General features: G+C 40.6%; 2 protein-coding genes and 2 long non-coding RNA genes across 6 annotated transcripts; 2 read left to right on the top strand and 2 right to left on the bottom strand.

The window, feature by feature from the left end:
- Window positions 1-13,132: 13,132 nt before the first annotated feature.
- On the bottom strand, window positions 13,133-18,073 carry LOC120240594. Its single transcript, XR_005530658.1, has 3 exons — window positions 17,964-18,073; window positions 14,589-14,703; window positions 13,133-14,022 (listed from the first exon to the last, which is right to left on the bottom strand). It is a non-coding gene; the product is annotated as an uncharacterized LOC120240594 (long non-coding RNA).
- Window positions 18,074-68,429: 50,356 nt separating this feature from the next.
- IL12B (interleukin 12B) lies at window positions 68,430-83,808 on the top strand. The gene is made up of 8 exons (XM_039245358.1): window positions 68,430-68,508; window positions 72,986-73,073; window positions 76,503-76,778; window positions 77,282-77,399; window positions 78,867-79,084; window positions 80,706-80,863; window positions 82,234-82,365; window positions 82,852-83,808. The coding sequence occupies exons 2-7, from the start codon at window positions 72,986-72,988 to the stop codon at window positions 82,363-82,365; spliced, it is 990 nt and encodes a 329-aa protein (XP_039101289.1). The 5' UTR covers window positions 68,430-68,508; the 3' UTR covers window positions 82,852-83,808.
- Window positions 83,809-110,699: 26,891 nt separating this feature from the next.
- Window positions 110,700-131,674, bottom strand: UBLCP1 (ubiquitin like domain containing CTD phosphatase 1). Of its 2 annotated transcripts, none has more exons than XM_039245361.1 (11): window positions 131,547-131,674; window positions 127,979-128,176; window positions 127,117-127,208; window positions 126,624-126,709; window positions 126,426-126,541; window positions 125,111-125,209; window positions 122,680-122,717; window positions 122,061-122,159; window positions 118,400-118,516; window positions 114,134-114,261; window positions 110,700-111,796 (listed from the first exon to the last, which is right to left on the bottom strand). In XM_039245361.1, exons 2-11 carry the CDS (start codon window positions 128,130-128,132, stop codon window positions 111,769-111,771), a joined length of 957 nt encoding a protein of 318 aa, XP_039101292.1. In that variant the 5' UTR covers window positions 128,133-128,176; window positions 131,547-131,674; the 3' UTR covers window positions 110,700-111,768. The 2 variants fall into 2 exon arrangements, with proteins under 2 accessions (XP_039101292.1, XP_039101293.1); XM_039245362.1 differs by lacking the exon at window positions 131,547-131,674 and adding an exon at window positions 131,290-131,536.
- Window positions 131,657-143,487, top strand: LOC120240599. 2 transcript variants are annotated; one of them, XR_005530660.1, is made up of 4 exons: window positions 131,657-131,714; window positions 138,060-138,220; window positions 142,477-142,674; window positions 142,775-143,487. It is a non-coding gene; the product is annotated as an uncharacterized LOC120240599 (long non-coding RNA). The 2 variants fall into 2 exon arrangements; XR_005530659.1 differs by lacking the exon at window positions 131,657-131,714 and adding an exon at window positions 131,793-131,915.
- The last annotated feature ends 692 nt before the right edge of the window (window positions 143,488-144,179 follow it).

The following is a 144,179-nucleotide window of genomic DNA, read 5'->3' as shown; positions in this document are numbered from 1 at the left end:
GAGACAGAAGGGGATCAAAGATGATGCCAAGTTTTTTGGCTTTAGCAAAGGGAAAGCTGAGTTGCGGTCATGGAGATGGAGGGATCATCATGGGAAGAACAGGCGTCAGGTAGAGTATGGATGGACTGGGACATGAACAAGGCCCTCTTGAAATCATGACCACATTTTACATGTGTTTTCCGTGACTATTCCACATGGTCCCACCACAACCTTTCAAGAGAGGTATTACTATCACCACTTAGATAAGGAAACGGAGGCTCAGAGAGATAAAGTAACCTCACCAAGGCCACATAGAGAGTGAGAAGGAGCAGGCTTAGGACCTGAACCTGGCAGTAGTTGCAAAGTCCATGTGCTAAGCAATTTCTCCTTAAAGACCATGGGAACCACACCCACCAGATCCATGGACACCACCAGGTGACATTACAAATGAATGGGTGTTAAGCCATGCAGTAGTCAGGACTGCGGTATGAGTTTAGAGGACAGGGGGTCAGGAAAGGCCAAGGCAAGACTTTGAGTCATACTTCAACAAGAAACAATAGCAACATGAATGGTTTCTTACTGACTTCATTTCACTGAAGAGGAGGCTGAGCCTTAGAGAGAAAGAATGAGCTCTGCAACAATACGGCTAGAGAGAGGTGATGCTCTGAGCTGAAGGGCCCTCTGCCTGATCCCAGCACCTGGGTTCATGACCTCCAGACCCACCACCTGACCTGAAGGGACAATGGACTAACACAAACATATGGAATATCAGCATACATTCCTCAGCACTGGAATAGGTGGTTTGGAGCCTCTCTGTGACTTTCTGCTCTCCAAGAATCTGTAGAAGCCGAGGTCCCTAAGGACAAGAAGCGATGGCTCATCAGAAGGCATGGGTGGGGGCTATTCCCTGCCCCAGACACTCACTCATCTGCTGGCTCATGGCCACATCACAGATACAGAAGGTGATCCAGCCCATGAGTAGCCCAGCCATCTGGTGAAGAAGATGCAGGACAGGATATGGCTGTATGTACTGGCAGAGTGAACCTAGATAGATGCACAGAAAATGTATGGCAGCTGCTTTGTGGTAGTACACACGGATGATAGGTTCCCCAGAACCCAGGAGAGCTGGGACGTCTGCTGTCTAGGGCTGCTCTGAGGAGGGACCTGGTGAAGGGTCACTCTCTGGGTGAGGGGAGATCCAGTCCCCTTTTCTCTATGCTCTGGGAGAGTGATTAAGAGCCCAAGTGGCATATCAAACAGACCTGGTTACAAATCCAGCCCTGTAATTCCAGGGGCATGACTTAACCTGTCTGGGCTTTAATTTTCCCCATCTATCAAATGGAGTTGATGGCGAGATGGATGTCAGAGTCATTAGAATTAAAAGACTACTCCGTACAAAGTGCTGAGAATGATGCCAGGCACTGAATTTGCATCTAGTCAGTGATAGCTGCCATTGTGGTTGGAAATACTCTGACCCTCTCCTCTCCATTCTTTAGCATGAAGCAGCCTCTCCATTCCTTGGCATGAAGCAGCCTCTCCATTCCTTGGCATGAAGCAGCATCCATTTTCTGTTTAAGCCTCAGAACAGCTGAGAGACTTCCCGGAGAGACAAAGCAAAGTAAAAAGTGACATCTGACCTTGTGTTTACAGGGAACAGATGAGCGGACGCAAGGGTCAGCTGGATTTGGTCATTCATTCAATTATCCAACAACTCTGTATTGAGGGACCATTGTGTGTTGGCCCTATCCTGTCTCCTGCGACCCACAGTGAACAATACAGAGACAGCCCCTGCCTTCAAGGACTTCACATTCTAGAGTGATGTTATCAAACAGAAATATCATGTGAACGCCTACCTGACTTTAGTTTTCTGGTGGCCACTTTTTTTTTAAAGGTGCAATAAACTTTAATGATATATTTTATATCCAAAACATAGTCACTTCAACATACAGTCTATTAAAAATTATTAATGATGTATTTTGCATTCCTTTTGTATCAGGTCTTCTAAACCTGCTGTGTGTTTTACACATATGGCATACGTGAGCTCAGACCAGCCACATTTCAGAGCAATCCTCGAGTTAAGTGTGGGAGGGTGTCAACTAGATTGCATTAGAAAGACAGTGAGGGCTGTAGGGTTGGGGGAACCAAAGTGTGCTCAGCTCTGCACCTCTGTCTAGCACAGAGGAGGCACCATGTCAGCCTCGGGTGAATGAATGCAGGGTGAATGAAAAGATCATGTGCTTGGTGATGCCAGGATTTCAATGCCATTGAATGTGACATTAAGTGAGTTGCTTAAGCGCTCTGTGTCTCAAGTCCTTCTTTGGAAAATGGGAATATACAGGTTGTTCCTCATTGGGTTTTGTGAGAATTCAGTGGGTGGACAGATGAAAAGCACTCAGAGCAGTGCTCACCACGTAGAATGTTCTCAGTAACTATAGGCTCTGGCCAGCCTCCACACCATGGGCCTCATCCTGTTTCATTCTTCAGGTTTGAGCCACAGTTATCCGCGCATCATGCCTCTGCTCAGCTCGCCCTTTCACCTCAGGCTGCCGCAACAAAGCACCATGAACAGGTGGCTAAAAGCAACAGAAATGTATGCTCCTGCATTGTTCTGGAGGCTGCAAGTCCAAGATCAAGGAGTCTTCAGGACTGTGATTGCTCTCTCCTTTTTAAAAAATGTTTATTTATTTTTGAGAGACAGAGAGACAATGTGTGAGTGGGGAAAGGGGCAGAGAGAGAGGGAGACACAGAATCTGAAACAGGCTCCAGGCTCTGAACGAGCTGTCAGCACAGAACCTGATGCGGGGGTCTAACTCACAAACCATGAGATCATGACCTGAACTGAAGTCGGATGCTCACTGCCTGAGCCACCCAGGTGCCCCAGGACTGTGCTCTCTCTGAAACCTGGAGGGGAGAATCTGTTCTATGCCTTTGTGTCTCCTTCTGCTGTTGTCAGCATTCCTGGTGCTCTTTGGCTCCTGGATGCATCCCTGCCTCGTCACACGGCATCTCCCTGTGTCACACAGCATCTCCCTGTCTGTCTGGGTCTGCACCTGCCATTCTTCTCTCATGTGTGTGGCTGTCTCTACGCCTCTTCTTTTCTTCTAAGGATGACAGTCATACTGGGTAAAGGGCCACCCTATTCCATTTTGAATTCATCGTCATTTACATCTTTGATGACATCTGCAAAGATCTTATTTCCCAATAGGGTCACATTCACAGGTAAGAGGGATTAGGACTTAAACACATCTTCGGGGGCACACAATCCAACCCATCGCACAGGGTTATTATGATGATTAGACAACTCAGGGTGTGTAAACACCCTGCTAGCTCCCCCATGCTCCCCCTCTAGGCTACCTCAAATCTCCTCTGTCCGCACCCGGGCCACACCGTTTGCCCCTACGGCTGCCACCAGTGACCTCTTGCACCTCTCAACACTCCCAGACTAGGACTCAGATAAACTGCCAGCCATGGGGCATATGACTTGAACTAGAAATGCACGAAACTTAACTCTCCCCGGGGTGAGCTTGAGCCATTGGGGGATCAGAAATGGGGAAAGAACCAGAAAATACATTTCGTCTCCATTCCCCGGCCCCCCACAGAACACTGCATGTACCGAGTTCCATCAGGCCTCTCTGAGGCTGTCCAGTGAGATGCAGCAATCATCCAGGCTTGCTACAGAGCTGTGGCCAGTGCAGTAATGTACTCGATCATATTACTCCCCACCCTACACTGCTCACTACCCTTTCCTTCATGCCTGCTTCCCTAGGATTACCCTCTTCCCTAGTATCGGCACATAATCCCTCAGACTTGCTCCTCTATAGAACTTGGACTAAGATATTCAAGAGATGGCAGGTCCATTGACCTGTCCAGACTCAGCCCAACTGATGTTATCTTCTCCAAAAAGCTCTGATATGTCCCCATTCTTACACTGGTTCCTTCATGCTCTGATAGCACCCTAACAACTTAAAATATTAGCACTTAAAATATCATATTACAGTTACTTTCATCCTTGCCTGTATCCAGCACCCAGCACTCAGATATTTGATAACTGAAGTTTTGTGATTCAAGTAGTTAGCATCGGCTGACATGATGCTATGTGGGTGGAGGGAGTCTATAAAATCTCTCCCACTAGCTTCCCCCCTTGCCCCTGAGAAAATGGCTCTTCTCTATTCTTACTGATGCTGGAAATACCTTTTCCAAGGGTCAATCATCACAGCAAGATAAGCTATAAAACACAAATATCTCTGTTAGAGGAAACAAGTCCTTAAATTCTCACTAAAATGTAAATGATTGATAGGGTAGTTGTTTTCTGGCAGAGGCAGGAAAGTCATCAGGGGACACAGGGGCGTTTTATTCCACATAGAGCCAATACCATGCATACAGCAAAAGAGCTTTGGGGCAAGCTAAGGGGTGAAGGGTACCCCTCCCTCAAGTTAGCTCTGCCATTGATCTGCTATGGAGCCCAAAACTCCTGTTCCACCATGGATCAAGACTACTATGCAGTAAAGGAAATTTTCCCAGAAGCCAGAAGACCCATTTCTTTCACTGGCATTTCTGCTTGCTAGCTGTGTGATCTCGGGCAAAGCCCTTACCTTATCAGTTCCTTTAAATATAACATTTAAATGATGATGATGATATGAAGAAGAAGAAGGAGGAGAAGGAGGAGGAGGAGATGGTGATGATGGTGATGGTGATGATGATGGTGATGATGGTGATGATACATTCTCTGGCTTCTTTACATGGCCATTGGAAAAATCAAATAAGAAACGCATGTGAACCCACTTTCCAATATGGGAAGCAATTTACATATGTGAAGAATTTATTATTTTTACATTTGTAATAAATACTTTCTTGACAAAAGGACCTTCTTTCACAGAAACCTGGACCTCTCAGGGGAAAGTCGACAGGCAAGCTCTCTCTGCGTGACTCCCAGCCACCCATACTCGTAGGTGTCATTCTGCCTTTAGGGCTCGGGTGCCAGGAGTCTATCTGCCTCTCAGGCTAAAGGGAGCTACTGTCATCCCAGGTGAGCCCTCACCCCCAATCTGGTCCCTGCCAAGCCACAAGAGGAGGATGTGGCCTCTAGGCCCTTCTCCTAGAGTCACCAGGCTCCTCGTGAATGACTGCAATTCCACTTGAGTTGGAAGCTACTCAGAACTCAGTTCTTATCTCAGGTTTAACTCAAGGGGGTGCTTGCCAGATACATTTTTTTTTCTCTGTGGTGGAAAGTTTCAATTAAGACATGAGAAATGAAAAGGACCACAGTGTGAAATCAAAGTAAAACCAATGCAGTGTTTCCTCCTGGGGTTGTTTCTGTTCTCTCTAGGAAACACCCCAAAATGTAGACCTTTCCTTTCTAACCCTGGATTTGTTCTCACCTATCCTCATTTCTGCCAAGTTACCTTAGTGGAGGTAGTTACAAAGGTCAGCCAGGGTTTGAGGAGAGAGAACGTTAGCCCTGTCAGCCTCAATGGAGATGTGTCGTGTTACAAAAATGTTCCATCAGAGAGCAGCACCCAGGATGGGATATACTTTAGTGTGGCAATCTCTGGAAAATACGATCTGCCACACTAGATTTGTAATGAAGGGGGGAAAGCTCTCATTAAAAACTATTAAGTCAGGCTGAAAAAAATAAAATGTGAAGGAGTGAATTATTATAAGCATTAATATTACAAGAAAACAGTATGCTTCCCAAAGCATCCCCTTAGAATATATTTTGATGGTAATGATAATAATGATGTAAAGTGCTTCTCAACCTAAGGAGTGTCCCTGATCTCCTTTAATCCAACAATGCTGGGAAGCAGGGGTATCCACTTCCCAGTTAAGGAGAGTGAGACTCACAGCACCGAGTACCTTGCCATGCCTCACACACTGTTTAGTGACAGTCGTGAGGCTTGAACCCAGGGCTTCTGACTCAGATCGTCCTTTCCACATCTGACCAGCAGCCAGCTTGAGTGATATATAGCACTCATTTCAGAGAGTTCAGAAGTTCATAAGAAGCTTCTATCTAGTAATTGAGTTCCAGGCACGGCTTTGCTGCGGGTTAAGTCTGAGCGAACCACTGTCTTCTCTGAGTCACCGTCTGATCATCTGCAAATGCAGAGGATTGTACTAGTGGGGGTTAAACTTTTTCCTTTAAAAAGAAATCTTAAGCAACCACACTTCCCCAGTGAAATCTTATTAGGATCCCCACTTTATGAAATGTCTATTCAAAGACAGCTGGTCTACCCACCAGAGTTCAACAGCAGCCATCCACCCCTGGGTATACACTCAACAGAAATGCGCTCATGTGCCCATCACAAGGCTTGTGCAAGAAAGTTCATAACAGTTATGTTCATTATACCAAAACCCAGAAACAACCCAATGTGCGTCAATAGTACAAAAGATCAATAAATTATAATATTGTCATGCAATGGAATACTACATGGCAATGAAAAAGACCACTGCTATAGTCCAAAACCTGGATGAATGTCTTAATATAATTTTGAGTAAAAGAAGCCAGACAGAAAAATAACATAAACTTTATAATTCTATTTATGTGAAGATCAGAGAGTGGTTATCTTTGGTGAGGACATTGACTAGGAGCAGCAGAGAACTTGCCCCGGGGAGTAGAGAAGGTTCTTTGCTTTGATCTGGGTAGTGGCTACCTGGATATATACATATATAAAAACTCAAGCTTTATCATGATATTTGTGTGCTCTACGGTATGTAAGTTGTACCCCCCCCCCCAAAAAGGGAGGGGGGAAGCAAAGTGAAATCACATTGGGTCTTAAAGACCCATGTGCTGAACCTCCACCTAGGAGGCTGGGACCCCCTAAGACCTCCACCTCGGACCCCATCTACCCACTCCTGGAGGACTCTAATGGTCCATGAGTCACACTTTAAAAGAGCATGAGACTAGACCATCTCTAAGGAAACAGAAGATCTGACAGTGTGATTCACCTTTAGAATTCAGTCTCCAAGATCCCACAGGTGACAGCTGTCTCAAACACCCAGCTCCACATCCATAGTCATCCTGTCTTGCCCTCTTCCCAAAGCCCAAAGCCCACATGCTGCCCCCAGGACCAAAGCCTCCTATTTACCCTCTCTAAGCATCACCCTCTGTTCCAACTTCTCAAGAAGGTCCACATGCAAGTTTACCTCCTGCTGGTGAGAACAAGCTCTCAAGTTCAGCTCCCTTGGTTCAAATCCTGGCTCCTCTACCTGTGGCTGGATGTGCTTCTTTCTGTACACTGAGGCCAACTGTACAGACCTCATTGATTGTTAAGAGAATTAATTTAGAACATGGAGAGACCTTACCACAGTGTCTAATCCTTCCTAGGCACTCAATAAATGTTAGCTATCATTCTGATCATTGTTTGTTCTCCTTCATCGCTTGCTCATGGCTAAAGAATATATGCTTTAAAAACTTAACAATAATCTACTAAAATGCTGACAATGTGCTTCATTGGACTTCTCATAGTCCAGCCTCCTTTTGAGTGAACTGAAGGAGACTGAGTTTCCAAAGTCACACAACTGATTAATGACAGAGTCAAGGCTCAAACTCAAGCCCTCCTGACCCCTAAACCCACAGGTTGACTTCCTAGCTACTATGCTCAGTAAACCATGTAACAGAGTTGACAAAGAAGGTCCTGATCCTAAAAGAGTGAACATATATTGGGGCCACTAGTGTGATAGAGTCTGGAATCAAATAGGCCTGAGCTTCGATCTTAAGCTACACGGTTTACCAGCTGTATGAATTTCCACTGTTTAATTTCTCCAACCCTCAACTAGCATATCTGTAAATTGAGACACCACTATGGAATGCACTAAATGAGCTCCATAATTGTAGCCAGAAGGAAAGCAAAGTTAACCCTGGGGATTTCCAGTATCATGGGATGCTTATAGGGAGTGATTTGGGGAAGGGACCATAAACTCCATCCATGCCTCACCTAGATCTTCCTCCAGTTCAGAACAGAACCTCTTATCCAGGGACAACCCCTCTGAAGACTGGGGACTTTTTAAAAGATCAAATGATGCTGAAGTGCAAAATGTTAACTTTGTCTGTGGTTCTGGTCTCTCTTCCTCTGTTGTCAATTTTAAAACAGTTGTTAAAAACAAACCTCCCCTGTCAGCCTCTCTTCCTCTTCTTGTTCTCAGGACAGAGCCTATGACAGAATCCAAGGCAGTTTTTGTTTCCAAATAGCCCATCTTTCTGAGTCCCTCCTCCCTCTCAACCCTCAATATTATTTTCTTTCCCTACTTCGTTCTGCTCTACAGACACAGCTATGCCTTAAGCGAGGGGAGTGAGGGTGACATCCTAGACTCCATGATTTTAGGACTCCCCAGTGGCCGCGAGGAGCAGGTGGCTGGAACAATGACTCAGACTCAGAAGGGAAGGATTTGGCAGTAAATGCGGGTAAAAAAGGCCTGATATTCTTACACACCCAACCTGAACAGAACCCTTTCCGACCCTCAGAGGTAAGTGGGGACAGTCACACTCTCTTGTTCACTTGCATACAAATTACTGAGGCTGCAAGGTTTTCTGGGGACATCCTCCTCTCTCCCCTGGATCATCACCTTTGATGGCCAATGTATTGAAACTGCACCCTCCAGGCCTGAAAAAAAGTTGTCATGTGAGGTGGGCAGATATAGGCAGCTGGGGAAAGGCATACTGGCTATGAAATTTGAATCTTTAAAAGGCCAATACCTCATAACTGTGATGGAATCTAGTTTATTAAGGAACATAGTTTCAAACACAAAAGTGCCACCGTGTGCTCTTTAGCAATGCTTAACATCATTTTAGTCCAATACCATTTATTTCTAGTTTTTAGGGGTTATTCCTTCACATTTTGAACTTATTTTCAAGCAGTGACTCTCTTCTTCCCACCGCCCCCTGCCCCCAACCCCAAACACATACACAAACACTGGACCTGTGTCTCTAAGGAGCTTGGCAGGGAGGGGAGTAGGGTCTGTTGTCATCACCCCATCTCTTCCACACATGTCCTCTGGTATTGAAGCAGGACAGAAGGATGGAAGGCAGAGATGTCTCCTTACTTAGCTACTCCTGGTGAAGGACTGATCCTCTTTATTACACTGATTGCTGTTTCCCTGGATGACATGGGCCGGCCTTTGGCTCTATCTGTGAGGCTGCCTCTCATGGGGCACATGCATTGGTTTCATTGTGGAGTGTTGTGGGGCCACCCCTTACATGTGTAAGCCACCCCCTACATAGGTGCTCATATGTAGCACCAGCTTGGGCTCTAGCTCCTTCCCTCCTTTCTCTCCCCAACCAGAGACAGTCCACCCGACACTCCCCTTTTACTAGGATCGTCTCATCCATTCAAAACCCACTTAGGGATAATGGCAGAGCAAGCCTAGTCCTGCTTCCCAGGGTGTTCCCTCCATCCATGGGGAACAGACGCATCCTGTCACACCTGACACAGACCCAATCTCCTGCCTCCTTCTCCAGGCCTCAATGGCATCAGGTACTCTGCTGGTTCATGGCTCAGAAATTGTGAAAGGAATTTGCTGGTATTATTAGGAATTTAATTAGAATTAGGAATTTTAAAAATCCCTCCCAGATCTGCACACCTTGATTTAAGTCTATGAAGCACACACTCCTCAGGAGAAGGGCCTGGTAAAAGCAAAAAGTAGACGTCAAATCCCATGCCAGGCTCCCTGCAGGGAGGAGGCCAGTGTGTGGTCCCTTCATGGGAGAAGTGAATCCCGAGATCCTCATAGGCAGAAACCCGGAGCTAGCACCAACCACAACACCAGCTTCAGAGAGGGCAGAAATATAGGGGAGGACACTAGACATCCCAGCAAATAGGATAAAGTTTAAAGAAAACAGGACAAAGAGCTTAAGTCACTTTGATTTAAACCTCAAAGTATAGAGTGACTCAGCTCCAAAAAGTGGCATCTTGCATAGGGGTTAGCTTGTCAGGTTAGTACTCCACGTAGAAATGTCGAAAGTTGAAATACCTTTGAAACCCCTTAGCATGATACCACATGGGAGATGCACATTTCTCGGTAAGTTCCATCAGCCAGTGTTTCCCAAAATGCTCAATGGATCTTTGACTCCTGGTGTGACCATCAGCTGAAGCAGGTGGTTCTAATAAGGTGCCATGCTGAACCCCAACACATCTCTTTAAGCCTAGACCCACAGCCTGTGTGGTGAGGCAGTCACACGATGAGAGGCCCCAGGGGCTGAGGTCTAAGGAAGGAACAGCAGAATCCCCTGCTGTTCTCACCTCATGCTCACTCTAGTACATTCACTAGAATTCTTTCATTTCCTCCTCTCTTTTCTCTCAAAAGTGTATAGTTGAACATGTATAACAATTGCACATGGGATGTGATGCCCATTAAAATATAAAATAATTAAGGAAAAATATAAGCAGGGAATACAGCACGATCTTAGCAGTGGCAGTCCTTAGGTGCTCTATTATTCAAACTTTATGTAATAAGCATGTACAACACTTACAATGGTAAGTACTCCATTAGGTAGTTGAGGCAACGGCAGTGCTTACAACAGGACACAAGCACATTGTATTCCTAAATATATATTATCTCATTATTACTATCAGGAAAAAATAAAACTTACCCCCATTGCTGTATGACAGGAAAGAAGTGCAGAGGAAATGGGCCCCCAGCAGGGAGTTCCCTCTCCACCCCTAAACCTGCAGGAAGTTTCATGGCTTTTGTTACCCTGCCCACAGATGACCTGAATGTCTTTGCTGCGGGAGGGTCACCGAAGATTATACTGACCACATGTCAACCCTAAAAAGGATCTAGAAATCTGGGAGAAAAAAGCAGGAAAGTGAGAATGGGTGGCTAAGAGATGAAAAGAATTTCCAGAAGGAATTCAATTAATGCTGTTGTCCCAGGCAAGGAGGGGTTCTGGTCCAGCATCCCTTCTAGGGCAGAAGAAGAGAGGAGGGCAAGGCTTAGGAGCTCGGGCTGTGCATTCCCACTGACCTAGGATGTCACTCCAAGCTCTGCCACTGGGACAAGTTACTTATACCCTTGACCTCAGTTTTCCCCATGTAGAAAATGAGGGACAATAATAACACCACATCAGGATGCCATGGGGGTTAAAAGAGGTACCACAACTGCAGAGCCTGGTATGGAATGGGACTTCTTAGCCAGCACTGTTATCTGCACCCTAAAATTCCTGCATAATTATGCGTGATTATGAGTGCTTGAATGATCTGGAGCACTGAAATTTATAGACATATTTTATTGTTTAAAAGCATATGTTTGCAATACAAATTGAAATGTGTCACCCTTTATCATCTATTAAATTGGCAAGTGTGGGGTGCCTGGGTGGCTCACTCAGTGAAGCATCTGTCTCTTGATTTCAGCTCAGGTCATGATCTCACAGTGTATGGAATTGAGTCCCACATCTGGTTCCGTGCTGACAGTGGAGAGTCTACTTGAGATTCTCTCTTGTTTTCTCTCTCTCTGCCCCTCCCCACTCATGTGCTTGCTCTCTCGCTCGCTCTCTCTCTCAAAATAAAATGAATAAACTTTAAAACATATATAATCTATGGTGTTAGTGAGAATGTGGGGAAATGGACACGCCTTCTCTGTTGATGGGAATATAAGTGGCACAATGTGTGGGAAGAGCTATTTGACAATTTGTATCAGCTCCCTTAAACATGTCCAGCCTCAGGCAGAGATGTCATATGGTGTCACAGAGTTGAGCAGAGATGGGACAGAATGCCTAGGGGAGGTGAAAGGCAGAAACCAGGATGGATCCATGGAATTAGCAGATCTTTAAGGAGCCCCAGAAATTTCAGGGAGGAAATATAAAATGTGTGGTCAAGCAAATTGTCATAGGCAATTGTTATTTGGGTATTAGAGAGAATGCTGACCCTTCAACTGGAGACACAGAACACATGACCTCCAGCTGCCAACAGCATTTCCCTACCTGGACCCCTGAAATGCATCTTCCACTCAGCACACCCAGGATGGCCCTATCCACTGACAACGCTTCCCATGCAAACCGTTCGTCCCCTGGCGTTCCAATCTTATCAACAGCAAAAACCACTGCCATTTACTAGTTGCTCAAGTACCAACCCCAATGAGTTATCCTTGATTTCTGCTTTTCACTTCACCAGTACCACCAGCAGCACCATCCAAACCCCCCGTCCAATCACTCAATGGGTCCTGTTTCTTCTGCTTCCAAAATACATCCTGAATCTAGTCACTGCTCTCAGCTGCCACTGCTACTGTCTGATAGAGGCCACCATTATTTCCCACCTGGACTAGGCCTGTCAGTTATCTTACTTCTACTTTTAATCCCTCCCAGTCATTCTCCAAATAACAGCTTGGATGCTCTTTTAAAAATAGAAACCAGAATGTTAAGTGCTGCTGAAGAGAATTGATAAATGTGACTGTATATCTGAAATTACTCTCACTTGAGCACAGAGTAACTAGACTAAAAGAGGTAAAATAGGAAAGGTACATCAAGAATAATGGGTGACAGGCTTAGAAGGACTAACATGCATCTCATTAAAGTACTGGAGAAATAGAACAGAAAAAGTGGAAGAGAGGAAAATTTCTTTTTTTTTTATATTTTTAATACAGTTTATTGTCAAGTTGGTTTCCATATAACACCCAGTGCTCATCCCAACAAGTACCCTGCCCCATGCTCATCACTCCCTTTCCCCTCTCCTCCACCCCCAGAAATCCTCAGTTTATTCTCAGTACTTAAGAGTAAGAGAGGAAATTTTCAGAGTTAATAGGTTTGCATTTTCCAAAATTGGTGAAAGAAAGTAATCTTCAGGCTGAGGATCCCCCACCAAACCCCAAATAAAATAAATACGATTAAGTCCACGCCTAAGCACGTTTATATATAAGCTAAGGAGCACTAAAACAACGACATGACTTATAAAAGCAGCAGAGAAAACAGGTCACCTACTAAAGACTGACAATCAGAGCTGGGATGGCACCGGCAGCCAGGGGAAGTCAGGTGACAGCCAAGAATGATACTCAGAAATTACCTCTTAAAAACAAGGGCAGGCATCACTTCACACGTTTCTCTTAATGGATTTCAGAGGATTCATTAAAGAAAAAAGAAGACAGACCAAGTTGAGTCACATAATCAACCAGATTAAAATTCACCCATTTCTTTCCGTGGTCTATCTCTATTTCCTTGTCTCCTACCCCTCCCTCCTCCACCCCCCACCACGCTCCCACCCTGTGGACACACAGGCCTTTCTGTTCCTCGACCAGGGTCTCTGGGTCTTTCCTCCTACTCTGCCCGCTGCCTGAAGTGCTCTGTGCTTGCTCTCTTCTCAACCTTCAGGTCTCTCCTCAGAGAGGTCTTCAAAAAAGGAGCCCCTCCAGCCATTTTCGTGATACCCTGTTCAAGTTTGCTAGAAGCACTTCTCTCCATCTGAAATTCTTGTTTGTTTTTTTGTTTATTTGTGTATTGTTTATGTTTCCCTCCTCACACCACTAGAATGTGAGCCCCATGAAGGCAGAAGTCTGCCTGCTTACCTCTTTATTGTTTATCCCCAAAACCCAAGGCATGGGAAGTGCTCAATAATTAGCAGGGGAAAAGCAATGAATGAATATCTGGGTCACACAGGTTGTGGCTCCTCCTACTCCAATATCCTCTGGTCATTTATTACTTCGAGTTCGTGGTGGGAGGAGAAGGGGCCAGAACACTGGTTCTGAGGATGAATGCTTCTTGTTTAACCACAACAGAGCTCAGGCTTCAGTCCAGGCTAGCAGGACAAGTTAACAGCAGGATGAGAAGCTAAAACTTGGCATTCGTCTAGGTGATTGCTCCAGATGTGTCTTGTCACCATCTCAACAGTGCTATTTCACAATGGATGAGAATTAACTTCATCCCAAAGGAACTCCTCTTGGGACATCTGGTCACGTGGCATGTAGGAAGTGGGTTAATGAATAAGCATTCAAATGAGGAAATGGTGAAACATCACTGGCCTGCACTGCACTGCAGAGCTGAGATCCCTTAGCTTAGTGTTCAAGGCACTCCACTCTCCAGCCTTGTCCCAGATCTGAGATCTCTCCTGACCTCAATTTCCCCATCTGTAAAATGAGAAGAAAATGATCAGAAAGGTCCCTTCCAGGTCTAATGGTTTAGCATGCTTCTCTTGGACATGAATTCCTTCCCCCCCCCCCCCCCCGCCAAATTGATCTGATTACTGTCCTCCCTGTCCCCCACATACATATAAACCTAAAAATTTTGCCTGTGATTACACTGGTCTCCTACCAATAATGCTATAATTTCTTCTCTGCTCTTTGAAATAACAGGTAGCCTTCAATGATCAACGGAATTTCTATTCCCATTCTTGTTTCTTGTTTGTTCCAGCTGAAAATATTTCCTTTAATAAGCCCTTGGGAATGTACTGTCTCATCTAGGGATTGATAAACCTATCCTGTATGCCGGATTTAGGCCATGGGCCAACTCTGGCTGTTTCTATAAAGATTTATTGGGACACAGCCATGCCAATTCATTTACATATTGTTTATGGCTGCTTTTACTACAAGACTACAATACCATGGTTGAATAGTGGTTAACAAAAACAGTGTGCCCACAAAGCCTAAATATTTACTGTCTGGCCCTTTACAAAATGAGTTTGCCAAGTCCTGACCAATCCATGCTTCTCAGACTTGATCTCTGTGTACAAAGATGCCTGCTGAAATCCAGACAGAAAATATCCAAAGCCACCCGTCAACATAGTGTATCTTCTTGCAGGATCAATTTTACTAGAAGAATGGGGAGGGAAAAAGTGGTTCATGGAATATAAATGCGTACATTAAAGCAAACACACTTATCTTACAAAATGGAACCTAGTATTTGCATGAAATTGTAACTGAAAATCCTGAATGTGACCAAAATTCCAGGCTTAGAAAGGACCTCGTCACATTGTTGCCGCTCCTCCACTGCTAAAATATTTTAGTATAAAATTCTGGGGAAAACCCATCTATGCTATTAGATTTGAAGTGAAACCACATGAGTTTTTATATCCTTACCACTTCTGACATAGTGCTTTACTAAGGAATGGGGTTATTTATCAAGGTAAATCCTGAAAGGTCCTCTCTTGTCAGGATGGTTAATGGGGTCCTGCATGATGGCAGGACCAGGGGACTTGACCTGGGGAGGTCTCATTCACTATAGGAGATTTATGAGTGCCTTCACTGTTTCTATGGCAACAAAAAGACTAATAACACTTTGTTACATTAACGATATTTGCAACAATGCTATTGACAGATCAAGCCACAAATTAGTTCCTTCCTGAGCTCAAGGCAGAATCAACCAGACCAGTGAAGAAGTTACGACCTACTTGTTTTGTTTTGTTTGCCTTTCTCTTTTTCTTTTCTCTTATTTATTTGCTTATCTATTTAGGAGGAAGAAATGGGAAGGAGGTACTCCAAAGTTTATTCCAACCCTGGCTAATAACCACCATTGCTATTTGTGCCCCCCCTTCCATTTCCCTGACCCCAAATTATCTCTATTGCATAAAACAGTGATCACTCGTTTTTGTGTTTGATGTGGTTGTTTATCTTTGCTTTGTTTTTAAAAGGCAAAAATCCTTAGGAAAGGATAACACATAATATTACCAACTCTTAGTAAGAATTGAGGGGTGGTTTTGGCATTGGGGGTGGAGGAAGAAATGGGGCCCCAGACTCCCAGCCAGGGTTGCAAGATCTGAGCCAACCCCAATTCTAGCATTGACCTGTGGGGCTGGCCTGGGTGATCTGCTTGTCATTTCTGCACTTTCGTGTGTCTTTCCAGTAATATGAAAGTAAGGAGCTGGGTGAACTCCAGAACCATTTCCAGTTGTAGGACTCCACAGTTCAAGGCAGTATAATTAATGGAAAGATCAAGGTCATGGCCACATGGATAGGCTTCAAAAAACATAAACCAGACTGGAAAAGGTTAGTTGCAGAATGACATGTACTTGCACTCTAGCTTTTTTTTATTATTATTAAATTTTGGGGATAGGTAACACAGTCCATCCATATTGTTCAAAAAAATTATTTTAAAATACATTGAAAAGTCTTCATTTCTTCCTTCATCCCACTCCTTTCTTCCCACATACAAAACTGTTACTAGTTTTTTTTTTAATGTTTTTTTTTAAATTTATTTCTGAGAAAGAGAGAGAGAGAGAGACAGAGCAGTTGAGGGTCAGAGAGAGAGCAAGATACAGAATCTGAAGCAGGCTCCAGGCTCTGAGCTGGCTGTCAGCACAGAGCCTGATGCAGGGCTCGAACCCACGAACCGTGAGATCATGACCTGAGCCGAAGTCGGACACTTAACCGACTGAGCCACCCAGACGCCCCAACTGTTACTAGTTTTCATATGTAAACTTCCTGGACAGATAAGCTTAATTTTCCCCTTTGCTGCACAAAGGTACCATCGTATACATATTCTTCTGCACTTTTGCTTTTTTGTTATTCAATACGTATGGGAGAAATTTCCACATTGGCACAGAGAATATCTTCATTCTTTTTCTTTTTTTTAAAAAGTTTTTTTATTTATTTCTGAGAGACAGAGAGAGACAGCATGAGCAGGGGAGGGTCAGAGAGAAAGGGAGATACAGAATCTGAAGCAGGCTCCAGGCTCTAAGCTCGCTGTCAGCACAGAGCCCGACGCGGGGGTTGAACCCATGAACCGTGAGATCATGACCAGAGCTGAAGTTGGACGCCCAACCAACTGAGCCACCCAGGAGCCCCTCTTCATTCTTTTTTCTGATTGGGATGTACCACAGTTGATTCAGTGAGTCCCTTATTGATGGATGTGTGGATTATTCCTGGTCTTTTTATTACAAGCAACACTTTAAAGAGTAAGCTTGAACACATGTGCTTTTGAATATGTACAAATATACCTATAGACAGATGTCCAGAAATGAAATTTCTTTTGTAATTTTGTGTGTTTGCATTTTAAAAAATTTATTTATTTTGAGAGAGAGAGAGAGAGAGAGAGAGAACAAGTTGGGGAGGAACAAAGAGAGAGGGAGAGAGAGAATCCCAAGCAGCCTTCACACTGCCAGCACAGAGCCCAATACAGGGTTTAACCCATGATCCATGAGATCGAGCCAAAAATCAAGAGTCCATGCTTAACCAACTGAGTCACCCAGGCACCCCGTGCATTTGCATTTTTGATGGAGATTGTCAAATTGCCCTCTAGAGAGAAGACATCACTTCACCCACTCACAATCAAAGTTGGAAGACCTCTTCCCCGTGGCCTCTCCTACACACTAAGTTACCAAATCCTCAGTACTGGCCAATCTGATGAGGTTAAAAAATGGTATCTCAGGGTGATCTTAATCTGTACTGCTCTTTTAATGAATGAGACAGTGAATTTGTTGTTGTTGTTGTTGTTAACAGGCATTTGTATTCTTTTCCTCTGTAAATGACTACTTTTAGCCCTTTTTCATATATGCAAACATTTAAAACACACCAGGCTATAGATCGCTTATGGCCATGAACACATAATGAAGGGTGGGAGGGATACTCCCACTCAATAACCTCAATTAAGAGATTGGTTGCCTCCGGAGAGGAAGGGAGGAGAATGGGACAGGGGAGGGACACAAAGGGATTCCCACTGTGTATGTGACATTTTATTTCTTTTTAAAAAGACAAAGCAAACAGGACAGAAAGAAAATTGAAGTGGAAGGAAGGAAGGGAGGGAGGAAGAGAAGAAGGGAGGGAAAGAGAAAACAAGCTTTAAAATCAATTAAACCTGAAGTCGAAGTTCAGCCTTGCCACTCACTCTGTGGCCTTTGGCAACTCTCCTAACCTCTCTTGTTCTCAATTTCAACATCTATAGAATGTAGATAACGCCTACCTTGCAGAGTTAGCGTAATGACTGAAGACAATCCCTGGAAAACTGTGATTAGCACATAACTGTGGCTCAACAGTCACATTAGAATTGTAATATTAATCTGGTTCTTATTATTCAAATGTATACACAATGCCTCAAGCCAAAAGAAAGGTCTGGTGACTTTTCTTGGCTCAACTACCCCTTTTTCCTGTTGGGTTTCCCAAGCAGTCTTCTTGATGATCCCACGCCAATGTCTGTCATCCCCAGAGCTGTCTGACTGGGAAGCCCAAGTGTGAGAGAGGCAAGGGTGTGGTCACGGGCAGGGAGGGGGAGTTTCCTCTGTGTTGCAAGCCTTGTTCCCAAGAGCTGTGACCTCTATTAGCACACAATGAGACTCTGGCTTCCCACTGTGGCGGCATCTAGAAAGTCCAAGCCCAACACCCCCCTTTTCCAAGGGCAAACCATGGCCCAGAGTCTCCCTGCCATCCCTCTTATAAGGGTGGCATACGGGAGAATTACCACTTTGGTTGACCTGAAACCTGTAATCCCCGTGGCCTCAGAAGTGGCCATTGTCTCCCTCTCTCCTTCGTTTCCGTGACATCTAGGAGCAGCAGACTGCCCCACCTCACCCCGCAGTGCTACTTCAACCTCTTATTGCCTCATTTCCCCAGACAAGATTTCTTTGCTGTAAACGTGTTTTATCAGAACGGGGAAGAGTCGAGCAGTGAACTTTGTACAGCCTTTCTTATACCTTTGGGTTATTTCCTGAGTTGAAATTGTTCCCATTCTTTTTCATTATTTTGATCCTAAAACATCAGAAAACTAGAGAGGAGAGAAGAGAGGGCAGGAAAGAGAGAGAAGGTAGGACAGAAAATGGCAAAGAGGGAAAAAAAAAGATTCAAAACAGATGGCGTCTGAGCCGTGTAACATACACTCTCTGTAGAGAAAGCTCTGGAAATGACCTAAAGGTCTGCCCTGGACACCACCAGGTCCCTGATTAGTGGCTGGACACACTATAGGAGCCAATGCCACGTGTGGGGTGAGCCTCAAGGAATGCCTGCTCTGATAACATCTGGAAGCTTCACTGAGCCAACAAAGACAGCATCCTTCAATTATTGGCAGCAATGAGCCAATAATAGCCCATCAATCAACTGATGAAAATTTTGGGAAAAGCTATTATGACTCTTCATGGCCAGGGAAGGTTGCTTTATCCTCGGCAGAAATGATTTGAAGGGAGGCTGTAAGACACACAAAGTTTAACTTTCTTGGCATTTGTGAGTATCTCTCTCTTGTTCTAGAGACCTAGATACCGCAAAGTCAGGAACCTCTCTCTGTAGCAGGCCTACCAACATATTTACTGTCAGTGCCTCACCTCTCTTCCCTCAATCTAAATCTCCCTTTTATTGGCCTCATTTCCCAGAGCTCTTTGCTGGGAGACAACTATCTGCACTGAGAAACCAATTCATTCTAAAATGATAACAGATGGGGGCGCCTGGGTGGCTTAGTCGGTTAAGCGTCCGACTTTCACTTAGGTCATGATCTCATGGTTTGTGGGTTCGAGCCCCGCGTCGGGCTCTGTGCTGACTGCCAGCTCAGAGCCTGAAGCCTGTTTCGGTCTGTGACTCCCTCTCTCTCTGACCCTCCCCTGCTCACGCTGTCTCTCTCTCTCTCTCCTAGAAATAAATAAAAAAATAAAATAAAATAAAATAAAATGATAACAGATGTATTGGTAGGCAAAATAATAACCCTCCAAAGATATTCATGCCCTAATCCCCAGGATCTGTCCATCTTTAAAGGGGACTCTGCAAGTGGGATTCAGGTTAAGGGCCCTGAGATGGAGAGAATATCCTGGAGGATCCAGGAAAGCCCAGTCTAAGTACTTGGGTGGAGAATCTTTCTCTGCCGGGTCAGAGTGGGGAGAAGAGTGGAGGACTTTGAAGACAGAGGATGTGGGCACAAGTTAAGGAATGTGGGTGGCCTCTCGAAGCTGGAAATGGCCCTCCATGACAGCCAGAAAGGAAACAGGACCTCAGTTCTACAGGCACAAGGAATTGGATTTTGCAAACAGCCCGAATATCTAAGAAAGCAGATCCATTCCTAGAACCTCCGATAATCACTGCAGCCCCACTGACACCTTGATTTTAGCCCAGTGAGACCCATGTCAGAAGTCTGACCCATAGAACTGTACGGTAATTGATGTGTACTGTTTAAACCACTCGTGTTTTGTGGAAACTTGTCATTTTCTAGCAATGGAAAACTGATACAGATGTTAAGATGAGACTTGGTCAGGAGGGCTTTCAGTCAGTTTATTTTCTTAAAATTTAACGTTTTTATTCATTTTTGAGAGACAGAGAGAGACAGAACACTAGTAGGGGGTGGGGGGCACGAGAGAGAGGGAGACTCAGAATCCAAAGCAGGCTCCAGGCTCTGAGCTGTCAGCACAGAGCCCTATGTGGGGCTCAAACTCAGGAGCCGTGAGGTCATGACCTGAGCGGAAGTCAGACACTTAACCAACTGAGCCACCCACCCAGGCACCACTTAGTCAGTTTATTTTCTGAAGCAATGATTATGCTACAAGATGAGAGAGAAAAGTCTTATTTATGTTTTGGAACAGGTAGATTGTTTTATAACCATGGCCAAACATATCATCCACTTTGTTCATTCACCTGTTCCATAAATACTTATGGGATGCCAACTATGGCCAACACAGCTTCTGACACATATGTCTCCTTATGGATCATGTCTACAAGTGGATTCAGTCAACAAGTCTGTCAACAAGTATTCACTGAGCATCCACAAGTATTAGGTACAAGGGCGACTCAACTGAAATTCACTGATGGGGTCTTTCAGCTGCCTGGAGAGGGCTGGGAAGCCTTCTAAATTCTGCAAAGGGAGAATGGAACAAGACAGCATTTGAGCCTGTCTCCACAACAGCTAGGAGGAATTACTGTCTCCCTTTTACCGATGCAAAAACCGAGGCTCAGAGGGACTAACTGGCCAAGTCACAATGCTCCTGAGTGATGGAGCTGGAATTTTTGTTAAAGTTTTAATCGTAAAATACACATTACATAAAAGTTACCATTTTAAAGCATACATACTGTTCAGTAGTATTAAGTACATTCACATTATTGTGCAACTCATCTCCAGAATTCTTTTCATCTTGCAAAAGTGAAACTCCATACCCATTAAACAATTCCCCATGCCTCCCTCTCCCTAGCCCTTACAACCACCACTCTACTTTCTGTTTCTGTGAATTTCACTATTCTAGATTCTTCATGTAAGGGGAACCATACAGTATTTTTTTTTGTGACTAGCTTATTGCACTTGCCATATTATCCTCAAGGCTCACCCATACTGTAGCCTGCGTCAGAATTTCCTTCATTTTTGAGGCTGGATAATACTCCATTGTGTGTATATACCACACTTTGTCCATCCACTCATCTTGAGAAACACTTGGTTTGCTTCCATTTTTTTGACTGTTGTAAATAATAGTGCTATAAGCATGACTGTACAAATATCTTTGGGACCCTACTTTCACCTTCGGATATGAACAAGTGGATCTGGAATTTGAACACACATCTGTCTGATCCTGACATTCATTCTATTTCCAGGATGCTCCACACACAGCCTGGGTGAGGCTCTGGCTTTCCATGCTGCAGCTAACCGAATACAGGAAATGTGTTTGCTCACATTTCACTCTATGCAGGTCAGATGGAGCTGTTTCATTTTATGACTTCCCAGGGATTAAAATGTAATCTGATGTGCTTCACTAAGGACAAAACCCAAACTCCTTGACCCTATAAGATCTGGCACCTACCTACCGTACTAACTCCACTTCCAGCCATTTGGTATATACTTCAGTTATGCTGGCTGTTTCTATTCTTCAAACACACCAAGCTTGAAGCTTGTTTCCACTCAGGGGCTTTGCATTTGCTATGCCTTCTCCCTGGGACTTGCATAACGGGCTCTTCCTCACCACTCAGGTCTCAGCTCAAATGTGACTTTCTTGGGCACCCGGGTGGCTCAGTCAGTTGAGTGTCTGACTTCGGCTCAGGTCACGATCTTACAGTTCATGAGTTTAAGCCCTATGTCAGGCTCTGTCCTGACAGCTCAAAGCTAGAGCCTGTTTTGGATTCTGTGTCTCCCTCTCTCTCTCTCTCTCTGCCCCTCCTCTGCTTATGCTCTGTCTCTCTCTCAAAACATAAATAAACGTAAAAAAATTTGCTTAATATGACTTCCTCAAAGAAGCCTTCCCAGACCACCCTTTGTAAATTAGTACCTGCTATCACCATCTGTTGTATTGTTCTATTTTTCTCCATAACCAGTTAAAATTTCATTGTTGTTTTCCAGTTTAGAATGACTTTAAGGTGTGATTGATTTTTTTAAGCAAGTTGCAAAGGAGGAGTTTGGTAAACTATCAAAAGTATATTATCTGTATGAATGTTTGGAACTATACTTATAAGCAGTCGTGCTTGGAAAACAAGGCTGGAGATAGAAGAGAGAGATTTTCTTCTTGCTTCATACCTCCTATATTGTCAAAAAGTTTTACAATTAGCTTCAATTGCTTTTGCAATGAAAAAAAAATACTATTTTGCTGAACTGTTTAGGAGAAAAGTATACTGTGTTTACAATTCACTTTGAAATATAAAAAAGATAAGATGGATTGATAGATGGATAGAGGATTAGATGGTTGGATGGATATGTGATAAAGCAAATGAACACCTAGATGTTCACTGTACAGGTTATGCAATCTTCTGTATGTTTGAAAATGTTCTTAATAGGGGCACTTGGGTGGCTCAGTTGGTTGAGCGCCGACTTCAGCTCAGGTTATGTACTCACAGTTCATGGGTTTGAGCCCTGCATTGGGCTCTGTGCTGACAGCTTGGAGCCTGGAGCCTGTCTTCAGATTCTGTGTCTCCCTCTTTCTCTGACCCTCCCCTGCTCACACTGTCTCTCTCTCTCTCAAAAATAAATAAAACATAAAAAATTTAAAAAAAAGAAAATGTTCTTAATAAAACTGGGAAGTGGAAATCTTATTCAATGCACATTTCTCGAATCTCTGTTATGTGTCAGGCATGCATTGTAAGTTTAATTTTATTTTAATGCTGCTAAAGTGGCACCTAAATGGCATTTGGCTTAAAGGCCATCATCATGTCCCCTCCCCTTCATTCATTCACCAGTTATATAAGCCAGTCCACAGCTCTCCTAGCATCCTAGAAAAATAAGGTTAGCCTCCCACATTTGGATTTAGGTTTCCCTGTGTTAAAGAGGTCCGTGCCCCATATGGAGAAAGAATCTGTATTTGTTCAAGTGCAGCAGGAAAGAGGCAGCACACTCAAAACGGTTGGCTGGAGAGAAGTCAATAAGGGACTATATAGATAGGTGTGGGCAGAGTTAAGAAAGCAGCTGGGAACGGCAACACGCCCAGGGAAGCCCTTATCATTCCTCATCCCTAGACCTGAAGGAGCCAGGCAAGGATGAGGTTCACAGAACTCAGGCCAAGGGAAGAAACGGGTGTAGGAAGCAGCCACTTCCAAGGTTGCAGGGAGGGAGGCAGCAAAGGATTAATGCCCCTATGTCTCTCCTTTCCTACACTCCCATCTGCTGATACCTCCCATTGCCAACCCTCACTGGAAACCAGGGAGCAGAGGCATCCAAGTGACAATGTTCTTGGAGGTCAGCATGTTGGGTCATGAAGTGAAGCAGAGCATGGATCTGTGGGTGGGGCAGAGGCAGGGGCAGGCAATCAAAAATTTTCTGAAGACTAAATATTATAACTTGAAGAGACAAATCAAACTGATTTTATAATTTATCAGGCAGTATAGATCACTTAGAGAATGAAAGAAGTTATTAACAATTATACCAGATCTATAGGCAAAGCCAGACTGTATGGCCACTCTCCCTTAATCATCTATTCCATTCCCCTCAACTTGCAGATGAGGACTGAAGAGATCCAGAGAGGTAAAGTGACTTGATGGAGGTGGCACAGCAACTTGGGGGCAGAGGTAGAAGAAGTCTCACTGCTGATATCAAGTCCAGGGCTTCTGATGCTTCATCTGTTGGCTGTTCTCAGGTGCAACAAAACACACCCCCAGTCTGCTGCAATAACTCACACAACTCTGGGAAAAAGACAACTCATTTTTCTGTCCCAAGAAGCGTGTGGTTTGGAACTGCTCTTTTTCTCTTCTTTTTCTTCCCCCTTTTTGTGGTCAGATACTGGGCTAGCAGGAGGGGAAGCCCTCAGGTATCGTGGGGTTTCACTGCTGTTTCATTACATAAGTGAAAGCCCTGCAAAGGGAGAATGAACTACAGAGCAGGGCCATCTGACAAGCTCCTTGGCCAGTCCAGGACTGTCAGAGTCACCCGCTAGGCTCAGTTCTGGGAAGTATTCCTTCAGCACACTCCTTGTCCCACAACTATTTCTTGAATGTGTGCTAGGTACCTGGCACTGTGCTATGCACATTGTACATAGAATGGATGAGAGGGGCACCTGGGTGGTTCAGTCAGTTAAGCATCTGACAGTTGATTTCTGCTCAGGTCATGATCTCATGATTCCTGAGTTCGAGCCCCACATCGGGCTCTGTGCTGACAGCAGGGAACCTACTTGGGATTCTCTCTCTCCCTTTCTCTCTGCCCCTCTCTCGTGCTCTCTCTTTCTCTCAAAATAAATAAATAAAGTTAAAAAACATAATGGATGAGAAAGGCAGGGTCACTCTTCTCACAGAGATCCCATTGTGGGTGTCAGATAATAAACATACTTACAAATAAACTAATCACAGATGTGGTTAGTGCTAGAAAGGAAATAGAACGTTCTGCTGAACATAAAATAATAGTTAACATCTATTAAAGTCACCCTTTGTCCACACCACTTGGTGACATAGATATTATAGGTTTCTCCCACTATCTGAAAGTCAAACATTCCTATGAAATGGCATGAACTGAAGAGCATCCCTGACTTTCTGCAAGTTCGCATTACACCACTTTGTTTTCACAAAAGACCTTTGTTAGTACAGTAATGGCTCTTTTTATAAAAGTGAAAATCCTCTTGAGATTTCTTTTAGTTGATAAAAACAGGTACTACTATAGGTCTTTTGTAAAAGTGAAGTGAACTTAAACTTTCGAAATTGGGGAAAACCTATATTAATATTTGCATCTTATAGATGTGGGAACTGAGGCACAGACAGGTTAGGTGACTGTCCAAGGTCAAACAGTTGGTATATGTCAGAGTTGAACTTGAACCCGAGTCCTGCTTTGAAGCCTGGGTTTAACCACTTGCCTTCTTGGACAGTAGAGGCTCAGAAGGGAGTGCAGACTCTCAATGGGTCTTGCATTTCTAAAGAAGTGGGATATAAGCTGAAGTGAGGCAGAACAAGCCATAGAAAAGCTGGCAGAATATTCTAAGCAGAAAAGGAGCACATGTCAATAGACAAAGGTAGGAATGAGACTGGTGTATTCTATAATCTGTCAGAAGGCCCAGAAGATTGCGGTTTATTCTAGGTGCACCTAACGTGGTCCGTGTCTTCGCAGACATACATTTTCTCCTGTGATCCTCAAACATCCCAGTAAAGCCAGTCCTGTAAGTGTTATTATCCGTGTTGTACAGAATGCTATGCATTGGTTCTGGAAACCTAGGGACAAAGGTGAGACAGGCCCCCATTTCTGTGGTCTCCTGTTAAGGGCTCTTTCTACTCCACCTCACAGCAAAGGAACCAGTCACCCATTTGCTATCCCAATGGTCCCTAAACTAGGGTGCATCCCTGTATCCCCAGCAACTCCTCCTTCTCTCCCCACATCAGAATTTACCTCTCTGGCCCACAACTTAATTTCTAGGGGAATCTGATAAATCTGTTCTCATCAGCTAATGGGTAATAAAGCTCTGTTGGAAACCCAGAGTCAACTTGTTTTTGAATGCCTGTGAGAACCTATAGCAGCCTTCCTCTCTTCCAGTCAGAAGATCAGCCTCCAGCTATTAGCATTTCCTTCTCTGCCACAGTGGAAGTCATTAGATGATTAATGGCCCCTTCCCAGTGGAGTCTGGCCAGGGCTTGGGCCTTGAGTCTTGGGGTTAACAGGTAGCAGTTTACAGATGCCAATAAACCACACGCAGTTCAAATTAGCTAATTCCTCATCTGTGAATGTGATCTCATCCACATTCAGAAATCACCTCCAGGAGATGGAGCAGGAGGGGCCAGTTCCTCCCCACCCCCCCACCGCCCCCCCAGGACTCTCAGTTCCCCATGACAGCATTCAAGCCTTCCAAGTCACAAACACAGCCTTCCTCTCCACCTCAACTTGTTCCACTTCCCAACTTGACCCTGGGGCCCAGGCACACCAGACCCTTCACACCTCCTCGCTGCCCACGCTGTTTGTGCCATGCTGCCCACCTTCTTCACTGCGCTTTCTCCTTTGCACCTGCTACAATACAACCCAGACCCATCCACTGCGGAGGCTTTCCCTGACTGAGTCTGTGTTACATGCCCCTTCTCTGTGCTTTCGTAATCATAATGAATAACATTCTTTGAACATCCCTGATACACCACACACTCTATTAAGCATATTCCATGGATCGTCTCAATCTGACAGCAAGTCAAAGAGAGAGCTTCTAGTATCCTATTTTACCATTGAAGTACACATGCCCATGACTGAGCAGAAAGTGCTGAAGGCAGGATACAAATCCAGCAGTCTGACTTCAGGGTCTGGATCCTCACTCTCGGTTGTGCTCACTGTCACAACTAACATTTACAGGTGCCAACAGCATACGTCCTAGAGCTCTGACCCATTCACATACATCTTCTCAGTGAATATTCATAACAGTCCTATAAAACTGAGTCACTGCAAGGGAGGCGTTATTAAGTCCATTTTCAAGGCGAGAAGAATCAAGGCACAGAGTGGTTTAATTATTTAGTTAATCCACACATTCAGCAGAATGCACTGCTAATACAGTGGCATGTTGCTAAAATTGGCCAGATTAGCTGAGGCCGTTCATAATCTACCCAACACCCTTTCTCCTCTTCTTTCATCATAACAAAGACTGATTGATGGATGTAGCACTGTGCCCAGTTTAAGAAAAGAAAAAACTAAACACACAACACCTCCCAGACACCTTTGCGGATAGTATGGGAGACAAAGCAGAAGTCAATACCTTAAGGCTGAGCTTCCAGGAAAGCAATTCAAAGAGTATATACTCAGTCATCAGGCACCCACTTCTATTTTCCCCTTTCTCCTTTACACCTGAGATATGAAGTCTGGATCTCCCATAGCCACTTTCTGACCAAGCAACCCTACAGAAGAAAAGGTGGAGCAGAAGAAAAACAAGACCCTGGGGTTCTGGTGACAGCACAGAGCTACCAGATACCCAGCTCCAAACTTAAGGGACTGTAAGAAAAACAAAACTCATTCTTGTGTAAGCACCTGTTGCTTAGATTCTCCATTACTTGAAGCCAAATGCAATTCCCAGCTCATTTACTTTGCAATGTGTCTGACAGATCATTCCACGGAGCTGGGAGGTCCTCGGACCTGTGTCAGAAACACCCACCTGGCTCACTGCATCGATCTCAAGCAACCCTGACTCTCTTGCCATTTTACTCACCCCCTATGCAGGCAAAGGAGGTAAAGTCTGGAACAGACATTACCCCTTCAAGGGCACAGAATTAAGAGAAGAGTGAAAGAAAGCACGAAGGGGGAGCAGCTGGCTTCAGCATGTGAGGCACAGGCACAGGTAGGAATCAGCCAGTAGGAATCAGCCGGGCTTCCAGTCTGCCTGGGGCCGGGAAGGCAGGGTTGGCAGAGTGCCAGAAGCTCCCCTGCTCCTTGGATTTACACAGTTCTGTTGCCATATCCATGCCTGGGAAACCCAGGGCCAGGAGCCAAATTAAACCTGGAAAGTGAAGTCAGCAGAACACCTGAGCCAGAGCTGGCTGTTGACTTATGCAAAACAGCCAGACTCCCAAGTATTGCAAGTTGAAGAATTACATCTCCACCCTCCCCTCACCGCACCCGAAATCCTGCCACAAGACTGGTGATGCCAGCGAGATGTGAGCTTTGCCACGCCCATTCCCCCAGGACAATGACTGTACTGGCTATTGGTACCCCCATAGCAACCCCAGGAAGCCTCGATTTCTTCATCGGTACAGTGGAAATAATACTGCCTATTTCCATAGGGGAGCTGGTGAAATAGTCAAATACAACAATAAATAAGAAACCCTTTAAAAAATTTTTTTTTATTCTTTATTTGTTTTTGAGGGAGGGAGACTGATTGTGAGCAGAGGAGGGGCAGAGAGAGAGGGAGACACAGGATCTGAAGCAGGTCCAGGCTCAGAGCTGTCAGCACAGAACCTGACATGGGGCTCAAACTCACCAACCATGAGATCATGACCTGAACCAAGGTCAGACGCTCAACTGACTGAGCCACCCAGGCGCCCCAAGAAACCCTTTTATAAACAGTAAAATATTATACTAACCCAAGACAATGCGTGCATTCATTTTTTCTGGGGCCTTAGCTTCCATAATTAAGAAAAATTCTTTTCGGGTCCCACATTTTATATTCATTACAATCTTTTCTACATTCAAATCTAAGACATTGATAAAAGGCTTTTCTGAAATGAAAAAGGTAAAAATAAGGTAGGGGTTTTACAGGAGTAGAGAGAGAAAGTAAAGAGTATGGAAGACAAAATATATAAGAACAAGACCACACTGTTGCAATTTGTAGTCCAGGGGGTGGAAAAAGGCATAGAAGATGAGGTTGGTTGGTTGGTTGGATTGGTTGGTTGGTTGGTTGGTTTGTGATTTCTCTGAGGATAGAATAGTCAAGCTTACAGGTGGTTTTCCTCAGTTTAGATATTTATAAGAAATTAACGGGGGCACCTGGGTGGCCCAGTCAGTTAAGCATCCAACTCTTGATCTTAGATCAGGTCATGATCTCACCGTTCATGCGTTTAAGCCCCTCACCTGGCTCTGGGTTAGTGATGCAGAACCTGCTTAAGATTCAGTCTCTCCTTCTCTCTGCCCCCCATGTGCTTATTCTCTCTCTCTCTCTCTCTCAAAATAAATAAACTAAAAAATAGTTTTAAAAAAAGGAAATTGACAATAGTTAGTTCCTTTAGGGAGAAGTAAGTTTAAGGGGCAGAGACTTTTGCTCTTTATACCTTTCTAGGTATTTTTTTCTTTTTACCACAAATGTACTTCTTTAACTTAAAAAAAATTATGTTTCTTAGGAGTTTAAAATGTGAGAACCAAAAATATTTAAACGGCTTTAAGATTGTCATTGTTCTCCTCCCTATACCCAATGTTCTACAACCTCCCCCCCACTGTGGGGCCACCGCATAACACAGAACCCAGTGGTTTTAGTCCAGTCATCAGGCTCTGACCATCTTATTCATGCTGCAGTTGGTGTCTCTGTCATGTGCCCATTCCTGTCTAACCTCATGCTGGTGCTGCCCCTAGAGTGTAGTTGCAGGCATACCGGGCATGGAAATGTGAATTCCCACTATTTGTCAATCCCCCAGGTCAAGATCAAAAGGGATATACTTTAACTCAACCATAGCATTAAGTCATGGGAGGAGCTGCCCATTAGCTAATGTACCCATTAGCAGAGGTTAGCTTATCTGATTAGCTCATTGCCACCACCCACTCCAGCCAACAGAAAGCAGAACCTGAAGAGACTAGATGAAGGGTGTGCTAGTTTTGATGGGAGGCAAAAAATTTAAATATTGGAGCTCAAAAGGACCTAAGAGATGATCTAGTTGGGAGGCTGTAAATTGAAAAGCTCTGGCTTTATTTATCCTGCTTGTTGTGGTAGTGGTGTGTTTTTCTTGCAGCTGAATGTCTTCATATGCACTTTTCACTGAATTACCCACCTCTGCCTGTTATTCTTTTCCTAACTGCCTTCCATGGTCATGTTATCTTCTTGGCCCATGAAGTGGGCCCAGCCAAGGCCAGGGGCCTGCCTTTTGGTACCTATCCTGGTGCTCTTTGGTTAATGCTAAGCATCTAAAAAGATTACAACACTAGATGCCCACAAGAGATGCAGGGCAACTCAAAGAGAAAGGGATACAAAAAGGAGTAGAATTGTACAAAAAAAATTGTACAAAAAATTGTACAGAACAATCTCTCTGAATCTCAGAAACCTTTGAGTATCTTCTATAAAATGGAGCTAATACTGCCTATTGTAGAGTTTGGGGGACATCTGATCTGAGAAGGCATGTGACTTGCCTGGGATACAGAAGATCTTCAATGAATGTTTCTTTCCTTTCCTTCTCAGAGATTCAACATGCTTCTCAACATTCATGTCTTATGACTCCACATCCCTTACCTGAAGAAGTAGGTAAGAAGTCAACTATGATTAGGGTGCTTCAGAGAGGTAAACTGAGGCAGAGAATTAGGAAGTTCTCTGTCCCCAAACCTTGCACTTGGGGCAGGTGCTTCTACTACAGCTGTCACCCACTTATCCAGTCAACATCAGCAGTGGGAGCTATGTCACCAACTCTACAAAAGCACTGGGTGCTGCATGGTGTTGATACTGCTGGTACAGGCAACAGATTCCGCACAAGTAGGCCAAACAATGGCAGAGACCAGTCACCTCAAGCAAGCCAAGAGCTTTCTCACTAGTTTCTTTTCCTTCCTTTGTTCTTTTGGAGAACAATACATCTCACAGCTAGATTCTTGGCTTCTGGGTTGTCCCCTGGGTTAGTTCACAGTTGGCCCATGGACTCCAACTCTGCCAACCATCTCAGCAACCTATCTAAAACATCAGTCAAGGGAGGCAAACTGACTGTTGGAAGTCACAGAAAGCCCCATCCGGGGCTGGTCACCATAGAGCCTCATGAGCTATGTGCCCAAAAAGACTGCCCAGCTCCAATTGGCTAGTCTACCTGCAAGACTCCCATGTCTGGGGCCAGGCTTCTGTGCTGATCAGCTATGCTAAACATTAACCCAGTTTTAAATGACTAAGTAATCAAATTGCAATAGAAACCAAGGGTCTGGTCCTGACTGAAATCTTGGCATTTCTGTCACTGGTAAACTGTGACCTTACATCTGAGCCCCTCTTTTCTTTCACTCTCTCCTCATGATATTATCTTTCTTTGGATTTTCCATGGAGTTTCCTTTCTTAGCAGCTGGTTCCTTGGGTTTTTATCATTTTACACTAATTTCCTCTTTACCACTAGCCTAAGTCTCAACGCTTCCCTCTGCCTCCTCCACATTACTTTCTTCCTCCTTTCCTCTTCCCGATCTCCTTTCTGTAAGCATTCCTTGAAATGTTTCTGCTCTTGATGAGAAGTAGAGAAGGGAGAAGGAAGAAACAGCAGAGATTACTGGTTAAAAGCAGAAGCTTTGGTGTCAGCTCTGAGTTTGAAGCCAAGATTTTCCACTTAGTAACTAAGTGACTTTGGACACATGATCTAGCCACTCTGAAACTCAGTTTCCTCATCTTGACAACAGATGAACCAATACTCATTTCATGGGATCAAGCGTAATGCTGCATATGTGAATTATTTTGTGTGCAAAGTTACTAGCATATGATATACCATAAATAAGGTTTAACTTGGCAAGGGGTAAGGTATTAACACAATCTTTGTTCTCTATCAAGTTTAGATCAATAGGGTTTCAGCTGGGTTTCTTGAAGGACTAAGTCTCGAAGACTTGCCAGGGATGGGAGCTTACTTATCCTCCCCCTTTTCAAAACAGATTCCATTTTTCCCATTTGTATATCAGGACTCTGAATAATATTCTGAAATAAGGATTTCACGGCTATGAAGAAATTTTTCTGGAACTGGTTTTAAGTGATTTTTCACCTATTCTTTTGCCAGAATTCTCCTATTTTGGTTACTCCAAACGAGTAGGTCCCTAACACATAGAACCTACTAGAATGTTGTTCTACTCCCTGTTGCTTCCTTGCAACTTGAAGCCTCTCTCCCTCCATTAAAAAGCATACTTGATATTTTGTATTCTGAAATGAAGATGTAGAGGAGTTTGACCTGCTTGGAAGACCGTACTAGAAGTTTGTTCTCAGGCTTCTGACTGTTAGATAGTGAAAGATAGTATATTAGGTTCTTGGTTTCCTTTGAAGAAAGCTTTCTTTACCATCTGAGAAATGTGGTTACACCCAGAATTTCACACAAGACCCTGTGGTTGCAAATTGAATCTGAAAAAGTGTTGCCTATACTAAACAATGTTGTTTCACTACCTTAAAAAATGTTTATCTTAAAAAATAAAAAGGCTGGCCTTATTGAAAACAGACCAGAAACAAAGGTCATCTTTATAACCTGTAATTCCTTCAGTGATCCCATGGAGGGAAAGGCCTCTGGAACTGGCTGCTCACAAATACTCTTACAGACTTCAGTGAAGTTCTAGGCTAGTGGCACATAAATTCAAATGCCTCATTCTCCCTTTGTATCCATTTTACACCCCACATTTGTATTCCTTATGTTTTTTTGAGGGAGATAGGAAGTTACAAGGAAGGTGCTTAGGCGGAGATATCCTACATCGTTTCTTGTCTAATGGAAAGCCCACATGAAAGTGCGTGGGGTTCAGGTGAGTCCCAGCAGGGTTAATGTTCATGAAAGACAATGTGTACAGCCAGTGCTGTTTGAGGACCCAGGAAACTGAAAGGGACATTTGACTAAAAGCTCAGGGGCAGCACAACTCAGACAGTGTATCAGTGCAGACCTGGTGCCTAACATATTGTTGACACACAACAGATACTCAAGAAAGAGCTACTGACTGAATGAGCAAATAAAGAGTTGGGGAAAGAACCATTCTCCCTGCCTCCCCTACTTAATCCACAGCAGTCCACAGTGGGGCTGATGGCCTTTCTGCTTTCCCTCCTGTTTCCCTCCAGTCCATGCTCCGTGCTGCAGCAAACGTGATCCATCGGAAACATAAATCAGGTCTTGTCACGCCCCCTATTCAAACCTTCCACCTAGGCAGGCCTTAAAATATAACCCAAATCCTTGCCCTGGTCTTCCAAGTCTATGTCATCCCTGTCTAACTCCAGTGACCACATTCCTTCTCTTATTCCCTTATTCTCTGTACTCCCCCCACTCTGATCTTTCACTTGGTTCCTGGATAAGCCAAACTTACCCCTGCTTCAGTGCCTTGGTGCTTGCTGTTCCCTTACCTTGAAACAATCTTCCTCCAGATTTTTCAGTGAAAAGATACTTTTTTTTTGTATTCAAACCTCAGGTCAAATGACACCTTTTCAGAGTGGGCTTTCTTGTACACCCAATCTAAAGTACCCATCAATTCATTCTCTATCACAACCCCATTTTATTTTTCTTCACTGTAGTAAGCATTTGGGAATGTTTTGCTCGTGTATTTGTTTTCATGATCGTTGTCAGGCTTGTGCACAATAATGAAAGCCCCTTCTCTACTGTGTTCACAGTTGATAATTCTCCAATGCCTGGAATACAACTTGGCAATAGAGGATCCTCAATAAGGATTTTTTGAATTAACAAATAAATGCAGCATTAGCATTCTGAGGGCTCTGGGCAACAAGAAGTGAATTCTCCCAGGGCACCAATGCATCAGAAGCAGCACACAGATGCCTCAAATAAAAGGGCCAGGAAGCAAGAAATATGAATGATAATAGCAACAGAATGACACCAAGAAAATTCTCAAATATTTGGATAATAAACAGTACATTTGTAAATAACCCCCAGGTCAAAGAAGAAATAACAAGGGGAATTAGAAAATATTTTAAACTACATTAAATGATAAGAAACTTAGAAATATGTAGGATTCAATTAAAGAAACCTTTAAATACTTAAAGGGAAAATGATAGTATGAAATACTAATATTAGAAAAGAAAGGTCTAAAATCAGTTATTTAAGTTTCCATTTTATGGAATTAGAAAATTAAGAGCAAATTAAACCCAAAGTAAATAAAAGGCAGGAAATAATAAAGATACGGGAGAAAAAAAGAAAAAAAAAACATTGAAAGAGAAAACAAATATAGTAAGCAAAATCAACAAAAGAAAAACTCGTACTTTGGAAAGATCAATGAAATTGGTAAGCCTCTAGCCATACTAACCAAGAAAAATGATGGAGACCCAAACTACCAATGTTATGAATGAAAGAGGGATTATCACTGCAGGTCTATTAGCCATTAAAAAGAATAATGTAATATTAAGAACAACTTTCTGACAATATATTTGACAACTTAGATGAAATAGACAAATTCCTTGCTAACACTCACTCAAGAAAAAGAAAACCTGGATGGTCTTAAATCTATTAAAAGGGGGCACCTGGGTGGTTCAGTCGGTTAAGAATCTGATGTCAGCTCAGGTCATGATCCCATGGCTGGTGGTTCGAGCCCCCTGTTGGGCTCTGTGCTGACAGCTCAGAGTCTGGAGCCTGCTTCAGATTCTGTGTCTCCCTCCCTCTCTGCCCCTCTCCTGCTCGTGAATCTATCTCTCTCTCAAAAATAAATAAACATTAAAATTTTTTAATCTATTAAAAAAGTATATTCATAGTTAAAATCCTTCCCACAAAGAAACTATAGGTCCAAATGAGTTTCCTGAGGAATTATACCAAACAGTTAAAGAAAATACATAAGGGGTTCAGAACAGGACCCCCAGAACATGCTACTTTGGTATGTGGATTATTTTGAGCTGAAGGCATTCAAGACCCTGCAGACTCTAGAGACACTTTTGCCCCTCCCTTAACTACATAGAATAATCTTAAGTAAAGGGCACCTGGCTGGCTCAGTCAGTGAAGCATGAGTCTCTTGATCTTTGCATCATGAGTTCGAGCCCCACATTGGGTGTAGGGATTACTTAAAAATAAAATATTTTTAAAAGAAGAAGAAGGAGTGTGTGCGTGGCTCAGTCAGTTAAGTGTCTGACTCTTGGTTTAATCTCAGGTCATGATCTCATGGTTTGTGAGTTTGAGCCCCACATCAAGCTCCATGCTGTCAGTGCAGAACCTGCTTGGAATACTCTCTCCCTCTCTCTCTCTCCCGCCCTCCCCCAACTTGTACCCTTTCTCTCTCTCTCTCTCTCTCTCTCTCTCAAAATAAATAAATAAACTTAAAATAATAATAAAATAAATATTAAAAAAAGAAGAATCTTAATTGGAGGGTCTTTTCAGAATAAGTGTTATTACCAGAGATACATTTTAATCTGAGTAACCCATCTATATGGCAGGACAAACATCTAATTACCAAACCTCTGTTCTTCTCTTTATTACCCTATGAATTGTATTCCTTTCTTTTGAAATCACAGGCCCCTAACCCCTTTTCCTTGGTTGAGGATAACATATATATCTCATTTTGCTTGACTGTCTGAAATTTCCATGTCTATGTGGATTCCCCATATGTACACTATTAAATTTGATTTTGTCCTATTAATGTGTCTCATGTCAATTTGAGTCATAGTCCAGCTAGAAGGATCTTGAAGAGGACAGGAATTCTTGCTTCCCAACAGTACAATATCAATTCTATATGAACTCTTTCAGAACATAAAAGAGGAAGAAATACTTCCCAACTAATTTTATGAAATCAGCATTACCCTAACATTAAGACCAAATTAAAAAAATAGTTGCAAGATAAAAATACTCCACTCAAAATCTCTCATGAAACTAAACTCAAAAATCCTTAACAAAATATTAACAAAATGAGTCAAAAAAAAAATAGATATTACATTTTGACCAAATAGGGTTTACCTTAGGAATACAATGTTGGCTCAACATTGGAAAACAGATCAGTATAATTCATTGTGTCAACAGGCTGAAAAACAAAAGCCATATGAAAGTCAAAATAGATGCAGAAAGAAGATCTGACCAAAGTCAACATCCATTCATGATAAAAATTCACAGCTGATTACAGGATACAGTTGATAAAGGAACTTTCCCAATGTGGATAAAAGGCATCCACAAAAATCCTATAGCTAACATCATATTCAATAAAAGACTAAACACTTTTCTCCTAAAGTTGGTAACAAGGCAATGGTGTCTGCTTTCACTACTTCTATTCTATATTGTACTATAGGTCTTAGGCAGGATTTCCTGTATGAAAAGAACTAAACAAACAAAAAGACACCAAAATTCAAAGGAAGAACTACTATTATTTGCTGACAATATGATGGTCTACAATCAAAATCTTAAGGAATCTACAAAAAACAAAAACAAAAAAACCTAAAACAAAACTGTCAGAACTTATAAGTAAGCTTAGCATGATTGCAAGGTACAGAACCAAGATACAATGTAATAAATATTACGATATATATGAAAGACTTTTATACAGGAAACCACAAAATACTGCTTAGAAAATTAGCTAAATAGAGAAGTAAATCATATTCATGGATCAGAAGATTCAATGTTATTAAGAAGTCAATTCTCCCCAAATTCCAAATTAACCTATAGGTTTAATACAACCTGAATCAAAATCCCAGAGGGCTTATGGGCTTATTTTTTGTATAAATTGATATAACATCTTTAAATTTTATATTAAATATAAAGGAATTTAAATAGCTAAAATAATTCTTTAAGATAAATATCAAAGTTAAAGAACTTATAAATGATTTTAAAACTTAGTATAAAGCTGCAGTTATCAAGATAGTGTGGGTGGTACTGATGGATAAACATATAGATCTACAAATCAGAAAAAAGAGAGAGGAGTTAAAATGGCAGAAGAGTAAGGGGACCCTGGGCTTGCCTCCTCCCTCCAACACAGATAGATCAACATCAAATCATTTTGAACACCTAGGAAACCTATTGGAGGATTAAGAGAACAATCTGCACGATTTGAGGGAGAAAATGTGGCAGGTATGATGCGTGGAGACATAAATCAGGGGAGAGAAAAGGCATGGAACCGGAGGGGAGGGAGCCCTTTTCACAGAAAAGAGAAGGAAAGAGGGCGCAAGAGAGCAACACCTCTGTTTCGCACGCACAAAAAAAAAAAAAAAAAAAAAAAGCACTCCCTTAAAACCATTGACTGGAAAATCAGGAGGAACCTACTATCATAAGTTTTTGCAAACACTGGGCTCAAATTCTGAGGTTCTGGAAGTGTGCACCACTGGCAGGTGTTAATCTGGATGGGCACCGGTGCTCCTGTGGAAAAGGAGGGCAGAGGTTCCAGCAGCAGGCAGTGGATGGTGTGATGTGGGGGTCCCCTGAGTCACACTGGGAGAGAACATTCCCCTCCTTGGAGTGCATTTGGAAGAGGGTACATTGTCTCTCCAAAGATGAAAGACCCAGCTGGCACCTTTGAGTAGCCATTCAACAGCAGAGGACAGAGGCCCTCACAGAGGGCAGATAACCCGGCCACAGCTTTCCACTGTGCTTCACCATAAGCTCCAGGCATCTGCACACCATGCAACTGCTTTTCTGGAAGGCAGCTATGTTCACCACTATACCACCAACGCACACAGCAACTGGTTTTCTGGGACAGGATGGTGCCAGGCGCAGCACTGGGAGGTTCTCTTTCAAAGGAAGGGAGTGGGTCCATGCCTTTCTGTGTCCTTTAAGATTTCGAGTTTTGACTCCCAGCCATGCCTCAGAGATAAAACACAGAAGAGCTGTGGCACCAGGCAAACTGATGGCTCTGGGCACAGAAAGGTCAATGGCAGAGATCTGACAAAAGCCTGGGCCACAGGAGAGAAGATTATACATTTGGCTGTGAGAGTTTCCTGAAGAGCAGGAGGAAGCTCTCCTCCTTGGGGATGAGAGAGTGGGGTGACAGGTGACACCATCTCCTCCCTCACCCTGCCCACCAGCATGGTCAGACTTCAGTGAGCAACACAGCACCTCCAGTTGAGGCTGGAGCCACTTACATCAAAGCCCACCCCCTTGTGCCCTACAGGGGCATCTTTACTAGGACGGGTCTGACTGCAAGGCACCACAGGGGGGCTCTCTCCCAAAGGACCAACACAGGTTCCCACTATGTGCGCCAAGTCTGCTGATCATAGAGTGCTCCAAAGCATCAGCTTCAGTTCTGATGGAAATAGGACCAGGGTTTCTTTTCTTTCTTTTTCCTTTGGAATCAGGATTAGAGTTTTTTGTTCATTTGTTTTTTGTTTCCTTTCCTCTTTTTCTGGACCAGGGTTTGTTTTTTTCTTTATTCAGCCTTTTTTTTTTTTCATTATTTTAAGTTTATTTATTTATTTAGAGAGAGACAGAGACAATATGAGCAGAGGAGTTTCAGAGAGTGAGAGGGAAAAGAGAGAGAATCCCAAGCAGACCTCACACTGTCAGCACAGAGCTCAACATGGGGCTTGATCCCACGAACCATGAGACCATGACCTGAGCCCAAATCAAGAGTCAGATGCTTAACTGATGGAGCCATCCAGGTGCCCCTAATCAGGCTTATTTTAATAAACAAAACAAAGCACACCCAGTTAAAGGTCCAAATACTCCCCACTGCAAGCAAGAAGGAACTCTGCAGAGGACTGACCTGGGGGAAATAGCAGTGAAACCACAATAGCAGAGTTCACACAGCATACACATAGAAACACTTCCTGCAGTGCCAGGCTCTAGACAGTATATGACCCTTTCTTAATATAGCACTACTCTCAGGAGCAGGAAAGATAACAAGCTTTCATAACACACAAAATACAGAAACCTAGACAAAATGACAAGATAGAGAAACTCTCCCCAAAAGAAAGATCAAGAAGAAATCACAGCTGGGGGGTGGGGGGTGCCTGGGTGGCTCAGTCAGTTGACCATTTGACTCTTGATTTTGGTTTATGTCATGATCTCATGGCTCGTGAGTTTGAGCCCCATATTGGGCTTCATGCTATAGCATGAAGCCTGCTTGGATTCTCTCTCTCTCTTCTCTTTCTGCTCTTCCCCCACTCACTCTGTCTCTCAAAATAAATAAATAAACTTTAAAAAAAAAAAAAAAGAAGCCACATACAGGAATCTGCTCAACACAGATATAAGCAATGTATCTGAACAATAATTTAGAACAACAGTTATAACAATACTAGCTGAGCTTGGGAAAAGCATAGAAGACTCTCAGAGAAACCTTTGCTGCAGAGATAAAAGACCTAAGAATTAGGACAAAATAAAAAATGATACAACTGAGATGCAAAACCAACTAATATAATCACAATGAGGATGGAAGAAGCAGAGGTATGAATAGATGATATAGGAGGTAAAATTAATGGAAAAATAATGAGGCTGAAAAGAAGAGGGGAAGAAAATTATTAGATTACAAATATAGACATAGGGAACTTAGCAACTCCATAAAGGGTAATAATATCCATATCATAGGAGTCCCAGAAGAAGAGCAGGAAAAAGGGGCACAAGGTTTATTTGAACAAATTATAGCTGAAAACATCCTTAATCTGGGGGAAAGAAACAGGCATTCAAGTCCAAAAGGCACAGAAAAGTCCCCTCAAAATCAACAAAAACAGGTCAACACCAAGGCATATCACAGTGAAACTTGCAAAATACAAAGATAAAGAGAGAATTCTGAAAGCAGCTAGGGACAAGAGGCCCTTAACCTATAAGGTAGACAAATAAGATTAGAAGCAGACCTGCCCACAGAAACTTGGCAGGCCAGAAGGGAGTGGCATCATATATTCAAAGTACTAACTGGGAAAAATATGCAGCCAAGAATACTTTATCCATCAAGGCTGTCATTCAGAATAGAAGGAAAGATTAAGAGTTTCCAAGACAAACAAAAACTAAGGAGTTCATGAACACTAAACCAGCTCTGCAAGCATTAATAAAGGGACCTTTTGAACAAGAAAGAGAGACCAGAAGCAACAAAGACTAGAAAGGAACAGAGACTATCTATAGGAACAGTGACTTTACAGGTAATACAACGGCACCAAATTCGGATCTATCAATAATTACTCTGAATGTAAATGGACTAAATGCTCCAATCAAAAGACACAGTGTATCAGAATGGGTTTAAAATAAAACCTTTCAATACACTGCATAAAAGAGAATCATTTTAGACCCCAAACACCTCCAAATTGAAAGTAAGGGGGGTGGAAAATCATATATGATGTCAATGAACATCAAAAGAAAGCTGGAGCATCTATACTTATATCAGACATACTTATATCAGACAAACTAGATTTTGAAGCAAATACTGTAATAAAAGATGAAGAAGGGCACTATATCATAATAAAGGGGTCTATCCAATAAGATCTAACAACTGTAAGTATTTCTGCCCCCAACTTGAAACTTCCAAATATAGAAATCAATTAATAACAAACTTAAAGAAACACATTGACAAAAATACAGTAATAGTAGGGGACTTTAACACTCCACTTACCGTAGTAGACAGATCATCTAAGCAGAAGATCAACAAAGAAACAATGGCTTTGAATGACACACTGGACCAAATGGACTTAACAGATATTTTCGGAGCATTTTATCCTAAAGCAGCAGAATACACATTCTTTTCAAGTGCACATGAAACATTCTCCAGAATAGATCACACCCTAGGTCACAAATTAGGCTTCAATCAATACAAAAAGATTGAGATAGTACCATGCATATTTTCAGATCACAACACTATGAAACTTGAAATCAACCACAAGGAAAATTTTGAAAAGACCACAAATACGTGGAGGTTAAAGAACATCCTACTAGGGGCGCCCGGGTGGCGTAGTTGGTTAAGCGTCCGACTTTCGCTCGGGTCATGATCTCGCGGTTCGTGGGTTCGAGCCCGCGTCCGACTTTCGCTCGGGTCATGATCTCGCGGTTCGTGGGTTCGAGCCCCGCGTCGGGCTCTGTGCTGACTGCCAGCTCAGAGCCTGGAGCCTGTTTCAGTCTGTGACTCCCTCTCTCTCTGACCCTCCCCTGCTCACGCTGTCTCTCTCTCTCTNGCTCACGCTGTCTCTCTCCTAGAGATAAATAAAACATTAAAAAAAAAAAAAAAAAAAAAAAGAACATCCTACTAAAGAATGAATGGGCTAATCAGGAAAGTAAGGAAGAAATTTTAAAAATACTGGAAGCAAATTAAAATCATACTGACAGTTCAAACCCTTTGGGATGCAGCAAAGGTAGTCATAAGAGAGAAATATATAGCAATCCAGGCCTTCCTCCAGAAGCAAGAAAATACAAATATACAACCTAACCCTACACCTAAAGGAGCTGGAAAAGGAGCAGCAAATAAAGCCCAAAATCAGCAGAAAAAGGGAAATAATAAAAATTAGAGCAGAAATAAATGATATAGAAATTTAAAAATAAAGTAGTACAGATCATCAAAACTAGGAGCTGGTTCTTTAAAAGAAGTAATAAAATTGATAACTCCAGATTTATCAAAAAGAAAAGAGGCAGGACTCAAATAAATAAAATCATGAATGAAAGAGGAGAGATCACAATCCAAACTACAGAACTACAATTATAAGAGAATATTATAAGGAATTATATGCCAACAAATTGGGCAATATGGAAGAAGGATAAATTCCTATAAACATATAAACTACCAAAACTAAAAGAGAAAAAAATAGAAAATTTGAAGAGACTCATAACCAGCAATGAAATTGAATTAATCAAAAATCTCCCAACTAACAAAGTGTCTAAGCCCAGATGGCTTCCCCAGGGAATTCTACCAAACATTAAAGAATACCTATTCTTCTGAAACTGTTCCAAAAAGAAACAGAAATGGAAGGAAAACTTCCAAATTCATTTTATGACATGAGTATCACCTTGATTCCAAAACCAGATAAAGACCCCACTAAAAAGAATTACAGACCAGTATCCCTAATGAACATGGGTGCAAAACAAGATACTAGCAAACTGAATCCAGCAGTACATAAAAGAATCATTCACCATGATCAAGTGGGATTTATTCCTGTGCTGCAGGAGTGGTTCAATATCCATAAATCAAACATGATACACCACATTAATAAAAGAAAGGGTAAGAACCATATGATCCTCTCAGATCATATATACAGAAAAAACATTTTACAAAATACAGCATCCTTTCTTGATAAAAACCTTCAAGAAAGTAGGGATAGTAGGAACATACATCAACATCATAAAGGCCATATATGAAAGACCCACAGCTAATGTCATCCTCAATGCGGAAAAACTGAGAGCTTCTCTCGTAAGGTCAGGAACACGACAGGAATGTAAACTCTCACCACTGCTGTTCAACATGGTACATAGTAGAGAAAGTCCTACAATCAGCAATCAGACAACAAAAAGAAATGAAAGGTATCCAAATCGTCAAGGAAGATGTCAAACTTTCACTCTTCGCAGATGACATAACACTCTACGTGGAAAACTTGAAAGACTCCACCAAAAAATTGCTAGAACTGATACATGAATTCAGCGAAGTTGCTGATATAAATCAATATACAGAAATCTGTTGCATTTCTATACACCAATAATGAAACAGCAGAATGGGAAATCAAGGAATTGATCCCATTTATAATTGCACCAAAAATCATAAGATACCTAGGAATAAACCTAAACAAAGAGACAAAAGATCTGTACATTTATGAAAGAAATTGAAATTATAGAACATTTATGAAAGCAATTGAATAAGACACAAAGAAATGGAAAAACATTCCATGCTCATGGATTGGAAGAACAAATGTTAAAATGTCTATACTACCTAAAGCAATCTACACATGTGATGCAATCCCTATCAAAATAACACCAGCATTTTTCACAGAGCTAGAGCAAACAATCCTAAAATTTGTCTGGAACCAGAAAAGACCCTGAATAACCAAAGTAATGTTGAAAAAGCAAAGCAAAGTGGGAAGCATCGCAATTTTAGATTTTAAGCTGTACTACAAAACTGTAATTATCAAGATAGTACGGTATTGGCAGGCATAAAAAGTGACACATGGAACAACAGAACAGAATAAAGAACCCAAAGAACCCATCACTATACAGTCAACTAATCTTCTACAAAGTAGGAAAAAATATCGAATGGAAAAAAGAAAGTCTCTTCAACAAATGGTGTTGGGAAAACTGAACAGCAACATGTAGAAAAACAGACACGTGAAAAGATCTTCAACATCGCTCATCATCAGGGACATACAAATCAAAACCCCAATGAGATACCACCTCACATCTGTCAGATGGCTAAAATTAACACCTCAAGAAATAACAGATGTTGGCAAGGTTGTGGAGAAACTTCTTACACTGCTGGTGGGAATGCAAACTGGTGCAGCCACTCCTGAAAACAGTATGGAGGTTCCTCAAAAAGTTGAAAATAGAACTACCCTATGACCCAGCAATTGCACTACTAGGTATTTATCCAAAGGATACAAAGATATTGATTCAAAGGGGAACACGCACCCCAATGTTTATAGCAGTACTATTAACAATAGTCAAATTAAAGAAAGAGCCCACATGTCCATCCACTGATGAAGATACAGAAGATATACAGATATGGAGATATAGATGTAGAGAGAGATATACCAACCCAACCCCCCCCCCCCACACACACACAATGGAACTAGGGTGTATCATACTAAGCAAAATAAGTCAGTCAGAAAAAGACAAATATAAATGGAATTTAAGAAACAAAACAAATGAATACAGGGGAAGGGAAGGAAAAATGAAATGAGATAAAAAAACAGAGAGGCAAACCATCAGAGACTCTTAACTATAGAGAACAAACTGGTGGATGCTAGAGGCGAGGGGGTGGGGCTAGATGGGTGATGGTCATTTGGAGGGCACTTGCTGTGATGACCATTGGATGTTATGTAAGTGATGAGTCACTAAATTCTACTCCTGAAACCAATACTACACTTGATGTTAACTAACTTGAATCTAAACAAAATTGGAAGAAAAAAAAATCATATCAGAATAGAGTTCAAAAATAGATCCATATATATGTTGTGTCCATTGATTTTACACAAAAGTGCCAAAATAATTTAATGGAGAGAAATAGTCTCTTCAACAAATGGCAGTATAATAATTAGGCATTCAAATGCAAAAATTATAAACCACAGTTCTTATCTTACACCATATACAAAAATTAATTCAAAATGGATTACAGATATAAAAATAATAACTAAAATTAAAACATCTAAAAGAAAACATGAGGAAAATCTTTGTGACCTTGCATTAAGCAAAAAATGTGTTAGGGCATAAAAGCAGACCACAAAATTTAAAAATTGATAAATTGGACTTCATAAAATAAAAAATATCTTGTCTTTGAAATACACTGTTTTTGGGGCGCCTGGGTGGCTCATTCGGTTAAGCGTCCAACTTCGGCTCAGGTCATGATCCCACAGTTTGTGGGTTCAAGCCCCGCATCGGGCTCTGTGCTGACAGCTAGCTCAGAGCTTGGAGCCTGTTTCAAATTCTGTACCTCCCTCTCTCTCTGACCCTTCCCTGCTCACACTGTCTCTCTCTCTCAGAAATAAATAAAACATTAAAATTTTTTTTGAAATACACTGTTTAAAAAAATGAAAAGACAAGTCACAGACTGGGAGAAAAAAAATTTTTTCTGAGAAAGAGAGAGGACACAAGTGAGTGAAGGGCAGAGAGAGGGAGAGAGAGAGAAGCGGGGCTCACCTGAAGCAGGACTCAAACTCATAAACCGTGAAATAATGAAATATTGACCTAAACTGAAGTCAGGTGCTTAAGCAACTGAGTCACCCAGGCACCCTGAGAGAGAATATTTTTAAATCACATATCTAGTGAAAGACTTATATCTAGAAAATATGAAAAAAAATGCTTTCAATTCATTAATTTGAAGACAAGTGACTCAATCAAAAAATAGGCAAAATATTGAAATAGACACCTACCAAAGTAGATACACAAATGGCAGGAAGGAAGGAAGGAAGGAAGGAAGGAAGGAAGGAAGGAAGGAAGGAAGGAAGGAAGGAGAAAAAGGAAAAAAGTACATAAGTAAGATACCACTAGAACAGCTAAAATTTTCAAACTAACTAACAATACCAAGGGTTGACCAGGATATGCAGGAACTGAAATTTTTATATATTGCTAGTAGAACTGTAAAATTATATAATCACTTTGGAAAACAGCTTGGTAGTTTCTCATAAAGTTAAACATACTTTTACCATACAACCTAATAATCCTTCTCTAAGAATTTACCCAAGAGAAATGTCCTCCCAAAGATTTATACACGAAAGTTTATAGTATCTTTATTCTTAGTAGCCAAAAACTATAAATGGTACAAATTTCCATCACTTGGTGAGGGGATAAACAAATTGTGGCATATAAAGAAATACTATTCAGCAGTTAAAAAAAAAAGACAAACTAGTGATACATTCAGAAACATGGATGAATCTCAAAAGTATTACTAAATGCTTTTAGTATAAGCTAAATGAAGAAAAAAAGTCAAAAAAGACTACATACCATATAATTCCCTTTAAAAGACAGTCTAGGAAAGCAAAAATATAGGGACAGAGAGTAGAGGAGTGGTTTCTAAGGGCCAGGAATGGGGAGAAGTGATTAACTGCAAAAGCTCATGAAGGAACTTTTAGGGATGATGGAGATGTTCTATATTTTGATTGTGATGGGAATGACTCAGTTGTAAATATTAGTCAAAGCTCATCAAATTATATACTTTAAAAGAATGAGCTTTATAACATATAAATTGTACCTCAGTAATTCTAAAATTTCTTTAAGAAAATTGCCATTAGGGAAAACTGGGTAAAAGGTACACAGGATTTTACCATAGCATTTTATACAAATAAATGTGAATCTACACTTATTTCAAAATAAAAAGTTTTTAAATAATATTTTTTTGATAATGAGAGTTTAAAAATCTCTTTAAGAAAAAGATGAAGCAGGAAACATTACTTCTATTCATAAAAGAAGAATAGAAGGAGGAGGAAGAAGAGAAAAAGGCTTATCTACAAATCAGGACTCTGTGGGAGTATAGATCACACCTATCGGTCCAGACTTCAGGGTGAGTTACCCAAAGTCCTATTCTTATGAGAGATAGAGATGGCTTCTCCTCTGAGTTTGCACAAATTGCCATGAGAAAGTCACTGTCAGTTCTCACTCCAAATGTCCTCCAAGATTAGGAGAATCTTACAATCCTCTACAACAAACTTCAGTTCAATGTCTTACCAAAAAAGCTCACTGTGACAGTGAGCTGTGAAGAATCAATGTCAAACTGCAACTATTCTAAATCTCCCAGCCGTACTTTCCACCAGTGAATTAGGTCAACCCAGGACAAGTGACCCTGCCTGATGAGAGATTGGCAAGCCACAAAAATACTTCCCCAAAAATCCATGGGGGCATGAAGAGGTAGAGCTGTCCATAGCAGTGAATGAAGTTCCTCTTTAGGATTCCACATCTGCCTGGCAGACTTCCTTTCTTTGGTCCAGCAGACTGGCTTCCAGTAACTACAGGTAGGCATCACCACACATTAAGCAGTGGGTGAGGCATTCTGGCAGGAAGCAAAAAGGCCAACTGTCAAAAAGAGCTTGAACTTCAGTTTGGGAAAAGGCCCACAATGTATTCAGCTAGAAGCCAGAACTTGACTTTCATCAGAAAACTTGAGTTTCATCCCAACTTGGTTTCTGTGGGATCTTGCACAAGTCCTAACCTTGGTTTTCTCATCTCTGATGATGGTAGTACTTCATGAGACATAGATGCAATGAGGTCACGATTATTCAAATGTTGGGGTTCTTCTTTTTCTCTGAGCCAGTGTTTCCCAAGGTAGTAGCCCAAATATCACTAGGGGTACATAAGAAAATTGTAGTTTATAAACTTAATTTAAAGAGTATTAGAAAAATATGGGGCACCTGGGTGGCTCAGTAGGTTAAGCATCGGACTTTGGCTCAGATCATGATCTCACAGTTCATGGGTTTGAGCCCCTCATTGGGCTCTGTGCTGACAGCTAGCTCAGAGCCTGGAACCTGTTTCAAATTCTATACCTCTCTCTCTCTCTGACCCTCCCCTGCTCATGCTGTCTCTCTCTCAGAAATAAATAAAATATTTAAAAAAAAATAAAGATAGAAAAATAGAAGCAGCCCATCCACCTTGCTAAAATGAAATTAAGTTTAAAATGGGGCCCAAGTAAAAACTATGCTAAAAATATATTAGGTTAATAAATTTTTCATGTAATTAAGTAGACATGGCAGAAATCATAAAGATGATTAAAATTTGAGAAATAATACTCTCAGCTATGAGAACCAGGGCTGTGAATCTCACCCTTGGGTCTCCTGGAAGGGGCCCTAGAGGGCTTTACATCATACAATACAGTGCTCTCTTTGTAAGAATCCAGGGCACATTATTTTGGTCATAGGACCAGATGCAATTGTACTTCTCCTAAGGATTTGGTTTGTTTTATCTCATAGAATTGCAAACCGTGTAATTGATTGGGTTTTCCTGCTTGCACTGACAAGAATACTTAAAGCCCAACTTGGGAACCAGTTGTCAAATACCTATAGGATTGTGTCAGATTTGCTGTTTACTGGCCTCACTCCTAATTCTATATAATAGCTCTACCTGATCATCATTTTTTATTCTCTTCTACCTTTAACTTACTATCTTCCCATATTTTTATATCCTTTAAAGCCACCTTAAGTCTTATTTTTTTAAGTAAGAGAAGATATAAATGTTTAAATGTCCTAAGTTCCTCTTCCTGTCTTCCTTTTTTTGAAGATAGCATAAGCAAAATTTGTCCTTAAACTCAAGGGTTTGTTCTTTCTGCATCTTTCTGAGTTCCTAGGCTAATAGGAATCTCCGTGTGCTTTGATAAGAGTGAGACAATCAATTACTTCATATCATTTTGGAATCAGTCCTTGTCAAAAGCCATTCTTTTCAGTGTTACATCACTACGGCACAAACAGATGGTTATGAGATTTCAGACCTGGGTAACCCCACGGACCTAAAGTAAAATGGAAAGTGGGAGCTGTGGGGGAGTTGGGCTTCCTTTGTTTCCTCAAAAGCCAAGATTTGCTGACAAAGGAAAGAAAAAACCCCAAGCTAAATGATACCAAAATTTCAGAACATTCAGAATACCACAGCAGTAGGAAGCTATTCTCTTCAGGTTGATAAGAGTCTCCCAAGCCGGCAGACTATTCCTGCCCACATCTCTTTGTACCTCCCAATGTTTTCTCCAGGGAGAGAAACCTGAATATTTGTTTCAGGTCAACGCTTCATTTTTTTAGCATCTTGATTGCATTTTTTTTTTTTTTTTTTTGCTGAGCCTCATTTTTTTTCCTCTGTAAAATAAAGATAATCCCTATTCTATTTCAACATGAAGTCACAATGAAATATTCATCAGGGCTNTTTTTTTTTTCTTTTTTTTTTTTTTTTTTTTGCTGAGCCTCATTTTTTTTCCTCTGTAAAATAAAGATAATCCCTATTCTATTTCAACATGAAGTCACAATGAAATATTCATCAGGGCTCTTTGCTGCATTTGATAAAAATTCTACTCAAACTAGCTGAGGGTAAAAGGTGGCAGCAGGGATTATTAGAAATTATTCATATGAAGACTGAACAACCAAAGCAGTGCATAAAGGTAGATCTCAGAGACCCCTGGAATCAGATAATTAAATGCCACCAAGACCTTCTTTGTGCCCCTCATTTCTGTTTCATTTTACAGGTCAACTTTATTCTTTTTTTTTTTTTTTTAATAGACCAGGCAGGTGGTGCCTGGGTGGCTCAGTTGGTTAAGCATCTGACTTCAGCTCAGGTCATGATTTCACAGTTCCTGAGTTCAAGTCCCACATTGGCTCTGTGGTGACATCTCAGAACCTGGAGCCTGCTTCACATTCTGTGTCTATCTCTTTGCCCCTCCACTTGCATGCACATGCTCTCTCTCTTTCTCTCTCTCTCTCAAAAATAAACATTTAAAAAATAAAATAAATAAAATAAAATAATCACCCAAGAAGATGGCCACTGTAGCTCCAGGATCTCAGAACTCACAGAGCACAAACCCATAGAAGAACCAAGATTTGCTTTCTCTAGTACCAAACTCAAAAATCCAACAAATGGAACTGAATAGCTAATCTTGGGTCAGGTACCCATCACTGAACTCATCAACTGTGGCCATAAATTTGGCTATTATCATTGGCCCAGATTAAATCAAGTGCTTATTTCATGCCAATTAACACAATCTGGGAGAGAGGTCTTTAAAAAGATGGCAGCTCCCACTCAAGGCACATGGAGTAGAGAAAGAAGCATTTTCCAGAAAAAAAGAAGATGGAGAAAGGTAAGAGTTATGGCAGAAAAAAGACACTAGATAATTATAATAGAAGATTTTAGGAAATCTGGAATATTAGGCAAATAAATGTTTTTCAAATCAGTCAAGACTTCAAGACTCTTATCAAGTTCTACCTACTCCAGGGAGCCTTTCTTCATAATTGTTGTCAGTTATGAAACCCTTCCCTCACTAACCTACCCATTATGTTTATGTGAAACACACCTTCCACTCAATTATATTTAATTTCTCATTTGTGTATGGGCTACATTAAATTGTATCCTAAAAAACTATTTTAAATTTTGTCTCCTCCGCTTGATTATTCCCTGATGACAGAAATCAGCAGATGTAGTCACAATGATCAGTGTTAATTTATTATTGCTCCCAAGAAAGATATTTGCATTTTAACTAGGGTCTACCACCAGCAAAGTCTTAGCCCATAGTAATGTTGGGAAGGTTATATCTGTTCAACAGGACATATTTGGCAATCTAAACCAGAGCCCAAATGCCATGAAATCAAATGTGGGCTCTACTATATTACTATATTCGTCATCATCATCAGTTCTGGTCTGTTGATAGGCTTATAGAAATTATGCATTTAGGATGTATTACTTGGAGGTGGGGAAGGGTGGGGAGCATTGCATTGATAAGACCATGCACATGAATTTGGTCTAAGTTCTGCCACTTAGTTGTATGATTGAAGTCAAAGTACTTCATACCTATGAATATCAGTTTCTTCACTATAAAGTGGGTACAGGGAGCTGTTCAAGGATTAAATGAGATAAGATGTCTAAAGCCCATAGTCTTGTACCTGTTACACAGGAAGTGCTTGATAAATGGTAGCATTTTGTTAAAGTTCTAAATCAAATATGTCCCATTCCCCCATAAACACATGTATTCATAAAACTACATGATACAACTCTCAGTTGCAGAATGCAACAATTATATTTAAACTCTATGTGGAAAGGGCTATAGAGTCACAACAGTATATTCAAGCATATTCCTACATAAACTCTATAAAATCTTCTGTCATCACATAGGACTGCAATACTTTTATAAAACTTTATTAAGGTTATTATTTTTAATTAAGACTCCCCACAAAATCCCACACACAAACACGTACAAAAACACAACTACCCCCGTCCCCAACCCTGGTGAGTAGCATGGACCCACAGCAGATTCTACAAGGATAAGAAATTAACCTTTCCTAGCTTATGCTACTGAAAATTTTGAGGCAGTTTTCTATTGTAGTATAACATAGCCTAACCTGAGTAATAAGGAATTTCTTAATTTTTTCCCCAGTGCCCTTGAAACTGCTCTTCCAGAACCTCCTCTTCCCCGTACTCTAGATCTTTACTTCATGCTTTCTTCACAAAACATACCTCTCCTATATCCTATGCCTTCAGTGACAACCAATTCTATATGAATTCGTGCTGACTTGCTAGTGGCTACAGAAGTGTGAAAATGTTATTCTTTCCAGGAAACAAACCTACTGGGTTTTTGGGGTTTGTTTTTTGGTTTTTGGTTTTGTTTTTTGTTTTTTATTTATTTTTGAGACAGAGAGAGACAGAGCACGAGTGGGGGAGGGGCAGAAAGAGAGGGAGACACAGAATCTGAAACAGGCTCCAAGCTCTGAGCTGTCAGCACAGAACCAGATGCAGGGCTCAAACCCATAAACTGTGAGATCATGACCTGAACCGAAATCGGATGCTTAACCGACTGAGCCACCCAGGTGCCCCAACAAACCTACATTTTAACGAGAGCCAAATACAACAAAGTATCTTATCCTAAAGAAGTGTTTAACACCACGGATGTCCCAAAGAGAAAGAAATTTGGGACATGAGATGGTCAGACATTTTCTTACCATAATATTTAAAATGTCTCATAATTTTTTATACTTCATAAAGAACTTTTTATTCATTATCTGATGGGCAACAGAATTCTGATGGGAATTCTTATTCCTACTATACAAATAAAGGAATTGGGTATTAGAAAGTTAAATTTGCCCAAGGTCACATGGCTGATCAATGATAGGTTCAGAAATATTCACTAGATTTCCTAACTCCAAGCACAGAGTCCATTCATTCAATAAATATTTGTAGATTATTTAGTATATGCCAGACACTGTTCTAGGCTTTGGAGACACAGCAGTAAATAAAACAAACAAGCAAAAAATTCTTGCTCTCATGGAACTTACATTCTAGATAGAGAAGAAGGGAGAAACCAACAACTTTAATTTATTTTGTGTCATTTGGAATGAGGCATAATAAAGAAAAATAAATCAAGGCAAAGGGGGTAGAGTGTGCTAAGGGTGCTATGTTATGTAGGGTAGTCATAGAAGGCATTTATGAAAAGGTACATCTCACAGAGACCCGAATGAAGGGAGGGAGCAAGTCATGTGACAATCTGAAGTATAAACTTTCTGGAGAAGGGTGGCAGCAAGTGCAAAAGCCCCGACAGAGGAGTGTTCCTGATGCTTCTAAGGAACAGCAAGGCAAATGTGGCTGGAGCAAGCTGGACATGGGAGTGAGCAGCAGCACATAAAACCAATGAGGGAGCTGGGGCAGATCATGGAGGGAAAAGTGTACCAAAGGAAGGATCTAGACTTTATCCTAAAAGAAACAAGAAGGCTTTGGAACGCTTAGAGCATAGGAGAGACTGAACACTCTGATAGGAGCTAGTGATGTAACAGTGAGTAACCAACGATAATTACTTTGGGATCTCTAAGATTATGAGTATAGAAAAACTTTTAATCTTAATATTTAATAAGAAGACAGTCTTTAAAAAACAATGATTTATGCTTCTATCTTAAGAATAGGCATGAAATAAACTAAACCTAAATAAAGGGGAAGAAAGAAAAAAATAAGAGCAGAAAGTAATTAAATAAAAAATTGACCCTTACTGAAACAAATCGAGATCAAAAGGAAGGAACAAATAACCAATAGCAGAAATGGAGAGGGACATTCCTATAGATATCTTAAACATTGAAAGGATCATAATATTAAAAACTGTACTTCTAAATTTCAAATTTTAGAGGAAATAAACAAATTCCTACGAACATATAACTTACCAAAACTGACATAAGAAGAAATAGAAAACTGAAATAATACAGTACACATTAAATAAATTGAATACATAATTAAAAATCTTTCCCAAAAGAAAACCACAGACCCAGACAGCATTAATGATGAATTTTACCAAGTATTTAAAGAAGAAATTACGTCAGATTCTACGAAAAATGAAGTGGAAAACTAACTGATCTGGGGGCCACCATAACCATGATATCAAAATTTGACAAGGATATTCTGAGGAAAATTACAGACTAATGTCACCATAAACAGTGATGCATTAAAGCCAGTAATATATAAAGGACAATACATTATAACCAAGTAGTTTATTATAGGAATTTAAGGCTGAGTTAACATTTAGAAATCTATACCTACTATTTACAACACTAAAAAAATAAATAATAAATATCATATCATTGTCTCAGGAATAAAAATAAATATCATATCATTGTCTCAGGAAATGAAAAAAAAAAACAAACTGAGACTTTGAAGAGGAGATAATTGTTCATTCATCATATTTTCATGTGGTATCAGTTGTAATGCCTCCTCCTTTGTTTCTAATTTTATTTCAGTCACTGTTTTTCTTGGAAAATCTAGCTAATGGTTTGTCTATTTTGTTTATCTTATGAAAAAAAACCTATTCATTGACCTTATCTATTGTCTTTCTAGTCTGTATTTTATTTATTTCCATTCAGATCTTTTTTATTCCTTCTTTCTGCTTCAGTTCAATGTCTGGCTTCCGTTCAAATGTACAACACTTTGAGATCTTGGTAGGATTTTGAGTTGTTCTTTAGTTTATTGCCACTGGAGTAAATCAATCATCACTGGAAATTATGATACCTTTCATGGAAACCAGTGGATCATCTTGGCAGGGAGAGAGAGAAGATGTTACTTGGAAGTCAGTAGTTACAAATAGCCTCATCTAAGATGTCCCAGGTCCAGGTCACTATAAATCTGCCAATGAGCCCCTCCCTGTAGTATGGATCATCTCCTTCCTCACATTTGTCTAGCACGTCAAACTTGACGTTCAATCATTTGATTCCCAAGGCAAACCCACTATTTTGCCTTGGATAAGGTGCCATGAAATAATTGTTCCCATTTTATTGTTGAGAAGAATGGACCCACAGAAGGTCAGAAATCGTAGAGCTAAGCAAAGATCCACAGAGAGCTTGGCAAAGTTCACTCAGTGCATATTTTGTCTTTGCCACATCTAAATACCACCTGCAGTATTCCATTTTGTTTCGTTTTGCTCTGTTTTGGTTTTTTCTTAAGGAGCACTTACTATTTTTATTTAAGTCAACTGATATTGAAAAGAAATTTTACCTCATTACCTTAAATAGAAAGCATTATAATTCACCATGAATAGACTAATAAATACTATATAAAATTATTTTAATTAGAAACTATTGCCCCAAGAGCTTTGAAAACTCCCAATGCTCAGGCTTTACCCCAGACCTATTAAACTAGAACTCTTTAGGGGACAGAGGAGACCAGCCCTAAGTGATTTTCTAAAGTTTTCCCCGGGGAAATAGCAGTGTGAGCCAAGGATGAGACCCTCTGGAATGGATGGTATTGCCTGCTACAGCCTCTGTGCCTGATGCTGGCTCCTTGTTCAAAAGAGAAATCAACAAGTGATGGAAAGGTCTTAAAGACACCTAGCCCAAACCTGAATCTTCCTCACTGATGGCACCTGAGGAATGGAAAACTAAATTTGCAATGGGGGAACAAAGCTCTCGCTCGGGATTTGTAACTGTTTAATGAGTTGTTCCCTTGCAGTCTAAAATCACCTCACAGGGTACTTGCCCTTTGGAAAACACTGAATCAGAAGACCCCCGGTGGTCTGGTTTCTATTTCTGTGCCCTTTCTACTCCAGCAGTCTGCTTTCCAGCCAGAGACTCTGCCAAGATGATTCTGGAGAATTCTTCCCCTCTGTATGTCTCCAGGAAAAACTCCAAACATCTCCTTTACATCACACTTTCAAACCTATCTTTCTATTTCAACATGAATACGCCCAGTGCATCACAACAGAAAATCTGAAGGCCACCATATCTCTGTGTCGTTTCATTTCCTCTTGAGAAGCCCCACATTTTCACCCAGGAATGTCTGGCCCTAGAGATCGTTTAAGTCAGCCTTTGCTCTTTTGGATCTTAAAAGGAAGTATCAAGGGAAGAGAGAAATGGGAGAGATGGTACAGAAAGCCACATGATTTGCAGGAGTGCTTCTGCTACCGGGTTTCTCTTTCTTCCCTCACCTCTGACCTCCCACAAGCACCCAAAGACAGCCTCTGCTGATGGAGAGATGAATCTGAAATGAGAGCTGGGCTACTGAATGGAGATTCCTGTCCCCAAAACATTGTTTCCTCTCCCGACCTGGAGCATCACCATCAGAACCGGGCACCTGCCAGCCCGGACTCAAGTTTGAAGGGCTGCCCTGGAGGACAGACAGCCCAGCCTCAAGAATAGACAGCTCAGCTCGCTAAACAGAAAGTTAAGCAAAGCTCCAATCTCCTCACTTCCTATATTTAAAACCTCCAATGCTGACACACTGTCTACTGCCAGACAGCCCAGCCATTTTATTGCCTTGTCAGCTGAATCCTTTTCCCCTGCTTCCCTTGAAGCTATGCATCCAGTCTTGGAGTCTCCTTCCTATTCTCCATTGCAAAGCTGTGCAGCTCCTGCTGTGCCCATGGTCTAGAAAGTCCTTCTGCCCCACCCCTACCTATCCAAAGTCTACCCACCCTCAAGGCTGATTACAAATATCACCTCCTCCATGAAACTAAGGTGATTCCTCCAGTCAAATGACAATGGTAGTAGAATTAATAGTAATGGAATTAATAATAATAGCTAGCAATTACTGAAGTGATTGTTATAGGCAAGCACTAAGCTAAGAGCTCACAAGCGTGGTCTCAGCCAAATCATACATTACATGGGATCTCATCATCTCTGCCCTGTCATTTTCTATCCCTATGACATCAGTTGAATTACTTTTTCTCTCTGTGCTTCATTTTCTTCAGACATCATTGGGGATTATAAAATAACTTCTTCATAAGGTTACTGTAAGAATAAAATAAGTTAATGCATATACAGCATGTGGCATAGAACCTGACACATGGTTTTTGCTCAGTAAGTAGTAGTATTTCTTATAAGAAATTTACAATAAGTAAATATAAAGTATTAGTATTATCCTCATTTTACAGAAGAGGAAACCAAAGCATAGAGAGTTTGGGGTAAATACCTCGCATTCTCGCAGCGAAGAGCCAGAACTTTTCTTCTCTCTGGACTTAACTGGGCTTTACTCACAGTGCTCAACCGTTCTTGTCAATTATTTGTGTATCTGTCTGCTGTCATTTTTCTAGCTTCTTTGCCCACTTTTTCTTGAGCGGACACTAAACTCAAGGGAAGGAGAACTATTTGGCATCTCTTGGACACTCGCCCCTGCATATTCTTACCTCACTGCTCTCTCCCCCATCCCTCTTCTTCTTGTCACAGTGTAACCTCTTCCTTCAACTCTATTGTGACTGTCTCCTGTTTCTTGTAATTTGCCTTCATCCTCCCCAGTGGACATGCTCTCTCTGTCTCTTAAGTTCCCCTAGCACTTCAAGTGTTCTTAGAACACTTCTCTCATCCTGTCCTGTTTAGCAGCCATCTGAGCACTTGGCTTATTTCCCCTGCTAAACTGTAAACTTCTCATGAATAGGGATTCCCTCTCAGCCAAATGATACACTACACATTCAATAAGTATAATGGATGAGTGAATGGATGAGAGGATGAGTGAATGGATGAGAGGATGAATGAATGAATGCACTTGTTTCAATGCTTCCTTGGAGAGGCTCTGTCTTCATAGATGTGTTTGGTGCCCACATTGTACTAAAAGCACTTTTGTCCTGAGCACTTTGAAGAGGAGATAACTGTTATTTCATCACATTTCACATAGACTAAGGATATATCAAGAGAAGTCATATTCACTATGATTCTCAGTGCAGAATTCTGAGCTTTATTATAACTTGGCAAGCGTTATGCACTTTTTCCAGAAGTTGCAATCAATCAGTACAGTCAAATTCAACCCACAGACATGTTTGTTGTAGTGATTACAATATTGTTTTCAAAACCGAGTTTGAGGTATAGCCACTTTGGAAGACAGCTTGATGGCTCCACATTGACAGCAGCAAGCTGGACGTGGGGTTCTGACTCAGGAACCGTGAGATCATGACCTGAGCCAAAGTCAGACACTCAACTGACCGAGCCACCCAGGTGCCCCAGGTCTTAATTTTCAAAGACTGAATTTGAACTCATTTGGATGGTACACAACCACCCCAGTACTTTGATGTCTCCAGTGCCATCCAGAATCACACACGTGGTACCCCTCACTTGTTTACTTTTCCTACCTGGCTCCGAAAAGCCCCAGCGTTTGTCATTCTGCAAGCATAGCATAAGGGCCTTTACTCCAAGCCTTGGCTCGAAAAATTTCCAAGAGAACGATAAGAGAATTTGGATGAAGATATATTCATTTTAGATGCAATAATTTTGAGTGGATCTAGAAGAAAATGAGATATGAGCATCTGGAACTGTAATTGAGGACCATTTGGCTGTGTTAGCTTTATGAGCAAGGGTCCCAAGAGTTCTTGCCGCCTTCAGAAGTGTCAGAGTATCCACTGGGAAATATTTTTATAATTTATTCATCAACAGCGCCAATTTTGTGCCCAATATTATTCTAAAGACTATATGATTTAGAATAGAAACAGGCATCTTGACTCAAAGAACTTTATAATATATGTATATAGCCCTGGAGAATAGCAGTCTTAAAATAATAAAAATAACTTAACAGGTACTGAGTGTCTGCTGTGAGCTAGGTTCTGTTCATAAAGCATATGAGTCCTCTATATATAGTATCTGCCTCAATCTTCACAACAGTCCTTTGTGGGAAGTACCAGGAAAAGTATCACATTTTAACATAAGGAAAGCGGAGCGCAGAAAAATTGAGTACCTTTCCCAGCGCCATATAAACAATAAATTTGTGTGTAAGCATCTGGGCTCTTAGAGACCGTTACATTTAACTATGCCCTATACTCCACCTCAAAAGGTAGCATGAGTTTTCTTTGAATGAAATATGTAGAGAGAAAAGGTGGCTCCAGTTCAGGTCACCCAAGTTTAAAAGGATATATCACTGTTTCCCATCTCCACCCCCCATAGTCATGCTTCTTCTGCAGATATTAACCACTGGCCCCACCCTCCTTGTGGCATACCATGATTAAGTCAGTGGATCCAGGAGGAAACTCACATGGCTACACCGTGCAAAGAGAGCTCAGTTCATTCAACATGATGATACAAATGCAACATTTCCAAGGCGAGGATTTCCCCACCAGGAAGTGTTTCTCTGGTCAACTGCCAGATAGAACGAGATAGCCTAAAGCCAACCTAAGAGCTCTTCTTCATTCAGAGTGTATTTTTTCATGCCTACAGTGTTGACCAATGAGAACACATCCTATCTCTGAGTGATACTGTGTGTTCTGTGGCTGATTATCCTTACATCACACAGATGATGTAAGGATATCTCTCAGTTGCCATGGGAACTGGTTTCATCAGTGTCCCAACCAACCTGGAAAATTTACATATGTGATGTCATGCTGAAAGAGAAAGTTTAATTGCCTTAAAGTCAACTGGTTCTACTGACTACCATTCTTTGAGACAACATGGTATTTATATTGCAGCAAGGTTCTGGAGCATTCCAAAGACAGGTCTGCTCATCTGCTCACTAATCCCCACACTTTCTCTCACTCACCAAGAATGGCATCCAGCTAAGGAAATAGATGAAAGCAACCGAAGAAATGTGCTGGTGGAGCTGGGGGTTAAATTTCTTGGCATGTTTTATAATTGTCTTCAGCAGGATGTTCCTGATTACAAAAGGCAATACCCCAAGGCTGAGCTAACTTCACGGCAGACTCTGACAACCACCAACCCTTCAGAACCTGACCATTCACTTCTTCATCAAGGGCTCCAAAATCACTATTGCATATCACATACTCATTTCCGCCTTGTTCAACAGCACACGCTTTCATGCTACTGCTGACGATCTATATGTGTTTCTCCTGCTTTTCCCCCTCGCCCCTATCAAAGGTAGTCAGACTGTGTTAGCACTCTGGGGTATCCCTACAGATTTAAGGACAAAGAAGATACAGATTTCAGAAAGAGTGGCAACTTCACTTCCTGGAATCTACACAGAATATACTACTATGTACTCAAATATAGCATTGGATTTAGCAGCAAAGAACAATCTCGGTCCTATAATCTGAAATATCTAGTTCTGTGGTCCCCAAACTGTATACCAAATCACCCCAGGGTACCATGTAAATTCACAGAAGTGCTGTAAGGTATGTGAAATTCCCCAAAGGAAACACAGGATACTCAACAGCTATTGAGCACTTCAAGAACTCATGACTGTTCAGTGTGTCAATACTAGAGCATGTCACATTCCTTTCAATGATGGCATATCTTTGCGAAGCTATGTTTTCAGAAGTTACTATACTGTACCATAAGGAAATCTGTGTGGACCAGGAAATGAAGGTGGCAGTCCAATGTGACTCCACACAAAGCCCATTAGTAATGGAGTGACTTAAGAAACAATAAAAATACTGTTGTTTCTTCTTTCAATCTATGTGTATCATTTTTTTCAAATGACTACTAAAAAGTTGTTAGAATATAAAGACTTATCAAGTTGTTTGGACCTACCTACTTAATAAATGAAACCATTAGGTATCTCTTTCGGCCTAAGGGTGCCATGACAAAAGTCACTGAGGCATCCAGGGCTCTGTAAACTGAGAAGGTTTAGAAACCTCTGGTCTGGACAGTAAGGTTTTCAGCTCCCGGGACCTCATTTGTACTGATCTTATTACAAGATTATACTGTATAATATTACAAGATATTACTTGGGTGTTGGTTTGGGTTGTGGCTGCTTCAGCTCAGTGACTTTTCTACCTTTCAGTGCTAAAGGTACCCACCACACAGGCCACTAACTAGCACATGCAGCCCAGGGCCTGCCCAGCCTTGCAGGGCATTTCCCACAGTCCTCTGCTCTACTCATACTGGCCTTCTTTCTGCTCAGACACACCCAGCACTCTCTCATTATGGGGACTTCTTACTTGCTCTTATCCTGGCTCACTTTCATCTTAAATGCCACCTCATTAGAAAGGCCTCTCGTGACCTACTGCAGCAAGGTCTCCCTGTGATTTCATCTCGTCCACCATTCATTTCCCTCATGGTATTTTGTCCTCTGTGTATATGTATTTACCTCCATGGGGGCAGAGTTTCTGTTCGCTCACAGCTGTGTCTGCACTACTTAGCACAGTGCCTAGTACATAACTGTCATTCAGTAAATAACTGTGAGGTAAACAAATGCCTGCATTTCGACTCAAAGAGTTCAAAAGGTTTTTCTGGAAAACAGCTTTCACATAGAAACATGGGCAGATTTTATCAGTAGCCCTGGGCAGAGGTCCCTGGTCCAGGGTGGTATCTGAGATCATGAATTCCAGATCTGCCACCTCCTTGCTGGTTGACACTGATTCTGTCTCTACCTCCAGTGTCTTTGCCTATAAAAGGGTTGTTATGAGAACTAACTGTAAAGCTGTAATTGTCTGCCAAGAAACCAATGTTCTAAATAAAAGTCAGCTGCCATTATAACGACAGTATTCAAGGACTCTTCATCAATGCCCACATGTTATTCTTAGGGGAAGTTTCTGCCTCAGAACCTGATGGGTCCAAATGACTCTCACTCATGAAGTTAATTCCCAGACCCACCGGTGTCCCTTGCTCAACTCATGACTGGAATCAAAAATAATCTGTATGGAACTCTGACTATGCAGTTGGATGACAGAAATGGAGAGCATTCACTGGATTCCTGCTAATTTGTCTAGATGTGGCCTGCCCTGTGGCCCCAAGCACTGAGTATGTTTGCTTGATCCTCCCAACCCTCTTAATCAGCCCTCTTCATCTCCTAGGCTTCTGACCAGTGGTACGGGAGCTTCGAATCACATGGCCACATGGCTCCCCTCCTTGCAGGGGGAGGACACATGAGTGTCATCTTCATCCATTCAAACCGGATTGCTGCTGCATCCTGCTCACAGTCTCTCCTCACCTAACCTTCATATCTGGACGCATCATTCTCAAAAACCACTGAAATCACATCCTTCTCCTCCCCTCCTATATCCCACCTATCTGAAAACCAATTCTTCCTTTGGCCTCCTATATATGTCTTGAAGATAATGTCTTTCCTGAGAAAGGATAATGCTAACCTGAGATGCCCTCACTTTATAAACATAATATAGGGTGTGGCCTTGCATGACAGATGGTACTGATGGACTGGAATATACCATATGTTTCAATTTCAGCTTCTTGACTTTTCTATGGCAAGTGAACTTCACATCTATAAGCCTCAGTTCTCTGATCTATAAAGTGGGCAAGACAGTACCTGCCCAACAAAACCTCGTAGTTTTATTGAGTCCTAGAAGGGAAAAACACACAGGGAACATAGCATGGTACCTGGCAGACAGAAGTGTACTCAAAAATGTTAGCTCCTATTGTTTCTCATACAAACTCAACTCCTCATTCTTCAAGTCTCAGCTTAGACATCACCTCTCCTAGGAAGCCTTCCGTGACCACCACCCCAACGGTGAGTATGCTAGTAAAGCACCCTGCCATGATCATCATCATAAGATGTATCACACTGCAGTGTCACTGCCTCTTGGCTCTCTGGTTGGCCCCTCGGATACATGAGAACATCACTGCAGGGGACAGTGCTCCTACTACACTGTCATAGCTTCCGGCATAGAGTAGGTGCTTAGTAAGATGCAGTCCGATGAAACGTAATTAAAGACACAAACTAATAAAGACAAAATCATTATTAAAGTTTCGCTATGACATGACCTAATAATTGCTCCATCATAAGACAGAAACTCCTCTGGTGACCAACCATATTTCTTTTTTATATTACTTAATTTCAACGAGAGTTACTATCTATTGACCCACCTTATTTAAAAAAATTTTTAAACGTCTATTCACTTTTGAGACACAGAAAGAGATAAGAGTGTGAGGAGGGGAGAGGCAGAGAGAGAGAAGGAGAGAAAGACATAGGCTCTGAAGCAGGCTCCAGGCTCTGAGCTGTCAGCACAGAGCCTAACATGGGGCTCAAACCCACAAACAGTGAGATCATGACCTGAGCTGAAGTTGGACGCTTAACCCACTGAGCCACCCAGGTGCCCCTGTTGATCCACCTTCTACATAAAATGTAATTGGGTCCTTATCTCTACTCTCTGAGCTGGATACTATCAGTGGTCGCATCTTCCTCAGATGAGGACACCGAGGCTCAAAAAGTTGCAGTTGCCCAAGATCATCTACGCGGCCGAACAGAGCAGAGACCAAACCTCAACACCGATCAACACTGATCAACTCCAGGGTCTGCTTGCTCTGCTGCTTTTTGATAGAAGTGAGGGTGCTGCTTTTCCCTTTTGCTAAATTTCTCTGGCCTCTCAAATACTCCACAGTGGCATTTCATCATCACCGGTGCTTACAGCGCATACACGGTAGTGCCCTAGGTGTAAATGAGTCTGGTAACTAACCGCCCAGTACGTAGCCACATATTTGCCTTGGCATTATTTAACTTTCACGCCTCATCAGTTTTCCCCAACATGAGCAAGCCCTGTTGGTGGCAGTGCTCACATCATACAATTCTATCTCCCACGGTCTAAAGGAACATTTTCCACCTGTTAAAAACCAGAAATAGGAGCACCTGGGTAGGTTAGTGGGTTAAGTCGGTCCGACTTTGGCTCAGGTCATGATCTCATGGTCCGTGGGTTCGAGCCCCGTGTCGAGCTCTGTGCTGACAGCTCAGAGCCTGGAGCCTACTTCTGATTCTGTGTCTCCCTCTCTCTCTGTCCCTCCCTTGCTCGTGCTCTGACTCTAACTCTCTCTCTCAAAAGTAAAAAACATTTAAAAAAAGGAAAAAATAAATAAAATTGTTCCTATTTGGTTGTTACATATTCTTGTATAATGACTGGAAGATCACTACCAAATGTAACAAGTAAGTTTGGACAGCCTGCCTTGGATCTGTGGTATAAAGTTTTCACACTGGGGAGTCCAGGAGGCACCTAAAGAAGACAGACATATTTAACAAACTTTGACTATTTGATTTTCTTTTTAACCAGGGGCATAAGTTATTTTTTAAAGTACCAACAAAAATCAATAAAGGTAGATCAATAAATAGGATATTTTAAAGCCAAAAGTTGGAGAGAAAATGACAGGGCAGGAGACCAGAGTCAATAGCTACCTTCCAGGGCAGATTTCCAGAGCAAGATACAATAAAAGCCCAGAGGAGTATAAATTCCCAATGAACAGAGAAATGAACATATGCTCAAATATGAGTCCCAGATCAACAGTCACAGTGGAAGATGCTTCAAATCTCAGGTCTTTGGTCAAGCTACTTCTTGTCTACAGAATTCTATGCTCCCAAGAATTCTAGCAGCAGGGATATACTTTATTGAATAATGATTTAACAATTTACCCTACAGGGAGCGCCTGGGTGGCTCAGCGGGTTGAGCGTCCAAATTCAGCTAGGTCATGATCTCATGGCTCATGAGTTCCAGCCCCACGTCGGGCTCTGTGCTGACAGCTCAGAGCCTAGAGCCTGCTTCCGATTCTGTGTCTCCCTCTCTCTCCCCCTCTCCCACTCACACTCTGTCTCTCTCTCAAAATGAATAAACATTAACAATTTATGCTACAAATGCAGGGGTGGCCAGTTGATACGCAATAATTGTCTTTTGGTGTGAGTTGATCTGGAATGACACAGTGGATGGTAGTGCTTCATGCCAGAGGCTTGCCTTCTCCATCTTGGTCCCACCTTGTCTTGCTCTATCCATCTCAGGTGACAGCAATACCAGACCAACTGTTCCCGCAGCTTTCTAACATAAGTATTTAGACACCTCGGCAATCCTACAGCCCAGGGCACACCCACTTCCAGTCTGCACACCCATTCCTTTCACTGGGATTAACACAGAGTTGCACTTAGAAAGGAAGAGAAAAAGATTTCCATATGCAAATGAACACATCAATGACAAAGTGGAGCACCTGCATTACTGTGCAGTCCGTCCAGTCTAGCAGGCAAAGATGGCCACTTGGGCGACGGACTTCGGCAGTGACGACATCTGACACCCATTGCCTTCAGAGCACAGGCCCAGATGGAAGGATAACTTTGTAGAAATGTGACAGGACTCACTTTTGAAGGGGAGGAGGTGGGTGAAGACAGCTCAGCCCCTTTAAAAAAGAAGCTGGCTTTAGGGATCTCTTACAAAGCATTAAAACAAAAATATACTTGAATGACATCTGAAAACTTGAACCAGGGGCTCCTGGGTGGCTCAGTCGGTTATGCGGCAGACTTTGGCTCAGGGCATCATCTTGCCATACCTGAGTTCAAGCCCCGTGTCGGCCTCTGGGCTGACAGCTCAGAGCCTGGAGCCTGTTTCAGATTCTGTGTCTTCCTCTCTCTGCCTTCCCCTGCTCATGGTCTGTCTGTCTCTCAAAAATAAATAAACGTTAAAAAAATTTTTTTAATAAAAAAATAAAATAAAATAAAGAAAACTGGAACGAGATCACTTTGGGCTGCCTTCTGCCTCCAGGAAACATGACACCTGCGACGGAGGCCTCTCCACGGCCACCCTGAAAGTCTAGCACTTCAGCGGTGACAGGGCAACTCGCATCTCAAGAGCACATTCAATTACGTGTAATAAATATGGACCATGATCTAACCTAGCACTGTCTGGTTCTACAAAGCAAATTCCTAACCATGCCATATTCTGCCTTTTTTGCATGCTTCATTCATGTCTTTTTTCAATGACACTTTTTCTGATTAGAGAAGTAATACAAGTTCATTATAGGCATTTTGGAAAACTTAGGAAATCAAAAAGAAGACAAAAATCATCTATAATCATACCACTCAGATTATTCAGTTAAATTTTTAGCCATAGAACCTCCAATCTTTTTTCTTAAAAGCACACATCCCACAGGTATGCTATTCCGAAGGAGCACGTGCACCCCAATGTTTACAGCAGCACTATCAACAATAGCCAAAGTATGGAAAGAGCCCAAATGTCCATTGAGGGATGAACGGATAAAGAAGATGTGGTGTATATATACAATGGAGTATTACTCGGCAATCAAAAAGAATGAAATCTTGCCATTTGCAACTACATGGATGGAACTAGAGGGTATTATGCTAAGTGAAGTTAGTCAGAGAAAGACAAATATCATATGACTTCACTCATATGAGGACTTTAAGATACAAAACAGATGAACATAAGGGAAAGGAAGCAAAAATAATATAAAAATATGGAGGGGAACAAAACATAAGAGACTCTTAAATATAGAGAGCAACCAGAGGGTTACTGGAGGCGTTGTGGGAGGGGGGATGGTCTGAACGGGTAAGGGGCATTAAGGAATCTACTCCTGAAATCATTATTGCACTATATGCTAACTAATTTGGATTTAAAATTTAAAAATAAGTTAAAAAATAATAATAATAAAGGTGAAAAAAAAGCACACAGCCCTCATGTAAGTGGGAGCTACTTCCCATACCCTTAAACTAGAAGTTTATCTTCAAAAGCAGCTAATCATTTGGGGGAAGAACACTGGGTCTTGTGTGAAATTAGCTGTCATACTTCTTCACTTCACTGACAGCCTTAACCACTTATATTCAACTCTCAGTTGCCTACGTGGTTCCCACCTAGGTGGAGTATCCATTCCTCTGGGATCTTGATCCTCTCGGCAGCTCAGGGAAAAACAGACTTGTCTAAAACCTCACTTTCATTGTAAGTCCACTTTCTTTCTCAATGATCAGTTTATAGGTGACCAGGGAGATGAGGAGAATATGAGGACTTACAGCAAAAATTCTTTGCTCCAAAGAGAGACACACCAGGAGAAAACGATCCTTTATTATCCTAGATGCTGTCCTGTGTGGATTAATGCCTAGAACTGCAGAGTTATTTTGGGAGACCCAGAGAAGCTAGCTGGAGAGTAAAGCCCAAAGCACCCTAACTGATCCAGACAGAATATTCTAGATGACCTCTAGCACGATATAAGAAACCACCAGACACAAAACAGACTATTGTGAGACAACGGCAATTTACAGAAGAATATGTATAGTCTGACCCCATTTATATAACCAGATAGATATAAATACATAGAAAAGAGTCAGGAGTAGATGAAAATGTTGGCAATGGTGACCTCTAACTGCTAAGTGAATCAGGGCTCCAACTTTTTAGTTTATATGTATTTGTATTATTTGAAGTTTTTATAGTAGCATGCCCGCATGTATTGCTTGTGTAATTATTTTAACATTTTAATTGTAAAGAGTATACAAGGTTCCCCTTTATTTGAAATTTGTGTTAGAAAGCTCAGAGCATTCATCTTTAAAAAAAAAAAGGTTTTGTGGTCAAAAAACACTTCAAGTTATTTTCAGTTTCTAGGGGGTTCCTCTCCATCCTACAGCCCTGCCTGCCTGCTGCGTGTCCACAGACCTTACTTTCCCATAGGAGACGCTGAGGGAGCTCACAGGCTCAATTTGCTTGGGGCAGACTCTGGACCGTGACGGGGGACAAGGTGATAAACTTCTTTTGTGAAATCAGAACGATGGGCATTTGGGCATTTGGCTGATGCTACCAGGGTGCCATCTGGCCTTGGGAGTGTCCAGAGACACGGAAGGCCAAGGGTATCTCTCCGGGCAGTGGAGCACCGGGGTTGTGCAGTGCCCCAAAGTGCAGGCCACGGTCCCCACATCAGAGTCACTTGCAAGCTCGCTAAAATGCAGATTCCTGGGCCCCACCTCAGATCTACTGAATAACAATCTCAGAAGGTGGCGCCTGAGAACCTGAATTCTTTATTATCTGCGGATAAAGTACGAGAAGTACTTCTCCGTGGGCAAACAGGATCATCAAAAGAGTCGGACCTATGGGGCCCAGAGGGAGCAAGTGTAGGCTCTTCCTTCTCATCCTGGTTATCTGGCTGCTCAGGGCCAAATCAGTGCTCAGCTCCAGCCATGGGGTTCCATGGCATGAGGACTAGTACGGGCTCTATCTTGGGCTCCTCCCACTAATTTTGTCACTCATCTTCTACCTTCAGTGTCCCCTAGCCAGCTACCAAAAGTCTTCCTGGGACAAGCAGGATAAATAAATAAATAAACCGGCCACTCATTAAGCACTTAGCCAGGATGCTGTGCTAAGTCCATTACGTCTCACCTCACTTAGCCTCACAACATACCTAAAATCAGGTACTATGATTAATCCCATTTTACAGATGTGGGAACTGAGGCTTAGAGAAGTAAGGTGCACACAGGTGCTGGAATTCAGGCACCTACTACTTAGACACCTAAATCTTAAACACCTACTACCTGTCCTTGGAGTGGTTGGCCCTACACACTTTTCACACAGGGCTGGTCCTGGGGCCACAATCTGAGTGGAAGAGGGGAGCGAGGTTTGTCTTGAACGTGCTTTTGCACAACTAGCACATTATTTTTACGTAGATCTTATGCTCAAATCAGTTTTTTTTTTTAAATTCTGAGGCTGCTTTTATGAACACATGGGTAAAATGGTTTTGTCTCACTTGTCTTACTTTATGTATGTATGTATTTATGGAAGGCCACAGAGGGGCTCACCTGTGGGGATGCTCCCACTGTAAACGAGTCCGTGAAACTGTTTCTGTCGACTTTATATTGAGTTTTCTGTTAAGTAATCTTTGATAGCTTGTTGGGAGTCATAAATACATTTTTACAGAAAGAACTCCCCCCAAGTCAGTACGTATTTTAATATATGCATGTGTGTGTGACTGTATGTGTATCATATAACAACGAAAATCAAACATCCCGTCCCCATCACCGTCCCTCTATATTCATCATAGATGTCCATGGTAACAAGCAGGAGCGCACTCGGACACAAGCTCGCGCGTGCGCACGCGCGTACACACACACACACGCACACATGCACACATGCATAACACACACACACAGTATCATACAACCAAATACAATGCAACTTACTTTGTTCATATCTACACATGACTTGGATACAGGACATTTCGCTTTGTTGTTTAACTTGAGAACTTCTGTTTCTCTTGAAGCCTAGAGGGCAGAGGAGGTGGCTGAAGGCACTCCGAGCTCGAGGTACTGTCTCCGCCCAAGCCAGAGCACCAGGTCGGATAAGCAGTGGGACTGCCAGCTCAGCAGCCCCCGCCCTCCCCGGATGGGACAAACGAGGGAGGAAGTGTGCGGTTGGGAAGCTCCGCAGCTCTCGCCTGGGTCTCCAGTTTTGCCCGCTCAGAAACTGCAAGGAAAGTATGGGAAGCTGCGCCCACCTGAAACCCTGCCGGGGCCCAGGAAGTTCCCCGGCGGCGGGGACTTGGGGACCAGGCTCCAAAATGGAGACTTCGCGGCTGAGAGTGCGCTCCTGGGTCCCGGGCTCGGCTAGGACACTGCCTCGCAGCAGCGCCCTCTCTCGGGGACTCTGGGGATGGCCTGCATTTATCGGCGTGCATCTGTGGGCTTGTACTTGGTGTAAGTGTTCGTGCTAGCGTTTATGTTGCAGCTCTTGTGCAGAAGGGGTGGGGGTGTCTAACACTGTGTTCACCTTCACTCCTCTTAATAATTCCTCTAGGAATTTCTAGCTAATTCTGCTAATTCTGCGCATCGGTATAGAGCTCCTAGGGCTCTATGGTTTTGTGTGCCTAGGAGTGTGAGGTTATAGTCTGGGTGACCAAGGGGGTGTGCCTTGAGTGTGGTATAGGTTGTCTATATGCCTGACTGTGGATATTTCACTTTATTCCCCCACCTGTGTCTGAGCAATTACCTATGAGCATGAGCTGTATCCCTCCATATTTGAGTCTTCTTAGTAACAGACACATTTTTACCATCTTCCCAGGACTGTGCTTATATAAATGTACAGGCATGTGTGTGGTGTATGAAGCCACAATGGGTGGTAATGGGATGTTTCTGAAATCCAGATATTGAAGGAATAGTGTAGAAGAGGGGGACCTCAAATATACTAAATCCTTTGCCCTTCATCTCATTCTCCTTGACTTCAGGAGAACCATGGAGTTTGCTTTGGGATCCTCTAGCTTACAATTGCTTGATTCTGACCTGAACCTGGCCTCCTGTGTGAACTCTCCTTGGCCTTCCTTCTCCTGTGTGTGGAGCCAGGGAGACTGCCTGCTGCATGCAAGCTTTAAGCCCATTGACCCTGATGTCAACAGAAAGAAGTGAACATCCCATCTCCTTCCTTTTTCCCCACCCAAAAGTCACTTCCTCTTAGTTCATTACCTGGGATTTTGATGCTTGTGTTCCCTCAGCATTATTGATACACATGGGAAAAAAAAAAAAAAGGAACTTCTTAAAATTCCCCCAGAAGGTTTTGAGAGTTGTTTTCAGTGTTGCAACTTGAACAAGTCAGTTTCTAGTTTAAGTTTCCATCAGAAAGCTTGGTAAGAGTAGGGTATATAAGCTCCGGTAGCAGCAGCAGCAGCAGCAGCAGCAGCAGCAGCAGAAGAAGAAGAAGAAGCAGCAGCAAGTTTTAGACCCAGCAAACTCTGCCGCCTGTCTAGAAGCAAGGTAAGTACTTCCTTGGCCCCTGCTAGCTTTCCGCAGGCCCGCGGGCTATCCGGGGTTAGCACCACTTGAGTGGTACCCCTACCCCTGGCAGGCTGCCGGAGTCAGTGGTAGACATTCCTGGTGACTTGCCTGCTGGTACTGACTAGTGAAAAGTCAGTACTTTGGGGACTGATGTATAAAGTATTAATGTTAAAAGTCAACTAATAATAATTATACACCAGGGTCTGCAAATGAATACACATTTGATAGAAAGGTTTGTTTTCTCTTGCCTGAGAGTGGTGTGTACATAAAAGCGTGTTCCTCAATTTTAATGCCCATCAGTTAAACTGTAGCAAGTGAGTGGTGCTTCTCTTAGGACTGTAAACTTTTTTTTTAAAGCTGTTCATTCATTAAATGGTAATGAATTCAATAAACAATTGAATTCATAGTTATACCACATAATTGAAAGTTGCAGAGCAAACTTTGTGTCAATTTTAATAGTCAGCTGGGACAGTCAACCACACTGATGCCTGGGTTATCCAGATTTTTTTGGATTAACTAACTTTGGTGCTACTTTAAAGATGAAAAGCAACCACAGTGTTTAAAAGTACTTGCCAAAGGGTTTTAAAATCTGTGAGGAGGAAAACAAAAGATTATACTGTACTGGTGTCTTAGGTTGCCGAGGGAAATTGTGTGCAACAAATTTTTGGGTTAAAAAAATAATGATCAGGTTAAAATATCATTTTAACCAAGAGATTACCAACTGCCCGCTGATGGCCCACTTCCATCAAATAAGGAATTTCAAGATATTGGAAAGAATTTGGACAACCTCCTAGGGGTCATTTTACTGGGACGTGAAGATTGATGATTTCTGTACATTCACTGATTCCTCTAATAATTAATAAAATCCCTCGAGGCCAGAGAGTTTATGCTAGTCTATGGGGGTATAATGTGGAGTAAGAAAGACATGATCCCTGCCCTCAGAGAGCTCATTGTGGCAGGGAAGACAAACATAGAGCAGTAACTATATTATTGCAGTGGTAGTAAGTGCTATGCATGGGTCTCGGGGAGAGTAAATAGCCAAGTGTCCTGACTTCCTCGGGGCACTCTGCTGGAGACCTTTATGGATTATTTCACTAACTCCTCACCGCTAACAGGATGCCCATTTTACAGATTGAGTGTGAGGCTTAAATAAGCCGAGTGACTTGCCTAGAGTCACACAACTAATAAATGGCAGGGCTGGGATGCCAATGCAGGTCTGCCTGGCTCTAGACTGAGGGTCTTTGCATGAGCTACCCATGCTTTGTGTGATTTTGCCTTTTTGTTTTAAAATAATAATTATTTTTATTTTTTTATTTTTTTAATGTTTATTTTTGAGAGAGGGAGAAACAGAGACTGAGTGCTACAAGGGGAGAGGCAGAGAGAGAAAGAGAGAGAGCAGAATCCTAGGCAGGCTCCAGACTCTGAGCTGTCAGTACAGAGCCTGATGCAAGGCTCCAGCTCACAAACCGTGAGATCATGACCTGAGCTGAAGTCAGACACTTAGCTGACTGAGCCACCCAGGCACCCAATAATGATTCTTTCTAAATTCAAGAGTAACAAAATAAAGCTTGCAAAAGAGATGCCCACCCAAGTGTCATGGGCATGCCCATGTTAGCACCAGTTTTAGGGAGTATAACCATCCCACAGGACCAGGAGTCCCTCTGTTCCTTATACAAGGATTTCAAGAATTTAGAAAAACTATAATATTACATGGAAAAAAAAGGTTTAATCCTCAAGACTCTCAAATGTAGCATGCCAAGGAAATGTGGGCTGTGCAGTATAGCTCTCTGATATCCGCTGATCTGGAGAACACAGGACAACTACATGCTGCCGCCTTTTTGGATTTCCTTGGGTTGGATTAAGAGAGTGACCCACCACCACCTCCCCCCAACCCAGCCAGTGTTCTGTGGTTTAAAATGTAGGTGACACTAAAATGCAAGTTGTTTCTTAGAATCATCACCAGGGCTCCCTTGACCATGAAGTGCAGTTCACCTGAAATTCTCAAGCACATCTCAGGCCCCAGGAGGAAGTGCCAGGCACATAGCCAAAGGGAAAATCCCAGCATTAAGATAGTGCAAAAGAATCACCAGGAGATGCCAGGAATCTCTGTATTTCCCTTCCCAGAGTGCCGGCATCCGGGCTTTACAGGCCTGTGTAATTACAATACCTCTAGGGCGTTTCCCTACAACCAGCGCAATGGTTTTGTCTACCGTTGTATACAACACAGACATACCTCATTTTTCCTTTATCTCTTCCCCTAAGTACAAGCTAATATGTTATTGGTTGCCTTTTATAATATGACATGTCATCTCATTGCATTCTCTCAACAGCCCTCTGAGATGGGTACCATGTCCATTTTATAGATGAGGAATCTGAGGCTCAGAGATAATTTGGGCAACATCACACAACTAGTGAGTGGAGGAAGCAGAATTCAAGCCCATGTCTGCTGGACTCCAAGCCTGTGAACGTACTAACTGATGCCCTGTGGCAACTAGTACGTTGCTACAGTCACAACTTGGGCTGATTAATGAAATGCCTGTGGAAGCCCCACACTGCAGTGACAAAGTGCTGAAGGTCGAGGATGCCTGACTTCTAGTCCTATCTCTGCCACTCTCAACCTTTGTAATCTGACCAAATAAGCACATGGCAAGGTTCTCCTAGGATTAGCAGCAATTCTAACAAAGCCATGATTTGTCAATATTCCATTGGCCCAGCCAATAAATGCTCATTTTTAAGGTATCTGGCAGAAATTTTTTTAATGGTTGATTTATTTTTGGGAGAGAGAGAGAGAGAGAGCACAAGCAAGGGAGGGGTAGAGAGAGACGAAGACACAGAATTCGAAGCAGGCTTCAGTCTCTGAGCTGTCAGCACAAAGCCTGATGCAGGGCTCAAACTCACGAACCGCGAGATCATGACCTGAGCTGAAATCGGACACTTAACCCACTGAGCCACCCAGGTGCCCCTTGGCCGAAAATTTCGAGTCTTATTCTTTGTATGATTTAGTCAGTGGTTTCTGAAAACATATTCCTGCAGAACATTGGTGCTCTCTGAGATGGATGGGGGTGTTTCAGAATGAAATTCAATAATCACCATCTCTACCTAATTCAGAAGTAGGGTACAGTCTTCTCGTTCTGAAGATTTGCATAAACCCTGGATACTAATCTAGATTGAGTGTTACTATAAGACAGTAGCTAATATTTAGCACAAAATTATGCATTTCGCTTTCCAGAGTGAATATATCAATATTTTATTGACTTCTTCCAAAGAACATCTTGATTTTCAGAGCTGTGGATCCGAAACATGGGTTAGACCAGTAGTTCTCAAAGTGTCGTCCTTTGACCAACAACATCAGCTTCAACTGGAAACTTTTAAGAAATGCAGATTCTGAGGCCCCTCCTCCTTCAGCCCCCCCCCACCAGACCTGCTGAATCAGACACTCTGGAGGTGGAACCCAGCCTTTTTAGCAAGGCTTCCAGATTACTCCAGTGTGTGCTCAAGTGTGAGAATCACTGGTTTCATTATGGAAGAGGAAGTAACCTTTGAGTTTGGAGCAATTGCATTCCAAATGAGGAGAGAAACTAAACTTGGCCGCCAGGTGGTTGCCATAACTTGGAAGATCATCTCTGTTTACCTGCCCTTCCCCCACCCCAAGTCCTTTATCCTTAGTGTCCCCACACACACTGCCTTGTGCTACAGAGATACAGGTGTATAGCTGGTCTCCTCAACGGGAGGGTAGGTGTTTAACAGACTGACTTCATAAATGTTTGTTGTTTTTTTTTTAATGTTTTATTTATTTCTAGGAGAGAGAGAGACAGCATGAACAGGGGAGGGTCAGAGAGAGAGGGAGTCACAGACTGAAACAGGGTCCAGGCTCCGAGCTGGCAGTCAGCACAGAGCCCGACGCGGGGCTCGAACCCATGAACCGCGAGATCATTACCCAAGTGAAAGTCGGATGCTTAACCGACTAAGCCACCCACGCGCCCCCATAAATGTTTGTTGAATGAAAGTATTTGCTCCTAGAAGACAGGACCCAGGCCAAAAATTCTTTTTTTTTTTTGGGGGGGGGGTCCTAAACTCTCTAGCTCAGTGCCCTTTACATTGTAAGTACCAAGTAAATAACTGCAGAATGTTGATCCAGACAAGTCATGTCCTTCTCTGTGCCCTAGGTGTCTCACCTTAAAAGTAAGAGGATTCAGGTGGCTGGCCTTAGGTCTCCTTCAGCTCCAGATAGTCTGTGGTTCTCTCTTTGGAGATGTTCTTCCCCAGAGACTGGCACAGGGCTCCTGTAATTCATGTAGTATGAAACTGACAGGACAAATCAAGATTGAAAACTGTACATATAGAACGAATACAGTCTCCAAAATGACTGAGTAATGACTGACATTGTCTCTTCTCCTTCCCCTCCTCTTCTTTCTCTTTTTCTCCTTCTTCTCTTCTGTTTCTCCCCCTCCTACAGATGCATCCTCAGCAGCTGACCATCTCCTGGTTTTCCCTGGTTTTGCTGGCACCTCCCCTCATGGCTACATGGGAACTGGAGAAAAATGGTAACCAGCCTCTCCTTCTCTGGAAAGGCCCTGAATTCTAAGCCACGACTATCAGGCAGGCCCTGTGGAGACATCAGACTAGAAGGGGCAACCAAGCCTGGGGGCCTCCTAGTGAGTGCCATCACTGGGAAAGTGTGGGGCCATCTGTCCTTCCTTCACCTTTGAGGGCATCAGTGTTGTTTGGCTTTCACATTACATGCCAGAGTAGGATCTTTTGTGGACTCTGATAGGGAAAGATACATGGATTTTGCCAGTATTACTAAAAACCAGCTGTATCATTCAATTAAAATTCCAAAGTGAAGGATTTGAAAAGTATAAGAACTCCATTCTCTCATCCCCTGCTCCATCACACAATATCTCCCCCTCTGCCAGCACCAGGAGTACTAACCTCTGACCATGCACTTTGGGGGAAGCAGAGGATTTAGACTCACATTGACTTGGGCTCAAAGGCTGACTCTGCCACTTATCAGGTAGGTGACCTTGAGCTGGGTCACCTCCAGCCTGAGTTTCCTCGACTTTGACCCAAGGATTATGAAGAGATGCCTACTACATGGATGATTAAATGTGCTTGTGAATTCAGAGGACAACTCAACAGATGTGAAGTGACAGTAATGTTAGCTGGCATTGTTTTGGTTGTTTAAAGTGATGGGACTGATGATTCAGGAGAACCTGTTTAAAATCCCAATGACCAAACAAAATTACTAGAATAATAGAATACGTCTTAGTAAAATAAGGGGTTCCCTCCATCCTTTTATCTCACACACACTAAGTCATATATTAACTGATTGCTAGTTGTTCCTGAAAGACCTTCAAATGTTTCTCAATGAAGCAGACCTACCATTGGCAGTTGCCATCTTTAATTGCGTACTACTGATAACTGTTACTATTTTTTGACAGTATCTCATTTAATTCTCACAACACTATAGTGAGATATAGTTTTATATAGTTGCTATATAAAATAGGGACTGTCTGTAACTCCATTTTACAGATGTTGAAAATAGAGGCTACAGAGATTAAGTAACTTCCCAGTTTCACATACCTGGTAAGGACAGAACCGTGACTTGATTCCCATTCTATCTCACTTCAAAGGCTGTGCATTTAAGTATTTGAAGACGGTCTTACAAGAAGGGCATGAAGCAATGGTTTCCTGTGCACTTGGAGAACAGGAGGAAATAGGCATTAAGTTACAAGTGAAGACATTGCAGCTGATGACCAGAAATAATCTTTTAATAGTCAGGAAAGTACCACACTGCAAAATGGGTATCTGAAAGAAATGTGGGACTATCCTTCCATTCTTAATCTTTGGGGGAAGACAAGAATCCAGCCATCTCCCCTCTGCCTGCGGAGGGTTTGAGAGGTTTAGATCCTCCTTTGAGGAAAGGCAGAGGCCTGAGCTAGATGATTATGCCAGATTCCTATCAATTCTGGGATAGTTAGTGAGCTCAGGAAACCTGGCCCCTGATTAGTAAACCCTTACATTACTTCTAATTTGGCAAACCACAGAAATTCCAGGAAGTCCATGTGAGAAACACAGAGGGCGTAGGACTTTGGAGACCAGATGAGACCAGGCACAGGGTTCCAGATATCTTCGTCAAGCTCCCCCTTGCAGTTGCTCTCCCCTGCAGCTGGGTAAGGGTCTTGTAGGCCTTCTGAGTCTTAGCTGTGACAGAAAAATAGCCTTGCTGTGGTTCAGTTGCCAGTGGAACAAAGAGAAACTAGAGAAAGCTGAAGGTGCGATCCGGTTTTATTTCAGCACAGGTGATCATTTCCAAAGAGTTGGGTCTCAAATGCATTTTACTTCTTGTTTTGTTACCCACTCAGTAGTTATAAATCCCTCAGATGTAAAGTGAGAACTTTATATCCCACAATGCTTTACATTTGGATGCCAACAATCAAAGTCACCATTCAGAGAGCATTTGAGGGCACTACGTTAAGCTGTTGTATGAATCGACTTGTATAATCCGTGTCTCGACCTGCTGAAGCAAGCACTAATATTTTGCTCATTTTAAAAATGATGACACCCAAGCTTAGAGTAATTGAATGTCTTGCCCGAGGTCACAGGCAAGTAGAAGATACAGGGCTGAATCTAAACTCAGACCTATGTGACTCCAAAATCCAGGTTCCTAACCAGTGTGGCTCTCAAACTAGAGAGGGCATCAAAATCATCTGGAGAGCGTAAAACAACAGACCCAGGCCCATCCCAGAGTGGCTGGTTTGGTAACTCTGAATTTGTACTTCCATCAGTTTCTCAGTGCTGCTGCTGCTAACAGTGGCTTTGTGGTCAGGTTTGGGGGACCACTGCATCCTAGTTAACTACTAAGCGATGCATGCATGAATGAATAAAGCTGTGATGTGGCACACTCATTGAAATACTATACTAAGCCACTCCTCAGATGCCAGTTTAGATACTCATATTGGAGATCCAGTACAAAGCCAACAAGACAAAAGGCCTGAGATTCAGCTCTTGTGTTTCTAACTTGATGTAACCTTGCTTGGTCTCTTGGTTTTGGTATGCTCCTCTATGAAACAGGAAGACCAAGATCCACTGAACTGCTTCATAAGGGTAAAAGTGTTTTTAAAAAACAGAATGAAAATCTCTGTTGGTGAGTAAGAACTAAATCCTTAAATGCCCATAGAAAATTATAGGACAGTTTCTCTGTGTAGTCATCTGACCCTTTGGTCTGTAAATAACAATAACCAATACTGAGTTTACTGTGGTAGGCATGCTGCTAAGTGCTTCATGTGTTTGTTTTTTATTTAATCCTCATGGCCAAACCTACGACGTAGACACTATTATTGTCATTTCACAGATGAGGAAACTGAGGCTCATCGTGATTAAGTACCTTGTTCCAAATCCCTTAGCCAATTAGTGGGGACAGGATCTCAGTGCTGGTCAATCTTTCTAGACATTTCTGTGTCCTGCCTTATTCCCTATGAAACCAAAATTGTGCTGCAAGGTTCTTTTCTCCACCAGGCCCTTGGTAAAGAGTTTTGTGCTCTTTGCATTTTTGGTGTATCAAGGCCTTCCCCATCTGCCAGCTAATCAGAGGTTAATTATTAAAGACAGCCTGTCAGTTAATGGGTCGATGGCAGCTATAAAACTCTTTGCTTGTCTTGGAGCACCTGGGTGGCTCAGTCAGTTAAGGGTCTGACTCTATTTCAGCTTAGGTCATGATCACACAGTTAGTGAGTTTGAGCCCCACCTTGGGCTCTGCACTGGCAGGCTTGAGATCCAATCTCTCTCTCTCTCTCTCTCTCTCTCTCTCTCTCTCTCTGTGTGTGTGTGTGTGTGTGTGTGTGTGTGTGTGCGTGTGTGTATTACAAGCAAGGTTGTGCTTTTCTGCAACGCAGATGTGCAGGTCATTCACAAAACCGCGTCCCAAGTTCGTGGAGCTCACAGTCCTGTTCTCCATTCCCTGTGCTCTCCAGTTTATGTTGTAGAGTTGGATTGGGACCCTGATGCGGCCGGAGAAATGGTGGTCCTCACCTGCAATACCCCTGAAGAAGATGACATCACCTGGACCTCGGACCAGAACAGTGAAGTCCTAGGCTCTGGTAAAACTCTGACCATCCAAGTCAAAGAATTTGCAGATGCTGGCCAGTATACCTGTCACAAAGGAGGCAGGGTTCTGAGTCAGTCGCTCCTACTGATACACAAAAAGGAAGATGGAATTTGGTCTACTGATATCTTAAAGGAACAGAAAGGTAATCCTATTACGTCAGATAGTGTTAATTTTCTCTTTAGCTCCATAAAAAAAAATTTTTTTAATGTAAACCCCTTACTGAAACCACCCAGCACCTGTCTGTTTCTTTGCTTTCTTAGACACTTTGAGTAATCAACCATCCAAATCTCATGTTCAGAGATTTTCGTGGTGAATATGGTTGGTTTTCCTGAAGTTCTTTTTAACTGGTTAATGGAAATTAACCGATGTGTATACTGCATAACTCGGCCCTGGGGTGGCAGCCTTGATAAATTTAATCCCCCCGTCTGATGCGTTAGGTGCATTGTATACTCTGCAGAATCAGCATCCTACTGAGACATTCCCAGTCCTCGCTGAACTGCCTGCCAGGGGAGCACCATCATTTTCCAAGGAAATAAATGGAAGATCTTCACTCTTATGCCACTTACTGGCCTGTGGTTCATCACAATTAAAATGTATCTGAAAGAAAACTTCTAAATATTGAATTTTTGTTCTTTCCAGATCCAGAATCCAAAAATAAGATCTTTCTAAAATGTGAGGCAAAGAATTATTCTGGACGTTTCACCTGCTGGTGGCTGACGGCAATCAGTGCTGATTTGAAATTCACTGTCAAAAGCAGCAGAGGGTAAGTGAAACCACTCTGATCTCTTAGCATTTTGCAAGGACTATTTCATTAAGAAAATAAGGACAACCTAGCAATGGCCTATCAGTTAATGATAAGCGAGAAAACAGAGTCAAACCTGTAGTTTCTTCAACATCCTGTCTTGCCTAAGTTGGGAAAAGAACATGGCTATTTAAGCTAATCGCCTGAGCAAATGTGTAGGTTAGAACAGGCTATTATTGGGGCCTGAGAATAGCCTCTGCTGGGTTCGAACCCACTCGTCCAGATTGCCTGGCAATGCTTCATTAAGGCTCATGGCACCATGGGGAGAGATAAAAGGAGTAATCGAAGCTACGAATGACTTGCCAAAATTGCACCCTGAGATGAAAATAGAAACAAAAGCTCTCGGACAAAGATCTTAAAAGCTCTGAAACCAACTCCAAAAATCTGAGGCCTCTAGAAATTTTCTCAGGGCCATCTCAACTCCTTTTGCCTCTACTGACATCACTAATCCGAAGTTCATTGTTTGTCCAATACACTTGGACTTCCCCTAAGAAACCAGTTTCCATGGATACCGAACCTATGTTAGCCGGACTGTGTGACTTAACCTCACTCACCGTCTAGGTTCCTGAACAAGGCAGGGTAACATAACAAACCCCAGGTGATTAAGTGAGTAAATTAACCTCTGGAGTCTTCCTTTTCCATCTTTAAGATGAAAATCCTTACTAAAGGATGCTTATACGAGGGCACAAAGACATAGAAGCCAGTGTTCACCGTGCTGTTTTTGGTAATCAGCAGGGGAAAAGTTAAATAAAGTGTGGTACGTTATCCACCAGCCTAACGTGCATTCATCGAAATGGGTAACCCAATCTGTGTGGTCTGTCGTGGAGCACTCCCCATATGCTAAGAGGGGGAAGAGATGGTTACAAACCATATATATGTGTGTGGTTGGATCCTGTTTAATGAAAAATAAAATCGTTGTCTGTATATGTAGACAAAATGTGTGTGTATGCATAAGACATGTGAATATATGATTGATTTGAATATTCATAGACAAAGATCTGGAGGGATGCAACAAGCTATGAATAGTATTTCTATTTGGGGAATGCGATTAGGGTTGAAAGAGGCACACACGTTTCATTTATACACGTTTTTATCTTCTTAATTTTTTATCATTAGCATGTATTGATTTTGTAATTAAGATGAGAAAAATGAATTTAAAATTCTAATAAGGAGATTTAACCCAGGGCTCTGGATCTAAAAATGTCCGGGTTCATTTAGGCCAGAGGCACGTACATACAGAGTTGTCTCGAAATATTTGTACCACCTCTTGAGGCAAAGCTTGTTCTCCTGGGGAGGGCAGTTTCTTACCCCCTGAGAAGAAATGAAACCAGTTGCAGAAGTTGTGTCCCCAGACGGCTGCCTGGCTGCTGCCCCTGGAAACTCACCCACAAATGTGTAACACAGGGCAATGTCTGTCTTTGACTTCAGCTCCTCTGACCCCCAAGCAGTGACTTGTGGAGCAGCGACACTCTCAGCAGAGAAGGTCAGAGTGGACAACAGGGATTATAAGAAGTACACAGTGGAGTGTCAGGAGGGTAGTGCCTGCCCAGCTGCCGAGGAGAGCCTGCCCATCGAAGTCGTCGTGGATGCTATTCACAAGCTCAAGTACGAAAACTACACCAGCAGCTTCTTCATCAGGGACATCAGTAAGTTTGCTTGATTATACGTGCTTACTAAGGATAAATGCCGTTTGTCACATGTGCACAATGCCCCATGCACTGAGGTAAGGGGTTTACATGCATCATCTCTCTTATTGTATACCCCCCAAAAGGTGTACAATGTAAATACTATTGTCTGCATTTTAAGGAAGAGAAAATTGAGTCTTACACAGGTTAAATAAGTTGCCCCAGATCTCACACCTAGCAGTTGAGACCCAGTCCTGCCCCAGGAGAAAAGAGGAGACTCTTGGGGCACCTGGGTGGCTCAGTCAGTTAAATGACCAACTCTTGATTTCGAATCAGGTCATGATCTCACGGTTTGTGAGTTCAAGCCCTGTATCGGGCTCCCTACTGCAGTGTGGCGCCTGCTTGGGATTCTCTCTCTCCTCTCTCTCTGTCCTCCCCTCAAAATAAATAAATATACATTTAAAAAAATACGAGAAAAAGCAGGCTCCTGGCTACACTTGTATTCTGCCGTCCAGGCAGCTTCCACAGCGAACCTAGGAGGAGTCCCTCAAGCATACCATACGATATCATACCAGCCTTCCATACTAATTGCGGTTATTCCAAACCAATCTTTCTCCAGCATTTGAAAAAAGAATCTTCCTTATTGGAATAAGACCCTCCAAAATGGACATCTGTTTTTTTTTTAATTTGCACATGGAGATTTTGCCATTTGTCATTTCCTTTGCCATGTATCCACTGAACGTTCATCATGAAGTAGAATGTATAGAATCACAGAACTTGCTCTAGCATTTGTGGAGAGATTGCCCTTGGCAGGTAGGGAAAGGTTTGCGTTCATGCGATGGCTAGGGAAGGTCTCTCTGAGGAGACATTTAGCTGAGTTCTAAAGGAAAAAAGAAAAAATGTCAGTTGTGTTAATAATAGAAGAATATTTGAAAAGCATCTACTAGGAGCCCTGGTCTTTGGGCTTTGGACACTGCATAGAATGTCTCCTGTGCCCTTGTCTAGACAAGGGTCTACAGTCTTCCGTGATACTCGCTGCTGTATCCTCTGTGCACAGTCCAGTGGCTGCACATGACTGGTGCTCAGTAATCATTTATTGAATGAATGAACGAGCACAGAGATGGGGGATTGACTATAACTGCTGCAAGGCGAGTCAGTGCCAGATGCCGTGAAAAGACAACAGAAAGAGCACCAAGTGCAAAGTCTCTCCTCTCATCCCCAGAGAGGGGCTCCGCTCAGTTCCAAGCTCGGTGCGCAGAGGGGTATTGACCACAGAGAGGGTGGTCCTTCACTACATAGCCCAGATGTGAGAGCCTTGTTTCCACAAAATTTCTTCTGAGCACAACGCAGAGGGGGTTCCAGTGCTACGGCTCATCTGATGGTGCAATGACAAGGATTTGGAAGCCTCTCTTGGGGTTAGCCATAGAGGGTGTGGCATTTGGTGAGGACCACCTTCCATGGGCACCAGCACGGGCACCAGCAGCAGGGATCTCATGTCTGCCAACAGGCGCCCAGAGAAGTTAAGTAACTATCCTACGGACTCACAGCTCATCAAAGATGAAAGTAGGATCAGAAACCAGAACTACCTTACACCAAAGTCCTATTAGGAAAATAAAGGGTGTTTCTTTATATTCTTCCACAGTCAAACCGGACCCTCCCAAGAACCTGCAGCTGAAACCATTAAAGAATTCTCGGCATGTGGAAGTGAGCTGGGAATACCCTGACACCTGGAGCATCCCACATTCCTACTTCTCCCTGACATTTGGCATACAGGTCCAGGGCAAGAACAACAGAGAAAAGGTATGATGTGATTCAGGTGCCATATATTCAGGTTTAGGTGGGCCCACATCAACGGGATGAGGATGCCAGTAACTAACATTTATCTAGCACTTTCTAAATGCCCGAGACTATGCTAAGGGTTTTACATGCATATCTCACTGAATCCTTCAAGGAACCCTGCAAAGGCAGGCAGTATTATCACCACTTCACTAGTGAAGACATTGAAACTCAGAGAGGTTAAATGACTTGCTCAAAGTTACTCAGCTAGGAAAGAGGAAGGATCAGAACCAGGAAATTCGGGCTGGGGGACACAAATTGCCTGCACATAACCATGCTACTACTGCCTCCAGTACAGTTCGTCATGAATTCTTGCACTCAGAATTGATCCCCAAAAAGGAAATCTGGGCTCCAGGAGCCTAAAATTATTGCTTCAATTTAGTGAGTATAATGACTGATAGAACATTCATGCTACGTCTCACCAAACATGGATAATTCCAAGCTGTTCCACATATAGTGAAATTATTTTATTGAGCAGAATGCTAGTGTTCACATAGGCTACGACAATGGCTTTCAAACTTTCTTGCCTTGGCATCATAATCCCCAGGATCAAGATGTGCTTTTCTAAAGCCCAACACTTCTTGAACCCCGGTTTTAGAAATCACGGGAACAAGGTCTTATTCAGGATAGTGTTTAGCATTTAGTAGAAATTCAGTCACTCAGTCACTCCCTGAGCATTATTTTTTTGTAGGAGGGAAGGGCCATTCTGGGGTAAATTTTACCTAAATCTTATTTAAAATCTTCATATGTGTCTTCCCTACATAAAATTTATGTCATTAATAGATAATATCTACTGAATACGTTCTACCTGATTAAAAACTTAAGTAAGAGTTTTACATGATGATTACCTTTAACATTTACATGTCTTGAGGTAGGAATGATTATTATCCCTCTTTTATAAATGATAAAACTCAGACACAGAGCCTAAAGCATTTTCCTGTGGTCACACAGCTAAAAGTAAACAATGCCTGGATTTCAACACGTTTTCTGATAAAAGGATCAAGATATAGTATTTCGGGATATCCAGGGGTCAGCTACAGCAAATCTTCCTTAGTTCTACCAGCGGCCCAGCACAGGGGTGAGTGTGCATGGGGCCCTCAGGCAGGGCAGCTGTGCTAGAAAGATGTGAGCTGGACAGAACCATTCCTCCCTCTGGCCTGAGGTAGAAAATGAGTTTAGAGCTTCTATCACTAGGTGGCGCAAGTTCTATACATTTCCACTGGTGATTGGAGCCCTTATACCAAGGTGTACCTGTTTTGGGAGATCAAGCGTTGCAGAAATAGGCCCAGCCTATCTTGTGACTGTATTGCCAAAGACATTCCTCTCCTTTGCAGAAAGATAGACTCTCCGTGGACAAGACCTCAGCCAAGGTCGTGTGCCACAGGGATGCCAAGATCCGCGTGCAAGCCCGAGACCGCTACTATAGCTCATCCTGGAGCAACTGGGCATCTGTGTCCTGCAGTTAGGTGAGCAGGCCCACAAAGCCCAATGGACCCAGGTGCAGGGCAATGGTGCGGAGGGCGGGGGAGCAGGAGAAGAAAGGGGAGACAGGGTGCCTCACACATAGTCATGAGAGTCAGAAACATACATTAGTTCATTAGCGGATATTTATTTGATTCAGGCACTGTGCTGGGTACAGAGATACTGCAGTAAAGAAAACTGACATAGGTCCTGCCCTCCTGGAAGAGAAGGCAAAGAAGAGAGAGAGGTAGCTAGGGGTCCGGGCAAAAATAGCTTGCAAGCTGTTTTCAAGACTTAGAACCTTCTCCAGTGTCCTGGGGGTGGGGGGGGTGTCACTGAAAGCAGCCAGATCCTAGGCCACATAAGGACAGGCTAGACCCTTCTGACATGGAATCCCTAAAACCCAGTTGCCCCGGTAATGTGTTGTGCGAAATAAGACGAATTTGCTGCCAAATTTCTAATTCACATAGACTGTTGGTATTCTTTTTCAGGTTCTACTCCCAGGATGAAACCTTGGAGGAAAAGTGGAAGATATTATACAAATTTTTTTAAAAGACAATGGAATAGGGCCCAAAAGTTATTTTCTACCTAATTTTCTTTTTTTAAAGGATCATTATAATGTCTTTGTAGTATTTTTACATTGAAATGCCAAATGCCCACTGAAATAATTAGCTACTTTATTTATAGATTTTCTAGCTAACAGGTTGCCACTGACCTTAATGCTATTTAAATATTTAAGTAATTTATGTATTTATTAATATATTGTTGTTATTGAACCCTTCTGTGCCAAGATGTATTATATGTTTCACACTCCCAGGACCCGATCCGTAAGGAATAGGCCCTATTATGCAAAATGTGAATTTATTTATTTATACTGACAACTTTTCAAGTAAGAGTACAAGTGCATCAGTTTTATGACAACCAGTGAGAGCACAATGTTCTGATGCCATAATATATTTGTGATGGATGGGAACACAGAAACAGTTAAATAGAGGCAGGGAGACATGACTCCATTTGAAAGGATTCTGGAGATCGAGATGTTAGTTCCTGTATCCTTGAAGGTTTCCTCGAGCTGATGTTGATAAAGCAGTTCAGGGCCACCTGCACTTCTAAGCAAGTTTTTGGGGGGCTTGGGGGGACATTGGATGCGTGAATTTAGAAAGGCCTAAAAAATTAATTGAAATTGAAATTCCACATCAGCCACCCTGGCCGTCCCCCCTCTATCCATCTGTAAGACACTGGAGAGTGACCCCGAGACAGTATGTGTCTGAAAAGTAAAAAGGTCTTAGGATCCAAGAGGGAGAATAAGTATAGGATGGCCAAGCAAATAAAATTGTCACAATTGCCAGTTGCCTTTTAATAGCCATGCAAAAAAGCCCAGGGTTGCAAAGAAAACAATCATGAATCGCTTACTCATCAGCATGAGTGAACCTGACTGGTGGGTATGAACGGACAGTACCAATCACGAAGGTGCTACTTTTAAGCAATGAATGTGCTTTCTGTAAAGTGATTTCATTTGTTTTCTGTTTACTTGTTTTTACATTCTGAGAGTGAACTAATAAAAATATAATCTTCTTTGCAATAATGTTTCAGGCTTTCATTTACCAGGATTCCATTACTTTTCCCCTGCCACTTAAGAATTGCCCTTCTTTGAAGCAATTTCACTTCCAGTTTTGCAGAGTTGCCCTTTCCCTTTATAGGATTCACAAAGTCAGTGTCTTGCTGAGCTCAGGGAATATCCCTGTGGTCTGATCATGGGGAACTCTGCAAGGACACTGAACCACTGAACCATTATGCCCTCTTCAGGGGTTGGATGTTCTTGCTTCTTTCACCTTCTATCCTGGAATCGACTCTACTTGCTTCCAAAGTGTGATGAAATAAAGCCCCAACATGGTAGAGTCATGAGCATCCCATCTCATAGGTCCAGATCCAGTGATTGCAGAGGACTTGTCACGTGTCTGGACCTGCGTTAGAACACCTGACAAAGGTCCAGTTTGAGGAGGCCCAGACAACCTTGGGTTGCCTTCCCCAAACAGTGCCCATTCCTGGCACAGCTTAGAAGGCAGGGATGAAAAGTTAACTTCAACAGCACTGAATGTTAAAACATTCAGTATATATGGTGCCCTAGGGGTAAGAATGAAGGAGAAGAATCCGTGTAGCCTGGAGTCACCTAGGAAGGCTCAATAGAGAAGGGGAAGTCAATGAAAGGACAGAGCCTGCCAATTTCTCTTTGGTGCCTCCCACAGAGAGAGCAAGTGGTGGGATCGGAGAGAATGGAGTCCATTCTCTACTATCTTCCATAGCCAGTGTACATATCTGGGCCTCCTTGCAATGGCAAGGTAATTATAATAGGTATGTTTTAAGTATCCTTATTTTAAGAGTCTCCTGGAGCCTTTACTCTCCTCTGCTTCTGACCTGGAGGAATGATGGAAAGATTCTATCATTCTCATCCAACATTTGAAACCTATCATTTTGTATTATGAGCCCATACTGGCTAGCATGTAGTTGGTTAATAACAACTATTTGTCCTCCTACAGGGTCTTTCATCTAGAGATACCAAAACACTTAATGGGCATTTAATAAACAATGCTAACCAAGAAAAAATAATTAATCACATTAATAAGTACAGACACCAGGAGACTTTTCCTAAAACTTCCGGCCAGCCTGGGGCATAGCTCAGATGTTCCGGCTCCCAGCATGCCCAGTGCTTTCCTGACATGATCTCTTAGCATTCAATTAATTTGAATTTCAATGAAGAGTTTTTGTCTTTGAAGGACATTCTCAGGACAGTCCTTTTTTATGGAGCCTCTAGCCACTACAAACATATCAAATGTTCGAGCTAAAGAGCTCAGGACTGGGAACCAGGAGACTGGTCCCTGAGCCTGGTGAGCCCTGCTACGTGACCATGTGACCTTCATCAGGACACTGGACACAACCTGCTGTTTGTCCCATCAGTATTCATTCTCAACTTCTTTCTCTCCCAGTGACCCTCCTGAGCTCTAGGATTGGAAAGCTAAGTAATCACTTTTCTAGCCACCCTGGCTTCCCAGCAAGGACATGAGACCTAGTTCCAGTCCATGAGATGTAAGAAAATTCTGCTGGTGTTCTCCTGAGAAAAGACCCAAGAAATTGGGTATTTCTTAATTGTGGTTAAATACACATAAGATAAAATGTATACGTATAACCATCTTTGGGTACCCAATTCACTGACATTAACTACATTCCATTGTTCTGCAGTCATCACCCGATCCACTTTCTCTTCTTCCCAAACAGATTCTGTGCCATGAAACAATAACTCCTCCCATGTTTGTCTTCCAAAATGGAAAACAAATACACTGAAAATTAAATAAAGATATTCTCGTAAACATCTAGGTCCCCATCTCAGAGAGGCACCTGGCCACGTGAGAAAAAGAAGCCAGGGGGGAATTGGCATCAGAACACCTCACAACTGGCCTGCCCCTCACATCTGGCCTGCCTCTCATAGCTGGCATGCCCCTAGAGAACCCCGGAGCCACATCCAATGATGCCAAGTAGGGTCCTGGGGATGCCAGGGTCAGAAAGCTCATTCCAAGCAACCCAAGCCTGAGCAGGACGAACCTGGGTGAGGAGGGAGGGGGGTGCAGGCAAGCAGCTCCTATAGGAGAGACACCCCTGCTGTTCCTTCTTTCTCTCAACAACACTTTTTGAGTTACTGCTCTGTCCCTGGCACCATCCTCAACTTTCTGGATACAAGGCTAAACAAGACCTTGCTCTCTCACTGTTTCCAGTCTCCAAAGGATTGAATGCTTGAAATCCTAAGCACAGAAGGCCACCTCTTGAGGGTTAAGAGCTCTATAAAATGAGATGATCCATTTAATGAGATTAGCACAGTGCCTGGCCCACAATAAGCACTCAGAAAATGGTAGCTATTTCTACTGAATAGCTTTGTGATCTTGGGCAAGTTACTTCACCTCTGCAAGCCTCAGTTTTCTCATCTGTAAAATGGGATAATAAGAGTACCCACTTCACAGAGTGGTTGTGAGGGTTAATGGAGTAACACTTAGAAAGTGCTTATAAAAATACTTGATCCATAATAAGTACTCAATTAAAGTTGGTTGTGAATATTATTACTATATTGCCTATACCCTAAAAAAATGAATAACTTGGGACCCTATGCCTTTGTGGGGGTAGGGAAATGGAGGGATTGTTGTTAGAAGGTCGTGATGTTTCTTATAAGTGGATTGGGAGGGAGGAAGCATTAATGAGTCAATGAAGAGATCAGTCAAGCTCCTCAGTGTAGAAACCCTTTCTTACAAATAGATTTGTAAGAACATCCCCATCTGGAGGGTACCAAGATGTAATGAATCCAATTCCCGCCTCCAGGGATCAGAGAGACTAAAAAAGGGGCAGACATGGGGAATACATATATTAAAATACAGCCAGGTTAGGATGAGGGTATGTGCACCCTAAATATTTCTTTCTACAAAGGTTTTTCAGCTCCCGGGAACACCCTTTTCATTCCCTTTAACCTTTCCGGGTGCAATAATTTGGCATAAACCTGCCAATTCACCTTACCCATAAATCCGATTTTAATCATCTCTTTCCTTTTCATTTCAGTATGGCCCCTCTTCCAGCACAGCATTTGTGAGCAAAATGTATTTGGACAAGACTTTCTCCAGAGGGCCATATTATAACCAAGGAAATGAATTCCCTCTCTCAAGCTCATAAAATGCAAAAATAAAATCAGCATTCGAGCTGAGGGCAGAGGAAACCAGGCGCGCATACTGAACACCCTTCCTTCTGCAGGAAGCGCGCTCGGCGGAGCTGATTTGCATTTACCTTCACGCAGGCCTGGGTTCCCAGGCGCGAGGCATCCTGGCAGCCCGCCTCCTCGCGGTCGTGCGCAGCCCCTCCACCTAGTGCAGGCCGGTGTGTGACCCGCTTCAGGGCTCTGCAGACACTCCCTAATCTCCCCTGCCTCCTTTCGTAAGAAACACAAACCGTCTCTCCCCCACCCTTTAATCCAACCGACCAGGGGTCTTCCCTGGCTCTTTGCAAAAGGACCATTGCTAACCCCAGCATGGTGGGGTGGGGGACAGCTCATAGTGTCCGGTGGGCATCTTCCTTCCCACACCCACCATCCAACAGGCGCTCGCAAAACACTGGTCGAGTGGGGGCCTCAGTGCCTGGGAGGAGCTGGACCGCAGAGCATGTGTGCACCTGGCCTGAAGCAAGGAGACCTGGGCTCAAATCCCTTCTCCCCATTTACCAGCTATGTGCCCTTGGGCATTTCCTTAATCTCTCTGTGCCTCAGTTTCCTCACCTCTAAAACAAGTATGCTAGCAGTGCCATCACCTCCTGGGGATGTTGTGACAATTTAAGGAGACCAAGCTCACAGCAGCCAGCAGCCAGCAAGTATACTCAAATGCCAGTTGCAGTTTCTGTTTTTATAAAGTCAAGCCAAAAGGAAGAAGCAGTTCTAATCCCACATCTTCTTCCCTCCCTATGGAGATGAGGGCTGGTCTGGGACATGCCCATAAGCTTTCCAGTTCTGACTCAGAAATCTGTGTCCACCTGCCCATCAGTCCTCTCCTGCCAGCACACAGCAGCAACATCTCCCCCAAATCACAGCATACAGAGCATTGTGCCATTTCCGCAACCACCAAATGGCTCTGCACCCAGCCTTGAAAAATGGTCTCCAGCCATGGCTGATCCTTTTCTCGGAAATCCCTCTTTTTGCACTTTTGGGGGCTTTAGTGGCTAACCAGACCAATGGTCTCCCAACTCGTTCGAGCTAGAATCCCTTTGTTCAAGTGGAAATCCTAAATGAAGTCCCACCATATACAGACACCGGGGCAGATGGGTAGCCAAAGGGACTTTAGTTTTATCAGCAATGTTCTAATTCTTTACAAGAAGAATGTATTAGCATATTTCCTGCATAATTAAAAATTAATTTTTTATAAAGTCCTATATGTAAAGCAGACAAAAGCAGAACTGCTCCGGCTGAAGCTTCCCACCCACTCAGCCACCCTCCCTACTCACCCCTGAGAGCCCAGGGCCCAACCTCAATGCCCCTAAACTCTTCAGAGCCCAGTTTGAGAACCTCAAGTTTCATAAGATGAGGAAATGGAAGGCCAGAGAAGTCTGGTGCCTTGCCCAAATACCCAGAGCCTGATTCGTGCCAATGCTCAAACTTGAACCTGAGTCTCCTGACTCCCATTTTGGCTGTTCCTGACATTTTAAGTAATAATTCCTGGAAGATTGCTATTAAAATGGTCACCTTATCCCCAGCGAGTAGCAGCACATGAAAACCTAGGGGTTCCTGCAAATGCTTGCATACTAATTAGCTTCTCAAAATCGTTGCCCAGCTCCTTGCAATGTGGTGTCTGGAACCTAAGAGCATCCTCTGCTCCACTCCAGCGAGAGTAGAAAAGAAACAGCAAGGGCATACACCCTATAAGACAAAGAAAGTCATAATTTGGACTGCCACAGAACTACTACTAGCCCTTGATCACCTTAATGCTGGCAGGAAAAAGGTATCTCTTCCTCAGGGCAGGCACAGCCCCATGCCAGGGTACCTAGCTTACTGAGTGGAGAGCAGGCTAGATTTCTGCTTCCTCTTGACCCCTCAACCAGGGACCCTTGTGCAGGACACAACCTGCCTAAACACACATGACAATGATGGTCATGGTGAGAATGGTAGGTGCTTGGAGTGAAGGAAGTTGAAGGAGAGGGAGGACTTTCATTCATTCATTCATTCATTCATTCATTCAGCAAGTAATTACTCAGTGTTTACTGTGCCAGGCACACAGATGCAGAGAAGAATACATGAGCAAGGTGGGCAGGTCTACTGCCTCTAAGATCTTACAGCCACAAGAGGGCTGAAGACAGCAGCAGAGATGGTAACAGTACAGTGTGGTTTAAGTGTTAGCACAGGTAAGGAAAACTGGAGTTATCTGTGGGGATTTGCCTTCACGGATGCTTCAGGCTGCAAGTAAGGGAAATCCCACCAACAAGTGACTTGAGCAATAAGGAGCTATCAGGGCACCTACAAGAAGTCTGGAGGTAAGGTACGGCAGAATGTAATTGGGCAATTTGATGACATCATCAAGAACTCAGACTCTTTTCAACTTTCTTCTCCACTCGCTTCAGTGTGCAGGCTTTTGTCCCTATATATGCCCCTCAAGGTGGCTGCTGTAGCTCTCTCCATCATGTCCTCAGATCACCATGCCTGAGGATTGGAAAGGCAGTTCTCCTCTAAAATTTGTTTTTTTTTTTAATTTTTTTAATGTTTATTTATTTTTGAGAGAGAGAGAGTGCAAGCGGGAGAGAGAGAGGGAGACACAGAATCCAAAGCAGTCTCCAGGCTCTGAGCTGTCAGACAGAGCCCTACATGGGCTCGAACTTGTGAACCATGAGATCATGACCTGAGCCGAAGTTGGATGCTACCCAGTCTTTCCAGAGCCCTTGGGCAGACATGTTCATGCCCTACCTACCAGGAGGCTGGGAAAGCAAGAACCTGACAATTCCCTCTCTAACATAGGAGTCAGGCAGTCCCTGATGGCAGGGGAGAAGCTGAGTGGGCAATGGTTATTGTTTAGGCAACCAACAGTGTCTGCCACAGGACTGCAAAGGACTGACCTAGAACATAGCTTCGAAGGCGGGCATCTGTGGTAGGCAAAATTATCCCCCAAGATGTCCATGCCTCGTTCTCAGAACTTGTGATTATGATGAGATTATCCCAGATGATCGATCCAGGTGGAACGAGTGTAATCACATGAGCCTTTAAAAGTCAAATGCGGTAGAGGGAGAAGACACAGATGTATGAAGCATGGGAAGGATTTGACCTTCAAGTTATTGCTGGCTTGAACATGAAGGAACAATGTGTCAGAGAAATGGGGACCTCATTCCTACAACCACAAAGAACTGAATTCTACAAGAACCTGAATGAGTTTGGAAACAGATTGTTCCCCAGAGCTTCCAGAATGGACCACAGCCCTGCCTTTGTGAAGCACTAAGCAGAGAACCCATCCAAGCCCACCTGGTCCTCTGACCTTTAGGTCTGCAAGATAATAAACATGTATTGTAAGCAGCTAAATATATGGTAATTTGTTGCAGCAGCAATCAAAACTGAAACAGTTCCCAAATGAGAATGTATCACATACTGTGACTTTAAGAATTAAGAAGAATGACCAGGTAAAGGGAATGAGATGAGTGCAAGTCTGAAAGAAAGACATTTTTGGAAACCAGCAGAAAGCTCCTTTGAATTGAAGCATAGTGTGAGGAGCAAAATGAAAAGAGAAAGATAAAACGATAAGAAATAAGGATGGGGAATAAATAGGAAATAAATCCTACTAAAGTAAAGTAAGAGGGTTCTCAAGTGTCAAGCTAGGGCTTCACCATGATGACAACAGAAAGTCGTAGAAGAGTTTTAGGCAGAAAAGTGATGGGGTCAGATTTTTGTCTTTACCAGATCACTCAAGTTGCTACATTAAGAATAGATAGGGAGATGGGGCGCCTGGGTGGCTTAGTCGGTTAAGCGTCCGACTTTCGCTTGGGTCATGATCTCGCGGTTCGTGGGTTCGAGCCCCGCGTCGGGCTCTGTGCTGACTGCCAGCTCGGAGCCTGGAGCCTGTTTCAGTCTGTGACTCCCTCTCTCTCTGACCCTCCCCTGCTCACTCTGTCTCTCTCTCTCTCTCTCTCTCTCTCTCCTAGAAATAAATAAAAATATTAAAAAAAAAAAAAAGAATAGATAGGGAGAGAAGGCAAGTGGGCAAGGTAAAGGTCACAGTAGTGGTCCAGGTGAGAGAGATTATGACAGATTGGACACGCAAAATGCTGATAAGTCTGGAGATTAGAGGACTACTTTGAAAGAAATGAAGGAGAGAATTGACCAGACCTATTCATCGGACATAATTGATAAGAGAGAAAAAAATCCAGAATAAAGCCCATTCATTCATTCATTCACTCATTCATTCGACACACCTTTATTAGGTCCTTCCATAGTACATGGCCCAAGGACTGAGGGAGTCACAGGATATTACCTAAGCAAAACCAGACATAGCTCTACTTACATAGAATTTTGAGGTTTTTGACTTGATCACCTTTTTCACTGAGAGAGAAGCTGAGGTTGAGAGTGGAGGGAACAAAGGTGAGGGACTAAAGATGATGAGTTCCACCTTATATCTGTGGACATATGCATGGGACAACCAATGGGAATATCCAATAAGCCTTGGATATATGGAGTCAGAGCTCATGTGTGAAATTTGAGCTAGAGATAGAGAACTGCAAGAAAATTCCCTTCAGTTATTCAGAAGACAATGCCTATGAGGAGAAGGGTTAAGAACTGGGAAATGGGAATGTGCCTTCAAAAGCTTTCACCTCCACCTTTTTGCCTTGGGAATAGCCCTGAATAAGAGACAGACTGAAATCCGGGACTGTCTTCTTCAAGTCATGCTGGCGGAGCTGGTGCCCGGAAGCCCAGTGGTGTTCAATAAAGGTTAATTGAGTAAGGAATGACTCGTGAAGGCAAACAAATGAACCCCAGTGGATAATTCTCTCTGGTTATTTGCTATCAAATGGAGGACACCTTTACTCTTCCCTTTTCAAAGTAGCTCCACTGCCCCAGGATGCAGTCCCCCTTGATTTGAGTAACTGAATTTAATTCCAGTATTCACTTAAATTCTTTGCTCACTTTCAAAATGGAATCTCTCCTTGGATGACTAATGCTCCTTCCTTGGGAGTACTAAGATACTGGATGTTCAGTGTTTCCAAATAAGCAGGCATTTGATTTCATGCTGGGGTGATTGTAGAGAAACGGGTGGTATCTGCATGTATACTTTACTATTTTTCACCCCCAGAATTTATATATGAGGTATAAAGAAAAACTAATCAAAGGTAACCATTTTGCATCCCATAAGAAACTTTTGGGATTGAAAACCAGGAGTGGTAAGAAGTATGGGCAGTCAAGGGATGCCTGAGCGGCACAGTTGGTTAAGCATCGATTCTTGAGCTCGGCTCAAGTCATGATCTCACAGTTTGTGAGTGCAAGGCCCACATCGGGCTCTGTACTGATGGCGTGGAGCCTGCTTGGGATTCTGTCTCTCCCTCTCTCTGGCTCCCCATTCCCAACCTGTGCACTCTCCCTCTTTCTCTCTCTTAAAATAAATAAATAAAAACTTAAAAAAAAGAAGTATGTGCAGTCATTAGAAATATGCCCACGTCACACTGTAGATGTTTTTTTTTAATGTTTTATTTATTTCTGAGAGCGAGAGAGACAGCGTGAACAGGGGAGGGTCAAAGAGAAAGGGTGATACAGAATCCGAAACAGATTTCAGGCTCTGAGCTAGCTGTCAGCACAGAGCCTGATGCGGGGCTTGAACCCACAAACAGTGAGGTCATGACCTGAGCCGAAGTCAGATACTTAACTGACTGAGCCACCCAGGTGCCCCATGTAGAGGTTTTAACCTACTTGGCCATGAACTAGCCATAGTTCCTTGCCACTATATGTATCAGTTCTCTAGGCTACCACTTGGAAGCAATAATAGCACTTCCTGCAAAGGGCAGAGTGAAGATGAAATGAAATAATGTATGTGAAGAGCTCAAAATAGAGCCTGGAATATTGAATTCTCAATACATGTTAATCAGTGTATTTGTTTGCTTGGGCCAATTAACAATGTACCACAAACCAGGTGGCTTAAACAACAGATATTTATTGTCTCACAGTTCTAAAGACTGGAAGTCCAAGATCAAGCTGTCATCAAGGTTGGTTTCTTCCTCAGGCTGTGAGGGAGAATCCATTCCATGCCTCTCTCCTGGCTCCTGGTGGTTTGCTGGCCATCTTTGGTGACCCTTGGCTTCTGCCACACTACCCCAATCTCTGCCTTAATCTTCACCTGGCATTCTCCCTGGGCACCTGCCTGTGTCCCAACTTCCTCTTTTGGTTAAGGACACTGGATTAAGAAGCCATCCTACTCTAGTACAACCCCATCTTAATTACATCTACAATGACACTATTTCTTTTTTTTTTTTAATTTTTTAAAATAGTTTATTGTCAAGTTGGTTTCCATATAGTACCCAGTGCCCATCCCCACAAGTGCCCCCCTCCATGCCCATCACCCCCTCCCCCTCCCCCAACTCCCATCAGCCCTCATTTTGTTCTCAGCATTCAAGAGTCTCTCATGGTTTGCCTCCCTCCCTCTCCCCCACTATTTTTCCCCTTCTTCTCACCCATGGTCCTCCATTCAGTTCCTCCTAATCCTCCTATACGTGCAAACATATGGTATTTGTCCTCTGCCTGACTTATTTGCTCACCATAACACCCTCGAGTTCCATCCATGTTGCTACACATGGCCAGATTTCATTCTTTCTCATTGCCATGTAGTATTCCATTGTATAGATAAACCCACATCTTCTTGATCCATTCATCCATTGATGGACACTTAGGGTCTTTCCATGTTTTGGCTATTGTTGAGAGTGCTGCTATGAACATTGGGGTACATGTGCCCCTATGCATCAGCACTCCTGTATCCCTTGGGTAAATTCCTAGCAGTGCTATTGCTGGGTCCTAGGGGTGTTCTATTAATTTTTTGAGGAACCTCCACACTGTTTTCCAGAGGGGCTGCACTGGTTTACATTCCCACCAACTGTGTAGGAGGATGCCCATTTCTCCACATCCTTGCCAGCATCTAGAGTCCTCTGATTTGCTCAGTTTAGCCACTCTGACCGGCATGAGGTGGTATCTCAGGGTGGTTTTGATTTGTATTTCCCTGATGAGGGGGGATGCTGAACATCGCTTCATGTGTCTCTTGGCCATCTGGATGTCCTCTTCGGAGAAGTGTCTGTTCATATCTTCTGCCCAGTTCTTCACTGGATTGTTTGTTTTTCAGGTGTGGACTTTGGTGAGTTCCTTATAGATTTTGGATACTAGTCATTTATCTGATATGTCATTTACAACTACCTTTTCCCATTCTATCAGTTGCCTATTAGTTTTATGGATTGTTTCCTTTGCCGGGCAGAAGCTTTTAATCTTGATGAGGTCCCAATAGTTCAGTTTTGCTCTTGATTCCCTTGCCTTTGGGGATGTGTCAAGTAAGAAATTGCTGCGGTTGGGGTCAAGGAGGTTGTTTCCTGCTTTCTTCTCTAGGATTTTGACGGTTTCCTGTCTCACGTTCAGGTCCTTTACCCATTTTGAGTTTATTTTTGTTATGGTGTGAGAAAATGATCGAGTTTCATTCTTCTGCATGTTGCTGAATGGAATGTTTTTCCATTTCTTTGTGTCTTCTTCAATTTCCTTCATAAGTTTTCTATAGTTTTCATCATACAGATCTCTTCTATCTTTGGTTAGATTTATTTCTAGGTATTTTATGGTTTTTTGTACAATTGCAATGACATTATTTCTAAGTAAGGTGATATTCTAAGGGTGTTCTAACTTCAACGTGTGAACTGGGAGAGGGACACAGTCCAACCTATAACAGTAGGTTAATATACAGTATTATATAATACTACATATACAAGGTATATGTAGTATTATAAAATAATACTAATACTAATATACAGTATTATTACTATTAACATCACTCCTATGCTCAGTTCAGATTACCAAGTAAATATGCTTATCTTTGTTTGTGTTTTTTAATTTTGAATTCATTTCAGATATAGAAAAATTGCAAAAATAGTACAAGAGCTCTCTTATAACTATTGCTAAGCTTCCCCTAATACTAATATCATCCATAATCTTACTACAATTATATAAATCAGGAAATTAAAGCTATACAACACTATTAGCTAAGCCATAGACCTCAATTTTACCAATTGTCCCACCAATGTCCTTTTTTAGCCCAGGATCTAATCCAGGATGAACATTGCATTGAATTTCATGCCCCAGGTTATCATCTCAAATCGAAGATAGTTTCTGGGTCTTTCTTAGTCATTTGTTATCTTGACATTTTTGAAGAGCAGTGATCAGTTATTTTGTAAAATGTCCCTCAATTTGAATTTGCTTAATGTTTCCTCATGATTAAACTTTGGTTCTGCATTTTTGTCAACACACAAGTGACATCTTCCTGTTCTCAGTGAATCCCATCAGGAGGTGCACGGCGTCAAGGTATCTCAGGACTGGTGATGTTAACTTTGATCACTTGGTTTAGCTGATGTCTACCTGGTTTCCCCACAGGAAATCTGTTTTTTTCCTTTAGAATTAATACATCTGAGAGCGATACTCAGAGTATGTTAATATTCTCTTTCTTGTCATACTTTTACCCACTAATTTTAGCTACACTTATGATACTTGCTACAACAATGGCTTTGCCTGATGGTGGTTTTCTATTTTCATCATTCTTTCTACATTTATTAATTTGGATTTTACTATAATGAAAGCTTTCCCTTCTTATATTCTTTTTAATAAAACATCTCTAAATCTGAGGTTATCAGAGGTCATCATATTGACTTTCCCAGGATCCTTCTTGGATCTGATTCTTGGGTCTACACTGTTCTGAGGTATTTACTGCTAGGCCTACATAAATGAAAAAAATCTTTCTTATTTTGCATTTAAACCTCATGGTTTTAGTTTCCATCAATAGAATCTTTGAGGGAAGCATGCAATAAATGCTTTGCAGGGTAAAGAGGATGTTTCAATTATTCAAGAGAACTGCTTTTATATGATTTGAATGTACCCGTTTACACATAAAAATTAATGCTAAATAGATATAATTTCCGTTTATTCATTAAAACAACCCCAAAGCATTCCAGAAATCCTTAGTTAGCCTAACGTTATTTTAGGCACTTGAAAACAAAATTGTTTACTTAAAAAAGAAAAATCCTGACTTTGTCTTTTATGAAGACACTATTGCAGTAACAGTAGGGCCTTTCTTGCTGCTTTTTGCCAGCAGCCCTCCTCATGTCCTTCTCCTAATCCATCAGGCACTCACTCCACAACCACTTCCTGAGACCCTACTGTGCGCCAGCCTCTTATCTACATGAACAAAACCGACCCGAACCCCTACCCTATCGAGCTTCCAGATTCACTGAGGGAGATAAACCACAAACAAAATAACAAATCCTCAAAGTGGTGGCTGCTTCAAAGAAAGATGAAGCAGCATAAGAGAAGAGAGAACAGGCAAGGGAAGCTTTAATTTAATTTAGGTAGCATGAATGAGCTTGACCCTTCAGATGAGGTAGATGAGATCAAGTGTGACAGAGAACTGAAAGGTGTGAGAGAGAATCTCCATAGCTGGGAGGTGGGGAGGGGGGGGGGAGTCGCTGGGCAAAGAACATTCCAGGAAAAGGAATAGCAAGTGCCAAGTTCTATATTCACAGAAATATATATGTTTGTGTGTCCTTCCCCAAACTGGTCCACTTTTGCTATATGTACACTGCCTTGTTTTACTAATGCTTAAGCTTTTAGTCTCTTCCACCTTTCTCACCTCTATTTAATTTAACATGTAGTTTTTAAGTATCTTTCATCATCTGGAGGAATACTTTATATATTTTAGGTAGGTAGGTAGATAGATAGATAATAAGGATACATGTACAGAGAGTATCCAAGTCTTTTTTATTTTATTTATTTGTTTGTTTGTTTGTTTATTTGTTTATTTTGTGATTGACAGCTTTAAAGCCTCGCCCCTCCCTCTTACCTCCTGACCCATACCCACATTTGGGCAAGCTGATAAGAAAGCCTGTGTGCTCCCTTCTTTGGTACAGCCATCAGAACCAAATTTTGAGTGAAGGTTCACAACACACACACATACACACATTGGCCACATGTGGCTATTGAGCACTTGAAATGTGGCAAGATGTACAATACATGTAAAATACACACTGGGCTTCAAAGATAGTATGAAGGAATGTAAAATACCCCATTAATAGTTTTTATGGGGACACCTAGGTGGCTCAGTCGGTTTAGCATCCAACTCTTGATTTTGGCTCAGGTCATGATCCCAGGATTGTGGAATCAAGCTCTGTATTGGGCTCCACACTGAGCATGGAGCCTGACTGGGATTCTCTCTCCCTCTGTCTCTCTCTCTCCCTTTGCCCCTCTCCCCCATTTGTGCTCTCTCGCTCTCTCTCTCAAAATTTTTTTAAAAATAGCTTTAAATATGTATATATATATAATTTTTATGTTAATTATATGTCGAAATGATCTTTTGTACATATTAAGTTAAAGTACTCTTAAAACTCATTTCACCTGTTTCTTTTAACTTGCGTTAAGGTGGGTACTAGAAATTTCTAAATTACATATATAGTTCATATTTGTGGTTCACTTTCTCTTCCTGTTGGAAAATACTAATATACCAAGTTATTAACAATGGGTATATCTGAGGGTTTTAAAAAAATATCATTCTTTCAGCTTCTCTGTATTTTTTGAAAATGTATTTAAAAGTTAAAAAGGTACTTTCATGCAATTCTTGTCAGTGGAGGTAGGGGGGCAGTTTCGCAGCCTAGGGGAGGAGAGATTGCCCTGCTCAAATCTCCAGAAAGTGAAAATATTTTCCAAATCAGTCATCATTCTAAAACTGAAGTCCATTCCCTGTCTGTAGGTGCTCTGTGAGGGACAGGCAGCTTCTTGTAAGCTTTGGAGGAAATGATGTTCTAATGGCAATTCTAAAGTTTGCAAATGCATTGATGCTCCCAGACCTACAAGCCCTGGGTCCTTAGATGTAGGACCCGCTAAATGTGATGTGCTGCTATCATAGGAAACAAGGCGTGGCTGGCTCCACTTTTTTGTGTGTGCATCCCTGGGGCGGCCATTTGTAGTTGATCCAACCTACAGTCTATACAAGCCTTCTCTATTCAGATCCTTCTTCACAGACCAGGAGGACCAAGCTCAGAATGGTTATCCAGGCACAGACCAGCCTGATTTCCTGGGTAATGTTTTGGAACAAACTGTGCATTCTTAGTCATGCAAAAACACTACTGATTTGAAGAGGCCAGAATTCAGAACATACTTGGCTGGTCCAGCAACGGAGTTTTTTATTGTCACTGACTCTCAACCCAGCCATTTGGAGTTAGGCAGCCAATTCTTTCTACCAGAAGAAGAATGGATAGTAAGAGAAGAAGTAGCAGAAGAAAAAAAAAACAACAAATGAATTTAACCAAATCATCACATAAAAACTGTAAATGTCATGTCACTTTTCAGAAAAATTCACCATGTATTTCCAACGATTTGTGATTTTGCCATGTGTCTCTTCTTTACACAAATACATTTAGAAAATTAAATCTGAGTAACTTCAATTCTGTAAATTTTAAAACTTCACTGGGTAAGAGAACTATTGAGAACCGAATCTCAAAAGACAAGTGTGTATACAAATAAGCAATTTGTGTGTTTACATTTGGCCCTAGAGTAAAAAGGGAAGAATTTCACTTTCAAATAATAACAAAGTTATTTGAATATATACAAACAGACTTTCATTTTTGGATTCACTTTTTAACTCTGTAGACCAAAGCCATCATTAACTACTAGAATTTGAATGTCAAGTTTTTTTAAACAGCTATAATGAGTATAATTCACATATTATGCAATTAACCATTTAAAGCATATAATTCAATGGCTTTTAATATATTCACAAAGCTGTGCATTCATCACCACAATCTATTTTAGAATATTTTCAAGAGATCTTTTTTTTTTTTAATGTTTTATTTATTTCTAGGAGAGAGAGAGACAGCGTGAGCAGGGGAGTGTCAGAGAGAGAGGGAGTCACAGACTGAAACAGGCTCCAGGCTCTGAGCTGGCAGTCAGCACAGAGCCCGATGCGGGGCCCGAACCCACGAGCCACGAGATCATGACCTAAGCGAAAGTCGGAAGCTTAACCGACTAAGCCACCCAGGCGCCCCATATTTTAGAATATTTTCAATAGTCCAAAAGGAAACCCAGCACTCCTTCACCATCAGCCTTCAATCCCACCATCCCTCTCCTCCCCGCAGTCCTAGGCAGCCACTGTGTACTCTCTGCCTCTGTGGGTCTGCCTATTCCCTACATTTTATATACATAGAATTACACAATACGCAGCGCTTTGTGACTTCCTTCTCAGCACAATGTTTTTGAGGCTCAAACAAGTGATAGTATATATCAGTACTTCATTCTTTTTACTGATGAACAATATTCCATTTTGTCCATATGCCACATTTTATTTATCCATTCATTAGTTGAGGGACATTTGGGTTGTTTTTGCTTATTGACTATTCTGAATATTGCTATGAATATTCATGTACCTAAGACTAATTTTAAGCTTAAGTAATTCTTGCTTTATGGCATGGGTGCATCCAAGGAAAGTGAGTACAGAGCAAACTTCCGCAAAGCAAACTTTGCTTATCAGAGATTGCCAATGATAAATCATGTTCCAGGAAAACATCTAACAGCCTGATTTGGAAACATCAAGAAAGCCTCTCCTAAAAGTGCTACTTTAACAGATTTAAATACATCTATATTTATTGCATAACTTCCAGGTGCAACATGCTGTTTGTGGTAGATTAATAGTTTTGAACTATTAAACAGTGTTTTCCTTTGCATTTCTTTGCACCCCCTGCTCCACTCTTCAGTCAGTCATTCACTTCCTCAGGGAATGGATAACGAAGAGAAGAGAAGAGAAGAGAAGAGAAGAGAAGAGAAGAGAAGAGAAGAGAAGAGAAGAGAAGAGAAGAGAAGAGAAGAGAAGAGAAGGGAAGAGAAGAAAACAAGGTAACTGGCTTTTGGTTTTTGAATCTCAAAAGCTAGGCAATACGTTTGGGAACATAAGTGACGAGTCTGATCAAAAGCTTCCTGTCCCACTGCACCCCAACCAGATTAAGTTGTTCCAGAACTGAAGAAAAAGGAGTGTATGAAGGAAAATGAGCCTGAGAGGAGAACATGAAAGAACTCCATGAAGGTTTGTGAGATCATAGAACACAGCGAATGCACAACTCTCTTCTCAGGCGGGGCCCACAAGAGGTGCAAGATCTCAGAGAAGAAATGGCTTCACATGTGCCAGGGTAGAAAACCTAGACAACTTCATAACATCTTCCTTTAGCTCACCTTTACCTTCTGAGAAGATGGAAGAGTGACCTGATGCTGCAGAGGGTGGCTATGAGGTAGCACAGGTTTTAACACCACAGTGAGTGTCTCAGGGCGGAGGGAACCACAGTTACTCTGTTTGTTCAGTCCAAGTACAGATACAACAAGGTGCATCCTTTAGACCCGACTTGGAACAAGGGATGATGTAATGGAGACCTAGATGGACCAGTGACAAAGGTCCAGCACAGGTTTTGGAGACCTTAGGAGACATCAGCATGGCTAAGTCACAACCAAAGACCCGATATCCTCCCCATCTCAATCCCATGTCCCCAATGTCTTGGCATAACATTAACATCACGTCACTTAGACAACACTGGGGAAAGGGCAGGAAACTTCAAATTGGCCAAGATTAAGTTATTACTACTCAGAAGAATAGGAACTCTTAAAAGAAATTTAAGAAAAGTATATTTCTGAGTTAGTCATCTAAGATTTACACACGTGTTTTTTTTTTTTAAGAGTACCTCAATGATACCAGGAATGTAGCTCCCACATTGTTAAAGTTCTTATTCCCAGGATCATATGATTTTTCCTTCTTTTTTAGAGGTGGCCCACCTGTTGTTCTCCTTGGTCCCCAGAACTTGACTACCTTCCTATCTTTGGATCTGACCTCGCCTCACCCTCCTTATTATATTAGTTCTTCTTATAATATATACCCTATATTGGAGTTATTTAATGCCTATAATGTTTAATGGACTGTAAGGTTCATGAAGGAAGGGACCATATCTATCTTATCCACCCAGAACTTAATATAATATTTGATACATAATAGGTTCTCAATAAATGGTTGAATAACTTTTTCCTATAGCAACACACAAGTGCACAGAATACATGTACTGCAGCTTTGCTGGCAATAATACTAAATGATTCAAACTAAGTGATCATCAATAGGGAAAGAGTAAAGTGATTTAGAGTAATTAGAGCACCTTTGTAATATGGAATAATGTGCCTTAGCAAACTACCAGAGAAATAAAATATATCTTAAAATTTATTTAAAAGTCAAATTGGATATTATTCCTTAATTATGTCCCACCTTAGATAATCAATGTCTTTGCATTCTTCCCCATATCACAAAGAGAACTGGTTTGATGCTACCCTTTGAAAGACTCAAGTTCAAAACTTGAAATTTTCTGTACCCTAAGGAATTCTTACAGGGGTTGCATGATTTAGGAAGTTGAAAGTATTTATTAAGATATCCACTGGTTATCACCAATGATTATGACCATCATCATCACTGAAAATTTACTGAATCCTTACTATGTGCCAGGCACCATGCAAACACTTGGTAAGTGTTATTCATTTTGAATCTAATCACCTTGTGAAGTAAGTATTTTCATACCAATTTTACAGATTAGGCTCAGGGATTGTGAGAAAGAAACCATAAACTAACCCTCAATGATTCTACCTCCTGGTGCTCACACCTTTTTGTAATCCCCTCTCCTAAGTGTGGGAGGGATTTGTCACTTGATTCTAACAGAATATGGTAGATGTGATAGGATGTCACTCCCATGATTACTATACTATGTAAGACTAGCAGACTGGAGTCAGAGACTCGCTCTCCCCCCCCCCCCCACCTTGAGACTTGGATGAGGTAAGTAGCCATATTGGAGAAGTAATGTGGGAAGGAATTATGGGAAGCCTCTAGAACGTGAGGGCAAATGACAGCCACTAAAAAGAAGGGGGACTTCAGTCATATAATCAGCCGCATAGCCTCAAGGAAGTGAATTCTGCCGACAACCTGAATGAGCAAATTCTTCCCCAGGCAAACTTCTAGATGAAAACCAGACTGGTCCATACCTCCATGCAGTCTTGTGAGACCCTGAACAGAGGATCCAATTAAGCTGTGCTCAGACTCCTCGCTGTGAAAATCGTTGACATAATAAACGCATGCTGTTTTAAACCACTAGGCTTGTGGTAATTTGTGATGCGCAATAGAAAACAAATGCAAGGAGGTTACATTTCTAATCCTCAATCGTCCCGAAGTTGTGGGACTGGCTGTCTGACCCAGGCCTGTTGACTTACAAGTGCAGGTTTTGGGGGCGGAGGGAGACACATACCCTGCTTTGGCTGCCCCCAAGTGGTGCTTTCAGTATTGTGTGAGCTCCCAGCCTGACTCCAAAACACGACTTGTTTGAGTTCCTCTAATCACTTAAACGAAAGGATCATCCCTGACCTGGATCACCTAAGGGATGGAACTATCTTTTCACGTATGCTGAAGCTGCCTGATGCAGCCACAATAATATGGGTCCGTCTTGGGCCCTATTCAAGAAATATCATAGATCAGTGGCCCTGGAAGGACTTCCTCAACATGTGGGTTCTGATGAACATAGACCGCACCTCACCGTGGGGCTGGAAGTATAGATGCTTAGTTAGTTACTCAGTGAGCTGAATGGCATCAGGCAAATAGCAGCATTTTGCTTTCAATGATTTGCTGTTCAGTGGCATCAGTATAATACCTATTAGTGTCCTATTAATCAGAATGGGCAATCATCTAGTATTGAGCTCCCAGAATGCCCTGAGAATATCAATGTATGAGAAATAATTATGGCATTAGATATGGTGCTGTGCACTTCTATTTTGTCTGGTGAAGGCATTTGTAAACCACATCAATTTACTACTACACTGAAGGCAAAATGTTATCTAAGAGATGGATGAAAATATCTCTCGTATATTATGGAGACCTAAAACTATAGTAGTTCACTCATCCAACATCGTCATATCAGTAACCATAACTTACAAATTTCTTCTTTACAAGAAGCTCTCATAAAAATGTTTTCTTTATTTACTATATCCTCCTATTAAGGTGGATGGAGAAAATCAATACAGGAATTGATTCTTCTGCAGGGAAGCAAAATGAAAAGGGAAATAAATACATGTATTATATTTTGTCATGAGTCTTGTTACAGTTGGAAGCATTTAAAGAACCAAATGTTAAAAATAATGACATTGAGTAAGTATGGCTTGTTTATTTACACATTTATTAGCTTAACTCTTATTTGTCACATATCTACCAAGTTCAGAAGCTTACTGTGTACTTGCAAAGAATACAAAAGTAATAGAAATATGATCTCTGTTTCTAGAAGCTTTCAATTACATGGGTCTAAAATAACCACTCTGGCTAATTCATTCAAGCACAAAGAGCCACTGAGACATGTCTGACCATTCTTCCAGAGATATTCCATCAGTACACGTGGACACACAGAAAAGCCTGGAAGTAAGTACATCACAATGTCAACCATGGTTACCCCTAGATGATGAGATCACATGTAACTTTTTAAAAGTATTTGTATTTCTTAAGTAAATAAAAATACTCTTTAAAAATGAAAAGAGGGGCGCCTGGGTGGCTTAGTCGGTTAAGCGTCCGACTTTCACTTAGGTCATGATCTCGCGGTTCGTGGGTTCGAGCCCCGCGTCGGGCTCTGTGCTGACTGCCAGCTCAGAGCCTGGAGCCTGTTTCAGTCTGTGACTCCCTCTCTCTCTGACCCTCCCCTGCTCACGCTGTCTCTCTCTCTCTCTCTCCTAGAAATAAATAAAAAACATTAAAAAAAAAAATGAAAAGAGAAGTTCTTTCAAACCATTAGGACTAACATTAACTAAACAGATCCACCAAGTCCACCAAAACAATAATGCACGCTCATTCTTCTTTTAGCAAAGAGCTATTTAGGAGTAAATAAAGAATATTCACAGATTTTTAAAAAAAATTATGTCTTCTTAAAACTGAGTAATATCGACAAAAGTGCTTAAGTGTCCCGTCATTATTTTATTCTCAGTAGAAGTTCAAGCTTAGTTTATCATTTTGTTTTTGCTTTGACTAAAATTTCAAAGCTTTTGTAGCAGTGCATGCTATGAAAGATCTGATTGTAACACAACACCTTTGAATCACTTTGCATGAGATAAGCCCCAGGAATACTGGAGGAAGGTGTTCCTGGGATTGAGAGTTGAGGAAACATCTGGCAGCAGAATTCAGCCACAGATTTAGGGCACACATTGTAGCCTCGTTAGACTTTGGGGAGGAAGTGATTATATTGAGCACAAAGGCAAAATACTGCTTAAATAACTTTTTCTGTTGCCTGTGTATGAAATAGCTAGAAGGATGTTCTACACTACTACAACACCCCCCAGAGAAAAGAAGAGGGGTCTTTGATCTTTCTCCCTAATTGCTCCCCTCCACACTGTCATGGCCATGCATGCTCATGCTGGAAACTTCACCACGTGTCCAGCCTCTGGACAGCAAGGTCGGCTGGAATCCCTGAGGGCTTTTCCACGGTGGGTGTAGGTGGAAGGAGAAGGGTTCATATGTTGAGTTCTCTATTTTTCAAATTAAATACCTTGGCAAGTGGTGAAGCCCAGAGGGCTGAGTTTGCCATGCCCAGTCCTACAGCTGCTGGCTCCGGAGGGCAGGGATCACATCAGCCTTACTTACCACTAAAGATCTGGCACCTCAGATAGTACCTAGCACATCACAGGGGCTCAGTAGGTAATTCAAGCATTTAATTTTTTTTTTTTTTTAGTTTTTATTTATTTTGAGATAGAGAGTGAGCAGGGGAGGGGTAGAGAGAGAGGGAGAGAGAGAATCCCAAGCAGGCTCCGTGCTATCAGGGCAGAGCCCGATGTGGGGCTTGAATCACGAATTGTTCGTGACCTGAGCCAAAACCGAGAGTTGGACGCTTAACCAAATGAGCCACCCGGGAGCCCCGATAGGTAGTTCAGAAGTGATGCAGTGAAGGAGTGAAGGAATGCAAACTTTCCCTTGGTCACTTTTAAAACCTCCCATCTGGAATAATAACAGTAACCTCCTGACTGATCTCGTCCTTTCTACTTTCGATCCTCTATAATCCATTCTCCACACAAGAGCCAGTATGATCTTCTTAAAAACAAATAAGGTTCTAAAATTAGATCATGGTGATGGCTGAACAAATCTGTAAACATATTAAAACCATTGAATTGCACACTTCAAATGGGTGAATTTTAGAGTGTGTAAATTTTGTCTCAGTAAGGCTATTAAAAACAATTGTCGTTCCCCTACTTAAAAATCCTCCACTGGCTCTCCCCATTTCACTTAGAACTCACCAGGTTACTTACTGTGACCTGCAAAATCCTATCCCATAGGCTCTGCCCGTGTCTCCATCCTCATCTCCCACCAGCGACCACTTACCTCCCACCAATCCCAGAACCTCCCTATCTTCTTCTTGCCTTAAGGTCTTGCACATCCTCCTTAGCTCTGCCGCCACTGCTCTTCTCCATAATATTCTGAGTGATGCCTCTTACTCGGGTCTTCCCACTCTGGTCTATGCCCTTGCCAATCACCACCCTTCAATTCCACCTTCTATCATACTACATTTTCAAAGCACTTCTTAGTCTTCAAAAATTATCACGTTGCTTTTTTCTTTATTGTTTCCTTTACTCAAACATAAATTCTGTGAGGGAAGAGAATCTTCTTGTGTTTACCTCTGAAGAACAATGCCTGAGACACGGAGGACTAACAAATGTACGTTAAATGTTGACTGCCTGTTTCCTGCATAGGCAGTTTATTCTGCCAAGCCTACCGGGGAAAAATTAGTATCTACCTGAGTATATCTTTACAACAAAACACACACACACACACACACACACACACACACACAAATATATATATATAAAGAAAAAGTTCTCATTGCTTTGGAGTAATTTTTAATTTTTTACATGCATAGCAAAATTAGCTAACGTCTGTCTGGGAACAGCATCTCCAAAGTTAAAAGATTAAAATAATGTTAATATTCCACTATACAAAGATGTATTATAATGCTGCTAAAGTCTTAAACATATGTACTTTGGATGGTTAATAGTGGAGTCGGCAGGCCTTCCAGTCCAGACCATTACTAAAAGCATGCTTACAAAACACCTAGATCGTAAGAAGCACATCTTCATTTTACTTTCCTTGGCTGTTTAGAACTCTCAGAAAGCCAAGGTAATATTTGTAAAACATGTACGTAATTACAGAAAGCTTTCCTTTTAACACTACACTCTAATTATAATTTCAAGAATGATATAGCTCAATCATAGCCACACCCTCGGAACCACTTTTAATAACATCTAACATTCACAAAGCTTTCGTTGCTTCAAAGTATTTCCAGATGAATTGTCTCATGTGATCTTTGCAACAGCCTTTGGGAGAGAGAAGTGTTATTATTAGTTCTTTTTTGAAGAGGAAAGAAAAGTTCAAAGGGTTAGAGAGACTTGTGTAAGGTCCCACTGTTAGTAAGGCGGGATTCTAGCCAAGTGTCAATCCTGACAAATCTCTTGCCTTTTTTTCTAAGGTCTCATTTGGGAAACCATAACTGTTCCTACATATTATGCAACAAGAAGTGATAGCAATCAAAAGTGCTCCAGGGAATTAATAGCTAATAATTGGATTAAGAGGGATTTGTATTCAATTAAAATGGTTTACTTCATTTTAATAATCTGTATGTTCCAAACGAGAGTTTGGCCTCTTGTGTCACAGATTACACACATACACATCTAACATATTGACTAATAGAAATATCACTAATGCTTAAGCAATCTGGCTTTTATATTTTTATGATTATGTTGCCACTGCTTATAAATGGTCTTACAAACCCTCGGTTGAACTTTTAAAGGTTTTCACAAGGAAATCAGGTTTCAATAAGTAACACTGTATCAGGAAATCACTTTTTAGCAGCATTTAAGAAGTGCTTGCTTACTTCTAGAGTTTTAAAAAAAATCTTTAGTGTTAGAGATTTGTAAGATTTTATATTCTACGTGGAACCTCATTGACATTAGGTAATTGATAGCCTTTTTTAACCCCACAGGATGTCTGATATTTCTCTTCTAGTTCTTATCATGAATTAATTTCTCATAAGTCTTTGATAAATCTGTCAAGCTCATCTTTAAGGATTTTCTTCTTAAGCTCTGAATATTTATCATTCCCATCAAAACTGACACAGCCTCTCCAAAGCAATTCCAAAGACTACTATAACCTTACATAAATACTTAAGTGTTTAATCTCTATAGACACCTCTTGAGATGCTATTCTAGTTAGTAAGAATAGTTTGATGTATAAATACCTTAGGAGAAACTGTAACAATTTTCCATTGAAAGTTCTGTTCATTACTTGGAATGAGAAAAATCCTCAACCAGTTTATTCACTATTCACATTTTATGATTATTCTTGGCAACCAACTGTCATGTAGAAACCAAGCTATCAACTAAGTAATTTGCATTTTCTTTTTTTTTTTTTGCATTATCATTCTTTCCCAGTCCTTCTCCCTGCAGAGCTCCACCTCCTCCACAAAACTGACAATCATTTTACTTTCTGTGAATAAAGAACATCTCAGTTGCTCACCGTAATGACCTGTTTAACTATTCTTTGCTATTAAAACGAAGTAACTCCTGTATGTATCATTAGTCCAATAACTAATCTTCATAAAGGATCTAAGAGGCTACTAGATCTCAGACAGCTCTCTCTGAATCAAAGGTTTCATGATGTTCTGCAGTTTTTAGATTACATATATCTTATCAAGAATCAATCGCTTCAAAGTTTGGAACGTCTCTGTCATAAAACTAACTTGCTGTTTCATCAGCATATGTATGTGGATTAAGTCATCTCCTGGTTCTGTTGTGTGCGCCACATACATGGAGATTGAGAAATAAGTATGTTCAATAAGTTATGAGATGCAGAAGACAAAGTAAAAGTCTAATACTCTACGAATGTATTAATCACACAAACATGTGATCTCAGTAAGCTGACAAGAACAATGTTCTCCCAGAATTGCTAAATTTAGCATACTGCCTAATAAACTTTGGTTTGGGCACCACCTAACGGCAGAAAATGTTTTTTAAAAATCCTGCTTTGCAGACGACGCGATACTCTACATAGAAAACCCGACAGACTCTACCAGAAGCCTACTAGAGCTGATCTATGAATTCAGCAAAGTTAAAGGATACAAAATCAACATAGAGAAGTTGGTTGCATTTTTATACAATTAAGCAACAGAAAGAGAAATCAAGAAATTTATACCATTCACAATTGCACAAAATAAACCATAAGATACCTAGGAATAAACCTAACCAAAGATAGAAGAGATCTGTATGATGAAAACTATAGAAAACTTATGAAGGAAATTGAAGAAGACACAAAGAAATGGAAAAACATTCCATGCTCATGGATTGGAAGAATAAATATTGTTAATATGTCATTACTACCCAAAGCAATCTACACATTCAATGCAATCCTAATCAAAATTGCACCAACATTCTTCTCAAAGCTAGAACAAACTATCCTAAAATTTGTATGGAACCACAAAAGACCCCAAATAGCCAAAGTAATATTGAAGGAGAAAACCAAAACGGGAGGCATCACCATCCCAGACTTTAACCTCTACTACAAAGCTGTCATCATCAAGACAGTATGGTATTTGCACAAAAACAGACACATAGACCAATGGAATAGAGAACTCAGATTTGCACCCAAAAGTGTACAGCCAACTAATCTTTGACAAATCAGGAAAGAGTATCCAATGGCAAAAAGACAGCCTCTTTAACAGATGGTGCAGGGAGAACTGGACAGCAACATGCAGAAGAATGAAACTCGATCATTTTCTCACACCATAACAAAAATAAACTCAAAATGGGTAAAGGACCTGAACGTGAGACAGGAAACCGTCAAAATCCTAGAGAAGAAAGCAGGAAACAACCTCCTTGACCCCAACCGCAGCAATTTCTTACTTGACACATCCCCAAAGGCAAGGGAATCAAGAGCAAAACCGAGCTATTGGAACCTCATCAAGATTAAAAGCTTCTGCCCGGCAAAGGAAACAATCCACAAAACTAATAGGCAACCGACGGTATGGAAAAAGATAGTTGTAATGACATATTAAAGGACTAGTATCCAAAATCTATAAGGAACTCACCAAGCTCCACACCCAAAAAACAAACAATCCATTGAAGAGAGGGGCAGAAGATATGAACAGACACTTCTCCAAAGAGGACATCCAGATGGCCAAGAGACACATGAAACGATGCTCAGCATCCCCCCTCATCAGGGAAATACAAATCAAAACCACACTGAGATACCACCTCATGCCAGTCAGAGTGGTTAAAATGAGCAAATCAGAGGACTCTAGATGCTGGTGAGGATGTGGAGAAACGGGCACCCTCCTACATTGTTGGTGGGAATGTCAACTGGTGCAGCCCCTCCGGCAAACAGTGCGGCGATTCCTCAAAAAATTAACAATAGAACTCCCCTATGACCCAGCAATAGCACTGCTAGGAATTTGCCCAAGGGGTACAGGAGTGCTGATGCATAGGGGCACATGTCCCCCAATGTTCATAGCAGCACTCTCCACAATAGCCAAAACATGGAAAGAGCCTAAGTGTCCATCAACAGATGAATGGATCAAGATGCGGTTTATCTATACAATGGAATACTCCATGGCAATGAGAAAGAATGAAATCTGGCCATTTGTAGCAACATGGATGGAACTTTAAGGTGTTATGCTGAGGGAAGAAGTCAGGCAGAGCAGGACAAATACCGTATCTTTGCACGTATAGGAGGATTAGGAGGAACTTAACGGAGAACTGTTGGGGAGAAGAAGCGGGGAAATAAAGGGGGAGAGGGAGGGAGGCAAACCATAAGAGACTCTTGAATGCCAAGAACAAACTGAGGGCAGATGGGGTGGGGGGAGGGGAAGGGGGGTGATGGTCATGGAGGAGGGCACTTGTGGGGATGAGCACTGGGTGTTATATGGAAACCAACTTGACAATAAACTATTTTAAAAAATCCTGCTTTGCTTTCTGAGGCTTACTCATTTTTGTATTTTATATTGAATTAGAAAACATCTGCTCTTCCGAACTAAACAGCTTTAAGTGTTCAGTTTTCCGAAGAGGATTTAAGCCCTTTCCACACCTACTTTGGAACAGTAAACCACCTTTTACAATGGGAAAATGCTCCAGTGAAGTGAATATTCCTAAAACTTCTACTCCATCCCTAAATGTTTAAATTTAACCTCATAATTTAGAAAGATGTTTTTAATTGAATTTAGTTAAGAGTTCCCAAGCACTTCTACACTATATATTTTTTATAATAACCTGTCACAAAAACAGCTTATCTCCCTGAATACAGGGTACTTCCTAGAATTAGGTAACGTAACATATCTAATTAGCTGCTAAAACCAATTCTGAATGCATGAATAGTGATATACACACTTATAAACCATACATGTTTAGTTTTTTTCTGAAAGGTCCTTGCCTGAACCTAATGTTTCATTTTGTGATTCCAGAAAGAGGCGAAATATTTGGGGTAGAAAAGACCAAAACCAATGTTTTAAGAAAAAGTATTTATTATTTACACCACTGAAATAGTCCCGTAAGAACAATATACACCATGTTTATTTGAAAGGACTAGATTCCTTTCAAATACAAGAACTGTATAAAGCAATACTGTCAACACAAACAGTGGTCACATTATATATCTGCGGGCTTAAGCATTGCAAATAATTTTTTTTTAACCTTATGGCTAAATATTTTCACTGAAACATAGTGTTTGCACTTAAGACAATATAGAGCTGGAACAGAACAAAAACTTTTTGTTCATGCTTTTTAGGGCTGAGCCAGTGACATGTCCACTTAAAAATGTATTGCCTTTAATTGTTTTTATGATTAGGCAGGTTTTAGGCAGAAGTGCCTTTACTTAGCCACCAAAAAAAGGAAGACATTTTTGTTCCTTAGTTTTACTCTTCAGTCTTATGTTTCCTATTTCTCATACTATGAGACATACTTGTATCACAGCTGACGTTTTCCAGTTTTACTCAAAGAACACAGACACACATACAGACCAAACTGAGACAGATCAAAATGTAGAGATGTAAATAGTGCACAGGAAGAAGAGAATTGTGTCTACAACAAAGGAATAAAAAAACTCTTGGTGATTTTAAGCATACCAAACTAGGTTCCTTAAGCAAAAACTTTTTTGGGGGGGAGTTTTAAAGGGAAAAGCAGTAGCTTCAAGATGGGTTTGGTCTTAGATTTAGTCAAACAACACAGTGAGACAAAAACACAAGACATAACTGGTTTCCAAAGCCACAAAATGACACCGTTGAGAATACATTTTTGTACATTTTTTGTGTGTGTGTGGGGAAAAAACTCAGTACTCAATGCCGGAGAAAATATTTTTCAAGAGTAACAGTATATTCATATAGGAGAAAAGGATTTTTTAAGCGTATTGCTATGATCTTCAAAAAATATAAAATTAAATTTACAAAACTGGAAGACCAAGTATAAGCAGTCTGATATTCGCTGCAGTGTCCAGCACTATTATAATGATTTCTAGCAGAAAAGCAAGAAGTTCGTGATCTCAAGTATCCTCGGTAACTGCCCATGTAACTTGTAACTACTGTCCTTGCTTCTTTGACAGATACCTGCAAGAAATAAAATAAATATGTCTAAGCTGTATCATGATAAATTCACAATAACAATCTAACTCTCCTCCCAAAGGAAACAGATTTTAATAACAAAACATTTCCAGATGTTAATGTTAATGTAATAACTAATACCTATTACTGACTGTTTATGTGCCAACCACTGGTTTTTTGTTTTTGTTTTTTTGAGAGAGAGAGAAACAATGAGCAGGGAAGAGACAGAGAGAGAGAGGGAGAGAGAATCCCAAGCAAGCTCCAGCTGTCAGCTCAGAGCCTGACTCAGAGCTTGATCCCATGAACCATGAGATCATGACCTGAGGCAAAATCAAGAGGTGGACACTTAACCCACTGAGCCACCCACGTGCCCTTCCCCCCACTGTTTTAAGTACAGGTATTAATTCATTTAGTCCTCACAACAGCTCTATGAAGAGCTTTCTTTTATCTTCTTATTGTTTGTTTTGAGAGACAGAGAGATAGGAAGCACAAGCAGGGGAGGGGCAGAGAGAAAGGGAGAGAATCCCACACAGGTTCTGCACTGTTAGTACAGAGCCCAATGCAGGGCTCGAACGCACGCACTATGAGATCACGACCTGAGCCAAAACCAAGTGTTGGACACTTAACTGAACCACCCAGGAACACAGGAATAGCTTTCTTTTAGAATTATTCTTATTTCACAGGCATGAAGAGGGTAAGCAATTTACCCAAGTTCAATGAGCTAGAAAGTGGCAGAGCTCAGACTCAAAACAAGGTTCTGGAGACTGCAATCTCTCCCTTCATACTGCCTGACTTCCTAATGTGAAAGTGATGTATTAACTAATATTGCAATTTCCACAAAAAATTTCTCATTCATTTAAAGACTTTTTTTTCATGGGTAATGACTATGGGCCACAGATGCTATAAGACTCTGATCAAGAGTGTAAAGATGCAAAGATGTTAATAATAAGTAATTAATTTTTCCTCATATTATTTTATAGGAATCTACCACTAAATTCAAATTTTTACCTCTATTTCTCAAATATATAAATTACTACATTCAGTAGTATGGGGTGGGAAAGAGTTCTTAAAATCAGAAGACCTGGACAACTTTTTGTTTTTTTAGCTCTTTGTTTATTTTTGAGAGGGAGAGGGAGAAGGGGAGGGACGGAGGGGCAGAGAGGGCAGGAGAGAGACGGCCCGAAGTGGGCTCTGTACTGCAGCAGCAAGCCTGTTGTGAGGCGCAGACTCATGAACCATGAGATCATGACCTGAGCTGAAGTCAGACACCTAACTAACTGAGACACACACGTGACCCAAGAAAAGTTTTAATGGTGCAAAACTTGCTCACTTTGTAGCATTTACTATCTCCATTCTTTAGTTACATCATCTGTAATTTGGAGATGAGGATAAAATTGCCTGCTTTGTCTTCCTAATAGGATTATGAATGAGAATCATCTAATAAAAAGCTATATGTCAGCATGGAGCCCAAGGCAGGGCTAAAACTCATGGACCATGAGATCATGACCCGAGCCAAATCCAAGAGTTGGATACAACTAACTGAGCCACCCAAGTACCCCAGAAGAGCTTTCTTTTAGAATTTATTCCTAATTACCCTATTTTAGCCTAATTGTTGCTATTACCTGAGCAGTTTCTTTTGTTGCTGTATTTATTAATGCAATCAGATCTTTAAATGATCTAATTCCAAAAAATTACTTACAGTACATTATAATCCTGTCCACTTCTCCAGAAGTTTTCCCTGCTTCAAAATCTTGATGTTTAAATGCAGTCTAAATGTAGATTTGTGCAAATGTTTGTGCTTAGAAGAAAGGCTAGAAGACTACTACACATTAAGATGGTAACTATGGTTCTCTTTAGAAAAGAAAATCATTATGTAATTGTTTTTCTACTGGATTAAAGTTTTCAAATTTTTCTGCTATACAAGAGAGGTTACTTGTAGAGTGATTTTTAACAAAAAAAATTTTTTTTAATGTGTTTTATTTTATCCTGACTTTATTTTACATATAAGAACAGGGGACTACATTCTGTATGACTCATAAAAGGGTGACCTATCTAGTGTCACAGGGAAATTTACAAGTAGCATTACAAATGCGTATCAGTCTCAAATCCTCTCTCCTAGAAAGGATTAAAAATCCTAAGAGATGTGAGTTTATGAACAAGTTAGAGGTTAAGATGAAAAAAAAAAAATACTTTCAAGGGAGATATCACTCACTGGATTAGAAAATAGTTTTAGAATTCACGCACTTCAAATAAAAATTCAGAATTATGTGTATGCCATGGACACCGGATAGTTTTTTCATTCATTAATGCAAGGAGGAAATGGGATGAGCAATTAGCACTTACCTTTCCCAATATTTGTGATTTAGGTCCAAAAAGTCATCTAATTTTGCTATTTCCTTGAGGTACTGAGTTAATTTTAAAAGTTCCTTGTCTTTATCTCGATTTAGGTGTGCTTTCATAAAAGGTCTTATCTGTTAAGAAACAAACATCCAACACTTTACATTGCAGTAAGGAAACTAGCACATCTACACTATCCTCTCATTCGGATTCAGTTAATGAGATTAAAATATGACTAAAGGTGTCGGTACTGAAAAGGACTTTTGCACTATCTCAGTGCAATAAACTGACAGTCATGCTATAATGTTCCTAATGCAGTTAAGAGCTCTTCCACCTCATTCACCTTACTTTACGTTTTCAGTCTGAACCTGACTGACAGCACCAGCTCTCTTGTAGCACTTGAACTCCACACAGCTTCTCTACTTTGCAAAACTGTAGACTTTTGCCTCTTCTATCAAACCCAGCTGCTTCTAACCAATTAAATAACTTAATTCATGCCACCTAATTTATGTTAATCCAAATACAAGCTTGATCTAACAGGGGAGTGAAATAAATTTTAACAATGATGATTTTCATTTCAGTGTTTTTGCTATAAATTTTTATATAGCTATTATACATTTATATAACATGTTTTCTCTTATTTTATCACAAATATTTTTATTATTAAAGTCTCTATAAAAATATTTTAACTACACAAGAGTTTTCCCATAAAAAGTCATACTTTCCAGATTTTTAAGGTTGGTATATTTTATGATGAAAAGCATTCATTTCAAAAGCATAAAAGTCAGGATGGTAGATAGGGTAGAGAATTGTAATTAGTAAGAGATATTAATACCTTGACTTGGTGGTAATTACATGTGTTATCTTTATATCTATTTGTTAAATTATAAATTTTATGCACTTTTCTTTGTCACAGTTCCAATAAAGGGTTTTGTCTTTTTAGACATCAACTCAAGTATCTTTATAAAACCCAAGACAACCTTTCAAAAATTTTTAATTAAATTTGATGAAATGGTATGTCTGAGATTTGCTTTAATTACAGAGAGGGAAGTAGGCTGGGTACAAAGCAAATATAATCATCTATGAATTAATAAGTTGTTTAAACTGAACGATGCAAACACAGAAGTTCCTTATATAATTCTATATAGTTCTATTTATATTTGGATTTTTCCATTTTATAAAAAATAGTTTTTAAAAATCATATTCCTAAAACACACATATAAAGAGAACTAAATAAATCATACTTAGTAAAGTATTAATATATCCTTATCATGATTTGGAGAAAATGTAAACTGCTTATCAGTTATTAATTTTACTTAGTAAACTGAGAAACAGATGACATTTACTTGTCACCTGTTAAATACAATGAACCCAAAGAATACCCTATCAAGAATAGGAAAGGTTTTAAACATTTTTTTATATATATTCCTATCTTCTGTTATTGGAAAGACAGAACATCAGCTTGAAATGGACAGAAGAAAATTTTTCTGTATGTTCTACTTGCATCAGAACAGCTTGGTGTTAGGACCCCCATCAGTCAGCTAGGCTTCCACAACTTTAAGGGCACCAAAAAGAGCTGTCCTAGTGAGTCTGCACAGAAGCAAGCAGTTGTAGGAGATTCTGCTTCCAAACATGTAGAGTGGGCAGTGCTGTCTCACAGCAGCAGCAATGCATGTGGGAGATCAAGAAGATTCTCTTCAAGAACCAGACCTTGCTTAATCCTTGGGGCTGGGAGTAAAGAGGCAGGATATAATGATGTGGTGAAATGAATTTCTACATAATCTTGGGCAATATTAAAATCTTTCAAAGTATTCCTTCATTCCAATAAAAAAAGACAACATGCTAACTTTTAATCTATTAATATACAATGTGCCAATGTGATTTCTACTTTAAAGTAGGAAGGGATTTCAACTAAAAGAGAAAGTACAGTTTCGGTGGCTGGTAAAGATTTACCAAGGTCCTGCTAAGTTACCTTTACTTTGTAAACATTTGGTCTTAAGCACTATTAATAACAAAGCTAAAATACTCCTATGACTCTGGATCTAACAGTTAAAGTAGTAAAGTGGAAAAAAGTCCATTATTCACCTAACTTCACTTGTTCTAGCATAATCACTTATTATTGTACCACTGCTCAAAAATGATCTCACTAGCAGGACAGGCAACATGTGTGACGACTGTAGTCTCAAACCAAAGAAACATTTTTAGGAACTTAACATGGTCTAGATTACCAGCCTTCTCTTATATCATTTCCTTGTGTAAATAACAATCTAAGTTTTCAGAGTACTGATTTATCCAGGACTAAAACTCAAGTTTTGTTTAGTTCAGTAATGTACTTATTCCTAATTCACAATGGCTTCTATATTCCACATTAAACCTTAAGATTGGCAAGCTTATAGTATTAGAAGTTTGCTATTTTAAAAATAACCTTTTTTTTGAGACTTCTATCAAGAGCATTAGGAAACCATGACAACAAAACACAGTAAGAATATTTCTCAATTTCAAAATGGCTTCTATGTCAATGTGGGGAGATTGTTAATAATTACCTTCTTAAAAGAAGTTTTCAAAAGGAGACACGTGAGAGATTAGCTGTAGAATGTTTAAAAATACCTCTCCTGAATTAAAATTTGGACAGATTGGAGGCTTTTAAATTTTTAGGAATTCTTTCAGTGATTCTACAGAGTACCTAGTTTAAAGTAATAATAATAATACTAATCTTGCTTTAAAGTAACATGAATAACTAAGTGTGTATATCATCTTTGCTTTCAGAGAGAAGCTGGGCCCAAATGTGGGCTGGGAAAATAAAGTTTCTTCTAAACACACATAAAACTAAGGATTATGTTTGTTTGTTTGTTTTAAGATAAAGCTTTCCTCAAAAATCACTCCTTGAACATCATGATTTCACTTCCTTTCCTGAGCAGGTATCAACCACTAATTTCATTTGGTTTAGATCAAATGAATCTTTACTCCAGAATTTATTTCTGTACAACACTTGAGAAAAACACTTCTCCCAAAGCCTCAAACAGATACCATTTTTAAAGAGGAACATAACCACCAATCTACCTCAAGTACTACTAGCATTTTTAATTGCTACAACTCACTACTGGGATCAGCATTCTCTCTCCAAACTGTCCTCAAACACTGAAGACTACACCCACAGTCTGTAAGGAAAGCTTCAAAAATGTACTCTCTTCAAATTTTTCTCTACTAAAGTTATCAAGAACCTGGGGCGCCTGGGTGGCTCAGTCGGTTGGGCGTCCGCCTTCAGCTCAGGTCATGATCTCATGGTTCGTGGGTTCGAGTCCCGTGTCGGGCTCTGTGCTGACAGCTCAGAGCCTGGAGCCTGCTTTGGATTCTCTGTCTTCCTCTCTCTCTGTCCCTCCCCCACTCATCCTCTGTTTCTCTCTGTCTCAATAATAAATAAACATTAAAAAATTAAAAAAATATAATAAATAAAGTTATCAAGAACCCAACTTGTGGAAAAGTTCAGGACTGAGAATAGAAATATCTTAGGGTCAGTATTGCCATTTCAGATTGAGACTCCGCTTGCATTAGTATCATACTATAGAGCTATCTTTTCCACTTTCATATCATATTAACATATGGGCAACGATAGATACCAGAAATGTAAAGTTTCAAATTTTCCTCTTACCAATTTTATGCTGCCACCAGAATTAAATGTTACCCATCATGTCTATACAAGACTGCATAGGACTTCATGCTAAGATCACTGGAATCAAGTCACTTAGATTCTAACTCAAATTCTGTCATTCACCAGTTACATACATGATTTTGGGCAAGTTACAGATTTTCTGATCCTCAGATTGTTTATATAAAGTTAAGAAGGCAGACAAAATGACAGAGATTCCTAGCTCTGGCGTTTTATAACTCTAGGATCTCTACTTTCCCTGTATGAATTTTCAAAACCCTTAGTTTCAGTTTAAACAGGAAAAAATAAACTTTTACTGCCAGCTTTCCAGTTAACCAGAACATCAGAAATTCTAAGATTTGTATCGCTAATAAAATGATGCTAAAAGTCAACAACAGCCCACGTTGCTCCACGCAGCTCATTAAAAACACCTAGATGAATTGGCCAACCAAGATACCAATGTGGGAGACAGAATGTTGAACTGTGTATGAATTTTTCTAACTATGTAAGCTTTCTTGTCTGTGACCATAATACAAGACTTCCGAAAATCTATGAAATTCAACAGTGATAAAGTTCTACCACAAATTCCAGATTACGTAAGCATAGCAAGTAAAATTATGTCTTACCTTTAATCCATTCTGTGGGTTCATTAGAAAATTTCTTCCAATGTCATCAAACATAATGGTGTTTTTTTTGCTGTAAAACTCCGAAAACTTTCCCCATATAACACCAAGAGGCTTTACCTTAGAATAAAAGTTTAGATTTAACTCAATTTTATGAACAGTTCATCCTTTCTTAAAAGCAGAGATACCCTCAAAATGCCCTGCAGAACTGCATCAGAGTGCTCCTTTCTTCCTGTAGGACACGGATGGCTGGCTGTGTGAACAGATCCAGCTGAGATACAACACATTTTAAAACACAATGGATCTCACAATGTTAACATCTGAAAGGTCTGTTCATGTCTACCTGATTAAACTCATTATAAGACTTTCTGTAATTTTAACGTGAAGTTTGGAAGTCAAAGGAGGAGTAATTATTTAAAAAGAATACAAAGTGGTTAATTGTCTACTGAGTAGTCACATGACTTATTGAGCTAATACATTCCCCTCAGAGCCTAAGTGTCAAATGGGGTCTTTTTTCAAAATTAGAAAACCTTAATAACAAACAATGTACCTGGTTCTATTAAGAACTTAAATACTCCGTAGAGGAAAGAAAATTGATTCAGCCTTTAATTTAGTGGCACAGGAGCACAACTTCTAGGACAACTGGTTAACTTCAAAAGCACTATCATTTGTAATCTCTTGCTTTTATTTCTGAGTCTTTTTTTTTTTTTTTTTTCTTAGAGAAAGACAGAAAAAGAGCACATGAGTGGGGGAGAGGGGCAGAGGGAGAGAGATCATCTTAAGCAGGTTTTATGCTCAGCACGGAACCTGACATGAGGCTTGATCCTACAATTCTGGGATCATGACCTAAGCCAAAATCAAGAGCCAAATGCTCAAGCAACTGAACCACCCAAGCATCCCTCGGTCTGAGTTCTTTTTTTTTAAAGTTTATTTATTTATTTATTTTGAGAGAGACAGAGACAGCGTGAGTAGGGGAGGGGCAGAGAGAGCAGGATAGAGAAAGAATCCCAAGCAGGTTCTGTCTGCCATGTCAGCGGGGAGCCCAATGCTGGGCTCAAACTCAAAAAACGTGAGATCATGACCTGAGCCGAAACCAAGAGTCAGATGCTTAACCAACTGAGCCCCTAGTTCTGAGTTCTTAAAATAAGTCTTCAAAAAGATAATTCCTTATACATTCCTATCTGTTGGTACTTGCATAAATTCTCTATAAGACCACACAATAACAGTAGGAAGAAAAGACTAAGTGGCTAGAGGGCCAGGTGGGAGGAGGACTTTTCATTACATACTTATTTTTTTAGTTTTAAATCATATGAATTTATTTTGCACATTCAGAAAATTTTTTAAATAAACTATTTTTTACAAGTATTTTTTGAAGACAGGAGTCTCATTTATGGTAACATGAGATTCTATGATAATAATTATAATTATATGAGATTAAATGGTAATAAATAGATGACAAAAGTTGTCATTTAAAAATATTTTTTCTCTTTCTAGAACATATTTTAATATGGAGAAAGCCTTTATTCTTCTAGTGTCTTAACTACTGCAAAGAATGTTCTTATACTTTATTATTTAAAATACTTTAATTTTAAATAATTTTTAAAATTAAAAATTAATTTTTACTACTTGTTTACTATTGAAACAAACGCCCCAAATACTTCAAGACAAAGATGCAACTGACCCAATAAGCCAGATTCTTCATATTCTTGGCTAACAAAAGCCTCAAGAGGACCAGAGCTTTAGTTGATGACACCCAAGTTTAGAAATCCTGCATCCTCTTAAATACTGCTGTTACATTCTAATTACGTCATGTACACTCTGTTCCCGAAAACATGGACTATTTATTCTCAATTAGAGAGATAATACTGCTGATAGGAAAAAACTGTGAAAACACAGAAAAGCACACTGGAACATTTAAAATCATCTGCAATCCTATCATTGCCAAGAATAATAATTAGCTATTCTGACAATACTGTATTTATATTTACCTCCAGTCTTTTTTATAAACTTCAACAGCTTTTGAGTTCACAGATGTTTTGTTAAGGGAAAACCTGAACAGAATAAAGGTTTTAAAAACTATTTCTAACAGTCTGCAAATACTGTCCTCTAAAGTACTTCTTTCACTTTAATGATGTATCATGAAAAATTTTTCATTCACTAAATATTCTATTACATCATTCCATTACATGGATGAACAAAAATTTTTATATCCAATTCCCTACTATTGGATATTGAGGATTTATTAACTTCTTCTTGAAGTATAATTAATGTAAAATGTTTTATTAGTTTCAAATGTACAACGCAGTGATTCAATAACTCTACACACAACTTAGTGATCAAGACGGTGCAATCACCATCTATCACCATACAACGTTATTACAACATTATTGACTATATTCCCTATGCTGTACTTTTCATCTCTATGACGTATTTATTTCATAACTGGAAGTTTGTACCTTTTAATCTCCTTCATCTATTTTACCCATCTCCTCACCTACCTCCCTTCTGGCAACAACCAGGTTTATTTTTATTTCTCTAATTTTTCACTATTATAAACACTACTATGTTTAACACTTCCCAAACTATTTTTAGTGTTTAGATTTTATAAATGTACTACTTTAGTACGTAATAATGTTTTTCCCTTGATGTATGAAGTATTTCCTTTACTGAATAAATCTCCATGCACTTAAATAAATCTATGTATGATTTCAATACAGTTCCCACTAGGCTTTCCAAACTAGTTTGCTAATAGTTCTCCCCAATTCCTACTAGTTCGTGACCATGTCTCCTCATCTCCAACAGTGCCTTCCACAATACATTCTAGTAGGAGTTCAATAATAGGACTGGTTACTTGATGAGTAAACAAAGAACTCTAATCTTTTTAGCCCAACCTTTTTCTCTGACAGTTCTTGTTGCTGCTCTTCTCTAGGACTACAGATACATCATACCAAAGTACATGCATTATGGTATCCGTTTTTACTTATCACGTTTTACATAAGGCAGGGAGAGTATGTTTTGCTTTGCTTCTAGTATCTTCCTTGATGACACCTACTCTGTTTTTAGCAACACTGTGCTGCCATCATCATGGGATAATTATCCATGACCTTTCCTGACACTCCTGACTCAAGATTCTTAATTCTATCATTAAAATTCCAATCTATTAACCCTACATGCATCTTTCCATGTGAAACTCAACTGACACTTTTCTATCTTTTCAGAGTACTTCTCAACTCTTTCTGTAGTTTATTCCATCAATATAAATACAAAAAGTACACTAGAGTGGCGCCTGGCTGGCTCAGTCAATACAACACACAACTCTTCATCTCAGGTTCTGAGTTCAAGCCCAAAGTTGGGTGTAGATATTACTTAAAAAGATAAAATCTTTTTTAAAAAAAAGGTACACTAGGAAAAAAAGTCTTTAAACAGAAATAAGATGATATTTTTTAAGTTTATTTGAGAGAGAAATAGAGCATGCATGTATGAGAGCATGAGAGGGGCAGAGAGAGAGGAAGAGGATCCCAAGCAGGCTCCACACTTTCAGTGGGAAGCCCAATGTGGGGCTTAAACTCCCGAATCCTGGGATCATGACCTGAGTCAAAACCAAGAGTCAGTCTATCAACCGACTGAGCCACCCAGGTACCCCAGAAGTAAAATGATTTCTTACATCTATTAATCCTCTCCTTGGAGTATGCACTGTTATCATAGCAGCACTGTCCAACATGAAGGTAATCTTATAATTTGCATTTGTGCTCACTCCCAGCTCCTATAAATACAAATATTCATGTAGTTAAAACATAATAACATGAAAAATTCTAGGCTTTCTAAATACTCCAGCTACAATTTCCCACAATCCCAACTTTCTAACCTACTGGCCACCACACCTTTCTCAACAACTAGCAAGTTTTTTAGTTTCATTTTACTAAGTCACTAAATGGTAGTCCAAAGAAAATAAACTAGGAACAGATTACATCCCATTTTATATTTTTTTATATTTCAGAAGGACATTGTTTCTTTAATTATTACATACCATATCAAAAGAAGGGGGAAAAAAGGCATTGTAAATGGGGGGAAAATGAGGGGAACTGTGCTGTACTTTTTTTGAAAAAGCTTTAATTATTCAATACAATCCACTATTAAACAGATTTTAAACACACCTCTATTCCTGATAATGGCATGTTTATCTACTAAACGCCCTTTGATGAGATGAAATCACTTCAACTTCTAACTTCTAAAAAGACAAATGCAATTTCAAAACATTCTTAAATGGATTGTCTAAAACTTACTTTCATTTTAGCTTCAATCCACTTCATATTTGTTGCAGCTAAAATATGAAGAATGATAACACAACACAAATGAAAAGCTTGGACTTCATTTGAGAATTTTTTCTTCTGTTTAAATAAGGTTTTTAAGCAATAGTAAAAGTTCAAATACATCACAAATAATAATTCCTAACGTATTTGTGGTAATTTTAAGTATTTATAAAGATAAATTTATTTTTAGTGTGTCAACACAAAATAGAATTTTAACAACTTTTATCTAAAAGATACAGGTAACCAATGTTCCAAAGAATTCTGAATTTAGGTAATTTATAAAGTAAGACCTAAACCTTTTTTAAAAAACAGCCCTAATACTATTTTCTTATTAATGCAAACTTAAATATATGATGCCTGGATCTTCAATCTACTTCCACATTCCCACTGCCACGCAATTCATTAGTATAGATGTCAATACAAGCATATCAATGTTATGTGCCAAAAGTTGATGCCAAAAGTGACTATTAAGTTCAATGAAAATTAACATTTTGCCAGCCTCAGGAAACTTAGTGTTTATTCAGTCTAGGAGCTTTTAACATGAGTCTGAGACAACTAAATTCATAAATTTAATCTATGTATCTGCTCATTATCAGACACCAACCAGTTTTAAGATCACTGATATTAAAATTCAACCCTCAGTTTTATATGTCCTTCTGGTCCCAAGTTAACTGGACTAAACTACATTTTAAACATTTTACTAAGTAAAATGATATTTTTTAAGTTTATTTGAGAGAGAAATAGAGCAGGCGTGCGTGCAAGCATGAGAGGGGCAGAGAGAGAGGGAGAGAAACATTTTACTAATTAAAATGTTTAAAAAGGAAAAGGAGTTTAATATGTATTTTTTAAAAGCAAAGAGGTACCCAAGCTTTCAAAATAAAAAGCTCTGCACACATACGCAAAAACAGAAAGAATCACACAAAACTCGTCAGTTGAACTAAAATTTTAAGAGACTGATGTATCTACAATGACAACAATCACAAGACAGGAAAAAACATTTTTTTTTTTAAATTCAGTATCTATTTTGGGTCTATAATTCCCAAATAAAAAACAAAAATATTCATAGCTATTAAAAGGGTTTCCAATTAAGTAACTACTATATGTTAGACATGATACTAGTTGATATACTGATACTTTTATTCTTGCAACTACCCTGTAATATAGGTTTCCTTTCTTCATTTCTCAGATGAGGAACTTAAGGCTCAGAGAGATGAACTGACCTGCCTAGTGTCACAAAGTAAGAACCAAGTCAGAATTAAAACTCTATTTAGCTCTAAAGTAAAGTGCCTTTTTCAACATATGGCCATAAAAATATCATAATTTATAAAAATAACTTATTTTAAACATATGACAGTAAAAAGTTCTCAAAATCCTAGGTCTAATATAGAGGAAACTTTGTCATCTCAAATGTCATCTCAGATGTCAGTTGAACAACAATTTGTTCCCAGGGAGCTCTCTTCCCTGTACATCATAAACCAAGAAACTATGTATTTAACTATGTATTTAATGTTAAAGGTTATGAAGTCATTTTAACACTGAACAATGGAGATATCGTGATTAAAAAGGAAAAGTATAAAGGAAATTTAGAGACTGAAGTAAAAACTAGGTGGTCACTCATCAAAAACCCAGTACAATTAAATGCAGCATCTTTAACTGATGAGGTTTTATTTAATTCACAATCAGGATAGGATTTTTTCTGCCTAAGGCTTGCCAAGAGGCAACATTAAATTTTTGAGGGGAGGGAAGATATGAATCAATATACTGCTTCCCTTAGCAATAAAGTCTTGCTACCAAAAAATGTCCATTGAACTAAACAGTGTGCTCACTAATGTAATAAATTTACTTTTCAGAGCAAACTGATCTTATAATGGACCTGTGAGTTCCTGGAATGGGCCACCAACAACAATTTAAGTAATACTGCTTTAGTTCATTTATTAATTTCCGTTAAGTAAATTCATATTCCTTTATTTCTGAAGAACATCACTGTGATTTTTTTTATACATCTTTCTCCAAGTTTTTCCTGAAATTGGAGTGAAAAGGAGGAAGCAACAATATCCTGAAGCATCAAAGATTCTACAGTAAAGATCATAAAGAAAAGTTCTCAGCAAGGTGAGGTCTTATGGAAGTAAGATCATTTTTATTCTGACAGCATCATCTACTCTCTTCCTACATTTAACTATTTCAGTGGTAATGGTAAAGATACGTGTAAGTTTATACTGTGTTGCAAGAAAGTTAAATATGCTTCATCAGAAATTTGCTAAAACAAATGAAAAATGTATCATATTTAACAACAGGTCATGTTAAGTCACATTTTATAAAGTAGAATAATTTATAGAACAACATTAGGAATCTAAACAAAAAATATAGCTTACACCATGGAATCTAAATAAAAAATATAGCTTACACCAAATAACAATGTCATAATCCTCATATGCAGATGTGAGGAATTCGTGAAGATATGGCCGCATTAATTCTACTCCAGTCTCTGCACAAGACCTGTGGTCTATAAGAAAATCAGTCATTGATGATTATTAGTTTGTTATCGTGGATAAGTACATGATAGCAACAAAACTTAAAAAGTGTAATATAAACATTCAGATGCAAACTACATAAGACTGAATTACAGTGCTTGATAAACAGAGGTCTTTCAAAGCACACAATTTAACAACTTACAATCTAATTTTAATTAATCAACTTTAATTTTGAAGAGCAATACCCAGAATTCAAGCTTATACAATAAACTGTGAATTTATTTTTCACGTAGTCTCTAAAATATAGGTGTTATTTCGTGACATGAAAAGCAAACTAGAGTCACTTATACTTACTTTTAGCCATTTACCTTCCAGACAGAATCACATTTCACCAAAATGACAGGCCCAATTAACTTAATAATCAAATTTTAAAATAAGTATACATTAACCTATGACCTGTACTTAAAGTTTAGGATGAGAGCTAAATAAATTCATGCCATATCAGGAGTTAACTCATCACTTCTTAGCAATGTTAGAGGATGAGACAAACATCTTTCCTTCTTTTTTTAATGTTTATTTTTGAGAAAGAGAGAAAGACAGTGGGAGTGGGGAAGTGGCAGGGAGAGAGAGACACAGAATCTGAAGCAGGCTCCAGGCCTGTCAGCACAGAACCCGATGCAGGGCTCAAACCCACGAACCGTTGAGATGATGACCTGAGCTGAAGTTGGACACTTAACGACTGAGCCATCCAGGCACCCCACATCTTTCTTTTTTTTTGACATGAAAGTTTTTAATTCAAGAATCTGCCCTGAACATAATTAAATGAAAAACTAGGGATAAAATATCAAAAATAATTTTTAAATGATCCTCATAAAAATTAAAACATTAATCAATAGGGAATGACTTGGTTAAATTACGATGCATCCATAAACTACAGTACTGTGTGACCAAAAACTACATATACTTAATTCACAATGAATATATTGAATGACTAAGATATTTAATATATCATCAAGTAAAAGTAAAAAGGATATACATACAAACACAACCTGGAAGATACACATCTAAATATGAGAATAGTTATCTTTGGGCTTGGGGGTTACAAATAACATTTTCCACAATGAATGGTTTACTTTTTATAATAAGAAAAGCTTTCAAATATTTCATTCTGGAAGAAAAAAAATAAAAGGGGGAAAAAAAGAGTTGTTATGGGTAACAGAAGATGAAGCACAGTTTTAGCTGACTTACCAAATAACGTATAATCAACATCTAGCACCAAAAGCTTTTTCCCTTCCCTGGGAGGATTCAAAATCTCCACTTTGTACTCTTTTACCCTGCGAGAAATTTTCAATAGGTTTTCTTCCCTATTAGAAAAATAAAATCAGATGAAACATTCACCTTTTTTCACATTAAAACCTATTTCCTTTGATAGTGGAAAGTACTTACCTATTTTCTACTTCAACTACTTCATCTTCAATATCAAAATCGTTGACAACATCATCATTGTCTGGAGGTGGCCCTAAGACATCTTCCTATTAAGATGAAAAATAGTTTTGTTTTACCAGATTATCTTTAATGTAACAAGTGCATGCATAGCATAAAAAGCAAATAAAAAAATACAATCTGAGTTCAAGAATCTTTCAAACACAGACTGTGAGAAAATTTCCACATTTTATACTTCATTATATATGTTCACTGGGCAGATTTACCATGTTAAATTTGACCATTTGCACTACTACTACACTTATGGCTAACTATATACTAACAAGTTCCCTGGTATTTGTTTTCTGCTGAGTTAAGACCACATACACTGGGAAGCTTTTATTTTTCACTGACTGTTAAATTGACAATTTTACCACAATTAAAACTATGATATAACAGTGTAATATAAATCATAATATCTTCAAAGGGACAAATGGTAACAAAAGTAAACATTTACCAAGCTCTCCTCACGAGTTCCCATCATCATGATTTTAGTATTTGGTTTCAGTTTGAGAGCTCCAAGCTTAACATCATTTTCTGCAGGTTTGCCTACAATACAAGCAAATGACTGTTTTCTCACTAAAGTTCAAGTGCTGGTTTCACTATCCCATTATATAAAACCCTAACATTAAAAGGATTGGTACAGATTCCACAGCAGTTTCTTTTTTCTTAAATTAACAAACTGTCACTGCTGAATTAGCAATGTCTACCACACTAAGAAGTAACAACTAATACAAGGTTTGTTTCTTCCCCAACTCCATCTCAGAGGAACACTTTCATTCAATTAGCTAAATGAAATAAATTCATGTTTTATTTTGTTGTTCAAAATGAAGATGTTTTCCAAAAGGTCTTGAACATTGAGCACCTAAGATAAAACTAAAGATTTACTGCTACCCAAAATTCACCCTTCTAAACACAAACACCACGAAAATCCCTTTCAGGCTGCGTATGAACAATGCCTATAATTTTTAATTATTTCTGAAGCAGAAAAGATAATTTAAAGAGAGTAGAACCAAGCTGTAATGAAAAAGCTGCACTAGAACAAAGCTGTCAGAAATTTACACTGTTTTACCTGAGGCTTCTGTGCCAAAGGTTTAACAAGCAAGCAGCAACTGTCAGAGGAATCAAAAGTAATCTTAATAGTGATGGTATTTTCAAGTAACTTTTGATATTTTCACTTTTACTATAAACTAATTTTAGGAATATCCTTATCAAAGAAATCTCCAAGTGGAATGATTTACTAAAGAAAAAAGACAATAGCCAATATAAAAAATCATAAACATCTTAATACAAGAAGTTTAAAGTGAAGAGAGAATTACCTTTAACTTTAAGTCCAAGTAATTTTTGGCGTTCTGGTAGCACTCCTGTGAGGGTCTTAAGAAATTGCTTGAGATCTAGCACAGTATCGTCTTCTGAAAGTGTGGTCACTGAATATTCCTGTCCACCCCATTTTACGATGATAGGGAGAGCCATCCTTGAAACATATGATCAAGCAGCTTTTGCTCAGAAGAGGATACCTAAAAAGAAAGAGATATACAAGTAAATAAGTTAAAATTGATACATCAAAGATATAGCCAAACTTGTAACTAAATTTTAGGAACAATGCAGTTTGAGTCTTACTTTACAACCTAATGGTGGAGAAACAAGATATTCTCCTTAAAGAAATGCTACCAGAACACCAAAAGTTATTAGGATTCAAAGTTAAAATTCCCCTACCTTCCCAATTTTTGGCTTAGAGTTACCACTTTGTAACACTCTATCGGATTCTCCCTGTTCAGTTGTTAAGCTGCAATGATAGGCTACCTATCTCCCCTGTTTGACCCGGTTTATGCTACAAGATAGTTCTTCCATGATGAACCATTCATATTTATTTAACATTTGAGCTGTGATACACTGAGTTGTTAAAAGTGCAAACTCTAGAGTATCTGGGTGCAGATTCCAGCTTTCCCACTTACTAGCTATTTGACTTTGGGAAGTTACCGGACTGTTAGTGTCTAAGTTTCTTCATCTGTATAGTAAGGCTGATAATACTACCTACTTTGGGGGTTTTTATGAGGGTTAAGCTAATATTTATAAGTCACATAGACCTGGCACATAGTAAGCACTACATAAATTAAGCACTGGCTAAATAAATTTTCTTAAAAACTGGAACTGAAGTATTCTAGGCACTGTGCTAAATAAATAGCAAATAGCCATTATTTGTTTCATATTTAATAAGTTGGGCAGTTTTTATGCAATCTCATTTAACAAGATTGGTAAGAATTGTCCCTCTTACAATGGAGTGAGAGTTCAGAGACGTTATGTAATCTGCTCATGGGCACATAGCTGGGAACATAACAGTTCTGACTATATCTCATGTTTCTTCTCCTATATCACAACTGCCTCTCTTGAAAGATCAATAAATACAAAGCACGCAGGCACGGATACGAGCACACAAAATTATTTTTGCTATTCTCATCACCCACAACATGTAGGTCTCTTCCCTCTTAAAGCTTTCTAACAGTTTTCCCAAGTTCATTTCCCTCACAGGTCAGAGAATAGAATTTCCTAATTTCAAAAGTGTCAATCTTTACAAATGCTATCACTTATTTAATGAAATATTTGATTGCATTCTTTCTGAATTATGACCAACAGCAAGGCGGCAAACTGTGAATCATATGTGAAAACAAGTTAGAAACTTAAATGTCTTCACCAAAAGATAGTACCATGAATTCATTTAATACTTACACTCTTATGTTTACAACCTGCAATACTGAAATTCAAATAAAGTGGGTTAATTTAGGGCAATGTAATACATTTTAGAGATACATTGCTAACAAATGTTATGATCCTCAATAAAGAGCCAAACAGACCTTCTGAACTAAACTGAAAGATGGTTTTAAATACTATTTTTTTCTGGGGCGCCTGGGTGGCTTAGTTGGTTAAGCGTCCGACTTTCGCTTAGGTCATGATCTCGCGGTTCATGGGTTCGAGCCCCGCGTCGGGCTCTGTGCTGACTGCCAGCTCAGAGCCTGGAGCCTGTTTCGGTCTGTGACTCCCTCTCTCTCTGACCCTCCCCTGCTCACACTGTCTCTCTCTCTCTCTCTCTCCTAGAAATAAATAAAACATTTAAAAAATAAATAAATAAATACTATTTTTTTCTGTGAAGGTGGGAACAAAAATGAAAATTTACAAGAGCTAGGAATGCAACCAGCACTAACAGTTTATGTTGTGTGGAGTGAGATCACCTGAGCTCCAGATGAGCCTAGACAAGTCATTTCACCTCAGCATTCTCAAAATGTGGTCTTGGACCAATTGATGACAGCATGACCCTACTTGGTAACCTGTTAAAAACAATTGGGGTTGCAGAGAAAGGACCTAGCAATTTGTGTTTTAAGAGTCCCTGTCCCAGCCTCCGCCACCCCCCACCATTTCTGAGGCATATGAAAAGTTTGAGAACCAATACTCTAGACTCCTCAACTTTCTCAGCTAAGAAAGAAAATGTGCTGGATGGCACGGGCTCTGTGTGCTTAGTAAACTAGTATGCAATGGTATACATCACCTATACCACTTGTAGGAATTCCAAATTTGCAACTGCTCTAAAGGACCAAGCATAACAAAACAAATACCATTAATATTTTAAATGCATAGTCCTAAAATTACTTTTCAATCTAATTTCTTCAATAGTGAGATCATTCACAATGGAACAACACATCGCAAACACATGAGTCATCTTATGTTTTCATATTTAACCTTCTTTCTCACACAATTCTAATACAGGAAAACCTTGGATTGTGAGTAACTTGCTCTGCAAGTGTTCTGTGAGATGGGGAATTTTTCTAATAAATTTTAACTTGATAAATTAACAAGATTTATTAATGTTATGTTAAAATAACATAACAAATTATGTTCCCCAAGCAAGGTTTTACTGAACTTTGTATCATGCTAGGCCCTATCAGATTTATAAACCGCAAAAGGATTTGGGGATGGGCTGGGTGGCAATTAAACCCAAACAAGTAAGCAAGGATCAAACCTTTAGGGTGAACCTAGAGTCACAAAGCACTGTTTAGGTTAGCCCTTCTGCCTAACATACTGTACTAACTTGCCTCATCGATTCCAAAATTCCTACCCTAAAATGAGGTAGTTAATATCTACTTAGCAAGAAGTGTTAAAAGGCATGACAGAACACCCTTGACAGCACTTCGAAAACTGCACAGAGCAAGACAAATGGTGGAGATTATAGAATAAGGACAGCATGCTAAACAACTTAATTCTATCACTTAATCTTCACAATCCTGAACGGCTATTGTCTTCATCATAGAAATTTAAAAACTGAAAAATAAAGAAAATGACTTGTCCATGCCCACACAACTAAAATGTGGCAAAGGCGGATTTTTGAAACTAATAGCAGTAGAAGTTAACACCTTGATAATCGAGAGGAGGTTAACTTTTTGACAAGCCTACAGCAGCAGCAACCGCGAGGTAGTGCAGAAGCAGCAGCTGTGGGAAGAGAATGGTAGGGGACAGCATACAAGCATAGTAGACACTCAAAAACCCCGGAGGCCAGGATGCCTTCAACAGGGAGGGCGAGGAGGAGAGATGGACAAACCCCAGGGGAGGGAGGAATCGAGCTCGGGGACGCAAAACCCACTGAGGCACGGAAGCCCACGACACAGGCGAGAAGGCCGGACGGGAGGGCGGCGGCCCCTACGACGAACGGGCCGGGGCCGCAGGCCGGGGCCGCAGACTGGGGCAGACGTGGCCCAGGGCGCCCACAAGCATCCTCCAGCCCGCCGGGGCCGACCGTAGCGGAGGCGGCGTCGCGCCAACAGCTGTGCTGCGCCGCGGCCCCTCGGCTTCGACGGCGTTTCGGTGGGCAGCGCACCCAGGTGCCCCGCGTCCCCTCACCTGGAGCGCGGCGGAACCGGCAGCAGTGGACGCAGGAACCAGCCGCGGCGGAACAGAGGGTGACCGGAAGTGAAGTACGGGGACCGGAACCGGCTAACGAACCGGAAGTTCAAGTTTGAAACGGAAACGTGCCGGAGACCGGAGGGCTGCTTCTCGTGTTTGCCTTTGGTGAGGATAATCCTAAATAGCTGCCATCAGGGATCTCCTCACCTGGCGACGGAGCCAGGCCTTTCCGAGACTGTAACCCCTACGATTCCTGGATGGATGCCTGTTCTCCCCTCTTCTGCGCATGCGCCGGCTGGTGGGCGCAGAGCTGGGCGGGTACTTCAGGGGTTTGACGTGTTGGGTATTGTTTCGCCGAAGTAGAAGGTGGGTTGGTGGTGTTTCTTTGGCTTCTCAGGGGTGCTGAGACCTTCGTAGGACTTTGCAGTAGGACTCGTGTGGCTGTGTCATGTTTCGGATGAGGGCTGAAAGGTGACCTTTGATGACTGAAGACTTGAGACTCCCTCCTTGGCGTCGGGGGCCACCAGCACTAATAATTTAAGGGGCAAGCCTGAATCGCTCAGAAAACCAGGGAAGTGAATTTCAGTATGAGAGCTCCCATCGAGGTTACTCCAGTATAAAATTGTGTCTCCACTTGCCCATCCCGCCTCCACTCCGTTTTTTCCTCTGAATGTGAGGAAAGCCATTTACAAAGCCTGACAAAAGAATTGTAGATTTTAATGGAAATTTAGAGCAATTCCCATCTGATTCATACAAGGGACTCCCAACGTGCATCACTTGATGTTAGACGGGGGGGGGGGGGGGGGGGGGGGGGGGGGGGGGGAATCATTGCCACTAGATTGTTGTATATGATGCCAACCAAAACTTAAGATTTTGAAAAGGAAAGGAAAATGAGAATATTGGCCTCACATAAGTACCAGTCTTTGAAATATGTATTTTTTTTTCCTTCTACGTGACAGTGGTGTAACTGATTGATGTTTCCCTTTTGGCTGTGATGAAGAGAAGCAAAGAACCAAGTTTTGCGTCCTAACAATTTTTTAGTTAGGGCAAACACTATTTTATGTTCTCCTTACCTCTCTCTTTTGGTAATTTTTATTGCATTAGTAATGCATGAAAAGCTCCTCATCTTTAAAAATGAAACATTTTCAATAAAGGGGGAAAAAAAGAATACTCTCTTTTAAAAAAAAAAAAAGAGCGGGGGGGGAGAAAGGAAAGGAAAAGCCCAAATTAAAAGAATTTGTACAAGAATCACATGTTAACAGTCCAACCAAAGAGATGATCAAAAACAAGGGCTTGAGCTCCAGACTGAATTATAATTTTCTTTCAATCCAGTCTGTTCCTTTTTCTTGTGCTAACCAGCTGCTTGACCACTTTATATTTTTTGCTGTTAACTCAAGAGGCTCGTTTTTGTTAATCATAAATCTCAACTATAACACCATAAAGTTTATTTCTAAACAACAGGATTCACAAAGAGAGTCTTCTTTTTAACAATAAAATAGCCATGAAATGGAGGATCTGATAAGTTGGGTGTTCCTCGAGTGTGGATAATTTAATAGTTGCCAAGTGTTGAACAGTGGTATTCCTCAGAAAATAATGGTAGCAAAGTATTTTGGACAAAGCCCATCTAACAGATGATTTGCCCATATCTCAGTTCTTCCAAGTCCATTTTTATTAAGCTAAACATTCATGAAATAAAAAATTATGTTATGAATAAAGGAGCTGGATTCCTGGTAACTAGGAATAAACACAAAATGGACTTTTAAAAACAGCTCAGAGCAACTCACAAGTGCCATTGGGAAGTGAATAATTAAACTTCTGCCTCCTGTTGCTCACTAGACCCTCTCTTCTAATATGTGGAGAGTAATATACTTGTCCCTCACTCATAATTGTCGGCAGCAACTGGAGGCCTGGGAATTCCAAGAATTTCAGTAGGTTGTTGGGTCTAAGAGACTAAAAGAAGCATGGAACCAGTTTCATAAAATCAGATGTTAAACTGCTAATGTCACTGTGATCATGTTTGGATTATAAGGCTAAATAAAGGACATTCCTGTGCCCCAGCCAGGAATCCACACCACCTTGCTTTTATCTCCATCTTCCCCTGACCTGTTTACTTCCTTCCCCTTTTCTCTCAGGTCATTTTCTTTCTCTCCTTCCAGTTGAAAAACACTTTCCTTATTTCTTTTCTTTCTTTTAAACTTAGTTACTATAGCACTTTGTTTCTCTCATCTAAAATCTGTTCCCTTGACTTTTCCTTGACTGCAGTCAGTGTGCTGAGAATGAGCAGAATTTGCCCGATAGGGCAGACTCTACAGTCTCTTAACTCCGTGTGGGAAGTTTACTTTCTCTATTTAGGTTCTATCTCCAAATGACAACTTAAAACCACAACTGGCTTTAAACCTCAGATCTTCCAATTTACATCCTATTCTTGGCAGATGACATTATCTTATCTTTTTGATAACAAAATAGGTCTCAAAGAGGAAATGCCTCAACTTCAGACCTCTGAATCTATAAACTAAATTATGTCTGTATTTGTCTTTGCTTCTTTCACTTCTCTTTCTTTGTGGCAGTTTCCTTCTACCTGAAGCCAACCCTTGTACTTGTGCTCTGGCTCTTTCCTTCTCAACTTTCTTTAAATCTGCTATCCTCTCTCATGCCTATATTTTTAATCTTTCTCTCTACTGGTTCATTTCCATCAATGATAAACATGCCATGGTATCTTGCTATCAAGACAACCTTTCCTTTCACAGCTGAGAATTTCAAAAAATTTTTCTTTAATGTTTATTTTTGAGAGAAAGAGAGGCAGAGTGCAAACAGAGGAGGGACAAAGAAAGACAGAATCGGAAGCAGGCTCCAGGCCCTGAGCTGTCAGCACAGAACTCAATGAGGGGCTCAATCCTACAGATTAAGATCATGACCTAAGCTGAAGTGGGAAGTTTAACCAGCTGAGCCAGCCAGCCACCCCTGCTGAGAATTTCAAATATTGTTTACATTTGTCTAAACTTGACACAATCTGTAATTGTGTATTTATCTCAAAAAATTTGTCTAGTGACAGTCTCTCACTATACTGTAAACTTTTGAGGAAACAGACCATGTCTGATTAATTCACCATTATATTATTTGAGTCTAGCATGGTGTTGGCTAAAGCAGGTAATCAAATATTTGCTGAATGGTGGATATTAATGAAGAAAATGTCAAATAATGAGAGCTTTTTATATAATAATACATATTATGCATATAATAATGCATATCCATGAATGATTATAATTTGTATATAACTCTAGATGCATGGGAAAGTTCTGAAATATACCCCAAAATGTTAACAGCTAATGGCACCACAGGATGCACTCAGTATTTGTTAAATGAGTGAATTGAAATGATCTCTTGATGGCATCATAGAGCAAGTCATTTTCATCTTGTTTATATTTTTCTGTATTTGGAATTTTTATAATAATTTTGCATTCTTTTTTAAAAAATTCAAATAATAGAGATACATCCTTACCACATAATTTTTATGCCTATTTTGCATATCTTTTCTATGCTTTAGATGTATATACATTTGTATATATAGTTTATATTTAAATAAAAAATAATTATAGGCTTACAGGCAGTCACGAAAAGAGAGATCACATGCATCCTTCACTGAGTTTTTTTTCTGATGATTATGTCTTTCACAGCTATACTGCAGTATCAAAACACTGACATTGGTACAGTTTGTTTGCATATAATTCTATGCCATATGTTACACATATAGAGTCATATAACCACTACAGTCAAGATACAGAACTCTTCCATCACCACAAAGATATCCTTGGGCTGCCCCCTTTGTACCCACCCACACCCCCATTCCTCTTGCCATTTTTAACCCTTGGTCACCAATCTGTTTTCCATCTTTATGCTTTGGTCATTTCTAGAATATTATGTAAATGGAATCATACAATACATGCCTTTTTAAAAAATGTTCATTTATTTATTTTGAGAGAGAGAGAAAGAGCACGAGTGGGGATGAGGAAGAGAGAAAGAGAGAGAGAGAGAATTCCAAGCAGTCTCTGCCCTGCCAGTGCAGAGCCCAACTTGAGGCTCAAACTCATGAACCATGAGGTCATGACCTGAGCCAAAATCAAGAGTCAGATGCTTAACAGACTGACCCACCCAGGCGCCCCAAATATATATGCCTTTTAAGATTGTTTTCTTTTACTCAGCATAAGGCTCTTGAGATCTATTGAAACTATTGTTTGTAGCAACAATCCATTTCCTTTTGTGGCTGAGTACAATACGCTGGCTTGGATTTACCACAATTTGCCTAGTTATTCACGAGTTTGGAAATTGGGTTTGTTTGTTTTTTTTTCAGTTTTTGGCTTTTACAAACAAAATAGACCATCTGTATGTAATTTCATTATTGATATGTTAAAGTTTCCATCTGCCAATTTATTGCCTGCTGTTTCTTCCTTCTGGTTTTGGTTTTTCTGTTTTCTTTTTCATGTCTTTCAGTTGGTTACTTGAGCATGATTTTACAATTCCATTTTGATTTGTCTGTAATGTTTTCAAGTATATCTCTTTGTATGAATTTTTCAATGGATACTCTAGGTATTACATTATATATATATATATATAACATATAACATTATATATATATCCATTTTATATATATATATAAAACTTACCACAGTCTACTGGAGATGGCATTTTATTTGTTTGAGTGCAGTATAAAAACCTTAACTCCATTTAAGTTTCTTTACTCTCCCCAGTTTATAATTGTATTTTTTTAAAGTTTATTTATTTTGAGAGGGAGAGAGAGCACGCATGTGCATGTGCACGCATGGGAGCAGGTGAGGGGCAGAGAGAAAGAGAGAGAATCCCAAGCAGGCTATGTCAGTGCAGAGCCCAATGTGGGGCTCTTTCTCACAAACCATGAGATCATAACCTGAGCCGAAATCAAGAGTCAGACACTTAACTGACTGAGCCACTCAGGCTCCCCCAGAAATTATTTCTTTAAATACTTCTTCAGGCCCACCCTCTTTTCCCCTCTCCTCCCAGGACTCTAGTGGCACAAATGTTAGATCTTTTGGTATAGCTTACAGGTCCCCAAGACTGTTAATTATTTTAATCCATTTTCTCTTTATTGTTCAGATTAGGTCATTTCTATTATATATCTTCAGGTTCACTGATTCTTATATACTCTTCTATTCTTCTAATTAAAAATTTTTTATTTTAGGATACTGTAATTTTTCAGTTCTCAAATGTCTATATGTCTTTTGTTTGTCTTCCATTTCTTTGCTGAAACTTTTTATTTGTTTCAAGCATGTCCATGATTGTTTATTGAATCATTTTTAATGCCGGCTGTTTTAAAATCCTTGTCAAATAATTCCAACATCTGTGTCCTCTCAGTGTTGGCATCTGTTGATTGTCTTTCTCATCCAAATTGAGATTTTCCTGGAAAAGTACCTTTCTACTGTATCCTGAACATTTTGTGTATTACAGTATGATACTCTGGATCTTAAGTCTTCTGTTTTATCAGGCCTTCTGTGACACCACAGAGTGAGGTTACAGAGATGCCACCTTAAAACTTCCTGGTCAGGGTACAAGTTCATATCCCCATTAGGCCTTCTTTGTCACCTCATGTTGTATAGGGGTGGGAGTTCAGGTTCTCCACCAGACTTCAACTGATACCCCCCCATAGTTGGGAGGTAGAATGATGCCTAATCACTACTCCCCAGATGGCCTCCACTGACTGACATTATGGGAGATGTGGTGGAGGGCCTCATTTCCACTAGAATATGATAAAAGTTCTGGCTTCCCACTCAGCTTTCTCTGATACTATCCTGGTAGATACCTCATTATAGTCTGGAATGAGTGAAAGTCTATGTTTCCCAATGGGCTATTGCTGACAGAGGTGGGGTTGGGATCACCACTTTTTCTGAAACTTGGTTGGAGTAGAGCAGTATGTTGGGGGCCTCCAAGAATGCTTTCATGTTCAGTGTCACTAGGAGTACTCATAGGACTCAATGTACAGTTGTATTCGTTGATGATATTTTCAGCAAATGTTACAAAGCAAAATCAGCAAAGGAAAAATTTTGTGGCATGAAGTCTAGAGGAAATGAGGCACAAGATCTAAGAGTTCTCCCCCAGTAGAATTGCCCAGGATGCACTTAATTTTTACATCAGTGAATTGTGACAATCGGTGTAAATGTATTGCCTTCCAGGGAAGTTCATTAGAAACTCAATGCCCAAGGTTTTGTGGTCTGGTCATATAGCACCAATTCCAGACCCTCAGAAGGAAAGCAGGTATACAGTATAAACCATATCTTTGCGTGAACAGTCTAGGCACAATGAAGCATCTGTATCATTTAAGGAAAGTTTAATAATCAATGTAGGGAACTGTTTTATCAGTGAAGTTTCCACATGCTAGCCAAAGGCCAACCTTGTAAGCAGGACTTTGTATGGCTCAGGCCTCTCAATGTTAACTTTTTTTCTGCATGAGTGGTTATTAACTGAATGTTTCTTTCTTGCTAGGCTCTTTCTTTCCTGGTCCTTTGTCTAGAGAGAGTAGGCTTTCGGGGCCATTTTTTGTCTGAGCCTGCTGGCATTTCCAGGTTGCTTGAATCTCCAGCACCTAGTATGAGAAATATGAAGCAAAAAGAAAACCCAGGGAACTCACTGCCGTGTCTTTCAAGGTAACTAGCCAATCTGCCTTTTCTCCCTCTTACAGAGTTTTCATGTATTTGTTTCATAATTCCATCCAGGGTTTTTAGTTGTACTTAGTGGAAGGGGTGGGGAGAAGTGCAACTACTCCACCTCATCCCAGACCTGCAAGTCTCTGCATTACTTTTATAATTAGGGGGAAAAATGAATTTTAAATATTTCATTGTTTTCATTGAAAACAAAATATGTATATGACATAGATTTAATTTTTTTATTAAATTAAGGACACTTAAAATGAGATCTATCCTCTTAAAAAAATATCATATGGTATTGTTAACTATGGGCACAAAGTTGTATGGTAGATCCTGAGAACTTAGTTTTAAGCCCAAAATTGGGAGGCTTAATTTAAATAGAGGGTCTAGGGGTGCCTGGGTGGCTCGCTTGGTTAAGTGTCTGACTCTCAGTTTCCACTCAGCTCAGGACCTCACGGTTTCATGAGTTTGAGCCCTCCATCGGGCTCTGTGCTGACAGTACAGAGCCTGCTTGGGATTCACTCTCTCTCTCTCTCTCTCTCTCCCTGCCTCTCTGCCCTTCCCCTGCTCAAAATAAGTAAATAAACTTAAAAAATAAATAAATAGAGGGTCTAGAAATTACCAACTACAGGGGGAAAATCATTATTTAATTCCACTTATTCTAATAGTAAAGGTTTTTTCTCTCAATAATGAAAATAATGTATATTCATTATAGAACATTGATTTTACTTTGTTTAGTAAGTGGAATGAAAATGTTAAAGTCCATAAAGATTACAGGGTGACAGAAGATCCAGATTCATTTAACTTTGTCATCATTTTATAGGGAAAATATCAAGAGGAGAAAGCTTCCTCTGGTTGAAATACAGAACTAAAACAGGCCAGTGTAGATGGCCCTATAGCCAGGTTCTCATGCCCAGTGTTAACTGCAAAACTTGTGCTGCTTGTTTATATCCAAAGTTGTGCATAGAAGATTATATCTTTTCATTTGTGGGAGAAATAATTACAAATGTCCCTATCCACAAATTCTAGACTAATGAACTATTTCTGAAATTAAAATTTTAGTATAATATATTGCTAACTAATCAACATTCAATTTGACATCTTAAACAAGAACATCAAATTGTTATTATGTTGCAGCATTTCACATTATAATGGTAGTTTCATTTATTTGTTTTTTATATCCATGGTGACTCATAAGTGGATAAATTAATATCTCCCATTCTTTAAGAAATATTAATGAAATGTCTAGACTGTTACAATATAAACATTTACAGCATGACAAAGCAAGCTTTGATCACCAACAAGCTATCTGTAATGAATAGGCTGCCATTATTTTATTCATAATACTTCCAGTTGTGAGGAAGCATTTGTTTATCAATGTGTTTATGTCCGAAGAGCATTAGACAGGGTTCTAATGCAGCCTTGCCTAAAATTATCCTCCTTGAGGTAATCAATTTCCCCTGACCTCAATGTCTGTTTATAAAAATGAGTTTACTGAATAATCAAAAGATTTTTTTTAATTCTCTATTTCAGAATCTCTAGGGTTTCATTCAGTAGTTCCCAAATAACAGCATATAGATATGTGACTTAGTTTCCATCAGTTTTCTGCTTGCAAACTGACAAATAAAAAGATCATGTAGTACATTGGAAAAATCATGTTCTTTCTTTTTATTGAAAACTATTATAACCTCTCTCTTGTCCACATTTATCTGTGCTGGAATTTCCAGAGCTTCATTATTCAAACTGAAATAAACTGCACAGAGAATTTACATTTAGTACTTAGAATTTCACTGATAATGTAAAAGTGGTACTTTTTTTGATGCTGTATAAATATTACTTCAAATGTTTTTTTAAAATATTTTTTTCTAGGGGCGCCTGGGTGGCTTAGTCGGTTAAGTGTCCGACTTTCACTTAGGTCATGATCTCGCGGTTCGTGGGTTCAAGCCCCGCGTCGGGCTCTGTGCTGACTGCCGGCTCAGAGCCTGGAGCCTGTTTCAATCTGTAACTCCCTCTCTCTCTGACCCTCCCCTGCTCATGCTGTCTCTCTCTCTCTCTCCTAGAAATAAATAAAACATTAAAAAAATTTTTTTTAAATATTTTTTTCTAATTTTAAATAACAGAAACTTAATCAGGTTGGATTGAGCCAAAAAGATGGGGCTGGGGAGGAAGGGAGGTATCAGGAGGGCACAGTACCTGATCTAGGGAATTAGTTGAATGTTGTTGAAACAGGAGCCAAGGCAAGTTTAAGGTCCTTAACAATAAATCTATAGACCTTACTTACCCCTAGAGTACTGCTATGAATATGACTCTGACTCCCAGTCTCTCTATCACTCAGCTCCAAATCCCCAAGTCCTGAGATCAAATCTTACTGGCCTAACTAGATCACATGGATTCTGGACCCATCAGTTCCTCAAAGTGCATCAAGCACTGCCTGAGCCTGCCCCTGTCTCCTGGGGAGGGTTCTGAGAGAAGAAGCCTTTCTGTAGGCCTCAGGCGTCTTCTACACTGTCAGTTAAGGGTGTTGATTCTCTTCTTGACAGCTCAATGTTCTCTCTTGTTAACATTCTAGCTAATTCAGTATTCATTTATCCACTCTGTTGTTTAATGATAATTACATCTTATCAATAAGCAAGTCATTCATTTTCTTTCTCTCCATCCATATTGCAGCTCTTTGTATTTACACTAATTTTAAATTTTGCCACCTGCAAATTTATTTTATGCTATCACTATTACTAGCCTTTATAAGAAGTATTAAACAGTTCCAAATTAGTTCATGGTTCTCAAATATTGAAATGTTTCATAATTTAAATTAACATGAATCCATTAATTTTTTCTTAAACTTGCTCCCTCTGAATTTGATTACATTTTAATAACTCCAATTATGACACTAGTCACGATTATTCTCCTTTTGGTATAGTGAATCTAACCTGTAACTTTTTTCTCTTCATTGCTTTCCACCATAATATTTCTAATGGTGAATAATAGTGATAGCAGCTGTTATTTATTCATGCGAGCACCATAGGTGTGTTATTTCATTTAATTCTCACAACAGTCTTACGAATGTCAGGTTAAAATTTTTATTTGTTCCAAAACACAGAAAAGGGCAAACTCTGCATTCTGCATTTGGCTCATGGCTTGAGAGAATCATTGGCAGCAGTCTGTTTAAAACTAGAATCTGTTGCTTGGTGCTCCACCTCTGACCTCGGCTTAAATCAGTTTCTGCTTCAACAGGACTGGGGAATGCAACCTCAGGACTCCAATAGCATATCACTGGCATTGCTTTTTACATGTGTTGATTTATGTTTCTAGTCAATGGTTAGCACATCTGATATCTGATACCATTCCGTCCAGATGTCTTCTGTAACAACTGATATGGACATGATACTTTTATAACCATGTTATTGGGGAGTTTAAGTTAAACAATTGAAATACTATCTTCAGGCTATCTAGAAACAGAGAAAGTGACATTCACTTTTAAATAAATGTATAAACACTATCTTAAAAATTACAGTTCTACTGAGCTTCCATTTGAGCAATTGTGTAATCACATAATGACAGCAGAAAGACTAAAGAAGAGAAAATTGAAAAATAGTTTAGGAGATAAAATTACTATGTTTTCCTGGATCAGTAGAAGAGACTTGTTTAATAGCAATATCAAAAATTATATACTTTTTGTAGAAATTGAATAAAATGGAAGCAATTTACTAACGAAACTCCCATTTAAGTGATGTATATTTGTGAAACATTGTCCTGAGAATGGTAATTCTGTAATGTCTCTGTTTGAGCACCTGTATACCACTTAACTAACAGCAATAAAACTAAAAGAGAAAACACTCAAAATTATTTTATTAGGCAAAATTCTTTCTGTGTTCCTGGATTGCTTTAGTGGACTTGTCAGCAACAACGACAAAAATACCATAATAACCATATCTACAAATAGAATATAATGGAAACAATTTCCTTTTCAGAATCATGTTTAAATAATCTCCAGTAATAAAACAGTATCTTAAGAATTATAATTCTCTCCATCTTCCATTTGAGGCATGGAATGATCACTTAGTAGCAGTGAAAGTAGAGAAAATATCAAAAGTTACTTTAGGAAAGGACAAAAATGCATTTTTCCTATGATTCTGATCTTTAGAAATAGGCTCGTTAGAAGGCTAGATCAATTCTGAAGGTGCCTGACTTCTGTTTTAATGTTGTATGGACAAAAAACCAAAATCCAGGACTCGTTTAGAGACGTTTTGTGTTGCCAGTGAAGAACGTGCTGGGCCATGGACATCCTTCCGTGGAAAAGATTCTTGGGGAGGTCCAAACCGGCTTTCCAGAGAAAAGAGCATGACAGGAGGTGCTCTTGTCAAGAACTATTTCCTGGGACCCATCTGGGATATCTGACCTCTGACAGGAGGATGACTTAAAAGAACAGAGCCCAGGGTCAGCTGCCTTCCATTCAGGTGAGAGGATTGAATCTGGCATGATTACCAAAGTAATTACCAATGATACCAAGGTCATCTGTGGTATCATTCCTATTGGCCTGTATTTCTGAAAATGCAGATGTCTTAGAGATGTCAAAAGAAGGTGTTGCGTATCTGCCAGCATGGGGAGCACGAGGACAACTTGTCTTGCTGTTGTAGAGGAAGTGCTGTGTCAGGATGCAGTGGGCCTGACCGAGGACTGTGGTCCATGCAGGCACAAAATCCTAGATCTTCAAGCCATCCCAACTTAATGGATCTCCTTCCTCGTCCCAGGGAGTTCCAGCAGCTCCTGAGCCTCTGCCAAATGCCCCTTTTGGAACATCAGGGACATAAAGATACTTTTTGCAGAGTCGAGATTTAAATTATTCCTAAGTCATTTATTCCTCTGAAGTATGAATTTGATTTTCCTATCAAGATTTTTTTCAGCCAACAGATATCTCACCAAATATCATAAACCATTTTCCCTCATGATAATTGATAAAGACCCAATGGTTCTTTCTGATTTGGCTGTAAGTGTCCACCTCTTCACATACATAAAGGATCTTTTCATCTGCTTTGGAGAGATTCTTTACTTCCTTTCCTTAGTAAATCACTGAAAGTGGACTGCTCCATAGTCAGTTTCCTTCACTGATGCAGCTTAGAAATGACTTTTAAGTTTTTGCTGAAACTCTGGAATTTCACTTCAAAACTGGACTTTTCTGACTGCAATGAAGCCTGTGAGTTTTTATAACAATTTAATATGATTTCTAAGTACATTTAGTGTTTTTACTTCTTCAGATAATTCAGTGTATAATTGGCTGCTTTTCTTCTTTAATAGGGTTTTTTTTTTAATGTTTTATTTATTTCTGAAAGAGAGAGAGACAGCGTAAGTAGGGGAGGGTCAGAGAGAGAGGGAGATACAGAATCTCAAGCAGGCTCCAGGCTCTGAGCTAGCTGTCAGCACAGAGCCTGACGTGGCGCTCGAACCCACAGGCTGTGAGATCATGACCTGAGCCGAAGTCGGAGGCTTAAACCCACTGAGCCACCCAGGCGCCCCTCTTTAATAGGTTTTAAAAACACATTTACTTTAGCTACATAAATCCAGTCTCTTCAAAACTCCATTTTGCTAACATAAGTAAATCTTCATGACCTTGGATTAGGCAATGGTTTCTTAAATATGATACCAAAAGTACAAGCAACAAAAGGAAAAATTGTTAAGTTGCATTTCACAAAAAGTAAAAACTTTATGCATCAAAGGATACTATTAAGAAAGTGAAAAGACAATCCACAAATTGGGAGAAAATATTTGCAAATCCTCTACCTCAGAACAGTCTAGTATCTAGGATATACAAAGAACTCTTACAATTCAACTTAAAGACAACTCAATTACAAATGGGCAAAGGATCTAAGTATTTCTCCAAAGAAAGATTGAATCTCTCTTATAATATCAGCCATCAGCTTAACTTGCTCCAAATGCTTGGATAACTCTTCAGAGTCTCTCTTAT

This window comes from Hyaena hyaena, unplaced genomic scaffold (genome assembly GCF_003009895.1).
Source record: "Hyaena hyaena isolate Hyena2069 unplaced genomic scaffold, ASM300989v1 scaffold_253, whole genome shotgun sequence".
NCBI classification, from domain to species: Eukaryota; Metazoa; Chordata; class Mammalia; order Carnivora; family Hyaenidae; genus Hyaena; species Hyaena hyaena.
Note: the sequence above shows the minus strand (reverse complement) of the source record. Positions and strands in the feature narration are given on the sequence as shown.

Coding starts and splice junctions, on each gene's coding strand:
- UBLCP1 (XM_039245361.1), bottom strand. CDS start 128,132: ATGGCTCTCCCTATCATCGTAAAATGGGGTGGACAGGAATATTCAGTG. Junction 127,209..127,978: donor ACTTGGACTTAAAGTTAAAG/GTAATTCTCTCT, acceptor CTTGTATTGTAG/GCAAACCTGCAGAAAATGAT. Junction 118,517..122,060: donor CAAGGAGAGGATTAATAGAT/GTAAGAAATCAT, acceptor TTTTATTCTAAG/GTAAAGCCTCTTGGTGTTAT.
- IL12B (XM_039245358.1), top strand. CDS start 72,986: ATGCATCCTCAGCAGCTGACCATCTCCTGGTTTTCCCTGGTTTTGCTG. Junction 73,074..76,502: donor ATGGGAACTGGAGAAAAATG/GTAACCAGCCTC, acceptor TGTGCTCTCCAG/TTTATGTTGTAGAGTTGGAT. Junction 80,864..82,233: donor GCAAGAACAACAGAGAAAAG/GTATGATGTGAT, acceptor TCTCCTTTGCAG/AAAGATAGACTCTCCGTGGA.